The sequence below is a fragment of the Oncorhynchus kisutch genome, linkage group LG19, assembly GCF_002021735.2.
Source record: "Oncorhynchus kisutch isolate 150728-3 linkage group LG19, Okis_V2, whole genome shotgun sequence".
In the NCBI taxonomy this organism is placed as follows: Eukaryota; Metazoa; Chordata; class Actinopteri; order Salmoniformes; family Salmonidae; genus Oncorhynchus; species Oncorhynchus kisutch.
Window position 1 is genome coordinate 47,909,670 of NC_034192.2, and position 105,159 is coordinate 48,014,828.

At 42.9% G+C, this 105,159-nt stretch overlaps 1 protein-coding gene across 2 annotated transcripts; it reads right to left on the reverse strand.

Moving 5' to 3' along the window:
• Positions 1–1,143: 1,143 nt before the first annotated feature.
• On the reverse strand, positions 1,144–89,430 carry LOC109910073 (GDNF family receptor alpha-4). Of its 2 annotated transcripts, XM_020509231.2 has the most exons (8): positions 88,945–89,430; positions 18,644–18,919; positions 17,441–17,521; positions 9,562–9,907; positions 8,664–8,773; positions 7,290–7,424; positions 4,803–4,966; positions 2,214–4,483 (listed from the first exon to the last, which is right to left on the reverse strand). In XM_020509231.2, exons 1-8 carry the CDS (start codon positions 88,985–88,987, stop codon positions 4,343–4,345), a joined length of 1,296 nt encoding a protein of 431 aa, XP_020364820.1. In that variant the 5' UTR covers positions 88,988–89,430; the 3' UTR covers positions 2,214–4,342. The 2 variants fall into 2 exon arrangements, with proteins under 2 accessions (XP_020364821.1, XP_020364820.1); XM_020509232.2 differs by lacking the exons at positions 2,214–4,483; positions 4,803–4,966 and adding an exon at positions 1,144–1,391 and having other exon boundaries at positions 88,945–89,429.
• Between the last annotated feature and the right edge of the window lie 15,729 nt (positions 89,431–105,159).

Here is a 105,159-nt window from a genome sequence, read left to right on the forward strand (position 1 = left end):
CCTTGTGATAATGTGGTGCAATGAGAGAATGGCACTATCTACAACTAACGGTTGCGGCATAAGCTTGTAACTTTTAAAGAAAGAAGCCTTGTATGCACCGTTAACCTTGAATGCAGTCTCCGACAGAGTATGTGAGCGGAACTAGAGCAGAGTGAGGAACGGAGTGAGCACAATTTGACTGGAGCGTGTCGGCCTTCTCGCCAGCTCCAATTTCGCTCCAGTAGCGCTCACTTCACGAGCTCAGGGCATGCCCGACCCAGCATGCATTTGTAGTGTACTTGTGTGCCGCTATAGCCCCTTGCTTCAGCTACTGTCACCGATTTCGCGAAATAGCATGATGGTGTACTTACTACATGCACATGTTAACAGAAAGGAACGAGGTTGGTAGCTAACTAAGTTCATCATTGTATTTATAAATAAAAAAAATAGTTCTATTATCTATACAATAGGCCAAAATTGACTTTGGCCCAATAGGCTTGACATCCCTGAGCAAGGCACACTGTTCCCCGGGCACCGATGACGTGGGTGACGATTAAGGCAGCTGATTCAGAGGGGTTAGGTTAAATGTGGAAGACACATTTCAGTTGAATGCATTCAGTTGTTCAACTGACTAGGTATTGACGAGCCGATCTTTATTCCCACTTTCAAGGAGCTTTCCATTTTGATAGGGTTACACCTGTAGGTGTTTAGCATCCCCAGTGGCTCTGCAAGCATAGAGAGGATATTCTCAGCTGCTGGCCTGCTCTCTAGACACCATCGCATGAGCTTCAAGCCACAGACTCTGGCCAAACTCTTGTTTCTACAAATTAATTCAAAGGCACTGTAGACTGAGCCTAATAATTTGTATTTAATTCCAAGTCACAGCCTATTTGCACAATTTATTGACTATGATTATGATGATGATAATGATGACTAATGATTTAATACAATGAAATGTTGAACTCCCTATGGTTGAGTTGATATCCCCGTGGAAATATAATTAGTATAATAATAATTTAAAAACATGAAAATCTGTCAATTTAAACTAGAGATATCTGTTTTTTTTGTTGCATTGGCTGCGTCTCAATCCACCAAATCCACTTTTGTATCACATCTGTTAGGTGGAGCAGCACAGGGGAAACCAAGAGCAGACTCAGACCAGAAAACGGATGAATGAACCAAGATATTTATTGTAACAGGGAGAGATGAAGTGCAGATCCAGGGAAGTTCAGATGAGTTGTAGGAAACCAGATGTGGAGGCTGAGGTTGGAGTGAGCTGTGTTGGGACAGGGTAAACAGGTCTGGAGGGGAATCCAAGGGAGTGATGGTGAGCTGAATCCAGAACAGGGTAGCAGGTAGCAGGATGGTGAGATGTGGAACAGGAGACAGGAACCAGAGTCAGAGCAGCAAGACTGTAGTAAGAGGAGAAACAGTGTCAGGCAAGGAAACCGGGCACAGCAGGATACAGGATCTTAAATAATAACAAACACCTAGAAGCATGACTGACTGAACGGAGATTACGGTCTGGCAGAGTGGAAGTGGCAGGACTGAGTATTTGTAGAGGTCTTGATTATGGAACAGGTTGCAGCTGGTGGGGAACTGCACTGACTCCAGCACACCTGTCTCCAACCACACAATGACACAAAGAGAGGGAGAACTAGAGGAATGGCTGCAGACAACGGATGTCACTAGGGGGTGTGGCAGGAGCAGATGTGACAATTGCCGCATCTGCGGTGAAATGTGATTCAGACCATGAGACATCCCAAAAATCGGTCTTCACACAAAATCATCTATAGCGTCCGAACGGTTTGGCCTTCAAACTATTATAACCCGTCTACGGAAAGATGAGACTCTCACAAACACAATGGTGTTCTCCATTTTGCTCTACGACTCATTTGAAGTTAGTACAGGTGATCTGCCAACTTCCGTCTCTAGCATCCGAACAGTTTGGGCTACACACTAATATGTCCCCTCTGTGTAAATGTGAGACTCTCACAAACTAAATAGTTGGTATGTGTTGGTTGTTTTGCTCTACACACGTCTAACGCTCCCCCGGTACCAGTCGAAATTATGGAAGTATATATGGAGACTGTTTAGTGACAGAAATAAGGGGTTAAATACATGTAAATAAAATATACACAGTATTTGTTTCCTGATTTTTCTTATATCTCTCACATATAGAATAGACACTTCAGAACAAACTTCCTTTACATTACCAGCCTAGTGTCGCACTCGCAAATGCTTCACAATGTATTTCTTTGTAGGCTATAGCCTTGAAATAATCTAAATAATAGGCTCCCTATCTGGTTCCTGACCTATTTAGTGTGTTAATATGCTGTTTAATATGACATGAAATGATGAGTGCTTCTTACATTCACCTTTTCATGTTCATTCAAATCATAGGGTTTTGTTTCAGAACTTCATAACCAAATGGTAGTTCCAGGAAGTCACAAAAATAGATGGGTGTTGGTTGAATTGGGATTTTAATGAATGGAGCGAATTCGGAGCAGCAGTTTTTTTTCATGTGAGAGCGGAGTGGTTTAAAGGATGTGGAGTGCCGGAGTGTGCGCACTGCTCCATTAGCAATGAGAGGGATTGCCTTTAAATTTCAATCACACTGTAAAGATGAATTTCTGTATAAAGCCCTTTGCTTACAGTAGTAATACACACTGCCAACCCACTCCCTGGTTTGGCTGGCCACCAGACGGTTGTTTTTGAGAGTGAAACGGCTTGGATTCACCTGACTGATTCTACCTCACAGCTACTTCTCTGTTTATTTTCTAATCATGGCGCTCTCCAAGGCATCCTTCTCTTCCATTATTGAAATGTGCAGAATACTTAGAGTTGTCATTAGTGTTCTTTGCGTATACGGTGCCTGATAAGACCTCAACTTTTCAACTTTAATTAATCAAGCCGTTAATTGCGTCCAACCCATACCCCTCTGGTCCAATTAATATTCGAACAAACATAAACAAATAGACATATTACTGTACTCAGCAAAAGCTCTATGGGATAGAAATCTGCTTGAATTGTCATAATCTAATTGCTTTTTTGAAGAACTGATAAGGATGTTTATTGTCCAATCACTGAACAGGACATTTACTGTATATTCAGAAAGAGAGAAGCATTGGATTTTCTGACAGCTTTTATTGGCAGCAATTCAAATGATTCCTATGACACTGGAAAATTTCCATCCTCCCGATAACATCATTCATGACCATCTTTTATTATGAACAGGTAATATATACCGCATTTCACACTATTGTGCTGACCCAAACTGTACTCTGCTTTTGGCTCTGGCATTTTCTTTTCACATTGTGATTTCCAGCATGGTTTCAGCAACTATGGTGGCTGTGTTGAGGCCAGCACAGTACAGCTCGGCTTCTCTTGGCTAGGCTCAGTAGTGTGAAAAGGGTCAAATTTAGCCCGAAAAGTTGAGACACAAGTCTTTCTTCCTATATGGCACACCGATTCCGACACCCTTTAAACAATGTCCATTTACACAATGAGGAACAGAGGGCAGTGCTTCCACACAAACGCAGAACAATGGTACTGTACACAAAGAGAATCTGTTTGCTCATAACTTCATTTCAACAAAGGAGAAGAAAGTGTTTTATAATGAACACTTAGCTAATCATTAGTGAGAACAAATGAATTGGCAGTAGACAAAGAGCCCAATCTTCACTGCGGGCATGATAATCATTAGGTCCAGGTATTCTGAGGTGTCCACATCTCTTGTAGCCGACAGCACTCGGAATGATCTGAGTCAGGGTATTTGTCCAGAATGGCTGAACAAGCCGTAGCTCCATTGTCCATCTCTACCATTCCAGTATTGATTAGAAATAATGCTCCTCCTTCAGTCAAGTCAAAGCGAACGGTATTAAAGCACTTATATCCTCAAGGGTCTTTTCCAATCAGTTTGTGCAGTTGAGTACCAAATAAAGACAAAGTTTCGCAGTTCATTGACAACATTTTAGCTAAGAGCTTTCCATTTATATATAGATCTTAATGGATAACCGCGTAGTTTCCAATGGTGCTTTTTAAATTCACTCTTGAAAACAATTGATGTGCTTGGATAGCTGGATGGTAGGTTAGTCCACATAAAAAGTACTTTTATCTTGACTTGAAGCGATAACAATGTACAAGTGTACAGATTGGTTTCAATCTGTCTCAGTCCCTCTCTGTACACTTAAAGGGCTCGCAGATGCAGTTGAACCACTAAGACACAAAAATATAAAAACGACTATGCTGTACATGTTTCGGAGGAGGAGAAGCCTATTGGCCAAAGAGTCAAATTTCTCTAGAATTTGTCAACAAATCATCCCATCTGCTCTATGGGTGGTCCTTGGCAGTGCTTCCTCCTTTAATGTCCATATAAGAGCAGAGGTAGGAGCACAAGGCCGGTAAAGGCCGTTGGAGGCAGAAGGCCAAGTGCGTTGGCAGAGTTTGGGAGCCCATCCAATGGGAGGGTAGAATCTCCCCACAGTCGGTCATTTCCGCTGGCCTAAGGGTGAGAAAGAGAAATCAATGTTGACCAAAAAACATTGAAGCCCACATGGTTAGCCTGAAACAGAACAGAACAAAACTAGGGAGGTATTATTCACTGTCGAGGGCCAAATCTAAGATATGCTCCATCATTCTGATTCAAATTTCAAAGGTCAAAGGTGATCGGGTGGGAGTACTGTAAATATGCAACTGTAACCTCCCTGAACTTAACTGGCAAAGGTTTAAACTCTTGGCAAATCTTTATACTGTACAAACAACTGAACAAGTATCTATTTTATCCCATTCTAGCTCTGACCCTGATGAAACAATCACCACACCTGTGTTGGTATAATTGGGTCCGGAACATTCCGTGTGGTCTCCACGGTAGCAGGCAGAGGGGTGGTGGCATGGTTCTCTCTGTCTGCGGCAGGGCTGAGCAGTCCCGATAGACTGGGAGTGGGCGCCATATCTGTCCCGCTCCCAAATGCCAGGAGGGCATTCCCTGTTTAACAACCACAGTTTGAAAAGAGACAATTTGACTCAAGGCTCCCGAAATGGACCTGACACGTCTTCATCAATTTCCAATCACGCCCACATTCAGTTACTGCACAGTCAGGACCCATTCTGCATTCTGCCTGAGCGGCTTGGCTCTGGCAAGTTTGGATTTGCTCGGTGGAGAAGAAAAGGCGAATACTCAGTATTCTCTTCAGGTTTCCCCAACTGCACCTGCCTCTCCACATCCTCTCATTAACTCACAGACGAGTGGCATTGGCCAAACAAGACTGGAACCTCGCTCTGTGTCTTTTTTTGTCATGGAGAGAAGAGGCCACCGAGGAGAGGAGAGGCCACTGAGGAGAGGAGAGGTCACGAGGAGAAGAGAGGAGACGCAAAGCGAGGAGAGGAGAGGAGAGGAGAGGAGAGGAGAGGAGAGGAGAGGAGAGGAGAGGAGAGGAGAGGAGAGGAGAGGAGAGGAGAGGAGAGGAGAGGAGAGGAGAGGAGAGGAGAGGAGAGGAGAGGAGAGGAGAGGAGAGGAGAGGAGAGGAGAGGAGAGGAGAGGAGAGGAGAGGAGAGGAGAGGAGAGGAGAGGAGAGGAGAGGAGAGGCTATCTGATGGCTTTAGAGTTACTGGTCGTCACCATTTACCACAGCCACAAAGTCATAAAGCCTGCCTATTTCTACAATTTCATTTTAAACCTAACCTTAACCATAACCTTATCCATGCTTCAAACCTTATGTCTCTCTCTAACCTTAAATGAAGACCAAAAAGCTAATTTTGACTTTGTGCCCATACTATCAGGTGGAAACCAGATTTACCTTGCGCTCTCCGGGAGGAAGATAGCCCCTGTCTGTTTAAACAGGTCAGATGAAAAACACTGTAGCAAAGTCAATAATATGGACAATTAAGTATTCACTACATAGAAAGGGCATAAGAAAAATTGGAATAGAGATGGAAGACCATTAGGGTGAGAGAGAAAAAATCCCAGGGAAATGTGTGTACTGAGTCACGGTGCTGACGCATGATGCTCCTGAAACAAAGCTGAATGTGAAGGTCTGGTTCATGTGGTTGAAAGCACTCTTCATCTTCTACAAGGGATCATAAATATATCGCACAAGCACCATATTGTCTTTCATCCTTGTTTCCCTTTCTGTAAACCATGGTGGAACTAGCTTGTCTCCCATCATGTGAGGTGATATTACACTTATTACATGTAATAACGCAATTATTACTGTGCCATTATGGGTTAAATTTGTAGGTTGAGTCTTCTATGCCAATATTTACATCAACTATTAAAACAGGAATAAATGCACAAGTCGTTAAGACGGAGAGGGTGAATTCATAAATAAGTGATTACTTCAGAATCACAGGGATAACCCATTTCCTTTTCACTCAGGGAAGGCACTGTGAACACCCAGGTGGAATTACCAAGGATACAGCAGGCATTCATCAATGAAAATAGGCTAGGTTCAACAAGGAGTAACATCATCCCTTATTTCCATCATCAAGAAAAAAACAAGTTGAATAATTCCAAAGGCATTGTTGCGCAGACCAATTATTGTAATAGAAAACCATAGTGTTGGATGAATCATTCCTCAGAGAGAAAATAAATCTAAGCAAAAATCTAAATCAAGTATAGTAAATACATTTACCAGTACATAGTTAGAAAAAATAGGTGCTATCTAGAACCTAACACTTTTGGTTCCATGTTGAACCCTTTCCCCAGAGGGTTCTACATGGAACCCAAAATAGTTCTACCTGGGACCAAAAAAGGGTTCTCCTATGGGGACAGCCGAAGAACCATTTGGAACGCTTTTTTCTAAGAGTGTAGGCTACTGACAGGCAAAATCCCCAGAACTCATGGAGTTCTGCTTTATCCCCTAAAACCTGCTACAGATGTCACACATTCACGCTAACAATCACGATGGCTATTCAACTGTAAGTGATCACTACCTTCCACGAAACCGCCCCATATCATGTACCATTAGAACGTAAGGAACAATACTTTATAGAAATAGCGCTTTTTTGAGATACAAGATGATGTTGCTCTTGTTCTTCCCCAGTCTAAACCTTGCAAACATGTTCATTAGGGAACACCATAGCAAACTGTTTCAAAATATTTCCAAAAGTTCAGATAGTACCTTGGGCTGTTTTCCTTCATTTCATGCCTAGTGAACACAACCCTACACTAAGGCTGCATCCCATATTAAACCCTACTCCCTATATAGTGCACTGCTTTTGACCAGAGCCCTATGGAACCTCCAGCCTAAGTCACTGGAGACTCTTTCAGTGATGACTTGATGGATTAGGAGCCATTGGGAGTCACTCACTGAGACAGACGTTGTCGGTGAAGTATTCCAGGAAGTCGGAGCACTCTTCTCTCTGGTTCCCACTGGCAGAGCAGGAGCACCATGGGGCCACGCTAGACGTGGAGTTATCCAGATAGTTGGGAGTTATCGAGCTGCCTGTAGAAACAATGTGTGCTCAGTTCAGTATCAAATATTTATTCCCTCCAAAGACCGATTGTTACAAGACTGTTTTTACAATGTTATAGAAACTAAAACATTTATGAACATTATTTGCAATTCACAGTTCACTCGCACAATGTAAGGTGGAATACTGTTCAAGAAATTAGCAGAAATGCAAGTGTGTTGAGGGTATTTCTTGCCAGTTATCTGTTGCTTGTTTTTATGAAGTCAAAGACGCTTCAATTTGTGCTTCCTTTGAAAACGTTTAGAAGTGTTTGTTGTGCAATTTCTCTCCCAAGTTCTGAAATGGAGTGGAAAGTTTTCAAGTGCTTAATAAATACAGGCCAGGAATGAAAATGCCAAGTGTTTGTTTGTGCTGAAGGGCACCATAGGAAGCTCTTGAAATGCATTAGGTCGCTTTGTGCTCTTTTGAAGTGTATGAAAAAGAAGCGGACGTTCTTTGAGCGAGTGCATAAAACAAAGCTAATAGCCTAATCACTGATCAAGCAACGTTATGGACTAAACTTTGAAATCCTGTTGCTGCAGGATTGTTTTTCTACGACAATACGGTTCAAATTAAGATCCTATATCTGTACTGCTTTAAACCTCCACAAATAAGATCTACTCAAATCCTACTCAAACTCATTCATTATAGGCCTACAGTATTAAAGAAGGTACATCTAGCATTTCCACCTGCAAATAGAAAATAGTTTCCGTGTAGGTACATGCATCAGCATCTTCCTGTTTCATGATTGGTTCTCGTTCGTAAGGTTGCAAACATAAACAACATAACATTACCTTTCGCCCATGCAGCAGATGTAATTTGGGTTATGATAAGGTCAGAAAGCAGTGCATAAGCTATTTATGCTATTTCTAAGATATATTTTGAAAACCACAAGGGAATCTGAATTAATGCTAAATTGTTACATGTAGCTCCTTTAAATAGCAACTTTCACTTCCCCTCCAAAGTAATAATTTCCTTTCACTCTTTCTCCTGTTCTTTATTCATTAGTTTACCTTTTCTATCCTTCCCTCCCTCCTCATTTCCCCTGTATCTAACTGCTTTCTCCATTTCAGTACACTGTAGGCTAGTTACATTTTCTCCACTCACATTCTGTATGTTAAACACTTAATTTTCTCTTTCTCCTGTTCTTTATTCATCGATTTACCCTCTCCTCCACATGTTCGGCTTTCTCCCATCCGTTTCACATTCGCTCTCTCCATCTCTGTACCCACCTATCAGGCCTGTGTAGGCGAGTAGACAGGCTCCATAGTTCCCCTGCTTGCAACCGTTGGCAGACGACTCGGCTGGTTGGCAGTCGTACTGGAACTGAGCCAGGCGGGACCTATACAGAGCCAATACAACTAGCACTGTTTAGCAGTGAGCAAGGGCCGGACACCAATTACAATGATGGCATACCGTAAAGATAGCATGTTTTATTGAATGGTTTTCACTGGAGGAAGAGAGGGTTTCGCTATCTCCATGTGCTATAGATTTGGTACAACACTCGTATGTTTAAGGCTATGTGGCAAACTGCAGTGAGGGGCATTGGTTTATTTTATTTGTTTCATTCCACAAGCCAGAATCATTAGTTCAGCCCCAGAGCAGTAAAAGGGGGGGTGAAAATAATGTTCATGACCAACGATTGCAATGAGCGATAACTCTAATCCATCTTATGTTTTATCTGTGTTAAATATTTGATGTGTTATTGCAGCACACTCTCCAGGGGGGTTGGGGGTAGACTATTGAACCATTTTGTTGATTGAGTGGTTTGCTTGTTCTGTTTTGTGTGTTGATAGAGTGGTGGTTCCCAAATAATGGGTCATGGCCCCACTGGTTGGTCACAGCTGGTACTGTCTGGGTCAGGACTAAAGAATGTCTTTGTTTGGTTCAGTAGGTGGGTCACAGTTTTTCTTTAAAAGTGATAACAAGTTTGAGAGCCACTGTTAAACATCTTACACTCTGAGAGTATAAGACTGGAAGAGATGAGCTGGCAGAGATCTACCTCTCTGGGAGCGAGCTGAGGCACAACTTGACCAAGAACAGAAAGAAGTGGTACAGTAACAGCTCATTGTGCTCTATGTCCCAAAGGATATAAGTCAGTATGTTGTGTTATTGGAGCGTCTCACTCACCTGCACACATAGTCAGCCTTGCAAATACGCATCTGTGTCAGGCAGCTGGGTTTTCCCGAGCCCTCGAAGGAGCAGCCGGGAACTATGGTCTGCCTGCGTCGCTCTGCACACGCAGTGTCCGTGCAGGGGCAGAAGAGTAGCTCATGCGTGTAGTCTGGAGGGATGCGATCAAAGAACCGGCGTAAGGCCTTGCTGCACTTGGCCTTGTTGCAGAGGCCAGACTTGGCCGAGGGCTTGATGCAGGCAGATACGTACTCTGTGCGGAGCTTCTGGCACAGGTCGTCGACATTACATGCCTTGGCTGCATCCAGGCAGCGGTTCACCGTCACCATACCAGCCTCGGTGTCTGTGTGCGGAAGGGGAAGGAGGGATCAGAGAACCATACAATAACAAGAGAAAGACATAAAAATACTTTTTGGGTAAATGGTATATCACCTATCAGTGATACAGTGCCTTCAGAAATTTGACTTTTTCCACATTTTGTTGTGATACTGCAAGAACTTAAAATGGATTAAATTTAGATTTTTTGGGGTTACTGGCCTACACACAAAAACCCTATAATGTCAAAATGGAATCATGTTTCAATTTTTTTTTTTTACAAATTAATAAAAAATTAAAAGCTGAAATGTCTTGAGTCAATAAGTATTTGAAACCTTCGTTATTGTATAAGTTCAGGAGTAAAAATGTTCCTTAGCAAGTCACATAATAAGTTGCATGGACTCACTCTGTGTGAAATAATAGTGTTTAACTCTATTTTAGAATGACTACCTCATCTCTGCAGTGGTAGCTGCATTATGTTATGGCTATTGTTGTAATCGTTAAGGACTGGAGCTAAGCACAGGCAAAATCCTAGATTTTGAGTTGGACCGCAGAGTGCAGAGGAAAACCTGGTTCAGTCTGCTTTCCACAAAACACTGGGAGATGAGTTCACATTTAAGCAGGACAATAACTGAAAACACAAGGCCAAATCTACACTGGAGTTGCTTACCAAGAACACAGTGAATGTTTGAGTGGCCGAGTTACAGTTTTGATTTAAATCTACGGCAGGTCCTGAAAATCGTTGTCTAGCAATGATCAACAACCAAGTTGACAGAGCTTGAAGTATTTTGAAAAGAATACTGGGCAAATGTTACACAATCAAGATGTGAAAAGTTCTTAAAGACCTACCCAGAAAGCCTCAGAGCTGTAATCACTGCCAAAGGTGCATTTACTTACAGTACCAGTCAAGTTTGGACACACCTACTCATTCAAGAGTTTCTCTTTATTTTGACTGTTTTTTACATTGCAGAATTATAGTAAAGACATCAAAACTGAAATAACACATATGGAATCATGTAGTAACCAAAAAAGTGTTTAACAAATCAAAATCTATTTTATATTTGAGATTCTTTTAAGTAGCCACCCTTTGCCTTGATGACAGCTTTGCACACTCTTGGCATTCTGTCAACCAGCTTCACCTGGAATGCTTTTCCAACAGTCTTGAAGGAGTTCCCACATATACTGAGCACTTGTTGTGTCACGTATACTCCCTCTCTGGACTCTAGGTCAACAGGCTGCTTGTAATGGCGTACACCTGTCACCACCATTGCGCACACCAGCGCGTGCCTGATTACCTTCCCTATATATGTCACTCCCTTTGGTTCCTTCCCAGGTGTTATTGTTTCTCTTTCAGTTTCCTGTCTGTGTGTTGTTCGTGTTTCTTGTTTTGTATTATGTTTAATTTATTTATTAAATTATTCACTCCCTGATCTTGCTTCCCGACTCCCAGCGCACACGTTACATGTTGGCTGCTTTTCCTTCACTCTGCGGTCCAACTCATCTCAAACCATCTCAATTTGGTTGAGGTCAGGTGACTGGGGAGGTCAGGTCATCTGATGCGGCACTCCATCACTCTCCTTGGTCAAATAGCCCTTACACAGCCTGGAGATGTGTTAGGTCATTGTCCTGTTGAAAAACAAATGATAGTCCTACTAAGTGCAAACCAGGTAGGATGGAGTATCGCTGCAGAAGACTGTGGTATCCATGCTGGTTAAGTGTGCCTTGAATTCTAAATAAATCATAGACAGTGTCACACTTTCTCCTCCATGCTTCACAGTGGGAACCACACATGCAGAGATCATCCGTTCACCTACTCTGCACCTCACAAAGATATGGCAGTTGGAACCAAGAATCTCAAATTTGGACTCATCAAACCAAATGACAGATTTACAGGCCCAAGCAAGTCTCTTCTTCTTATTGGTGTGCTTTAGTAGTGGTTTCTTTGCAGCAACGCGACCATGAAGGCCTGATTCATGAAGTTGATGTTGAGATGTGTCTGTTACTTTGAACTCTGTGAAGCATTTATTTGGGCTGCAATCTGAGGCTGGTAACTCTAATGAATTTATCCTCTGCAGCAGAGGTAACTCTGGGTCTTCCTTTCCTGTGGCAACCCTCATGAGAGCCAGTTTCATCATAGCGCTTGATGGTGTTTGCATCTGCACTTGAAGAAACTTCAAAGTTATTGAAATTTTCCAGATTGACTGACCTTCATGTCTTAAAGTAATGATGGACTGTCATATGTCTTTGCTTATTTGAGCTGTTCTTGACATCAAATCAAATCAAATTGTATTTGTCACATGCGCCCAATACAACAGGTAACCTTACAGTGAAATGTTTACTTACAAGCCCTTAACCAACAATGCAGTTTTTAGAAAAAACCAAAACCAAAAAAAGTAAAAGATAAGAATAACAAATAATTAAAGAGCAGCAGTAAATAACAATAGCAGAGCTACATACAGGGGGTACCGGTACAGAGTCAATGTCAATGTGCGGGGGCTATTTAGGAGCTTCTTGGACCTGGACTTGGTGCTCTGGTACCGCTTGCCGTGCGGTAGCAGAGAGAACAGTCTATGACTAGGGTAGCTGGAGTCTTTGACAACTTTTAGGGCCTTCCTCTGACACCGCCTGGTATAGTCCTGGATTGCAGGAAGCTTGGCCCCAGTGATGTACTGGGCCGTACGCACAACCCTCTGTAGTGCTTTGTGGTTGGAGGCCGAGCAGTTGCCATACCAGGCAGTGATGCAAGCAGTCAATATGCTCTTGATGGTGTAGCTGTAAAACCTTTTGAGGATCTGAGGGGGGATAGGTTTTGTCATGCCTTCTTCACGACTGTCTTGGTGTGCTTGGACCATTTTAGTTTGTTGGTGATGTGGACACCAAGGAAATTTAAGCTCTCAACCTGCTCCACTACAGCCCCGTCGATGAGAATGGGGGCATGCTCGGTCCTCCTTTTCCTGTAGTCCACAATCATCTTATTTGTCTTGATTACGTTGAGGGAGAGGTTGTTCTCTTAGATCTCTGACCTCCTCCCTATAGGCTGTCTCATCGTTGTCGGTGATCAGGCCTACCACTGTTGTGTCATCAGCAAACTTAATGATGCTGTTGGAGTCATGCCTGGCCGTGCAGTCATGAGTGAACAGGGACTACAGGAGGGGGCTGAGCTCGCACACCTGAGAGGCCCCCGTGTTGAGGATCAGCATGGCGGATGTGTTACCTACCCTCACCACCTGGGGGCAGCCCATCAGGAAGTCCAGGATCCAGTTTCAGACGGAGGTGTTTTGTCCCAGGGTCCTTAGCTTAGTGATGAGCTTTGAGGGAACTATGGTGTTGAACTCTGATCTGTAGTCAATGAATAGCATTCTTACATAGGTGTTCCTTTCATCCAAGTCTGAAAGGGCAGTGTGGAGTGCAATAGAGATTGCATCATCTGTGAATCTGATCGTGCGGTATGCAAATTGGAGTGGGTCTAGGGTTTCTGGGATAATGGTGTTGATGTGAGCCATGACCAGCCTTTCAAAGCATTTCATGGCTACAGACGTGAGCGCTACAGGTCGGTAGTCATTTAGGCAGGTTACCTTAGTGTTCTTGGGCACAGGGACTATGGTAGTCTGCTTGAAACATGTTGGTATTACAGACTCAGATAGGGAGAGGTTGAAAATGTCAGTGAAGACACTTGCCAGTTGGTCATTCATGCTCGAAGTGCTCTCTTGCATGTTTCAGTATTACTTACCTCGAAGCGAGCATAGAAGTTATTTAGCTCGTCTGGTAGGTTTGTGTCACTGGGCAGCTCTCGGCTGTGCTCCCCTTTGTAGTCTGTAATAGTTTGCAAGCCCTGCCACATCCGATGAGCATCGGAGCCGGTGTAGTACGATTCGATCTTAGTCCTGTATTGACTCTTTGCCTGTTTGATGGTTTGTTGGAGGGCATAGCGGGATTTCTTATCAGCTTCCGGGTTAGAGTCCCGCTCCTTGAAAGAGGCAGCTCTACCCTTTAGCTCAGTGCGAATGTTGCCTGTAATCCATGGCTTCGGGTGGGGTATGTACATACACAGTGGGAACAACATCCTCGATGCACTTATTGATAAAGCCAGTGACTGATGTGGTGTACTCCTCAATGCCATCGGAACAATCCCGGAACATATTCCAGTCTGTGCTAGCAAAGCAGTTTAGCATCTGTTTCATCTGACCACTTTTTTATAGACCGAGTCACTGGTACTTCCTGCTTTAATTTTTGCTTGTAAGCAAAGAGCTTTGTACGCATCTCTGTGTGTGTAGTAAAGGTGGTCTAGAACTTTTTCCCGCTGGTTGCACATTTAACATACTGATAGAAATCAGTTAAAACTGATTTAAGTTTCCCTGCATTAAAGTCCCCGGCCACTAGGAGCTCCCCCTCTGGATAAGCGTTTTCCTGTTTGCTAATTGTCACGCCTTGACCTTAGAGAGCCTTTTTATTCTCTATTTTGGTTAGGTCAGGGTGCGACTAGGGTGGGCATTCTAGTTTTGTTATTTCTATGTTGGCCAGGTATGGTTCCCAATGGGGATCATATTTAGGCAGCCTTTTCCCACCTGTTTGTTGTGGGATCTTGTTTGTGTATAGTTGCCTTGAGCACTGCAATACTGCACGTTTGTTAAATTCTTTGTTGTTTTTGTTGTAAGTTTCACTATTAAATATAACGCACGCTGTGCCTTGGTCCACTCATTTCAACAAGCGCGACAGAAGATCCCACCACAACTGGACCAAGCAGCGTGCCCGGGAGGACGTGGCATCCTGGTCTTTGGAGGAGGTCGAGGAGAGAATATCCTGGACTTGGGAGGAAGTCTTGGCAAGACACGAAAGCCTGCCATGGCAGCAGTCGGAAGCAGCGAGGGAGGAACAACGACGATACTGGGGTTCGCGACCACGACGGAAGCCTGAGAGGATTTGGGTGGGCACACGGGGTGGTTGGCGGAGCCAATATGGGAACCAGAACCAACTCCCTGTACTCACCGTGTGGAGTTGGTCACCGTTCAGGTGCCATGTTTTCCAGTTCTACGCACCGTGTCTCCAGTCCGCCTCCACAGCCTGGTGCATTCTGTGCCAACCCCCCACATTTTCCGCGCAAAGGTGGTCCTTTGTCCAGGATGCGTTGTGCCAGCTCTACGCTCCAGACCTCCAGTGCGCCTCCACGGCCCTGTATATCCTATGCTGGTCTCACGTACTGTGTCTCCAGTGCGCCTTCACAGCCCAGTGCGTCCTGTGCTAGCTCCCCACACTTGCTGTGCGAGGGTGGTCATTTGTCCAGGACGCATTGTGCCAGCTCTACGATCCAGACCTCCAGTGCGCCTCCACGGTCCAGTATATCCTGTGCCAGCTCCATGCACCCAGCCTCCAGTGCTTGTCTCCAGAATGGTATGTCCTGTGCCAGCTCCATGCACGAAGCCTCCAGTGATGATCCATGGCACAAAGCCTCCAGTGATGATCCATGACCCGAAGCCTCCAGTGATGATACATGGCCCGAAGCCTCCAGTGATTATCCATAGCCCGGAGCCTCCAGTGATGATCCATGGTCCGGAGCCTCCAGGGATGATCCATGGCACGAAGCCTACTGTGATGATCCATGGCCCGAAGCCTCCAGTGATGATCCATGGCCCGGAGTCTCCAGTTATGATCCATGGCCCGGAGCCTCCAGCGACGGTCTGCAGTCCAGAGTCTACAGCAACGGTCTGCAGTCCAGAGCCTCCAGTGGCGGTCGGCAGTCCAAAGCCTCCAGCGACGTTTGGCAGTCTAGAGCCTCCAGCGACGGTCTGCGGTCCAGAGCCTCCAGCGACAGTCTGTAGTCCAGAGACTCCAGCAGGGGTTCCCAGTCCAGAGCATCCTGTAAAGGTTCCCAGTCCGGAGCCTCCGGCGACGAACCACGGTCCGGAGTCCCCAGCGACGGTCCACGGTCCGGAGTCCCCAGCAACGATCTACGGTCCGGAGTCCCCGGCGACGATCTACGGTCCGGAGTCCCTGGCGACGATCCACGGTCCGGTTCCTCCGGCGATGATCCACGGACTGGAGCCTCCGGCGACGATTCACGGTCCGGTTCCTCCAGCGCCGATTGACGGTCCGGTTCCACGGAAGCGGAGGGATCAGCGAGCGGAGCGGGGTCTATGTCCCGAACCGGAGCCACCACCGAGGCTAGATGCCCACCCGGACCCTCCCCCATAGAGTCAGGTTTTGGGGCTAGAGTCCGCACCTTTGGGGGGGGGGGGGGGGGTACTGTCACGCCCTGACCTTAGAGAGCCTTTTTGTTCTCTATTTTGGTTAGGTCAGGGTGTGACTAGGGTGGGCATTCTTTATTTAGTTATTTTCTATTTTGGCCTGGTATGGTTCCCAATCAGAGGCAGCTGTCTATCATTGTCTCTGATTGGGGATCATATTTAGACAGCCTTTTCCCACCTGTTTGTTGTGGGATCTTGTTTTTGTATAGTTGCCTTGAGCCCTGCAATACTGCACGTTTGTTATATTCTTTGTTGTTTTTGTTGTAAGTTTCACTATTAAATATAATGTGGAACTTTACGCACGCTGTGCCTTGGTCCACTCATTTCAACAAGGGTGACACTTATGGCCTTATACAGCTCATTGATCACGGTTTTAGTTCCAGCCACAGACCGATGTCTGTGGTGGTATGTAGACAGCTACAAAAACTACAGATGAAAACTCTCTAGGTAGATAGTGAGGTCTTATCGTTAGGTACTCTATCTCAGGCGAGCAAAACATAATATGAACTTGGTCTTTTACCAAATAGGGCTATCTTCTGTATACCACCAGTACTTTGTCACAACACAACTGATTGGCTCAAACCCATTAAGAAGGAAAGAAATTCCACAAATTAAGTTTTAACAAGGCACACCTGTTTAATTTAAATACATTCCAGGTGACTACCGCATGAAGCTGGTCGAGAGAATGCCAAGAGTGTGCAAAGCTGTCATCAAGGCAAAGGTTGGATACTTTTTTGGTTACTACATTATTCCATATGTGTTGTTCCATAGTTTTGATGTCTTCACTATTATTCTGCAGTGTAGAAAATAGTAAAAATATAGAAGACCCTGGAATGAATAGGTGTGTTCAAACTTTCGACTGTAAATGTAATATTTAAGTATTTCATTCTCAATAAATTTGCAATCATTTCTAAAAACATGTTTTCACTTTGTCATTATGTAATCTAATTTGAATTCAGACTGTAACACAACAAAATGTGGAAATGTGAAGGGGTATGAATAATTTCTAATCTAGTTCCTCTATTGGTCTGGTTCATTGTTCTTCTGTACTTGTCTTCCTCAAAATTAAATGATAAATCAGATGTAAATGAGGGTCTTTCAAACATATTATTTGTAATATTGCTAATTGTGTTCAGACTCTTGGAAAATGCTTTCATTTTTAACTATGCCTCCAGGACACAATGTGGACTATTCTATGCCTAAGGCTGCCTTCCAGGGGACCTAAACGATACAAGATGGGTTCTTTTCAACATTAATCCTTTGGTTCATGGTGAAAAGGTTGAGGTAAGATCAAAACGAACCGAGGTCACTGTACTTACCAGCCGTGATGGAGGCCAGACGAACGTAGTCGTAGTCTCTCTCCATGGCTTCATAAGGGTAACTCTCTACCAGGTTGAGTCCTGAGAGTATATGGAATGACACATTGCATGACACGGTAATGACACATTATCCCTTTGGAGCTAATGAACAGGATTCACGCTAGGATTGGATGGTATACCGTATATACAGTATACCGGGGTATTTGGAATAAGCCATGGGATGGTTTTTCAATACCAGTGAAACTATTTATTTAAAAAAAATTGGGGACATTTTAATATTTGTAGCTACTTTTTAAATAAATACCTCCAGTCAACTTGTGCAATAGGAGAGAAAGAACATTGTGTTCTTAATTTCACCAGTCATTATTATGAAACTTACGGTAGTCCCCAGTCACGTGGGTTGAGACTAGAGACCGGAGCCTTGTGAGTCACTCACTGTTGTGCAGCATGCACCAGGTGGTATAATTAAGGTATGGAATTCTCTACTAAATGTTTTCCAGCTGGATATCATAGAACTATTAAGTTAACTGTCTAAAATGTGCTAAATGCTCTTCAGTTGTGCATTTGGCATGCTAATTTAGTAGCTAGATAGCTATCTAGCTAAGTGGTTAGCTTATTCCAACAGCAGAGAATCCCCTCCTGGATCAAGAGCCTTGCTGGCTAATATTTATTTGGTGCGTGCAGCAAACTGTGGGTAGCATGTTTGAGTTACTTGTATAGTTTAGGTCAGAAACTGTACAAAATATTCGCAATGCGCTCATTAACATTTAGTTAGCATTCTCTATGGGATTTTACATGTAGTTGTTGGCAATGCTAACCTTCGGATTACAGAGTATCAATGGGGATTGAAAACAGGGCTGGTATTACTGAATATCCCGGTATAGCATAAGGTCAGTATGAAGGCATGACACTCTGGATAATGGCCAAGCCTAATTCACACACTATTAATTTGCTGTAGTAGTTTACTAGCTCTCGTGCAGGTTAATACAGAATACCCCTCTCCAAGGACCTTCAGTCAATTGTTCCACAGTGACACCAGGTGTATTGACTGATAGCTGACTGTTTGCCAGGCTTCATGACTAAGCTTATTCAGCCACATTATGTTCTGTGTAGAGAGTTAAATCTGTAACCTGTGTTACATAAATGGACTTGGCCGTTGTCCCATCCAATACAAATGACCGAGCACCTGGCTAAATTGCTCACCGTGTATGACAGACTGATGGAGACTCCAGTAGATGCTGAGGCAGTTCTTCTCCTTCTTCATGCCTCGCTTGCACTGGCAACCGTGCAGGGGGCTGGAGAGCAGTGCCGACACGGCATTGGCGCACTGGCTCCGGGCCCCGGGGCCCAGCTTCATGCTACCATTTCCCGCTACGCACTGACGCAGGGTCCGCAGACGTGGGCTGCAGGTCTCGTCGCTGGAGCACGAGTCCCCCGCCACCAGACAGTCTCTGCCTGCTGACAGAACTACCTGCAGGGCTACAGGTCAGAGAAGGGGAGGGGGAGGGTGGAGGGGAAGAAAGTTGAGGATAATTAAGATGTACTTTATAGATATGCTAAGAATAGGTATTGCAGAAAAAGAAACGCACACCTATTTAGGCGAGGTGCTGGCTAGCGGACTAGAAAACTTGAAAATAAAAGTGAGCCGCACACTCTAGGAGCTCAGATGCAAATATGTAATTACCAATGTTTCGACAGCCAAGCTGTCTTCATCAGGGTATAATCACTAATCACAGGATGACTCGTTTATGTAGTGTCAAAAGACACAGGTGTCTGTAATCATGGCCAAGAGTGGCCTAATATCATTGGTTAATTATCAAATATTAAAATGTCATACAAAGAACAGCATACAAACAACAAATGGATAGCATACGATCGTAAATTCATTTGACTACACAAGCTTACAAACAATGACAATGGCTAAGTCACAATAATCACAAGAATGGCTTCTTGGAGCAGGCCAATCGATTTCATCGAGTGGTCTACTGTATTACCACCGGAACCCTTTCTCTGTTGGCCTACTGTATTACCACGGAACCCTTTCTCTGGTGGTCTATTACCAGCAGAAACCTTTCCCTGTTGGTCTACTGCATTCCCAAAGGAACCCTTTCTCTATTGGTCTACTGTATTACCAGAGGAGCCATGTCTCTGTTGGTCTATTACAACCGGAACCCTTTCTCTGATTGATTACTGTAATACCACCGGAACCCTTTCTCTGTTGGTCTAATACCACCGGAACACTTTCTCTGTTTGTTTACTGTATTACCAGCAGAATCGTTTCTCTGTTGGTCTACTGTATTACCACCAGAACCCTTTATCTGTTGGTCTATTACCACTGGAACCCTTTTTCTGTTGGTCTATTACCACCGGAACCTTTCCTCTGTTGGTCTACTGCATTATCATCGGTACCCATACTCTGTTTGAATACTGTATTGCCATCGGAAGCATTTCTCTGTTGTGCAAGTGTATTACCAGCAGAACCCTTTCTCTGTTGGTCTACTGTATTACCACGGGAACCCTTTCTCTGTTGGTAAATTACCACTGAAATCCTTTCGCTGTTGGTCGATTACCACCGGAACCCTTTCTCTGTTGAGCTACTGTATTAACAGCAGAAGCCTTTCTCTATTGGTCTTCTGTATTACCATCAGAACCCCTTCATTTTTGGTCTATTACCACTGAAACCCTTTCTCTGTTGGTCTACTGTATTGCCACCGAAACCCTTTCGTTAATGGTCTATTACCACTGAAACCCTTTCCCTGTTTGTCTACTGTATTACCAGCGAACCCTTTATCTGTTGGTCTATTACCACCAGAACCCTTTATCTGTTGGACTACTGTATTACCATCAGACCCCTTTCTCTGTTGGTCTAGTGTATTACCACCGGAACCCTTTATCTGTTGGTCTATTAACATTGGAATCTATCCTCTGTTGGTCTCCTGTATAGTCAGTGGAAATCTTTCTCTGTTGGTCTACTGTATTACCACCGGAACCCTTTCTCTGTTGGTCTACTGTATTACCATCAGACCTCTTTCTCTGTTGGTCTAGTGTATTACCACCGGAACCCTTTATCTGTTAGATTACTGTAGTACCACCGGAACTCTTTCTCTGTTGGTCTAGTACCACTGGAACCCTTTCTCTGTTGGTCTAGTACGACCAGAACCCTTTCTCTTTTGGTCTAATACCACCGGAACCCTTTCTCTGTTTGATTACTGTATTACCAGCGGAACCCTTTCTCTGTTGGTTTATTACCACTGGAACTCTTTTTCTGTTTGTCTATTACCACCGGAACCGTTTCTCTGTTTGTCTACTGAAGTACAGCGGAACCATATCTCTGTGGGTCAACTGTATTATCACCGGAACCCATTCTCTGTGGGTCTACTGCATTGCCACTGGAACCCTTTCTCTGTTGTTCTATTACCACCTGAACCCTTTCTCTGTTGGGCTACTGTATTACCAGCATAACCCTTTCTCTGTTCATCTACTGTATTACCACGGCAACCCATTCTCTGCAGGTAAATTACCACTAAAACCCATTCCCTGTTGGTCTACTGTATTACCAGTGGAACCATTTCTCTATTGTTCTATTACCACTGGAACCTTTTTTCTGTTGGTCTGCTGTATTACCACTGGAACCCTTTCTCTCTTGGTCTACTGTATTACCTGTAGAACCCTTTCTCTGTTGGTCTATTACCACCAGAACCTTTCTCTGTTCATCTAATAACTCCGGAACCCTTTCTGTTTGTTTACAGTATAACCAGCGGAACCCTTTCTCTGTTGGTCTACTGTATTACCAAAATAACCCTTTCTCTACTGGTCTATTACCACTGAAAACCTTTCTCTGTTGGTCTACTGTATTAACACAGGAACACTTTCTCTGTTGGTCTCATGTAGTAACACCGGAAGCCTTATTCTGTTGGTCTATTACCACCAGAACCCCTTCTATGTTGCTTTACTGGATTAACACCGGGAGCCTTTCTCTGTTGGTCTATTACCACTGGAACCCTTTCTCTGTTGGCTTACAGTATTACCACCGGAACCCTTTCTCTGTTGGTCCACTGTACTATCAGAGGAACCCATTCTCTGTTTGTCTGCAGTAATACCACCGGAACCCTTTCTCTGTTGGTCTATTTCCAACGGAACGCCTTCTCTGTTGGTCTACTGTATTACCAGCGGAACCATTTCTCTGTTGGTCTACTGTATTCCCACCGGAACCCTTTCTATATTAGTCTACTGTATTATAACCGGAAACCTTTCTCTGTGTGTCTATTACCACAATAACACTTTCTCTGGTGGTTTACTGTATTACCACCAGAACCCTTTCTCTGTTGGTCAACTGGATTACCAGTGGAAACATTATTAGTTGGTCTACTGTAATGCCATATTAACCCTTTCTCTTTTGGTCTAGTAATACTGGAACCCTTTCTATGTTGGGCTACTGTATTACCAGCATAACCCTTTCTCACTTTGTCTACTGTATTACCAGCAGAAGCCTTTCTCTGTATGTCTACTGTATTACCACTGGAACCCTTTCTATGTTGGGCTACTGTATTACCAGCGGAACCATTTCTCTGTTGGTCTACTGTATTACCACCTGAAACCTTTCTCTGTTGGTCTATTACCACAAGAACCCTTTCTCTGTTGGTCTACTGTATTACCACTGGAACCCTTTTTCTGTTGGTCTATTACAACCGGAACCCTTTCTCTGTTGGATTACTGTAATACAACCGGAACCCTTTCTCTGTTGGTGTATTACCACCGGAACCCTTTCTCTGTTGGTCTAGTACACCAGAACCCTTTCCTGTTGGTCTAATACCACCGGAACCCTTTCTCTGTTGGTTTACAGTATTACCACCGGAACCCTTTCTCTGTTGGTCCACTGTACTATCAGCGGAACCCATTCTCTGCTTGTCCTCTGTAATACCACCGGAACCCTTTCTCTGTTGGTCTATTTCCACCGGAAAGCTTTCTCTGTTGGTCTACTGTATAACCAGGGGAACCCTTTCTCTGTATGTCTACTGCATTACCACCAGAACCATTTCTAAGTTGGGCTACTGTATCACCACCATAACCCTTTCTCTGTTGGTCTATTACCACTGGATCTCTTTCTCTATTGGTCTACTGTATTACAAGCGGAACCATTTATCTGTTGGTCTACTGTCTTGCCACCGGAACTGTTTCTGTGTTGGTCTAGTACCAGCAGAACCCTTTCTCTGTTCTTCTACTGTACTACCACCGGAACGCTTTCTCTGTTGGTCTATTACCAACGTAACCCTTTCTCTGTTGGTCTACTGGATTACCAGTGGAAACATTATTATTTGGTCTACTGTAATGCCATAAGAACCCTTTCTCTTTTGGTCTACTGTGTTCCCACCGGAAACCTTTCTATATTAGTCTACTGTATTATAACCGGAAACTTTTCTCTGTTGGTCTATTACCACAAGAACACTTTCTCTGGTGGTCTACTGTATTACCACCAGAACCCTTTCTCAGTTTGTTAACTGTATTACCAGTGGAACCCTTTCAACGTTGGTCTACTGTATTAACACCGGAACCATATCTCTGTTGGTCTAATGCAATACCAACATAACCCATTCTCTGCTGTTCTACTGTACTAACACGGAAATGCTTTCTCTGTTGGTCTATTACATCCGTAACCCTTTCTCTGTTGTCTACTGTTTTGCCAGCGGAACCCTTTCTCTGTATGTCTACTGTATTACCACCGGAACCCTTTCTCTGTTGGTCTACTGCAATACAAGCAGAACCCTTTCTCTGTTGTTCTACTGTACTACCACCGGAACGCTTTCTCTGTTAAGTCTATTACCACCAGAACCCTTTCTCTGTTTGTCTACTGTATTAATACCAGAAGCCTTTCTCCGTTTGTTAACTGTATTACCAGTGGAACCCTTTCAATGTTGGTCTACTGTATTACCAGCAGAACCCTTTCTCTGTTGGTCTACTGTATTACCACCGGAAACCTTTCTCTGTTGGTCTATCAACACAAGAACCATTTCTCTGTTGGTCTACTGTATTACAACCAGAACCCTTTCTCTGTTGGTCTACTGCAATACCAGCAGAACCCCTTCTCTGTTCTTCTACTGTACTACCACCGGAACGCTGTCTCTGTTGGTCTATTACCACCAGAACCCTTTCTCTGTTGGTCTACTGTATTACCACTGGAACCCTTTTTCTGTTGGTCTATTACAACCGGAACCCTTTCTCTGTTGGATTACTGTAATACAACCGGAACCCTTTCTCTGTTGGTGTATTACCACCGGAACCCTTTCTCTGTTCTTCTACTGTACTACCACCGGAACGCTTTCTCTGTTGGTCTATTACCAACGTAACCCTTTCTCTGTTGGTCTACTGGATTACCAGTGGAAACATTATTATTTGGTCTACTGTAATGCCATAAGAACCCTTTCTCTTTTGGTCTACTGTGTTCCCACCGGAAACCTTTCTATATTAGTCTACTGTATTATAACCGGAAACTTTTCTCTGTTGGTCTATTACCACAAGAACACTTTCTCTGGTGGTCTACTGTATTACCACCAGAACCCTTTCTCAGTTTGTTAACTGTATTACCAGTGGAACCCTTTCAACGTTGGTCTACTGTATTAACACCGGAACCATATCTCTGTTGGTCTAATGCAATACCAACATAACCCATTCTCTGCTGTTCTACTGTACTAACACGGAAATGCTTTCTCTGTTGGTCTATTACATCCGTAACCCTTTCTCTGTTGTCTACTGTTTTGCCAGCGGAACCCTTTCTCTGTATGTCTACTGTATTACCACCGGAACCCTTTCTCTGTTGGTCTACTGCAATACAAGCAGAACCCTTTCTCTGTTGTTCTACTGTACTACCACCGGAACGCTTTCTCTGTTAAGTCTATTACCACCAGAACCCTTTCTCTGTTTGTCTACTGTATTAATACCAGAAGCCTTTCTCCGTTTGTTAACTGTATTACCAGTGGAACCCTTTCAATGTTGGTCTACTGTATTACCAGCAGAACCCTTTCTCTGTTGGTCTACTGTATTACCACCGGAAACCTTTCTCTGTTGGTCTATCAACACAAGAACCATTTCTCTGTTGGTCTACTGTATTACAACCAGAACCCTTTCTCTGTTGGTCTACTGCAATACCAGCAGAACCCCTTCTCTGTTCTTCTACTGTACTACCACCGGAACGCTGTCTCTGTTGGTCTATTACCACCAGAACCCTTTCTCTGTTGGTCTACTGTATTACCACTGGAACCCTTTTTCTGTTGGTCTATTACAACCGGAACCCTTTCTCTGTTGGATTACTGTAATACAACCGGAACCCTTTCTCTGTTGGTGTATTACCACCGGAACCCTTTCTCTGTTGGTCTAGTACACCAGAACCCTTTCCTGTTGGTCTAATACCACCGGAACCCTTTCTCTGTTGGTTTACAGTATTACCACCGGAACCCTTTCTCTGTTGGTCCACTGTACTATCAGCGGAACCCATTCTCTGCTTGTCCTCTGTAATACCACCGGAACCCTTTCTCTGTTGGTCTATTTCCACCGGAAAGCCTTCTCTGTTGGTCTACTGTATTTCCAGTGGAACCCTTTATCTGTTGGTCTACTGTATTGCCACCGGAATCCTTTCAGTGTTGGGCTACTGTATTAGCTGCGGAACCCTTTCTCTGTTGGTCTACTGTATAACCAGGGGAACCCTTTCTCTGTATGTCTACTGCATTACCACCAGAACCATTTCTAAGTTGGGCTACTGTATCACCACCATAACCCTTTCTCTGTTGGTCTATTACCACTGGATCTCTTTCTCTATTGGTCTACTGTATTACAAGCGGAACCATTTATCTGTTGGTCTACTGTCTTGCCACCGGAACTGTTTCTGTGTTGGTCTAGTACCAGCAGAACCCTTTCTCTGTTCTTCTACTGTACTACCACCGGAACGCTTTCTCTGTTGGTCTATTACCAACGTAACCCTTTCTCTGTTGGTCTACTGGATTACCAGTGGAAACATTATTAGTTGGTCTACTGTAATGCCATAAGAACCCTTTCTCTTTTGGTCTACTGTGTTCCCACCGGAAACCTTTCTATATTAGTCTACTGTATTATAACCGGAAACTTTTCTCTGTTGGTCTATTACCACAAGAACACTTTCTCTGGTGGTCTACTGTATTACCACCAGAACCCTTTCTCAGTTTGTTAACTGTATTACCAGTGGAACCCTTTCAACGTTGGTCTACTGTATTAACACCGGAACCATATCTCTGTTGGTCTAATGCAATACCAACATAACCCATTCTCTGCTGTTCTACTGTACTAACACGGAAATGCTTTCTCTGTTGGTCTATTACATCCGTAACCCTTTCTCTGTTGTCTACTGTTTTGCCAGCGGAACCCTTTCTCTGTATGTCTACTGTATTACCACCGGAACCCTTTCTCTGTTGGTCTACTGCAATACAAGCAGAACCCTTTCTCTGTTGTTCTACTGTACTACCACCGGAACGCTTTCTCTGTTAAGTCTATTACCACCAGAACCCTTTCTCTGTTTGTCTACTGTATTACCACCGGAAACCTTTCTCTGTTGGTCTATCAACACAAGAACCATTTCTCTGTTGGTCTACTGTATTACAACCAGAACCCTTTCTCTGTTGGTCTACTGCAATACCAGCAGAACCCCTTCTCTGTTCTTCTACTGTACTACCACCGGAACGCTGTCTCTGTTGGTCTATTACCACCAGAACCCTTTCTCTGTTGGTCCACTGTACAATCAGCTGAACCCATTCTCTGTTTGTCTGCTGTAATACCACCGGAACCCTTTCTCTGTTGGTCTATTTCCACCGGAACGCCTTCTCTGTTGGTCTACTGTATTACCAGCGGAACCATTTCTCTGTTGGTCTACTGTATTCCCACCGGAACCCTTTCTATATTAGTCTACTGTATTATAACCGGAAACCTTTCTCTGTGTGTCTATTACCACAATAACACTTTCTCTGGTGGTTTACTGTATTACCACCAGAACCCTTTCTCTGTTGGTCAACTGGATTACCAGTGGAAACATTATTAGTTGGTCTACTGTAATGCCATATGAACCCTTTTTATATTATTCTACTGTATTATAACTGGAACCATATCTCTGTTGGTAAATTACCACTGAAACCCTCTCTCTGTTGGTCTACTCTATTACCAGTGGAACCCTTTTTCTGTTGGTCTACTATATTAACACCGGAACCATATCTCTGTTGGTCTATTACCACCGGAAGCTTTTCTCTGTTTGTTTACTGTGTTACCACCAGAACCCTTTCTCTGTTAGTCTGTTACCACCGGAACCCGTTCTCTGTTGGGCTACTGCATTACCGCAGGAACCCTTTCTCTGTTGGTCTACTGTACTACCACCGGAACCCTTTCTCTGTTGGTCTAGTGTGTAATCACCGAGACCCTTCCTCTGTTGGTCTACTGTATTACCACCGGGACCATTTCTCTGTATGTCTACTGCATTACCAACATACCCCCTTCTCTGTTGGTCTACTGTATTACAACCGGAACCCTTTCTCTGTTGGTCTATTACGACCAGAACCCTATCTCTGTTGGTCTGCTGTGTTATAACCGGAACCCTTTCTCTGTTGGTCTACTGTATTACCACGGGAACCCTTTCTCTGTTTGTGAACTGTATTACCAGCAGAACTCTTTCTCTGTTGGTCTACTGTATTATCACCGGAACCCGTTCTCTGTTGGTAAATTACCACTGAAACCCTATGTCTGTTGGTCTACTCTATTACAGTGGAAGCCTTTTTCTGTTGGTCTACTATATTAACACTGGAACCATTTCTCTGTTGGTCTATTACCACCGGAAGCTTTTCTCTGTTTGTTTACTGTGTTACCATCAGAACCCTTTCTCTGTTAGTCTGTTACCACCGGAACCCGTTCTCTGTTGGTCTACTGTATTACCAGCGGAACCCGTTCTCTGTTGGTATACTGTATTACCACCGGAAACCTTTCTCAGTTGGTCTATTACCACAAGAACCCTTTCTCTGTTGGTCTACTGTATTACAACCAGAACCCTTTCTCTGTTGGTCTACTGCAATACCAGCAGAACCCCTTCTCTGTTCTTCTACTGTACTACCACCGGAACGCTGTCTCTGTTGGTCTATTACCACCAGAACCCTTTCTCTGTTGGTCCACTGTACAATCAGCTGAACCCATTCTCTGTTTGTCTGCTGTAATACCACCGGAACCCTTTCTCTGTTGGTCTATTTCCACCGGAACGCCTTCTCTGTTGGTCTACTGTATTACCAGCAGAACCATTTCTCTGTTGGTCTACTGTATTCCCACCGGAACCCTTTCTATATTAGTCTACTGTATTATAACCGGAAACCTTTCTCTGTGTGTCTATTACCACAATAACACTTTCTCTGGTGGTTTACTGTATTACCACCAGAACCCTTTCTCTGTTGGTCAACTGGATTACCAGTGGAAACATTATTAGTTGGTCTACTGTAATGCCATATGAACCCTTTTTATATTATTCTACTGTATTATAACTGGAACCATATCTCTGTTGGTAAATTACCACTGAAACCCTCTCTCTGTTGGTCTACTCTATTACCAGTGGAACCCTTTTTCTATTGGTCTACTATATTAACACCGGAACCATATCTCTGTTGGTCTATTACCACCGGAAGCTTTTCTCTGTTTGTTTACTGTGTTACCACCAGAACCCTTTCTCTGTTAGTCTGTTACCACCGGAACCCATTCTCTGTTGGGCTACTGCATTACCGCAGGAACCCTTTCTCTGTTGGTCTACTGTACTACCCCCGGAACCCTTTCTCTGTTGGTCTAGTGTGTAATCACCGAGACCCTTCCTCTGTTGGTCTACTGTATTACCACCGGGACCATTTCTCTGTATGTCTACTGCATTACCAACATACCCCCTTCTCTGTTGGTCTACTGTATTACGACCGGAACCCTTTCTCTGTTGGTCTATTACGACCAGAACCCTATCTCTGTTGGTCTGCTGTGTTATAACCGGAACCCTTTCTCTGTTGGTCTACTGTATTACCACGGGAACCCTTTCTCTGTTTGTGAACTGTATTACCAGCAGAACTCTTTCTCTGTTGGTCTACTGTATTATCACCGGAACCCGTTCTCTGTTGGTAAATTACCACTGAAACCCTATGTCTGTTGGTCTACTCTATTACAGTGGAAGCCTTTTTCTGTTGGTCTACTATATTAACACTGGAACCATTTCTCTGTTGGTCTATTACCACCGGAAGCTTTTCTCTGTTTGTTTACTGTGTTACCATCAGAACCCTTTCTCTGTTAGTCTGTTACCACCGGAACCCGTTCTCTGTTGGTCTACTGTATTACCAGCGGAACCCGTTCTCTGTTGGTATACTGTATTACCACCGGAAACCTTTCTCAGTTGGTCTATTACCACAAGAACCCTTTCTCTGTTGGTCTACTGTATTACCACCAGAACCCTTTCTCTATTGGTCTAATACGACCAGAACCCTTTCTCTGATGGTCTACTGTATTACCAGAAGAACCCTTTCTCTGTTGGTCTATTACCACTGAAACATTTCTCTGTTGGTTTACTGTATTACCACCGGAACCCTTTCTCTGTTAGTCTAATGTGTAATCACCGAGACCCTTCCTCTGTTGGACTACTGTATTACCACCGGAACCATTTCTCTGTTGGTGTATAATCACCGGAACCCTTTCTCTGTTGGGCTACTGTATTACCAGCGGAACCCTTTCTCTGTATGTCTACTGAATTACCACTAGAACCCTTTCTATGTTGGGCTACTGTATTACCAGCGGAACCATTTCTCTGTTGGTCAACTGTATTACCACCGGAAACCTTTCTCAGTTGGTCTATTACCACAAGAACCCTTTCTCTGTTGGTCTACTGTATTACAACCAGAACCCTTTCTCTGTTGGTCTACTGCAATACCAGCAGAACCCCTTCTCTGTTTTGCTACTGTACTACCACCGGAACGCTGTCTCTGTTGGTCTATTACCACCGGAACCCTTTCTCTGTTGGTCTACTGTATTACCAGCGGAAACATTTCTCTGTTGGTCTACTGTATTCCCACCGGAACCCTTTCTATATTAGTCTACTGTATTATAACCGGAAACCTTTCTCTGTGTGTCTATTACCACAATAACACTTTCTCTGGTGGTTTACTGTATTACCACCAGAACCCTTTCTCTGTTGGTCAACTGGATTACCAGTGGAAACATTACTAGTTGGTCTACTGTAATGCCATATGAACCTTTTTTATATTATTCTACTGTATTATAACCGGAACCATATCTCTGTTGGTAAATTACCACTGAAACCCTCTCTCTGTTGGTCTACTCTATTTCCAGTGGAACCCTTTTTCTGTTGGTCTACTATATTAACACCGGAACCATATCTCTGTTGGTCTATTACCACCGGAAGCTTTTCTCTGTTTGTTCACTGTGTTACCACCAGAACCCTTTCTCTGTTAGTCTGTTACCACCGGAACCCGTTCTCTGTTGGGCTACTGCATTACCGCCGGAACCCTTTCTCTGTTTGTCTACTGTACTACCACCGGAACCCTTTCTCTGTTGGTCTAGTGTGTAATCACCGAGACCCTTCCTCTGTTGGTCTACTGTATTACCACCGGGACCATTTCTCTGTATGTCTACTGCATTACCAACATACCCCCTTCTCTGTTGGTCTACTGTATTACGACCGGAACGCTTTCTCTGTTGGTCTATTATGACCAGAACCCTATCTCTGTTGGTCTACTGTATTACCACCAGAACCCTTTCTCTGTTGGTCTACTGCAATACAAGCAGAACCCTTTCTCTGTTGTTCTACTGTACTACCACTGGAACGCTTTCTCTGTTAAGTCTATTACCACCAGAACCCTTTCTCTGTTTGTCTACTGTATTAATACCAGTAGCCTTTCTCCGTTTGTTAACCGTATTACCAGTGGAACCCTTTCAATGTTGGTCTACTGTATTACCAGCAGAACCCTTTCTCTGTTGGTCTACTGTATTACCAGCGGAACACTTTCTCTGTTGGTCTACTGTATTACCACCGGAAACTTTTCTCTGTTGGTCTATCAACACAAGAACCATTTCTCTGTTGGTCTACTGTATTACAACCAGAACCCTTTCTCTGTTGGTCTACTGCAATACCAGCAGAACCCCTACCACCGGAACCATTTCTCTGTTGGTCCACTGTACAATCAGCTGAACCCATTCTCTGTTTGTCTGCTGTAATACCACCGGAACCCTTTCTCTGTTGGTCTATTTCCACCGGAACGCCTTCTCTGTTGGTCTACTGTATTACCAGCGGAACCATTTCTCTGTTGGTCTACTGCAATACCAGCGGAACCTTTTCTTTGTTGTTCTACTGTACTACAAACGGAACCTTTTCTTTGTTGTTTTACTGTACTACAAACGGAACCCTTTCTCTGTTGGTCTACTGTATTACCTGTGGGACCTTTTCTCTGTTGGTCTAGTACCACCGGAACCCTTTCTCTGTTGGCCTACTGTATTGCCAGCAGAACCCTTTCTCTGTTGGTCTACTGTATTACCACCAGAACCCTTTTCTGTTGGTTTAATGTATAACCACAGGAACCCTTTCTCTGTTGGTCTACTGCAAAAACCAGCATAACCCATTCTCTTTTGTTCGACTGTAGTACCACTGGAATGTTTTCTCTGTTGGTCTATTACATCTGTAACCCTTTCTCTGTTGGTCTACTGTATTACCAGCAGAACCCTTTCTCTGTTGGTCTACTGTATTACCAGCGGAACCCTTTCTCTGTATGTCTACTGTATTACCACCGGAACCCTTTCTATGTTGGGCTACTGTATTAGCAGCGGAACCCGTTCTCTGTTGGTATACTGTATTAACACCGGAACCCTTTCTATGTTGGGCTACTGTATTACCAGCGGAACCCGTTCTCTGTTGGTGTACTGTTTTACCACCGGAACCATTTCTCTGTTGGTCAATTACCACCGGAAGCTTTTCTCTGTTTGTTTTCTGTGTTACCATCAGAACCCGTTCTCTGTTGGTATACTGTATTACCACCTGAAACCTTTCTCTGTTGTTCTATTACCACTGAAACATTTCTCTGTTGGGCTACTGTATTACCAGCGGAACCCTTTCTCTGTTGGTCTACTGAATTACCACCAGAAAACCTTTCTATGTTGGGCTACTGTATTACCAGCGGAACCATTTCTCTGTTTGTCTACTGTATTACCAGCAGAACCCTTTCTCTGTATGTCTACTGTATTACCACCGGAACCCTTTCTATGTTGGGCTACTGTATTACCACCGGAACCCTTTCTCTGTTGGTCTACTGTATTACCACAGGAACCCTTTCTCTGTTGGTCTATTACCACCAGAACCCTTTTCTGTTGGTTTACTGTAATACCACAGGAACACTTTTACTGTTGGTTTACCGTATTATCACCGGAACCCATTCTCTGTTGGTCTGCTGTAAAACCACCGGAACCCTTCCTCTGTTGGTCTACTGGATTACCAGTGGAACCCTTTATCTGTTGGTCAACTGTAATGCCACAAGAACCATTTATCTTTTGGTCTAGTACCACTGGAACCCTTTCTATGTTGGGCTACTGTATTATCAGCGGAACCCTTTCTCTGTTTGTCTACTGTTTTACCAGCAGAACCCTTTCTTTGTATGTCTACTGTATTACCACTGTAACCCTTTCTCTGTTGGTCTATTACCACCGGAACCCTTTCTCTGTTGGGGATACTGTTTTACCACTGGAACCCATTCTCTTTTGGTCAACTGTATTACTACAGAAACCCTTTCTCTGTTGGCCTACTGTATTACCAGCGGAACCATTTCTCTGTTGGTCACCGGTATTACCAGCAGAACCCTATCTCCGTTGGTCTATTACCACCAGAACCCTTTCTCTGTTGGTCTAATACAAACGGAAACCTTTCTCTGTTTGTTGACTGTATTACCAGCGGAACCCTTTCTCTATTGGTCTACTGTATTACCAGCAGAACCCTTTCGCTGTTGTTCTACTGTACTACCACCGGAACGCTTTCTCTGTTGGTCTATTACCACCGGAACACTTTCTCTGTTGATCTACTGTATTACCAGCAGAACCCTTTCTCTGGTTGTCTGCTGTATTACCAGTGGAACCATTTCTCTGTTGGTATAATAAAATCAAATCAAATCAAATCAAATGTATTTATATAGCCCTTCGTACATCAGCTGATATCTCAAAGTGCTGTACAGAAACCCAGCCTAAAACCCCAAACAGCAAGCAATGCAGGTGTAGAAGCAGGTGTAATACACCCAGAACAATTTTCTGTGGGTTTACTGTATTACCACAGGAACACTTTCTCTGTTGGTCTACTGGATTACCAGTGGACCCCTTTATCTGTATGTCTACTGTATTACCACCAGATCCCCTTCTCTGTTTGTCTACTGTATTACCACCGGAACCCTTTCTATGTTGTTCTATTACCACCGGAACCCTTTCTCTGTTGGTCTACTGTAATACCAGTGGAACCCTGTCTCTATTGGTCTACTGTATTACCACAGGAACCCTTTCTCTGTTGGTCTATTACCACCTGAACCCTTTCTCTGTTGGTCTACTGTATTACCAGCAGAACCCTATCACTGTTGGTCTACTGTATTACCACAGGAACACTTTCTCTGTTGGTCTACTGGATTACCAGTGGAACCCTTTATATGTATGTCTACTGTATTACCACCAGATCCCCTTCTCTGTTGGTCTACTGTATTACCACCGGAACCCTTGCTATGTTGGTCTATTACCACCTGAACGCTGTCTCTGTTGGTCTACTGTATTACCACAGGAACTGATTCTCTGTTGGTCTATTACCACCGGAACCCTTTCTGTTTGTTTACTGTATTGCCACCGGAACCATTTCTCTGTTGGTCCACTGTATTACCACCAGAACCATTTCTCTGTTCGTCTGTTACCACCGGAACCCTTTCTCTGTTGGTCTATTACGACCAGAACCCTTTCTCTTTTGCTCCACTGTATTACCAGCAGAACCCATTCTCTGTTGTTCCACTGTACTACCACCAGAACCCTTTCTCTGTTGGTCTATTACAACCAGAACTCTTTCTCTTTTGCTCCACTGTATTACCACCAGAACCATTTCTCTGTTGGTCTGTTACCACCGGAACCCTTTCTCTGTTGGTCTATTATGACCAGAACCCTTTCTCTTTTGCTCTAATGTATTACCAGCAGAACCCATTCTCTGTTGTTCTACTGTACTACCACCGGAATGCTTTCTCTGTTGGTCTATTACGACCAGAACCATTTCTCTGTCGGTCTACTGTATTACCACAGGAACCCTTTCTCTGTTGGTCTATTACCACCAGAGCCCTTTCCTGTTGGTTTACTGTAATACCCCAGGAACACTTTTACTGTTGGTTTACCATATTATCACCGGAACCCATTCTCTGTTGGTCTGCTGTAAAACCACCGGAACCCTTCCTCTGTTGGTCTATTACAGCCAGAACCCTTTCTCTGTTGGTCTACTGGATTACCAGTGGAACCCTTTATCTGTTGGTCAACTGTAATGCCACAAGAACCATTTATCTTTTGTTCTAGTACCACTGGAACCCTTTCTATGTTGGGCTACTGTATTATCAGCGGAACCCTTTCTCTGTTTGTCTACTGTATTACTAGCAGAACCCTTTCTCTGTATGTCTACTGTATTACCACTGGAACCCTTTCTATGTTGGGCTACTGTATTACCAGCGGAACCATTTCTCTGTTGGTCTACTGTATTACCACTGGAAACCTTTCTCTGTTGGTCTACTGTATTATAAACGGAATCCTGTCTCTGTTGGTCTACTGTATTACCACCGGAACCATTTCTCTGTTGGTCTATTACCACCAGAACCCTTTCTCTGTTGGTCTACTGTATTATAACCATAACCCTTTCTCTGTTGGTAAATTACCAGCGGAACCCTTTCTCTGTTGGTCTACTGTATTACCAGCGGAACCCTTTCTCTGTTGGTCTACTGGATTATCACCGAAGGCTTTATCTTTTGGTCTACTGTACTATCACCGGAACCCATTCTCTGTTGGTCTGCTCTAATACCACCGTAACCCTTTCTCTGTTGGTCTATTACCACCTTTCTCTGTTGGGGATACTGTATTACCACTGGAACCCATTCTCTTTTGGTCAACTGTATTACTACAGAAACCCTTTCTCTGTTGGCCTACTGTATTACCAGCGGAACCATTTCTCTGTTGGTCACCGGTATTACCAGCAGAACCCTATCTCCGTTGGTCTACTGTATTACCAGGGGAACCCTTTCTCTGTATGTATAGGGTATTACCACCGGAACCCTTTCTCTGTTGGTCTATTACGACCAGAACCCTTTCTCTGTTGGTCTACTGTATTACCACCGGCAGCCTTTCTCTATTGGTCTACTGTATTATAACCGGAATCCTGTCTCTGTTGGTCTACTGTATTAACACCGGAACCATTTCTCTGTTGGTCAATTAAAAGTGGAACCCTTTCTCTGTAGTCTACTGTATTACCACTGGCAGCCTTTCTCTATTGGTCTACTGTATTATAACCGGAATCATGTCTCTGTTGGTCTACTGTATTATAACCATAACCCTTTCTCTGTTGGTCAATTACCAGCAGAACACTTTCTCTGTTGGTCTAATGTATTACCAGCGGAACCCTTTCTCTGTTGGTCTACTGTATTACCAGCGGAACCCTTTCTCTATTGGTCTACTGTATTACCAGCGGAACCCTTTATCTGTTGGTCTACTGTTTTGCCACTGGAACCCTTTCTGTGTTGGTCTAGTACCACCGGAAACCTTTCTCTATTAGGCTACTTTATTAACAGCGGAACGCTTTCTCTGTTTGTCTACTGTATTACCAGGGGAACCATTTCTCTGTATGTATAGGGTATTACCACCGTAACCCTTTCTCTGTTGGTCAATTACCAGCAGAACAATTTCTCTGTTGGTCTACTGTATTACCAGCGGAACCCTTTCTCTGTTGGTCTACTGTATTACCAGCGGAACCCTTTCTCTGTTTGTCTACTGTATTACCAGGGGAATCCTTTCTCTGTATGTATAGGGTATTACCACCGTAACCCTTTCTCTGTTGGTCTATTACGACCAGAACCCTTTCTCTGTTGGTCTACTGTATTACCACCGGCAGCCTTTCTCTATTCGTCTACTGTATTATAACCGGAATCCTGTCTCTGTTGGTCTACTGTATTAACACGGGAACCATTTCTCTGTTGGTCAATTAAAAGCGGGACCCTTTCTCTGTTGGTTTACTGTATTACCAGCGGAACCCTTTCTCTGTTGGTCTACTGTATTATAACCATAACCCTTTCTCTGTTGGTCAATTACCAGCAGAACACTTTCTCTGTTGGTCTACTGTATTACCAGCGGAATCCTGTCTCTGTTGTTCTACTGTATTACCACCGGAACCATTTCTCTGTTGGCTATTACCACCAGAACCCTTTCTCTGTTGGTCTACTGTATTATAACCATAACCCTTTCTCTGTTGGTCAATTACCAGCGGAACGCTTTCTCTGTTTGTCTACTGTATTACCAGGGAACCCTTTCTCTGTATGTCTAGGTTATTACCACCGGAACCATTTCTCTGTTGGTCTATTCTGACCAGAACCCTTTCTCTGTTGGTCTACTGTATTACCAGCGGAACCCTTTCACCGTTTGTCTACTGTATTACCACCCGGAACCATATCTCTATTGGTCTATTACCACCAGAACCCTGTCTATGTTGATCTAATACCACCGGTACCCTTTCTCTGTTTGCTTACTGTATTAGCAGCGGAACCATTTCTCTGTTGGTTTACTGTATTACCACCAGACCCCTTTCTCTGTTGGTCTACTGTATTACCATCGGAACCCTTTATCTGTTAGTCTATTACCACCAGAACACTTTCTCTATTGGTCTATTACTACCGGAACCATTTCTCTGTTGGTCTACTGTAGGACGAGCGGAACCATTTCTCTGTTGGTCTACTGTATTATCACCCGACCCATTTCTCTATTGGTAAATTACCTCTGAAGCCCTTTCTCTGTTGGTCTATTACCACCAGAACACTTTCTCTATTGGTCTATTACTACCGGAACCATTTCTCTGTTGGTCTACTGTATTACCACCGGAAGCCTTTCTCTATTGGTCTACTGTATTATAACCATAACCCTTTCTCTGTTGGTCAATTACCAGTGGAACCTTTTCTCTGTTGGTCTACTGTATTACCAGCAGAAGCCTTTCTATGTTGGTCGGTTACTACCGGAACCCTTTCTCTGTTGGGCTGCTGTAATACCAGCGGAACCCTTTCTCTTTTAGTCCATTGTATTACCACCATAACCATTTCTCTGTTGGTCTACTGTATTACCAGCGGAACCCTATCTCTGTTGGTCTAATACCACCAGAACCCTTTCTATGTTGGTCTACTCTATTACCACCGGAACGCTTTCTCTGTTGGTCTATTACCACAGGAACCCATTCTCTGTTGGTCTACTGTATTACCAGCAGAACCCATTCTCTGTTGGTCTACTGTAATACCACCAGAACCATTTTCTGTTGGTTTACTGTATTACCACATGAAGCCTTTCTCTGTAGGTTTACCGTATTATCACCGGAACCCATTCTCTGTTGGTCTGCTGTAATACCACCGGAACCCTTCCTCTGTTGGTCTATTAACACCAGAACCCTTTCTCTGTTGGTCTAGTACCAATGGAACCCTTTCTCTGTTGGTCTACTGGATTACCAGTGGAACCCTTTATCTGTTTGTCTACTGTATTGACACCGGAACATTTCTCTGTTGGTCTAATACCAGTGGAACCCTTTCTATGTTGGGCTACTGTGTTATCACCGGAACCCATTCTCTGTTGGTCTGCTCTAATACCACCGTAACCCTTTCTCTGTTGGTCTATTACCAGCGGAACCCTTTCTCTGTTGGTCTACTGTATTACCAGGGGAACCCTTTATCTGTTTGTCTACTGTTTTGCCACTGGAACCCTTTCTGTGTTGGTCTAGTACCACCGGAAATCTTTCTCTCTTAGGCTACTGTATTACCAGCGGAACGCTTTCTCTGGCTGTCTACTGTATTACCAGTGGAGCCCTTTCTCTGTATGTCTACTGTATTACCACCAATCCCTTTCTATGTTGGTCTATTACCACCTGAACCCTTTCTCCTGAGGTCTACTGTATTATAACCAGAACCCTTTCTCTTTTGGTCCATGGTATTACCACCAGAACCATTTCTCTGTTGGGCTACTGTATTACCAGCGGAACCCTATCTCTGTTGGTCTATTACCACCAGAACCCTTTGTCTGTTGGTCTAACACCACCGGAACCCTTTCTCTGTTTGTTTACTGTATTACCAGGGGAACCCTTTCTCTGTATGTCTAGGGTATTACCACCGGAACCCTGTCTCTGTTGGTCTATTACGACCAGAACCCTTATTCTGTTGGTCTACTGTATATTACCAAAGGAACCCTTTCTGTATTGGTCTACTGTATTATAACCGGAACCCTGTCTCTGTTGGTCTACTGTATTTCCACCGGAACCCTTTCTCTGTTGGTCTATTATCACCACAACCCTTTCTCGGTTGGTCTACTGTATTATAACCGGAACCCGTTCTCTGTTGGTCTAATACCACCGGAACCCTTTCTCTGTTGGTCTACTGTATTATAACCGGAACACTTTCTCTGTTGCTCTGTTACCAGCGGAACCCTTTCTCTGTTGGTCTATTACCACCAGAACCCTTTCTCTGTTGGTCCACTGTATTATAACCGGAACCCTGTCTCTGTTGATCTACTGTATTACCACCGGAACCCTTTCTCTGTTGGTCTATTATCACCAGAACCCTTTTCTGTTGGGCTACTGTATTATAAGCGGAACCCTGTCTCTGTTGGTCTGTTACCAGCGGAACCCTTTCTCTTTTGGGCCACTGTATTATCACCAGAACCATTTCTCTGTTGGTCACCGGTATTACCAGCGGAACCCTTTCTCTATTGGTCTACTGTATTACCAGGGGAACACTTTCTCTGTATGTATAGGGTATTACCACTGGAACCCATTCTCTGTTGGTCTACTGTATTACCACCGGAAGCCTTTCTCTATTGGTCTAGTGTATTATAACTGGAATCCTGTCTCTGTTGTTCTACTGTATTACCACCGGAACCATTTCTCTGTTGGTCTATTACCACCAGAACCCTTTCTCTGTTGGTCTACTGTATTATTACCATAACCCTTTCTCTGTTGGTCAATTACCAGCGGAACGCTTTCTCTGTTTGTCTACTGTATTACCAGGGGAACCCTTTCTCTGTATGTATAGGGTATTACCACCGGAACCCTTTCTCTGTTGGTCTATTACGACCAGAACCCTTATTCTGTTGGTGTACTGTATATTACCAAAGGAACCCTTTCTGTATTGGTCTACTGTATTATAACCGGAACCCTGTCTCTGTTGGTCTACTGTATTTCCACCGGAACCCTTTCTCTGTTGGTCTATTATCACCAGAACCCTTTCTCGGTTGGTCTACTGTATTATAACCGGAACCCGTTCTCTGTTGGTCTAATACCACCGGAACCCTTTCTCTGTTTGTTTACTGTATTACCACCCGGAACATTTTATCTGTTGGTGTCACACCCTGGTCTTAGTATTTTGTGTTTTCTATATTTATCTGGTCAGGCCAGGGTGTGACATGGGTTTATTTTGTGTTGTGTTTATGTATGGTTTTTTTTCGTAGGTTTTGGGATTGTGGCTTAGTGGGGTGTTCTAGCAAAGTCTATGGTTGCCTGAGGCGGTTCTCAATCAGAGGCAGGTGATTCTCGTTGTCTCTGTTTGAGAATCTGCATGGAGAAGCCAGAGCTGCCAGTCTGCATGGAGCAGCCAGAGCTTCCAGTCTGCATGGAGCAGCCAGAGCTGTCAGTCTGCATGGAGCAGCCATAGCTGTCAGTCTGCATGGAGCAGCCAGAGCTGCCAGTCTGCATGGAGCAGCCAGAGCTGCCAGTCTTTATGGAGCAGCCAGAGCTGCCAGTCTGCATGGAGCAGCCAGAGCTGCCAGTCTGCATGGAGCAGCCGGAGCTGCCAGTCTGCATGGAGCAGCCGGAGCTGCCAGTCTGCATGGAGCAGCCGGAGCTGCCAGTCTGCATGGAGCAGCCAGTCTGCATGGAGCAGCCAGAGCTGCCCGTCTGCATGGAGCAGCCAGAGCTGCCAGTCTGCATGGATCCGCCAGTCAGCCAGGATCCACCAGTCAGCCAGAATCTTCCAGATCCGCCATTCAGCCAGGATCCGCCAGTCAGCCATGATCTTCCAGATCCGCCAGTCAGCCAGGATCCGCCAGTCAGCCATGATCTTCCAGATCCGCCAGTCAGCCAGGATCCACCAGTCAGCCAGGATCTTCCAGATCCGCCAGTCAGCCAGGATCCGCCAGTCAGCCAGGATCTTCCAGATCCGCCAGTCAGCCAGGATCCGCCAGTCAGCCAGGATCTGCCAGAACCACCAGCTAGCCAGGATCCGCCAGTCAGCCAGGATCTGCCAGAACCACCAGCTAGCCAGGATCTGCCAGAGCCTACTACCTGCCTGAGTTTCCTCTGAGTACTGGGCTTCCTCTCGGTACTAGGCATTCTCTCAGTACTGGGCTTCCTCTCAGTACTGAGCTACCCCTCAGTCCCGAGCTACCCCTCAGTCCCGAGCTACCCCTCAGTCCCGAGCCTCCCCTCAGTCCCGAGCCTCCCCTCAGTCCCGAGCTTCCCTCAGTCCCGAGCTTCCCCTCAGTCCCGAGCTTCTACCACAGTCCCGAGCGGTCCATCAGTCCAGTGGGGTCCTTGGTGAGGTTTACTAGGACAAGGTCGGCAGCGAGGGTCGTCAATCAAATGACGCATTAAGACTTGACTAAGACTTGGTTGGAGTGGGGTCCACGTCCCGAGCCGGAGCCGCCACCGTGGACAGACGCCCACCCGGACCCTCCCCTATGCGTTTTGGTGTGCGGCCGGGAGTCCGCACCTTGGGGGGGGGTTCTGTCACGCCCTGGTCTTAGTATTTTGTGTTTTCTATATTTATTTGGTCAGGCCAGGGTGTGACATGGGTTTATTTTGTGTTGTGTTTATGTATGGGGGTCTTTCGTAGGTTTTGGGATTGTGGCCTAGTGGGGTGTTCTAGCAAAGTCTATGGTTGCCTGAGGCGGTTCTCCATCAGAGGCAGGTGATTCTCGTTGTCTCTGATTGGGAACCATATTTAGGCAGCCATATTCTTTGAGTGTTTCGTGGGTGATTGTTCCTGTCTCTGTGTTAGTTGTCACCAGATAGGCTGTATAGGTTTTCACATTCCGTTTGTTGTTTTTGTATTGTTCGTGGTTTTTCATTATTAAACATGTATCAAAATTACCATGCTGCATTTTGGTCCGACTCTCTTTCGACGGAAGAAAACCGTAACAGTTGGTCTATTACCACCTGAATACTTTCTCTGTTGGTAAATTACGTCTGAAACTCTTTCTCTGTTGGTCTACTGTATTACCACCGGAACCATATCTCTGTTGGTCTATTACCACTAGAAACCTTTCTCTGCTGGGACTACTGTATTACCACTGGAACCCATTCTCTTTTGGTCGACTGTATTATTACTGGAACCCTTTCTCTGTTGGGCTACTGTATTACCAGCCGAACCATTTCTCTTTTGGTCCACTGTATTACCACCAGAACCATTTCTCTGTTGGTCACCTGTATTACCAGCGGAACCCTATCTCTGTTGGTCTATTACCACCAGAACCCTTTCTCGGTTGGTCTACTGTATTATAACCGGAACCCTTTCTCTGTTGGTCAATTACCACCGGAACCCTTTCTCTGTTTGTTTACTGTATTACCACCAGAACCATTTCTCTGTTGGTCACCTGTATTACCAGCGGAACCCTATCTCTGATGGTCTATCACCACCAGAACCCTTTCTCTGTTGGTCTAATAACACCGGAACCCTTTCTCTGTTGGTCTACTGTATTACCACCGGAAACATTTCTCTGTTGGTCTATTACCACAATAACCCTTTCTCTGTTGGTCTACTGTATTACCACCGGAACCCTCTCTCTATTAGGCTACTTTATTACCAGCGGAACGCTTTCTCTGTTTGTCGACTGTATTACCACCGGAACACTTTCTCTGTTGGTCTACTCCCACTAGAAACCTTTCTCTGTTGGGATTACTGTATTACCACTGGAACCCATTCTCTTTTGGTCGACTGTATTACCACCAGAACCATGTCTCTGTTGGTCTAATACCACCAGAACCCTTTCTCTGTTGGTCTAATAACACCGGAACCGTTTCTCTGTTGGTTAACTGTATTACCAGAGGAACCCTTTCTCTGTTGGTCTACTGTATTACCACCGGAACCCTTTATCTGTTGGTCTATTACCACCGGAACCCTTTCTCTGCTGGTCTATTACTACCGGAACACTTTATTTGTTGGTCTACTGTTTTGCCACTGGGAACCCTTTCTGTGTTGGTCTAGTACAACCGGAACCCTTTCTCTATTAGGCTACTTTATTACCAGCAGAACGCTTTCTCTGTTTGTCTACTGTATTACCAGGGGAACCCTTTCTCTGTATGTATAGGGTATTACCACCGGAACCCTTTCTCTATTTGTCTATTATGACAAGAATCCTTTCTCTGTTGGTCTACTGTTTTACCACTGGAACCCTTTCTGTATTGGTCTACTGTATTATAACCGGAACCCTGTCTCTGTTGGTCTACTGTATTACCAACGGAACCCTTTCTCTGTTGGTCTACTGTATTATAACCGGAACCGTTTCTCTGTTGGTCTAATACCACCGGAACCCTTTCTCTGTTTGTTTACTGTATTACCACCGGAACCCTTTATCTGTTGGTCTATTACCACCTGAACACTTTCTCTGTTGGTAAATTACCTCTGAAACTCTTTCTCTGTTGGTCTACTGTATTATCAGCGGAACCCTTTCACTGTTTGTCTACTGTATTACCACCGGAACCATATCTCTGTTGGTCTATTACCACTAGAAACCTTTCTCTGCTGGGACTACTGTATTACCACTGGAACCCATTCTCTTTTGGTCGACTGTATCATTACTGGAACCCTTTCTCTGTTGGGCTACTGTATTACAAGCTGAACCCTTTCTCTTTTGGTCCACTGTATTACCACCAGAACCATTTCTCTGTTGGTCACCTGTATTACCAGCGGAACCATATCTCTGATGGTCTATTACCACCAGAACCCTTTCTCTGTTGGTCTAATAACACTGGAACCCTTTCTCTGTTGGTCTACTGTATTACCACTGGAACCATTTCTCTATTGGTCTACTGTATTACCAGCGGAACCCTTTATCTGTTGGTCTACTGTTTTCCCACTGGAACCCTTTCTGTGTTGGTCTAGTACCACCGGAAACCTTTCTCTATTAGGCTACTTTATTACCAGCGGAACCCTTTCTCTGTTGGTCTGATACCACCAGAACCCTTTCTCTGTGTGTTTACTGTATTACCACTGGAACCCTTTCTGTGTTGGTCTACTGTATTACCAGCGGAACTCTTCATCTGTTGGTCTACTGTTTTGCCACTGGAACCCTTTCTGTGTTGGTCTAGTACCACCGGAACCCTCTCTCTATTAGGCTACTTTATTACCAGCGGAACGCTTTCTCTGTCTGTCGACTGTATTACCACCGGAAATATATCTCTGTTGGTCTATTACCACTAGAAACCTTTCTCTGTTGGGACTACTGTATTACCCCTGGAACCCATTCTCTTTTGGTCCACTGTATTACCACCAGAACCCTTTCTCTGTTGGTCTATTACCACCTGAACACATTCTCTGTTGGTAAATTACCTCTGAAACTCTTTCTCTGTTGGTCTACTGTATTATCAGCGGAACCCTTTCACTGTTTGTCTACTGTATTACCACCGGAACCATATCTCTGTTGGTCTATTACCACTAGAAACCTTTCTCTGCTGGGACTACTGTATTACCACTGGAACCCATTCTCTTTTGGTCGACTGTATCATTACTGGAACCCTTTCTCTGTTGGGCTACTGTATTACAAGCTGAACCCTTTCTCTTTTGGTCCACTGTATTACCACCAGAACCATTTCTCTGTTGGTCACCTGTATTACCAGCGGAACCATATCTCTGATGGTCTATTACCACCAGAACCCTTTCTCTGTTGGTCTAATAACACTGGAACCCTTTCTCTGTTGGTCTACTGTATTACCACTGGAACCATTTCTCTATTGGTCTACTGTATTACCAGCGGAACCCTTTATCTGTTGGTCTACTGTTTTCCCACTGGAACCCTTTCTGTGTTGGTCTAGTACCACCGGAAACCTTTCTCTATTAGGCTACTTTATTACCAGCGGAACCCTTTCTCTGTTGGTCTGATACCACCAGAACCCTTTCTCTGTGTGTTTACTGTATTACCACCGGAACCCTTTCTGTGTTGGTCTACTGTATTACCAGCGGAACTCTTCATCTGTTGGTCTACTGTTTTGCCACTGGAACCCTTTCTGTGTTGGTCTAGTACCACCGGAACCCTCTCTCTATTAGGCTACTTTATTACCAGCGGAACGCTTTCTCTGTCTGTCGACTGTATTACCACCGGAACCATATCTCTGTTGGTCTATTACCACTAGAAACCTTTCTCTGTTGGGACTACTGTATTACCCCTGGAACCCATTCTCTTTTGGTCCACTGTATTACCACCAGAACCCTTTCTCTGTTGGTCTATTACCACCTGAACACATTCTCTGTTGGTAAATTACCTCTGAAACTCTTTCTCTGTTGGTCTACTGTATTATCAGCGGAACCCTTTCACTGTTTGTCTACTGTATTACCACCGGAACCATATCTCTGTTGGTCTATTACCACTAGAAACCTTTCTCTGCTGGGACTACTGTATTACCACTGGAACCCATTCTCTTTTGGTCGACTGTATCATTACTGGAACCCTTTCTCTGTTGGGCTACTGTATTACAAGCTGAACCCTTTCTCTTTTGGTCCACTGTATTACCACCAGAACCATTTCTCTATTGGTCACCTTTATTACCAGCGGAACCCTATCTCTGATGGTCTATTACCACCAGAACCCTTTCTCTGTTGGTCTACTGTATTACCACTGGAACCATTTCTCTATTGGTCTACTGTATTACCAGCGGAACCCTTTATCTGCTGGTCTACTGTTTTCCCACTGGAACCCTTTCTGTGTTGGTCTAGTACCACCGGAAACCTTTCTCTATTAGGCTACTTTATTACCAGCGGAACCCTTTCTCTGTTGGTCTGATACCACCAGAACCCTTTCTCTGTGTGTTTACTGTATTACCACCGGAACCCTTTCTGTGTTGGTCTACTGTATTACCAGCGGAACTCTTCATCTGTTGGTCTACTGTTTTGCCACTGGAACCCTTTCTGTGTTGGTCTAGTACCACCGGAACCCTCTCTCTATTAGGCTACTTTATTACCAGCGGAACGCTTTCTCTGTCTGTCGACTGTATTACCACCGGAACCATATCTCTGTTGGTCTATTACCACTAGAAACCTTTCTCTGTTGGGACTACTGTATTACCACTGGAACCCATTCTCTTTTGGTCTACTGTATTACCAGCGGAATCTTTCTCTGTTGGTCCACTGTATTACCACCGGAACCCTTTCTCTGTTGGTCTATTACCACCTGAACACTTTCTCTGTTGGTAAATTACCTCTGAAAGCCTTTCTCTGTTGGTCTACTGTATTACCACCGGAACCCTTTATATGTTGGTCTATTACCACCGGAACCCTTTCTCTGCTGGTCTATTACTACCGGAACACTTTATTTGTTGGTCTACTTTTTTGCCACTGGAACCCTTTCTGTGTTGGTCTAGTCCCACCGGAACCCTTTCTCTATTAGGCTACTTTATCACCAGCAGAACGCTTTCTCTGTTTCTCTATTGTATTTCCAGGGGAACCCTTTCTCTGTATGTCTAGGGTATTACCTCCAGAACCCTTTCTCTGTTGGTCTATTACGACCAGAACCCTTTCTCTGTTGGTCTACTGTATTACCACCGGAACCCTTTCTCTGTTGGTCTGTTACGATCAGAACCCTTTCTCTGTTGGTCTCCTGTATTACCACCGGAACCCTTTCTCTGTTGGTCTACTTTATTACCACCGGAACCCTTTAACCGTTGGTCTATTACCACCGGAACCCTTTCTCTTTTTGTTTACTGTATTACCACCGGAACCATTTCTCTGTTGGTCTACTTTATTACCACCAGAACCCTTTCTCTTTTGGTCGACTGTATTATCACCGGAACCCATTTTCTGTTGGTCTCCTGTATTACCAGCGTAACCCTTTCTCTGTTGGTCTACTACCAGAACCCTTTCTCTGTTGATCAACTGTATTACCACCGGAACCCTTTCTCTGTTGGTATGTTACCACCGGAACCCTTCCTCTGTTGGTCGATTACCACCGGAACACTTTCTCTGTTGGTAAATTACCTCTGAAACCCTTTCTCTGTTTGGTCTACTGTATTACCAGCGGAACCCTTTCACTGTTTGTCTACTGTATTACCACCGGAACCATATCTGTGTTGGTCTGTTACCACTAGAAACCTTTCTCTGTTGGGACTACTGTATTACCACTGGAACCCTTTCTCTGTTGGGCTACTGTATTGCCGGCGGAACCCTTTCTCTTTTGGTCCACTGTATTACCACCAGAACCATTTCTCAGTTGGTCTACTGTATTACCACCGGAACCCTTTCTCTTTTGGTCCACTGTATTACCATAAGAACCCTTTCTCTGTTGGTCTAATAACACCGGAACCCTTTCTCTGTTTGTTTACTGTATTACCAGAGGAACACTTTCTCTGTTGGTCTACTGTATTACCACCGGAACCCTTTCGCTGTTGGTCTATTATGACCAAAACCCTTTCTCTGTTGGTCTACTGTATTACCACCGGAACCCTTTGTCTATTGGACTACTGTATCATAACCGGAACCCTGTCTGTGTTGGTCTACTTTATTACCACAGGAACCCTTTAACTGTTGGTCTATTACCACCAGAACCCTTTCTCTTTTTGTCAACTGTATTATCACCGGAACCCATTTTCTGTTGGTCTCCTGTATTACCAGCGGAACTCTTTCTCTGTTGGTCTATTTCCACCAGAACCCTTTCTCTGTTGTTCTACTGTATTACCACCGGATCACTTTCTCTGTTGGTATGTTACCACCGGAACACTTTCTCTGTTGGTATGTTACCACCGGAACTCTTCCTCTGTTGGTCGATTACCATCGGAACACTTTCTCTGTTGGTAAATTACCTCTGAAACCCTTTCTCTGTTGGTCTACTGTATTACCAGCGGAACCCATTCTCTTTTGGACGACTGTATTACTACTTTAACCCTTTCTCTGTTGGGCTACTGTTTTGCCAGCGGAACCCTTAATCTTTTGGTCCACTGTATTACCACCAGAACCATTTCTCTGTTGGTCACCAGCGGAACCCTATCTCTGATGGTCTATTACCACCAGACCGTTTCTCTGTTGGTCTAATAACACCGGAACCCTTTCTCTGTTTGTTTACAGTATTACCACCGGAACCCTTTCTCTGTTGGTCTGTTATGATCAGAACCCTTTCTCTGTTGGTCTCCTGTATTACCACCGGAACCCTTTCTCTGTTGGTCTACTTTATTACCACCGGAACCCTTTAACCGTTGGTCTATTACCACCGGAACCCTTTCTCTTTTTGTTTACTGTATTACCACCGGAACCATTTCTCTGTTGGTCTACTTTATTACCACCAGAACCCTTTCTCTTTTGGTCGACTGTATTATCACCGGAACCCATTTTCTGTTGGTCTCCTGTATTACCAGCGTAACCCTTTCTCTGTTGGTCTACTACCAGAACCCTTTCTCTGTTGATCAACTGTATTACCACCGGAACCCTTTCTCTGTTGGTATGTTACCACCGGAACCCTTCCTCTGTTGGTCGATTACCACCGGAACACTTTCTCTGTTGGTAAATTACCTCTGAAACCCTTTCTCTGTTTGGTCTACTGTATTACCAGCGGAACCCTTTCACTGTTTGTCTACTGTATTACCACCGGAACCATATCTGTGTTGGTCTGTTACCACTAGAAACCTTTCTCTGTTGGGACTACTGTATTACCACTGGAACCCTTTCTCTGTTGGGCTACTGTATTGCCGGCGGAACCCTTTCTCTTTTGGTCCACTGTATTACCACCAGAACCATTTCTCAGTTGGTCTACTGTATTACCACCGGAACCCTTTCTCTTTTGGTCCACTGTATTACCATAAGAACCCTTTCTCTGTTGGTCTAATAACACCGGAACCCTTTCTCTGTTTGTTTACTGTATTACCAGAGGAACACTTTCTCTGTTGGTCTACTGTATTACCACCGGAACCCTTTCGCTGTTGGTCTATTATGACCAAAACCCTTTCTCTGTTGGTCTACTGTATTACCACCGGAACCCTTTGTCTATTGGACTACTGTATCATAACCGGAACCCTGTCTGTGTTGGTCTACTTTATTACCACAGGAACCCTTTAACTGTTGGTCTATTACCACCAGAACCCTTTCTCTTTTTGTCAACTGTATTATCACCGGAACCCATTTTCTGTTGGTCTCCTGTATTACCAGCGGAACTCTTTCTCTGTTGGTCTATTTCCACCAGAACCCTTTCTCTGTTGTTCTACTGTATTACCACCGGATCACTTTCTCTGTTGGTATGTTACCACCGGAACACTTTCTCTGTTGGTATGTTACCACCGGAACTCTTCCTCTGTTGGTCGATTACCATCGGAACACTTTCTCTGTTGGTAAATTACCTCTGAAACCCTTTCTCTGTTGGTCTACTGTATTACCAGCGGAACCCATTCTCTTTTGGACGACTGTATTACTACTTTAACCCTTTCTCTGTTGGGCTACTGTTTTGCCAGCGGAACCCTTAATCTTTTGGTCCACTGTATTACCACCAGAACCATTTCTCTGTTGGTCACCAGCGGAACCCTATCTCTGATGGTCTATTACCACCAGACCGTTTCTCTGTTGGTCTAATAACACCGGAACCCTTTCTCTGTTTGTTTACAGTATTACCAGCGGAACCCTTTCTCTGTTGGTCTACTGTATTATCACCGGAACCCTTCTCTGTTGGTAAATTACCTCTGAAACCCTTTCTCTGCTCGTCTACTGTATTACCAGCGGAACCATATCTCTGTTGGTCTATTACCACTAGAAACCTTTCTCTGTTGGGACTACTGTATTACCAGCGGAACCCTTTCTCTATTGGTCCACTGTATTACCACCAGAACCCTTTCTCTGTTGTTCTATTACCACCAGAAATCTTTCTCTGTTGGTCTACTGTATTACCACCGGAACCCTTTCTCTGTATCTCCACCGTTCTCTCCTCCGTAGTAGCAAGACGGAGAAGGTTAGCCAAGAAATCAGGGTGTTCTTGCATGTGGGCATTCCTGCATCTGCAGGAACCCCTCTTTATACTTATAATTGGTCAATATTTACGCTAGGACCCGGTACACAGGAGGGAGGGCTCCAGTACAATCCATAACATTGGATGCTAACTGCCGATAAACACCACAGAAGAAGTGGAGGGGGCGACAACACCAGTAGCTAGCTAGGACAATGGTAGACAGTGTCCTTCCCTCTCGCCTTTCGGGCACGTTTTCGATGCCGAGGGCAAGTGTTCGGCAGACGTTAGCAAAAGACACTGGGTGCTAGTTAGCTACCTTGGAATCTGGTACAGGGCAGGCGGGATAGGTAGCTAGCTAACTAACGATAGGTAAGAATTCAGTAGACAGTTTTCTTCACCCCCGCCTGTTGGGCACTGCTTTCCCGCAGTTCTGTTAACAACGGCGAGGACAGGCGGGAGCCAGCTAGCCAGCTAGTTAGCTAGCTAAAAGGACTCCAGTACACAGCAGGTAGGAGGTTGGGGCAAAAACCGGTAGCTAGCTAGGACACTGGGAGACAGTGTCCTTCGCCCCCTTCCAAATCTCAGATAATACTTGTATTTCTCTTTTATTTTGACCTCCATTTTAATTGCATAGACAATCAGGGGAAATCCAGAATATCAAAAGTGTCACACAAGCATGAAAATGGCGTGCTCGGGGTGGGGGGGAATAAGCACACACCATGCGTGTGCGGGCCAGTGTGTGTGTGTCGGGACTGGGAGAGGGGTGTCAAAACAATGGTCAAAATATCTTCTCCAAGAGGCAAACCATGGACCTTCAGATTCCATGGTGGTGACGTTAACGCTTATGCTACGAACACTGTCACGAACGCAATATCTGAAGAAAGTCTGGTGATGACAGGAAGGTTTTCTTGTTGTTCAATTCCTCAGTACTGACTGAACATTTCTTTTTTTGCTTGCCATTTTTTGGGGGACTTAAACAGTTGATGTATTAAAAACAGTCATATAGCTAAGCAAGTTATTTTGATTGGGCAAAGGTCACGCAAGCAAGCAATGATGTTGGTGTTGTTTAACCTGGCTGCCCCTGCACCCCCCTGGCTACCTTTCACTTGGAGGGCAACTTCAGGTTTTCAGGAATACATTGCATAGTAACTTCACACTGTGTTAATCAGTCAGCGCATATGTGGATTATAAAGACAAGAAAAAAATGCATTGACAGGAGGGAGTGGTCTGAATCAATGCATAAGGTAAGAGCTGTAATGTTAGCTTGCTACATTGCTAAGCAAACCAGGTTGATTAGCGTATGGAGAAATGTTAGCTAACGTTAACGCTAGATGAGCAATGCCCATTGCATGTATTATACACTAGGAGCGTGGCAGTTTCCCAAAGTTTGGTGTTGACAATGAACTTTACTGAGCTAACTTGCTAGCAACTAGCTGTACTTTGTGGAAGAATGTGGGAGATGTTGTAAATATTGAGTTGTGCTAGTGCATCGCAATCTGTCCATACAGGTAATGTTACAGCCTTGTTGGCTTGTAGCTAGCTAACTGGCAATAGCAGCCAAGGACGTTCGTCATCTTATCTGTGCTTATTTGATTGTGCTCTGATTACACGGAGGTGTCAAGGCAAACAGTTGACACAGATGACTTCAGCAATGGGAAATAGCTTCCATAGCCAAATATAGCTAGCTTCCTATGCTTGTAGCTTGCCTCTTATTTGACTGGTTTTAGCTAGCTACTAGCTCTGTTGCTGCACAACCCAAGTTAATTTGTCTGGTTTTAGAAATCTGAGATTCCGCTGAATTTGTTTTAGCCTTGTCAGAAATGCTACAAAAAGGTAGCATATATTTGGTTCTTAACGAACAGAAATGAGCATGTGAGAGTGATAAACTATACATTTAATCAAAACTGTTGCCCCTACAAACTTATTCAGTCCGAAAGGAGGCAAGTCTAATGGTCACTTTATGGACGCTGCAGTCTCGTTCTTATCCGACGCCTAGATATTTCCTAATGATAACAAACCTGTTAAAAATCTGGTATGTGTCTCTCTGTAATGGCTGAGAGGCAGGGAGTGTGTTGTGTACCTCCAATCAAATTTTCATCGACCCTGATGTCATATTGGCTTAGATATGGTAGGGTGATTTGGATCTAATATTGAGCTTACACCAATGCATATACTATTGTGGGGCCAACTCCCCCATAACAATCTATCTCTGCTTTGGGGAGCCTGTCCCAAGTCATTTTACAGCTCTCTATCTGTCTCAATACAATGACATGACAGCTGGCAAAATTAGGCTTCTATCTTCTTCAAGTGTTCTTCTGAATCTGCTGTTTCTTTATACTCTTAGAAAAAAGGGTTCCAATGTGGTTATTTGGCTGTCCCCATAGGAGAACACATTTTGGTTCCAGGTAGAACCCTTTTGGGTTCCATGTAGAGCCCTCTGTGGAAATGGTTCTACATAAAACACAAAATGATTGTACCTGGAACCAAAAGGGTTCTACCTGGAACCAAAAAGAGTTATTCAAAGGGTTCTCCTATGAGGACAGCTAAAGTACCCTTTTAGGTTCTAGATAACACCTTTTTTTCTAAGAGTGTAGAGGATTAAGGAGGGATAACCGTATTTGATACAACCCTGGCCGGTGGTGCGCTCATCAAATGAAACATGATGAGACAATGCATTATTTATACCCGACTTCCTCATTCCCTCTCTATTCCACACTGCTTTGAATTATATTAATGAGGGATTTTCAGATACAATCATTAACCTACTCTTCATACTCTTTTAATTTGTATTTCTCTGTCTAATTTAAGAGTAGTCTTTGTCAGTGTTTTCAGAGTTTTTTTCAGGGAGCCTTGTGCTGATAGATGAGGAGAAGGACTGTCATGACTGAACATGGTTGATGTAGATGGGCACTCATTGCTGAGGCTTTTACAAACAGTAGTGAAGTGCAGGGGTCTTCATGCTGAGTATGCCAAGATAAGATAATGATCAAATGATGGCGCTGGATGGTAAGCATTTCACTGTAAGGTGTTGTATTCGGCGCATGTGACAAATACACTTTAATTTGATTTGGTGGAAGTAAGTGGGGAAACAACGGCGAGTGGCTAGAGCAGCGTTTCTCAAACTCGGTCCCAGTGGTGGAAAAAGTACCCAATTGTCATACTTGAGTGAAGGTAAAGATACCTTAATAGAAAATGACCCAGGTAAAAGTGAAAGTCACCCAGTAAATTACTACTTGAGTAAAAGTCTAAAAGTATTTGGTTTTAAATATACTTAAGTGTCAAACGGAAATGTAATTGCTAAAGTATACTTAAGTATCAAAAGTTAAAGTCTAAATAATTTCAAATTCCTTATACTAAGCAAACCAGACAGCACCATTTTCTTGTTTTTTAAATTTACGGATAGATAGGGGCACTCTCCAACACACAAACATAATTTACAAACGAAGCATGTGTGTTTACTGATTCCACCAAATCATCAGTAGGGATGACCAGGGATGTTCTCTTGATAAGTGTGTGAATTGGACCATGTTCATGTCCTGCTAAGCATGAAACATTTTACAAGTACTTTTGGGTGTCAGGGAAAATGTATAGAGTAAAAAGTACATTATTTCTTTAGGAATGTAGTGAAGTAAAATTACAAGTGATCAAAAATTTAAATAGTAAAGTCAATTACAGATCCCCCAAAAAACTACTTAAGTAGTACTTTAAAGTAACCAAAAAGGGTTCTTCAAATGGTTCTCCTATGGGGACAGTCGAATAACCTTTTGTGAAGTGGAGGTTAACGGGAGTGAAGGGTAACCCAGATGGTTCTCTGTGAAGTGGAGGTTAACGGGAGTGAAGGGTAACCCAGATGGTTCTCTGTGAAGTGGAAGTCAACGGGGGTGAAGGGTAACCCAGATGGTTCTCTGTGAAGTGGAAGTCAATGGGGGTGAAGGGTAACCCAGATGGTTCTCTGTGAAGTGGAGGTTAACGGGGTGAAGGGTAACCCAGATGGTTCTCTGTGAAGTGGAAGTCAACGGGGGGTTGAAGGGGAACCCAGGTGGTACTGTGTTGCTGGAGACCTGAAGAATTGGGTTAGCTCCCCGACCTAACGTCTAGTCATTCATTTAGTGGACTTACAAAGTCTTGTGGCATACAGATATCAAGTTGAACCCAGTCAGTCACGAAAGCTCCACATACTTCACAGAGGTTCTATGGATACCAAATCTATAGAGAAAAATGTAGTTTTAGATGATGAGTTTGTTACATTGTGAAATAAATAATTTGTTTTGTCTACAAGAAAAGTTTACCTCATGCCCTCAAGGCATGTGAGACAGCGTGTGTGGAACTACAGTCACTTCCTGAGGTGACAAGAGGTGCCACAACAATAACACCACCTACACTACGTGACCAAAAGTATGTTGACAACTGTTCGTCAAACATCTCATTCCAAAAGCATGGGCATTAATATGGAGTTGGTCCCATCTTTGCTGCTATAACAGCCTCCATTCTTCTGGGAAGGCTTTCCACTAGATGTTGGAACATTGCTGCAGGGACTTGCTTCCATTCAGCCACAAGAGCATTAGTGAGGTCAGGCACTGATGTTTGGCTATAGAAACCCATTTCACGAAGCTCGCGATGAACAGTTCTTGTGCTGACGTTGCTTCCAGAGGCAGTTTAGAACTCGGTAGTGAGTGTTGCAACAGAGGACTGAAAATGTTTACGCGCTACGTGCTTCAGTACTTGGCGATCCCATTCTGTGAGCTTGTGTGGCCTACCACTTCACAGCTGAGCCATTGTTGCTCCTAGACGTTTCCACAATAACAGCACTTACAGTTGACCGGGGCAACTCTAGCAGGGCAGAAATTTGACGAACTGACTTGGCTGTGTGCTCGATTTTATACACCTGTCAACAACAATGCTCCATTTGAACATGCTTCTGAACTTCCTCCCATTCTACACTGTGGGTAATTGTGGAGCAAAATTGCACCATGAGAGTTCTATCGATTTTCGAACAAGACACTGTTCGATGAAGGACACCTAAAACGGTCAGGTTTAAGTGTAACAACACTGTTCCCCTATAAGAGTATTGACCCTGAGTCATAGCATGGATACTCCTAACACTTGTCCTCTATTCCACCCAAGTCAACTAAGTTCATTGGACAGAGGGATGTTAGCCCTTGTTGCAAAAAAAAATATTATAATCTCAAGTGAGCCAACTTCTCAGTAGGACAGATGATCAGTTGCAAATTTGAGGCAGAACTCACAGCCTTTCTCTATGGTTTGTGTCAAGTTGTGCTTCCTGGGCAGAAGCTGGAATAGACACCATACATCAGGAATGCAAATGAGGCGCTTGATTTGACATTTCCAATAATCCCGTCTCAATGTACCAGTTGGTTTAGCCAATTAACCATGTCAGTAATCAATGCCTTCGGAGCCTTGGTTAAGTCCTCAGTTTGTCTGCCACATAAATCATTGGGAGATTAACCGATCAGTTACCCAGACGCATTTAATGGCCCACTTCAGAAGAGATAAAATGGAAAATGAAGCTTAATGAACTCTGGTGGAATGTTAAGCCTAGCCTATCCCTCTTTACAATATACCTGCAAGGCAGTACGGCTGTGAGGAAGAGGTAATGCATCAGTGTACTTAATGGCTATCAGAAACAGTTTCAACACTCTGAATATACTTACCGACTTTGAATCTAATTACCGACTTTGACATAAAGCACCAGTGAAATAAATATTTCATCACCATCCAAATGCAAATAAACAATGTTGGATCTGTGTGTCATTTTATTTAATTTAGTTTACCGTTATGTCATGTCACGTGTGAATATCTGACATGTCACGAAAAGACAACCTTTTTTTAACCTTTTTTTATCCAGGAAGTCCCATTGAGGTCAGAAGACAAATGAGACCTTAACAATAGCGATGGAATTTAGGCTTACGTTTGTTTTAACAATTCATCTTTCCTACAACAGCCGAAGTTGCTACATGTGTTTCCCAAAACAGCATGCAGAGAGAACGGTCGTTAAGTGCGTCGCTGGAGCATGTGTCGATACTGATAGGATCGAAAGAAAAGGGAGTGCTGCTCTTGGATCAGCTTTCTCTCTTCAAATCTTAGAATTATTTCACAATACTGATGACGGATCAACTCCTCGAGAGATTACCACGTACGGCTGCAAATATTGAGGTGGCTTATTCTAATGCTTATCCTATTATATTGCACTACATCAAGATTTGGCACATCATTGCTCACGTTAGACTACACATCATTAAATATATTGATACAAATACAGACAGTAGCCTACAAGTAGCAACATATAACTCAATTGATTGAACATGAAATGTATTTTAATATGATTGAAATAGGCCTATAGCCTACTGTTTGTTTTAATGCAGTCATCTAGGTTTTCATCTGAAGCATATTTTTATACTTAGCTTATTTGAATCATTTGCAAAAACATTGGCAACTTTGTATTGTAGTCATCGGCGGTCACAAAAACGGATAAACCATGTGATTCTATGTTTAGCCGAGATTTCTGTGTATAAATTGACACGGGACGGCAAGAAATAATCAATGGACACGCTTAGCTGTTCTATGAGTGGTCTCGTTAAAATACGAGAGTTTTCTAGTACAATGTCCCGTGTAGCTCAGTTGGTAGATCATGGTGCTTGCAACGCTAGGGTTGTGGGTTTGATTCCCACAGGGGACCTGTATGAAAATCCATGCACTCACTACTGTAAGTAGAGTGTATGCTAAATGACAACAAACAAAAAATAGGCAAACAGTAGGGTTTTGCAAAACAGCTGGGAGATTTGACGATGGTTGTAACAATGAACCTAGCCTTAAGATGCTTTTTGGAAACCGGGCAAAGACAAATTAGATTTTGATCAGAGGGAGCACAGCTAAGACCGGAAGTTACTTTTTCGTAGCAGGTTAGAGAATTTACTCAGCGGGTTAGGATAATTAACATGGCAGGTTAGGAGGCTTCCGTTAAGGTTAAGAAAAGGGTTAGGGATAGCTAAAATACTATCCTAACCTGCTACGAAAAGTCAGTTCCGGTTGCTGTCACAACCGGCAAATGCAGTATTATTATAATGGCAAGGGGTGGAAGTACTTAGTAGACTTTTCATCAATCCAACTTCAGATTGCCTGCTGGTCTTATTGAAGTCCTTAATAATAATAGTATTAAGCCACTGGAAAGACAAATTAAAATACTTGAGTGACTGATGATGAATCTTACAAAGGTTATTGAGCTTTCCCAGAATGCTTTGAGCTTAAAGGCATCTAATCATGGGTACCATAATCTACAATTATATCCACAAGCACCACTTCAGATTCCTGAAATATTTAGCTATGTGCCTTCTGACATGTCTAACTTAGAGAACTGGAAGCATCTGTGAGGGATCTACCTGATATCAGTTCCTGAATCCATTTGGTGATGCTAACTCGAAATGGTGCTGCATGTTTGATTGAATCATTAATTTGCTTTTTGTTTGAATTCCCCATGAATGTAATCTGCAGAGATTGTTAAAAATCAAACATTGCATTAAGGACACCTGCTCTTTCCATGGCATAAAGTGACAAGGGGAACCCAGGTGAAAGCTATGATCCTTTATTGAAGCCAATTGTTAAATCTACTTCAGTCAGTGTAGATGAAGGAGAGGAGAACGTGCAAAACAAAATATGAAGTGACTTTGAACGGGGTATGGTAGTATGTGCCAGGGGCACCGGTTTGAGTGTGTCAAGAATGGCAACACTGCTGGTTTTTCACGCTCAACAGTTTCCCGTGGACATCTAGCCAGCCAACATAACACAACTGTGGGAAGCATTGGAGTCAACATGGGCCAGCGTCCCGCCCCAACAAATTGAGGCTGTTCTGGGGGGCAAAAGGGGGTGCAACTCAATATTAGGAGCTATTCTTAATGTTTAGTACGCACAGTGTAAAAACCCTTTGTGGACAAAAAGCCTTCAGCCTTTATTGTGTTGTGTTAATGTCCTTGATCCTTTTTTATGTATGTTGTCTTCAGGCTGGAGTAACATACTACTTTTTAATTACTTAATGAATTCAATGAATCAATCAGGATACTTTACAGTAAAGAGGTGCTGCAAAAAAAAACAAATTACTTACTGCATAGAGTTTTCTGCACCTCCTCTCTACCGTAAAGTAATATGATACTGTCTGGCCACAAAGGGTTCACTTGGGGGGGTTGTTTCTTGTAAAGTAAGTCTTGTGAATTAGCGCACAGGATAAGACAACAATATTTGCATTTCTGGCACAAAAAAAACATAAATTACAGACATCAAAGGCAAATAGATTGATGTTGGAGAACTGAGACAGCAAAATACGGAAGTTCTCTTAAAAAGGAGGCAATGTCAGCTCTCCTCAATCTTCATATTCAACATCAAACATATTCTGGTATGAGAGAGGTAGGAAAGACAGATTAACCTGGCATTGTTTTTACAGAGAAGCAATTATTTTTCACGCTGACTTTCAGGGAGAAATGTGTTCTCATGCGACATTACACAGCAGATTTGCGAAAAAGCTCTTCGTCAACTGTAACATTGCTTAGTTTCTTGAAAAAAATGATGCACTCATAAAGTATAGCCATTCAATGGTGCTGTGACTTTCAGCATTGCTACTATGCTTTTGATCTCGTACAAAGGCAATCCAGAAATGAAGGATGACTGTGTGATGGGCATGGACAGCCATATTTATTTTTTATTTATTTTTATTTTACCTTTATTTAACCAGGTAGGCAAGTTGAGAACAAGTTCTCATTTACAATTGCGACCTGGCCAAGATAAAGCAAAGCAGTTCGACAGATAAAACAACACAGAGTTACACATGGAGTAAAAACAAACATACAGTCAATAATGCAGTATAAACAAGTCTATATATACAATGTGAGCAAATGAGGTGAGAAGGGAGGTAAAGGCAAAAAAGGCCATGATGGCAAAGTAAATACAATATAGCAAGTAAAATACTGGAATGGTAGTTTTGCAATGGAAGAATGTGCAAAGTAGAAATAAAAATAATGGGGTGCAAAGGAGCAAAATAAATAAATAAATTAAAATTAAATACAGTTGGGAAAGAGGTAGTTGTTTGGGCAAAATTATAGGTGGGCTATGTACAGGTGCAGTAATCTGTGAGCTGCTCTGACAGTTGGTGCTTAAAGCTAGTGAGGGAGATAAGTGATAACTGCATATGAATCAAAGCGATTAACCATCTGAAAATGAAATGGTACTGTAGGCCATGGAATCTAGAAGTTTGAGATCATCGGCCCATTTGAAAGATGGCAGCTTGAGACATCGTAACAACACACGCACATGCTCACACGAACGCGCCCAGACGCGCACTCTCACCAAACACCCACAGACATCCCCAACACATCCGGTGAAGAATGAGAGGCATTGAAAGATCTTGATTCCCCTAATTGACGTTTTACACTCCACCTTGATAAGATCATCATGTCAAGAATGGTGACTGTGTAGGTCTCTGCTAATCTCTGTTCTCTAGCTCCAGTCTTTGCTGAGAGGTGCTTTCATTTGAAAGGCAATGGTTTTGTCAACAGGAAGCGGACCTGAAACACACACAGCGTTCATATCTCCAAACGTTACCTTCGAGTCTGCAGAAAGGAGTACCATGGAAGAGCAGACAAGCACAATCCCTGGGTGTGTGCAGCTGTGTTACATTACCGTGGGGTATTCAAGTCCTTCCATAATAAGCAATATTGAAAATGCACAATACTGCACATCCATGTAATGATTAGGTAATAAAAACCAAGTAGCAGGGAATGAACCGCCGTCCTGCCCCCTTCCACTCCTTTAATTCTGTTCATGCTCTTATGTCTTTTCCCCACAGCTTTCTGGCATTGACAAACATGGTCCTAGTTATTAATCATGGTCCATCACTGGAGGCAGGAGCATGTCGTTGCCATAATCTCATGCTACCATTACAAGGACTCGATACATACAGAACTAGGCTCTTCTAGGACTAGGAAAAAAACCCTGTACCTCGCTATCTTTTCCTGTTGATTTTCTACATGGCACGCTTTCCCTGATAAGATTCAACAAATTCCAAATTTCAGACCCCAGTGCACATTCAAAAATGCCTATAAATTGCTTTGTAATGCCCTGGCTGCTTTGAAATTGTGTGAACGTAAACAAAATATTATATTGAGAGACACTCTTGAGATGTCGGTTATTATTCCACCTGAACTGCGTGCTTCAAACAAGCATCCATGTCAGCTTGATCCAAACGCTAGATTATGAATGATTGACGGTGTTGCCGTGTAACCGGCCTCATGCACGGCTAGTTGGAGTGTTTGTAGAGTCTGCCATATGTGCACACAAGTAACAACCTGTGTGCCCAAGCCTTAACCCCCAGTTCCCCTTCAGGTGTTTTCCAAAGGTCTCCGAACTGCCAGGGGCTTATATCACAGGCTGGCTGCTCCTGGTCAGGGTGCCCTGGGCTTGTTGCCAAACAGAGTCAAACACACAGCACAGGACAACTCACACAAGCACATCAGCAAACCTAGCCTTCATTCTGAGATGATAGGCTAATAACTCTCGGAACCACCTTCGCTTTTATTGTCCTGTAAGGAAGACTCCGGTCTCCATGGGATAGGCACACTGGACACTGTATATACAATTAACAACAGACAATTTGCTACCTAGAAGGGTGAGACAACGAGCTACATTCACAGCCATTTTGCTAAAGCTAATAGGTAGGAGGTTGGACTGTGACAGCAAACATTTATCTCCCCCGTCTAAAAGGCACACATGAGGTGATGAGAGGACAGAGCAGGTGCGCACAATGGCTCAATGGTTTATGTACTGTACTAGAGAATGGTACATGAGAGCATTACGCGGCATGGCAGAGCACGTCAATGCAAAGGAAGCGTCTGAATTAGTAATGCAATGCGGAGAACAGAGAAAGATGCATGAAACAGTTCATCAAGATACATGTATTTGAGGAAAAAAATGGAAGAGAAGAAAACATGAATAAAATGTCACATAATAATAAAGGTGAGGGTGTTTCTTCTCGTGAGATATTGGAGGAGTATTGTGTGATGCAAATCAACAGGGCTTGAATGAATATCTAATCAAGGGCCACAGATAGCATAGTATGCTATCTGTGGCCCTTGATTAGATATTCATTCAAGCCCTGTTGATTTGTTAACAGGAACATATTCAGAGAACATCTAGACCAACAGTACAGATGTAAGATATTAATCTGATCACCCTGTTGCAGGAGAAATTTCCTACAATGCAGGAAATGTAAAACGTGTAGTGTATTTGCGGATTAAAAAGGCTTCTGAAGTTTGTGATTTCCTCATAGAAATATCAGACTTGATTTTTCCCTTACGAAAAAAGTATCAACCCCTACAAAAATGTCCATTAATTATAATCCACATAATAATTTACATTTCCTGTTGCTGCAGGATTATTTTCCTGCTGTAGCAAACTGGCTTAAATTAAGATCCTATATCTGTAATTGCTACCTGGATCCTTTCACATTGTAACTCCCCTTTAAAGCAGAAACAGCTGCTGACATTTTATTAACGAGGAGACTTTTATTAACGAGGAGACACAACTAATCGTTAATGAGAATGTGAAAGCGTGGAAGCATACATTTTTCTATGCAAAATAGAGCATATTTTCTTCAGATTTGAATTTGATTCATTTTGTCCGATTTATTTAAAAAACGACAGTGATATAAAAAGTGTCTGATGGCAGAAAGTGAAGGCCAATTCTTATGCTGAGTGTGTGATGGCTTGTCAAGTTCAGTCTCAATGTCACGCCACAAAGGCACTTTATCTCAAGACAGGGAACAGTGACATTATAACAGCGTAGTCTATTGGTTCGTAATGGTCGCAATTAACTTATCAGCGTATCGTCCTTCGTTCGGGAGGGTGAGAGCGTGACTCACCGCATTTCTTCCTGTTAAAGTACTGAACGCCCACCAGCACAAAACAGAGGGACACATGCTATCCAGAGCACCAGTTATTTGGACTGCCAAGATGAAGGCTTTCGGAATCTGACGTTCACACTAACCCTGAATCATCAATAGAGCATTTACACATATTAACATACAGTAAGCGGAGGGCAATTAACACCCACATTTATAATGAGACCGCTATGTTTCCTCACTAAAATATGCCACAAGTGATCTTTGTCTATATCATTAATCATTCCATTAGGAGTAGCCTAATCACTATTCACTTCCGACCTCAATGGGTCTCTAATGGGTCTTCTGAATGACACTCATAAAATAACCTTTCACGATTTAAACAGTTATAGATTTAGTCTGACATCATTTTCCCTAAATTGGTCAATTGCTTTCACCCTGTGTGTGATGTGACAGGCACAGAGCAAGTCACATTTTTCCAATCACATCCAAGAAGAACCATGATTTAATGTCACAGGTTGTGACACACAAACACACACAAAAAAAGCTCAGTCCTGAGTTCTCCAATACGAGTGATGACCTTCTGGTCTGTGATGTGTCAAGACAGAGCCATCGTGGCCTTCAGCTGCGGCTGCAGTGGGAGGGAGGAGCCAGACACCATTACATCTTGATGAGACTCTTAACTTTGCGCCGTCATAGCCCTATGTGGTCCCCTGGCCACAGAGCATGCTGGGTAAAGGGCCCGCAAGCTATGGAACCGGCAGCAGGCATAATGTGATGGTGGGATCGGGGGAAACGATCGGGCCACTCACATGGATCTTGAGATAGGGCTTTACAGTTGATTTCCTGGATTTATATCCATTTAGATTTTAAAAAAAGTTGCAACCAGGGTAATACCTGTAAGTTTGTGTGTTTGGGGTAAAAAGAGAGAGACACAATTGCGATACTCTTCATTTATGAGGCTTGATGACACTCAGCTTTAATTGAGGTCAGGCAATGTAGAATCTGTCTTGATCTGGTTCGGTCTGAAAGCTCAAAGATATTCCAGGGCCTTAATATTCACTCGTAGCACCATTGCTTTATTCCTTTTCTCATGTCCCCCACTGTCTATCTAACAAGCCATTTTTACTGTACAACACCATGTCATCCCTATATAACAACCCTATTGTGCACAGGGAGCTTCAACTTGGGACTTTGTTTAGTATCATTTCCAACTGGGTCAACACCAGGACGCTGTAAAAAAAAAAGATAATTGACCAGTCAGACGGCATGAGAGTTGCCCAATCACTGGAGGAAACAATGTCTCCCTCCATGGGTGAGGTCATCCAGTGGAGGGCATATAGAGGAAGAGATTGTCCCTCTGGGGTCTCTCGTGATTCACTGCATTAGAGCTCCCCACGGAAAGGGTCAAGCACTGATCGCAGGGCCAATACAACTTTAGCCTCAAGATCAAAAAGGAAGTACTTCACTGAGTCAATACGAGCTGGAATCAGAGGTCAGAGAAGTTGAGTCAGAGTAGCTTTTGTACAAGACATTCTAAACTCTTCTTTAAAGTCTGGCCAAGAGGAGGTCAGTCAATCGGGCTGTTTGATCAAACAGATTATTTAATGTGGTGCGGTATCATAAGGTGCAGTTAAGGAATGAATGATAACCGATTCTATTATTTAAGGAGGAAAACATGAATCTCATTCAGGAGTGACAATTTTCTTTGTAATACAGAGAGTTAATCATAAAAGCATGCTGAGACACAGACTCATAAACTGGCTCAGGTAGAAAATGGAGTTTCCCCTCTCCTCATTAGCATAATATGAAAGTGATTCATGACATGGAGATGTGACAGAAGCCACCTGGTCACTGTGAGTTTTAGACAGGTGGTGAGTTACTGTTCCTCTGTGTATTTTCGGTGCATTTTGTTGGGATGAAAAGCTAACGACTAGTTTCAGGATAATTTCCTACGCATATCATTATTCCCCCTTTTTTTATATGAAAAAGATCATTGACATTTCTCAGAATTATATACATGATAAGTCAAAATGATCAAACTTGCCTCTGAAAGTGAACCATTCAGGTAAAAATGAAAGGAGAGGGTCGTTTTTTTAATCTTCTGGCTCTGGATTGATTTTCAATTTTAATCTCACAGTTACTTTATAGTCTGTTGTAAACACAAAGCATCGATCCAACTATGCAGCCATGCATTCACATGCCAAGGCCCAATTATATGTTTTGCGAAAAGTCTAGAATCACCAACAATACAGAAAATTAACAACTTTTGTTTGTTGTTGTTTTATAACTCACTGCAATATACTTCAACATGGAACTAGCTATATATTTGACCTCTTTGCTCTCTAACGGGCTTCCTTCGTCAAAAAAACTCAATAATGTTTTTACTAAATAATAACTAAATAATAACAGCAAAGAGCAGACAAGGAGTGTTGCCTTCTAATAATAAAGAGAATGAAAAATAAAGCATAGTACCAGAAGCTCAGCTATATAATGGTACCTGGAGCTCAGCTATATAATGGTACCTGGAGCTCAGCTATATAATGGTACCTGGAGCTCAGCTATATAATGGTACCTGGAGCTCAGCTATCTAATGGTACCTAGAGCTCAGCTATATAATGGTACCTGGAGCTCAGCTATATAATGGTACCTGGAGCTCAGCTATATAATGGTACCTGGAGCTCAGCTATATAATGGTACCTGGAGCTCAGCTATATAATGGTACCTGGAGCTCAGCTATATAATGGTACCTGGAGCTCAGCTATATAATGGTACCTGGAGCTCAGCTATATAATGGTACCTGGAGCTCAGCTATATAATGGTACCTGGAGCTCAGCTATATAATGGTACCTGGAGCTCAGCTATATAATGGTACCTGGAGCTCAGCTATATAATGGTACCTGGAGCTCAGCTATATAATGGTACCTGGAGCTCAGCTATATAATGGTACCTGGAGCTCAGCTATATAATGGTACCTGGAGCTCAGCTATATAATGGTACCTGGAGCTCAGCTATATAATGGTACCTGGAGCTCAGCTATATAATGGTACCTGGAGCTCAGCTATATAATGGTACCTGGAGCTCAGCTATATAATGGTACCTGGAGCTCAGCTATATAACGGTACCTGGAGCTCAGCTATATAATGGTACCTGGAGCTCAGCTATATAATGGTACCTGGAGCGCAGCTATATAATGGTACCAGGAACTCAGCTATATAATGGAACCAGAAGCTCAGCTATATAATGGTACCAGAAGCTCAGCTATATAATGGTACCAGGAGCTCAGCTATATAATGGTACCTGGAGCGCAGCTATATAATGGTACCAGGAACTCAGCTATATAATGGTACCAGAAGCTCAGCTATATAATGGTACCTGGAGCTCAGCTATATAATGGTACCAGGAACTCAGCTATATAATGGTACCAGAAGCTCAGCTATATAATGGTACCTGGAGCTCAGCTATATAATAGTACTTGGAGCTCAGCTATGTAATGGTAGGCGGTTCACATTATCTACATTGTAGCTTAAAATAACTTAAGTTTTACCATAAGCAGATACCGTAAGTGGTTGTTTTAACGCTATCAATGTGTTTTGGTAGAGGTCAAGATAAGACATTTAAAAATCATCCACTGGTAGACTAATTATAGTGTTTGCACCAGAATGGCAAAATGAAACCAGAAATCTTTGTGAATGCCCAGAAAAGGACAGTTAAATTAACAGAAAAGCATCAAACAGCTGTTTCATAACAAGCCTCAACTCCTCACCACCCCTTTGTGATCCGGGTGAATTGCTTAGTTAATGTTATAGTCAGTTTTTCTGTTTTAGTGTGTGTGTGTGTGTGTGTGTGTGTGTGTGTGTGTGTGTGTGTGTGTGTGTGTGTGTGTGTGTGTGTGTGTGTGTGTGTGTGTGTGTGTGTGTGTGTGTGTGTGTGTGTGTGTGTGTGTGTGTGTGTTTTAGAGAGAGAAAAGCACCATCGTTAACATCACTAAAGCCTAACCAGATGTATTTACCTGTCAGTCCCATTTTGATGTACTGTAGCTTTCACCTGGATCCAACTGGTCAGTGTTTGTCAAGTAAAAATCGAATAAAATAAAATAAAATGTTGCGCGAAATACAACAGGTGTACAGTGAAATTATTACTTACAAGCCTTTAACCAAAAATGCAGTTTAATAAAAAATAATAATAATTGAAATATAACTAATAACAATTAATAAAATAACAATAGCAAGGTTATATACAGGGGGTTCCGGTCAATGTGCAGGGGTAATTGAGGTAATATGTATAGTACATGTAGGTAGAGGTAAACAGTCTATGACTATGGTGGCTGGAGTCCTTGGCAATTTTTTGGGCCTTCCTCTGACACTGCCTGGTGTTGTGGTCCTGGATGGCAGGAAGCTTGGCCCCAGTGATGTACTGGGCCATTCGCCCTACCCTCCGTAGTGTCTTGCGGTCGGAGGCCGAGCAGTTGCCATACAAGGCGGTGATGCTCTTAATGGTGCAGCTGTAGAACATTTTGAGGATCTGAGGACCCATGCCAAATCTTTTCAGTCTCCTGAGGTGGAATAGGCATTGTAGTGCGCTCTTCACAACTGTCTTGGTGTGTTTGGACCATGACGGTTTGTTGATGATGTGGACACCAAGGAACTTGAAGCTCTCAACCTTCTCCACTACAGCCCCGTTGATGAGAATGGGGGCGTGCTCGGTCCTCCTTTTTCTGTAATCCACAATCATCTCTTTCGTCTTGATCACGTTGAGGGAGAGGTTGTTATTCTGGCACCACACTGCCAGATCTCTGACCTCCTCCCTATAGGCTGTCTCATCGTTGTCAGTGATCAGGCCTACCAGTGTTGTGTCGTCTGGAAACTTAATGATGGTGTTGTTGTGCTTGGCCATGCAGTCATGGGTGAACAGGGAGTACATGAGGGCACTGAGCACGCATCCCTGAGGGCCCCCTGTGATGAGGATCAGCGTGGCGGATGTGTTGTTACCTACCCTTGCCACCTGGGGGCGGCCCGTCAGGAAGTCCAGGATCCAGTTGCAGAGGGAGGTGTTTACTACCAGGGTCCTTAGCTTAGTGATGAGCTTGGAGGGCACTCTGGTGTTGAACGCTGAGCTGTACTCAATTAATAGCATTTCACATAGGTGTTCCTTTTGTCCAGGTGGGAAAGGGCAGTGTGGAGAGCAAAAGAGATTGCATCAGGTTACCTTGGTGTTCTTGGGCACAGGGACTATGGTGGTCTGCTTGAAACATGTTGGTATTACAGACTCGGTTAGGGACAGGTTGAAAATGTCAGTGAAGATACTTGCAAGTTGGTCAGCGCAGGCCTGGAGTACACGTCCTGGTAATCTGTCTCGCCCTGCGACCTTGTGAATGTTGACCTGTTTAAAGGTCTTACTCACATTGGCAACGGAGAGCGTGATCACAAAGTCGTCCGGAACAGCTGATGCTCTCATGCATTCTTCAGTGCTGCTTGCCTCGAAATGAGCATAGAAGTTATTTAGCTCATCTGGTAGGCTCGTGTTACTGGGCAGCTCACTGCTGTGCTTCCCTTTGTAGTCTGTAATAGTTTGCAAGCCCTGCCACATCCGAGGAGCGTCGGAGCCGGTGTAGTACAATTCAATCTTAGCCCTGTATTGACGCTTTTCCTGTTTGATGGTTCGTCGGAGGGCATAGCTGGATTTCTTATAAGCAGGTGTTCATATTGTTTTGTACAATCAGTGTAGATGTAGTGTAGATGCATACATTATGATGTCATAATCAACATCTGAAGTGACCAGATAAGAGTTGCTTGGAAAGTACAGTATCAGTCAAAAGTTTGGAGAGACCTACACATTTCAGGGTTTTTCTTTATTTTACTATTTTCTACACTGTAGACTAAGAGTGAAGACATTAAAACTATGAAATAAATCATGTAGTAACCAAAAAAGTGTTAAACAAATCAAAATATATTTTATATTTGAGATTATACAAAGTACACACCCTTTGCCTTGATGACAGCTTTGCACACGCTTGGCATTCTCTCAACCAGCTTCATAAGGTAGTCACCTGGAATGCATTTCAATTAACAGGTGTGCCTTGTTAAAAGTGTTTTTTGTGGAATTTCTTTCCTTCTTAATGCGTTTGAGCCAATCAGTTGTGTTGTGATAAGGTAGGGGTGGTATTCAGAAGATAGCCCTATTTGGTAAAATACCAAGTCCATATTATGGCAAGAACAGCGCAAATAAAGAAAGAGAAATGACAGTCCATCATTACTTTAAGACATGAAGGTCAGTCAATACGGAACATTTCAAGAACTTTAAAGTTTCTTCAAGTGCAGTCGCAAAAACCATCAAGCGCTCTCATGAGGACCGCCACAGGAAAGAAAGACCCAGTGTTACCCTTACTGCAGAGGATAAGTTCATTAGTTACTAGTCTCAGACTGCAGCCCAAATAAATGCTTCAAGTAACATACACATCTCAACATCAGCTGTTCAGAGGAGACTGGGTGAATCAAGCCTTCATGGTCGAATTACTGCAAAGAAACCACTACTAAAGGACACCAATAAGAAGTCTGATAAATCCAAATTTGAGAACGGATTATCTCTGCATGTGTGGTTCCAACTGTGAAGCATGGAGGAGGAGGTGTGATGGTGCTTTGTTAGTGACACTATCAGTGATTTATTTTCTATTCAAGGCACACTTAACCAGCATGGCTACCACAGCATTCTGCAGCGATACACCATCCCATCTGGTTTGCGCTTAGTGGGATTATAATTTGTTTTTCAACAGGACAATGACCCAAAACACCTCCAGGCTGTGTAAGAGCTATTTGACAAAGAAGGAGAGTGATGGAGTGCTGCATCAGATGATCTGGCCTCCACAATCACCCAACCTCAACCCAATTGAGATGGTTTGGGATGAGTTGGACTGCAGAGTGAAGGAAAAGCAGCCAACAAGTGCTCAGCATATGTGGGAACTCCTTCAAGACTGTTGGAAAAGCATTCCAGGTGAAGCTGGTTGAGAGAATGCCAAGAGTGTGCAAATCTGTCATCAAGGAAAAGAGTGGCTACTTTGAAGAATCTCAAATATAAAATATATTTTTTGGTTACTACATGATTACATACAGTTGAAGTCGGAAGTTTACATACACTTAGGTTGAAAGTCATTAAAACTAGTTTTTCACTCCACAAATTTCTTGTTAACAAACTATAGTTTTGGCAAGTTGGTTAGGACACCTACTTTGTGCATGACAAGTAATTATTTCACTGTATCACAATTCCAGTGGGTCAGAAGTTTACATACACTAAGTTGACTGTGCCTATAAACACCTTGGAAAATTCAAAAAAATGATGTAATGGCTTTAGAAGCTTCTGATAGGCTAATTGACATGATTTGAACCAATTGGAGGTGTACCTGTGGATGTATTTCAAGGCCTACCTTCAAACTCAGTGCCTCTCTGCTTGTCATCATGGGAAAATCTAAAGAAATCACCCAAGACCTCAGAAAAAAAATTGGAGACCTCAACAAGTCTGCTTCATCCTTGGGAGCAATTTCCAAATGCCTCAAGGTACCATGTTCATCTGTACAAACAATAGTACGCAAGTATAAACACCATGGGACCACGCAGCCGTCATACCGCTCAGCAAGGAGACATGTTCTGTCTCCTAGAGATGAACGTACTTTGGTGCAAAAAGTGCAAATCAATCCCAGAACAACAGCAAAGGACCTTGTGAATATGCTGGAGAAAACAGGTACAAAAGTATCTTTAACCACAGTAAAACGAGTCCTATATCGACATAACCTGAAAGGCCGCTCAGCAAGGAAGAAGACACTGCTCCAAAACTACGGTTAGCAACTGCACATGGGGAAAAGATTGCACTTTTTGGAGAAATGTCCTCTGGTCTGATGAAACAAAAATAGAACTGTTTGGCTATAACGACCATCGTTATATTTGGAGGAAAAAGGGTGAGGCTTGCAAGCCGAAGAACACATCGCAACCGTGAGGCACGGAGTGGCAGCATCATGTTGTGGGGGTGCTTTGCTGCACAAGGGACTGGTGCACTGCACAAAATAGATGGCATCATGAGGTAGGAAAATTATATATTGAAGCAACATCTCAGGACATCAGTCAGGAAGTTAAAGCTTGGTCGCAAATGGGTCTTCCAAATGGACAGTGACCCCAAGCATACTTCCAAAGTTGTGACAAAATGGCTTAAGGACAACAAAGTCGAGGTATTGGAGTGGCCATCACAATGCCCTGACCTCAATCCTATGGAAAATCTGTGGGCAGAACTGATAAAGCGTGTACGAGCAAGGAGGCCTACAAACCTGACTCAGTTACACCAGCTCTGTCAGGAGGAATTGGCCAAAATTCACCCAACTTATTGTGGGAAGCTTGTGGAAGGCTACCCAAAACGTTTGACCCAAGTTAAACAATTTAAAGGCAATAATGCTACCAAATATTAATTGGCTGTATGTAAACTTCTGACCCACTGTGAATGTGATGAAATAAATAAAAGCTGAAATAAATCATTCTCTCTGCTATTATTCTGACATTTCACATTCTTAAAATAAAGTGGTGATACTAACTGACCTAAGACAGGGAATTTTTACTAGGATTAAATGTCAGGAAGGGTGAAAAACTGAGTTTAAATGTATTTGCCTAAGGTGTATGTAAACTTCTGACTTCTGTATGTCCCCCTCTTTATGTGTTATTTCATAGTATTGATGTCTTAATTATTATTCTACAATGTAGAAAATACTAAAAATGAAGAAAAACCCTCAAATTAGTAGTTGTGTCCAAACTTATGACTGGTTCTATACTTTCCAACCAACTCTTATACAATGAAAATCAATGTAAATATGGTCTTCTATTCAAATGAAATCTATAAAATGGTATTTTGTACTTCAGCCGACAGGTTAGTTGGTTTAATTTAATTTGCCTCTATATTACAATTTTATGATAATCACATAGATTGCTTTCCCACATGGGTTCTTTGTCCATGAATACAGAGGCTGTCAAGGCTATAGCTCATATTTATTTGAGGCCTCTGCAGCCTTTCAAGGATTCTGGGTATTGAAACTTGAATGTATATGAGGGTTCTAAGTTATCTGTGGATATAATACTATTTTATATGGTCCTTCTTCATTTGATACTTTTTAATGATGTAAAGGATGTGTTGTCAGATAATCCTATTCTTATGTTAAACCTTTTGAAACCTTCAACTCTTCTTGATGTAAGTATCAGAATAAGTATTGTTGTCTGTTAGTATACTCCAATCAGGGTAGGGGTGGTGGGGGGGTCTAGATAAAAATAAAAAAAAGATATATATATATATATATATATATCTAAACAAAATAACTCCTCTTGATGTATTTTCAACTCTTCATCCTTGGGTATGTGGATAAAACATAAAAAATGCATGTCGTATTCATACTGTAGCCTCCAGTACATTCTGACCTGCAGTGCATTCCGGTTTTACCATAATTTAGAACCCTTTACTATAACTTGGAACCCTTTAATATAACTTAGAACCTTTTACCATAAGACAGCAAGCTGGGCAGTTCTATAAAATTATAAAATGGGTAGTTTGGGTCCTGGATGCTGAATTGGCTGAAAGCTGTGGAATATCAAACATTATAAACTGGACAGTTCGAGCCCTGAATGCTGATTGGCTGACATCCGTGGTATATCAGACCGTATACCACGGGAATGACAAAACATTGAATATACCATGGGTATGATGAAAAAATACTTGTTAAGTGTTATATTTATGATGGCAACCAGTTCATAATAGCAAAAAGGCACCTCTAGGGTTTTGTGGTTTATGGCCAATATACCACGGCTAAAGTCTGTATCCAGTCACTCCACTTCGCGCCGTGTGTAAGAACAGTCCTTAGCATTGATATAATGGCCATTATAAACTGGGTGGTTTGAGCCCTGAATTCTGATTGGCTGAAAGCAATGGTTTATCAGACCGTATACAACGTGTATGACAAAACATTAATTGTATTACTTTAATTAATTTGGTAACCAGTTTATAATAGCAATAATGCACCTCGGGGGTTTGTGCCTAAGAACAGCACTTGGCCGTGGTATATTGGCCATATTCCACACCCCCTCGTGCCTTATTACTTAAATATACCACACCCCCTCGGACCTTATTGCTTAACTATACCACAACGCGGGTGTAATATGGCTCCCCGAAATAATGCCGAATTGTAACCCAAAATGGTTGCCTTTATTTGTATTTAATTGCACAGCCCGGTGTTGATTATAACGCAGCTACTTGCAGCAGAAGACAATACTAACACACACACATTTTATTCACTGGAAAGAAAACTCATTGTTAGCTTGCTTTGTGCACCTCTGCAGCTAGCAAGCTAGGTAGGTCACTAGCTAACTCAAGGATCTCTCACCAATATAGTTGTTTTCCACCTAACCTTGGAAACAGCAGGTCAAACGAGGAACATATGGGACTATTTCGCTTGTTTTAGTTTTGCCACTTGCGTAATGACTGCATCATTGTAACAGACCATATAAATGAATGTCCATCTCTGCCGACAGCGAGTCACCAAATGAGGTAAAGCAAGAGCTTTGAGCAAGAATCTAAGCAAATGCAAGCTAGCCAGCAACCAACATTTACCTGACACATTTATCCCTGTTATTAGACATGTGTCATAAAATGATGGTAAACAGCAATCAACTCTTAAATAGCTATTCTTAACTTTTGGACTCGTTAGTTTGTTTTCTCACATCGACCAAGAATGCTTTCAGGAGCAGTAACATCAGTCTGGAAGGTTTGTTGCTTCACCAACGGCCTTACAGAAAAGGGAGAAAGCTTAAGCAAATTCAACATGACCTTTTGTTTCGCACAACACTGCCATATGTTGTCTCTAACCTCAAACAGGTGATTCTCAGGTTCAAAGGGCATGTACAAGACTACTGAGGCAGGTAATCTCAAGCAGCAGCCGATTTTCCACATCCATACTGCTGCCTCCGTCCAACATGGCTCATCCACACTGCTGCCTCCCTCCAACATGGCTCATCTACACTGCTGCCTTCCTCCAACATGGCTCATCTACACTGCTGCCTTCCTCCAACATGGCTCATCTACACTGCTGCCTCCCTCCAACATGGCTCATCTACACTGCTGCCTTCCTCCAACATGGCTCATCCACACTGCTGCCTCCCTCCAACATGGCTCATCTACACTGCTGCCTCCCTCCAACATGGCTCATCCACACTGCTGCCTTCCTCCAACATGGCTCATCCACACTGCTGCCTTCCTCCAACATGGCTCATCTACACTGCTGCCTTCCTCCAACATGGCTCGTCTACACTGCTGCCTCCCTCCAACATGGCTCATCTACACTGCTGTCTTCCTCCAACATGGCTCATCTACACTGCTGCCTTCCTCCAACATGGCTCATCCACACTGCTGCCTCCCTCCAACATGGCTCATCTACACTGCTGCCTTCCTCCAACATGGCTCATCCACACTGCTGCCTTCCTCCAACATGGCTCATCCACACTGCTGCCTTCCTCCAACATGGCTCATCCACACTGCTGCCTCCCTCCAACATGGCTCATCCACACTGCTGCCTTCCTCCAACATGGCTCATCTACACTGCTGCCTTCCTCCAACATGGCTCATCCACACTGCTGCCTCCCTCCAACATGGCTCATCTACACTGCTGCCTTCCTCCAACATGGCTCATCTACACTGCTGCCTTCCTCCAACATGGCTCATCCACACTGCTGCCTCCCTCCAACATGGCTCATCCACACTGCTGCCTTCCTCCAACATGGCTCGTCTACACTGCTGCCTCCCTCCAACATGGCTCATCTTTTGTTTCGCACAACACTGCCATATGTTGTCTCTAACCTCAAACAGGTGATTCTCAGGTTCAAAGGGCATGTACAAGACTACTGAGGCAGGTAATCTCAAGCAGCAGCCGATTTTCCACATCCATACTGCTGCCCCCGTCCAACATGGCTCATCCACACTGCTGCCTCCCTCCAACATGGCTCATCTACACTGCTGCCTTCCTCCAACATGGCTCATCCACACTGCTGCCTTCCTCCAACATGGCTCATCTACACTGCTGCCTTCCTCCAACATGGCTCATCCACACTGCTGCCTCCCTCCAACATGGCTCATCTACACTGCTGCCTTCCTCCAACATGGCTCATCTACACTGCTGCCTTCCTCCAACATGGCTCATCCACACTGCTGCCTCCCTCCAACATGGCTCATCCACACTGCTGCCTTCCTCCAACATGGCTCGTCTACACTGCTGCCTCCCTCCAACATGGCTCATCTACACTGCTGCCTTCCTCCAACATGGCTCATCTACACTGCTGCCTCCCCCCAACATGGCTTATCTACACTGCTGCCTCCCTCCAACATGGCTTATCTACACTGCTGCCTCCCTCCAACATGGCTCATCTACACTGCTGCCTCCCTCCAACATGGCTCATCTACACTGCTGCCTCCCTCCAACATGGCTCATCTACACTGCTGCATCCCTCCAACATGGCTCATCTACACTGCTGCCTCCCTCCAACATGGCTCATCTACACTGCTGCCTCCCTCCAACATGGCTCATCTACACTGCTGCCTCCCCCCAACATGGCTTATCTACACTGCTGCCTCCCTCCAACATGGCTTATCTACACTGCTGCCTCCCTCCAACATGGCTCATCTACAATGCTGCCTCCCTCCAACATGGCTCATCCACACTGCTGCCTTCCTCCAACATGGCTCATCTACACTGCTGCCTCCCTCCAACATGGCTTATCTACACTGCTGCCTCCCTCCAACATGGCTTATCTACACTGCTGCCTTCCTCCAACATGGCTCATCCACACTGCTGCCTTCCTCCAACATGGCTCATCCACACTGCTGCCTTCCTCCAACATGGCTCATCCACACTGCTGCCTTCCTCAACATGGCTCATCTACACTGCTGCCTCCCTCCAACATGGCTTATCCACACTGCTGCCTCCCTCCAACATGGCTCATCCACACTGCTGCCTTCCTCCAACATGGCTCATCCACACTGCTGCCTTCCTCCAACATGGCTCATCCACACTGCTGCCTCCCTCCAACATGGCTCATCCACACTGCTGCCTCCCTCCAACATGGCTCATCCACACTGCTGCCTCCCTCCAACATGGCTCAGGCACTGCACGCCCTTTTTTCCCTGAGTGTGATGCTGTGAGCTGGAATATGAGGCGCAGACTCATTACAATGCAGGGCAATGGATCAACCCCCGCAAAGAAATAACAAAGCTGGCAAAAAACTTGGACTGAGACTCAGGCTCTTGTAGTTTCCACTGCCCATTTTTGGGAGGCTGATGAAAGGATTGGTTTCCGAAGGCTTTTCCCCACGTGATGTCACAGCTCCTACCGGTAATGTTATCGAGTCTAACTCGGTGGCAGACCCAGGCTGGCACGAGGGCCTCCCAAACTTACTCAGCTACTGCCTTATATGGATGGATGCCATGCACTGTATATGGACCATAGGATTGGTCACGCATGGCTTACCTCCAATCTGTGAAATGTCATTCCTCCTCACGTCTTTCGAGAAGATCAGAAGCACTGACTGTACGGTGCAATTAAAGTATACATTTGTGCAAAATCACACAATCTGTCGAACTTTATCAACAAACTTTGTTCTTGCATGAAAAAAGTATACAGTATCTGCCCTCTAATATTACCATCATTATGACCAGTCATCCAGACCATAATTGTTGATACCTATATCGCAAGCCAGTCATGAAAGTCATTAGCAAACAAAGTGTGGTTGGTGCTGCTTCATTTGACTGGTTAACACGAAATCTGCGTTATATCCCCTGCCTCTGAGAAGGAGAGAGAGAGTCAATGGGCCTAATATGGAGTGATCTTCTCCAGGGGCAGAACCCTGGTAGTGGGCCTGTGTTCTTAGCTGCCACTCACACAGACCTGTCAAATGCATACTGACATTCTCTCAATCCAATTCATTAGTGCCTAACAAGCTATGGGAATGGGTGGGATTGGGTACGGAGTGATGGCAGAGGCACAACCCTTTTACAGATCCAACCGTCAGCATTTCAGAGGATGCCCAGTAATGAGGTGGCTGAAGGAACTTGGTGGCTCGTGTCATGTGCCTTGGCACACCTAGAGGATACATTTGCTGGTGACGTCTGTGGGAAATCTGGGCTTTCTCCCCCTGTAATACTTTGGTAGAGTGCTTAAATTTCAAATCACAGTTATAGTAATGCTGTGAACGCACTGCATGGCTTTGTGAAACAGTCACCAAACTGAAACAAAGAGCATAGCTGCGACATAATATTTTTGAAAGTAAGACCAAATGTTTATTTGTATTTATTATGGATCCCCATTAGCTGCTGTCTTGGCAGCTGGGGTCTAGCCAAATTAAGGCAGTTTATACAATAATAAAATACATTACAATACATTCACAGACTGTGTGCCCTTAGGCCCCACCACTACCACATATACACAGTACAAAATCCATGTGTACGTGTGTGTATAGTGCGTATGTTATCGTATGTGTCTGTGCCTATGTTTGTGTTGCTTCAGTCCCAGCTGTTCCATAAGGTGTTTTTTTATCTGTTTTTGAAATCTAATTCTACTGCTGGCATGAGTTTCTTGATGTGGAATAGAGTTCCATCTAGTCATGGTTCTATTTGGTACTGTATGCTTTCCATAGTCTGTTCTGGACTTGGGGATTGTGAAGAGACCTCTTGTGGTATGACTTGAGGGGTATGCATGGGTGTCCGAGCTGTGCACCAGTAGTTCAAACAGACAGCTCAGTGCATTCAACATGTCAATACCTCTCATAACTACAAGCCGTGATGAAGTCAATCTCTCCTCCACTTTGAGCCAGGAGAGATTGGCATGCATATTATTAATGTTAGCTCTCTGTGTACATCCAAGGGCCTGCCGTGCTGCCCTGTTCTGAACCAATGGCAATTTTCCTTTTTTGTGGCACCTGACCACACGACTGAACAGTAGTCCAGGTGTGACAAAACTAGGGCCTGTAGGACCTGCCTTGTTGACAGTGCTTTTAAGAAGGTAGAGCAGCACCTTATTATGGACAGACTTCTCCACATCTTAGCTACCGTTGTATCAATATGTTTTGGCCATGACAGTTCACAATCCAGGGTAGCTCCAAGCTGTTTAGTCACCTCAACTTGCTCCATTTCCACATGATTTATTACAAGATTTAGTTGAGGTTTAGGGTTTAGTGAATGATTTGTCCCAAATACAATGCTTTAGTTTTAGAAATATTTAGGACACATCCCAATGTTGAACAAGGGGAAGACTTGTTCTGTGCATAGAGGATTTGCAATTACAGTTTGCCTCCTCTTCCCTGAGTCTGAAACAATGAATCAAGTAGCGGTGAGCGGAGGTGGCAGCCTCTCCTGCATGGACCAGATGTTGTAAATCCACGGAATCTTCCAGAGACAGGTGCCCTCCAGCCGGTTCCTGTCTGCTGCCTTGGTAATGGTTTGTTTCCTTTCCTGGAACACTGGAGAAATCAGGCAGCACCACTCCAACCTCTATCATCTCCACATTACAAGGTTATACAGCATTTCCAATGCTGGCAGTGGTGTCCTATGACTCCGCTTTATAACGGCTACAATTACTGAGTGGCCAGAGTAAAGACAGTTCGGCCTGTGGGGTCAAAGGATTACCGGTATGTCTGTCTCTTGTTGCCATTATACCATTTCCTGTATTTGGGCTGCTGTCAAGCAAAGATCTTTGATTTCTTGGTACAGGCCAGACAGTACTGATACGATTTATTATTTGGAGACAAACATTTCAGATCAGACTTTATATCTACAACCACAATGAGGCCACTAGACTGGTTTAATGGATTTGATTAACTGAAGAGCCCCTCATGAAAATAAACGTCACTGGATTAATTTCGGCAAAAAAACTATTTGGTGCCACGGCCTGACTGGTATTCTGGCTGTGCCTACTGACTAGACTGGATTTTATTGGGTTGCTGAACTGCAGTGTAATTCACTGTGCATGTAGGCAAACATTTGAATGGCCCCATAGTAATTACATGCCATGGAGATTGAGGCCACATTTATGTTTAATAAAATAATAACAAACCAAATAATACATGCATAGTGATGGATATAAAACCTGTTCAGTTAGTGGATCCCATTCATCCTGCCTGTCATAAAAGCTGTGTTGCGACCACAATGAAATTAGACAGCTGCATCCATCACGACTTTCCAGCGATGTCTTCTTAGAGCTCACTCCCGGGCTCTATCTCCCGTTTTTCAATTATGTATTTTGTGTACTCTTCCCCCTGTTTCCTCAATTTCTTTGGCTTACATCTCCAAAACTTCAGGGATTAAAAAGGGATGAAGAAAGGATGAATACTGTCATAAATCGATTTAGATTTTCTGGTAGTAAAGATGAGAGGGATACCTGGTGAAAACAAAAATGTAATCCTAAAGATACCAACTGTACACAGTACCTCTCATGTTTACTGATGCAAGAGAAGTTAAAAGGAACGTGAAACAAAAATAACTCCATTGAAACAAGACTATGATGAAAGTTATCAAAAGAGTCCAAATTTATCCCAGCAGGAACAGAAAGAGGTCCATGGATTCACCTCCAATCTCACCTTTTTTAAACCAGTAACAGTCTGCAATTTCAAGTCTGACATTTAATTAAATAAATTATTTCTCTGAGGATCTTACAAAACTATAGTGGACCATAGGTCCGCAGCTCTGTTTCCGATTGACGCAGGTAAACCGGCTGCTGATGTCGCATCTGAAGGGGAGTCAGTCTTCCTTGAAACACTTCCTCACATTTCCTCTCCATCACAGATGGAATATTAGGTAAACATACTCATTCTCACTCAAAGACCATGTTGTCTACATTAGGTGCAATCTGTGCAATCTAAATCTAAATTTCACAGCTTACTACAGGAACTTTGAAATGTAAGTCCTTGGACAATTGACGGCCATTCTCTTTCCAACAAACCTATCTACCTAAATAAAACTTCAGTCAGTCATCCCAAGACAGCTATGTCCCAGAAACACAGTGGCAGACTGGGTAGCTATTTGGTAGCCGAGCTTAAGCCCTCCATTTGAAGTTGTGTCACAAAGGAGCTGTGTCTACCTGTCTGGAACAGGCTTTCTCTCTGGATAACCGCCGACAGACTCCGAACTAATGAGGCTCTGTTTGGCCCTTGGAGGCCACTGTATGTCTATAACCCCAGAGCCATCTCCTGAATTTCTTAACAGGCCTGGTGAGCGGAGAGCCACAGCTTTTAGCCCTACCAAGAGCCCTACTTTTAACAAGTACCATTTCAGTCCAACTTCGCATTTTTAGCTCCGGTATCAACAGTAATTTCCAAATGACCACAAAGATGAATCCTGAGCCAAGGACCTCAGGAGTTCTTCAACTGTGACTCGCTCCTAACTCCTTACATGATGTGCTGTCTGGAGCTAGTAGGGTTTAATATTGTAGGCAGATGATTACGTGTAGTATTGAATAATGTCAGGAGGAAAGGTCAAAGCCATCAAGCTGATTGACACTAGATGAATGGCAAAGTTCCGGGCAGCAAGGTTTAAAGCGTCTATAAGGCCCAGACAATAGGTTTTAAAGCATCTATAACGCCCAGACAATAGGTTTTAAAGCATCTCTAAGGCCCAGACAATAGGTTGTAAAGCATATATAAGGCCCAGACAATAGGTTTTAAAGCATCTATAAGGCCCAGACAATAGGTTTTAAAGCATCTATAAGGCTCAGACAATAGGTTTTAAAGCATCTATAAGGCTCAGACAATAGGTTTTAAAGCATCTATAAGGCCCAGACAATAGGTTTTAAAGCATCTCTAAGGCCCAGACAATAGGTTGTAAAGCATATATAAGGCCCAGACAATAGGTTTTAAAGCATCTATAAGGCCCAGACAATAGGTTTTAAAGCATCTATAAGGCCCAGACAATAGGTTTTAAAGCATCTATAAGGCCCAGACAATAGCAAGGGAACAGAGGCAGCGACACAGCTTTTAACGTCAGGTTCTACCAGGAAGAACATCATGATGATCACATCTCAAACACTAATGACTGGGTCTGGATGGGTGGATAACTAGGTGGATGCTACAGTATGTATCCTTTTGATGGTTTTATTTTTATTCAGGGGATGAAACGGCTACGGTACTTAACTGAAATGATACAAATCTGAGGAGGAAATTGTTTCCACTACTGTATAAAAACAAGATCTGAATGAAATCTGTTCATGTGACCTACTCAAAGACATCAAAATCACATCATTTTATGATGTGACGCTTGTGACAATAGTATAATATTGTTATATTGGTTATTATAGGCATTACAATCCAATATTGAAATTGATTGCTTCCTAATATTTCTTTATAATGTGAAGATCAGTTGCAGTTTTTAGTGATGCATTTTCTATTGTTCTACCTCACAAGGACAAAGGGTCACACCTACTCCTGAGGACAAGTCTTATTATGAAGACAACAATAGTTTTTTTTATTTTTTATCATCAACAATGATACATATGAGCATCTGATGTGATTGTAATGACTTGGCCATTTCTCCCACATGAGAAAGCCGTGCACATCTGCTATATGCTCATCATGGGTAATACCTGCCTCAAATGAGATTTGTGACAAATCCCTTACAAGAGCACAGCCAATATGCTTGGTGATAGCATGCTTGGGGATGGCTTATCTGTCTCCATTAAAGACACGAGTCATGCGCCACAATGTCAAAACCCTTAAACCTCACATGACCTATATGATAGAATAGTGATGCACCCATTGACTCCATAAAATAGTGAGAAACCTATTGAAATCGTTAAAATAGTGGGGAACCCATTGACTCCATTAGAATAGTAAGGAACCCATTGACTCCATTAGAATAGTAAGGAACGCATTGACTCCATTAGAATAGTAAGGAACCCATTGACTCCATTAGAATAGTAAGGAACGCATTGACTCCATTAGAATAGTAAGGAACGCATTGACTCCATTAGAATAGTAAGGAACCCATTGACTCCATTAGAATAGTAAGGAACCCATTGACTCCATTAGAATAGTAAGGAACGCATTGACTCCATTAGAATAGTAAGGAACGCATTGACTCCATTAGAATAGTCAGGAACCCATTGACTCCATTAGAATAGTAAGGAATGCATTGACTCCATTAGAATAGTAAGGAACGCATTGACTCCATTAGAATAGTAAGGAACCCATTGACTCCATTAGAATAGTCAGGAACCCATTGACTCCATTAGAATAGTAAGGAACCCATTGACTCCATTAGAATAGTAAGGAACGCATTGCCTCCATTAGAATAGTAAGGAACCCATTGACTCCATTAGAATAGTAAGGAACCCATTGACTCCATTAGAATAGTAAGGAACGCATTGACTCCATTAGAATAGTAAGGAACGCATTGACTCCATTAGAATAGTAAGGAACCCATTGACTCCATTAGAATAGTCAGGAACCCATTGACTCCATTAGAATAGTAAGGAACCCATTGACTCCATTAGAATAGTAAGGAACGCATTGCCTCCATTAGAATAGTAAGGAACCCATTGACTCCATTAGAATAGTAAGGAACCCATTGACTCCATTAGAATAGTAAGGAACGCATTGACTCCATTAGAATAGTAAGGAACGCATTGACTCCATTAGAATAGTAAGGAACCCATTGACTCCATTAGAATAGTAAGGAACCCATTGACTCCATTAGAATAGTAAGGAACGCATTGACTCCATTAGAATAGTAAGGAACGCATTGACTCCATTAGAATAGTAAGGAACCCATTGACTCCATTAGAATAGTAAGGAACGCATTGACTCCATTAGAATAGTAAGGAACGCATTGACTCCATTAGAATAGTAAGGAACCCATTGACTCCATTAGAATAGTAAGGAACGCATTGACTCCATTAGAATAGTAAGGAACGCATTGACTCCATTAGAATAGTAAGGAACCCATTGACTCCATTAGAATAGTAAGGAACGCATTGACTCCATTAGAATAGTCAGGAAACCATTGACTCCATTAGAATAGTAAGGAACCCATTGACTCCATTAGAAGAGTAAGGAACGCATTGACTCCATTAGAATAGTAAGGAACCCATTGACTCCATTAGAATAGTAAGGAACGCATTAACTCCATTAGAATAGTAAGGAACGCATTGACTCCATTAGAATAGTAAGGAACCCATTGACTCCATTAGAATAGTGAGGAACCCATTGAATCCATTAGAAGCGATTCTGTCTGCATTTCGGTTCGTCTGACTCATATTGAAAAGCAGACAGAATCAGGTGTGAACATAACACACTGTAAAAGTGCTCATTTATCCGTGATTAGTGCCTGTTGTATTTTTCTAAAGCAGAAATGTCATAAGTTTGATAGTTTAAAGCTAATTTTCAGCCATTAGATTAATCCCTACCAATTCAAAACTCTCACTCCTGCTATGGAGTAGTTGTCAATCATTTTCAAATTGAAATGGTTCCTAGTCTCGATGCCACCCGAGATCATTTCTTACCCATTCAATATGAACCAATAATATTCAACGCAATCACCTTGCGCTACAGTTGGACTTGGCTCCTTGATATCAAATGGTAGTGATCTGACTGATGTACCATAGATGGTATCTCTAAGTTAACATGGTGGGCGAATAAATAGAAAAACCAAAAAGGGAACATTGCATTGCACAAACGTATTCAATCCTGTATCGTTTTGGCCCCCATATGGATCTGTCAAAGGCAAACCGTGTGCACATTCATCATGCAGATACTATCAATGCTTGGACAGTCTCTTCTGGCTTTTTAAATTCTTCTCCTTTCTCATTGGGGTGGACAAGGTGGTTATTCACACTGAGCTCCAACTCATCTGAATGCAGTATCTGGCCTTCCTGTTAGATGAATGTCTTCTTTGAGACCCTAGGCCCTGGAAGGAAGATCATCATCCCTCTTGGTCTACATCTCTCTCGAACCCAAAGAGGTAGAGATTACTGTAGTTTCACAAAACCAGCTAGTCTTAATGAGTCATCAGGTTTACAGCAACCTAAGATACGTTATTTCGATATTATATATATATATATATATATATATATATATATCGAAATACTGTAGAATAGTCAGGAATATATATATATATATACATAGCTCAAAAAAATAAAGGGAACACTAAAATAACACATCCTAGATCTGAATGAATGAAATATTCTTATTAAATACTTTTTTCTTTACATAGTTGAATGTGCTGACAACAAAATCACACAAAAATTATCAATGGAAATCAAATTTATCAACCCACGGAGGTCTGGATTTGGAGTCACACTCAAAATTAAAGTGGAAAACCACACTACAGGCTGATCCAACTTTGATGTAATGTCCTTAAAACAAGTCAAAATGAGGCTCAGTAGTGTGTGTGGCCTCCACGTGCCTACAACGCCTGGGCATGCTCCTGATGAGGTGGCGGATGGTCTCCTGAGGGATCTCCTCCCAGACCTGGACTAAAGCATCCGCCAACTCTTGGACAGTCTGTGGTGCAACGTGGTGTTGGTGGATGGAGCGAGACATGATGTCCCAGATGTGCTCAATTGGATTCAGGTCTGGGGAACGGGCAGGCCAGTCCATAGCATCAATGCCTTCCTCTTGAAGGAACTGCTGACACACTCCAGCCACATGAGGTCTAGTATTGTCTTGCATTAGGAGGAACCCAGGGCCAACCGCACCAGCATATAGTCTCATAAGGGGTCTGAGGATCTCATATCGGTACCTAATGGCAGTCAGGCTACCTCTGGCGAGCACATGGCCCCCCAAAGAAATGCCACCCCACACCATGACTGACCCACCGCCAAGCCGGTCATGCTGGAGGATGTTGCAGGCAGCAGAACGTTCTCCACAGCGTCTCCAGACTCTGTCACGTCTGTCACATGTGCTCAGTGTGAACCTGCTTTCATCTGTGAAGAGCACAGGGCGCCAGTGGCGAATTTGCCAATCTTGGTGTTCTCTGGCAAATGCCAAACGTCCTGCACGGTGTTGGGCTGTAAGCACAACCCCCACCTGTGGACGTCGGGCCCTCATACCACCCTCATGGAGTCTGTTTCTGACCGTTTGAGCTGACACATGCACATTTGTGGCCTGCTGGAGGTCATTTTGCAGGGCTCTGGCAGTGTTCCTCCTGCTCCTCCTTGCACAAAGGCGGAGGTAGCGGTCCTGCTGCTGGGTTGTTGCCCTCCTACGGCCTCCTCCACGTCTCCTGATGTACTGGCCTGTCTCCTGGTAGCACCTCCATGCTCTGGACACTACGCTGACAGACACAGCAAACCTTTTTGCCACAGCTCGCATTGATGTGTCATCCTGGATGAGCTGCACTACCTGAGCCACTTGTGTGGGTTGTAGACTCCGTCTCATGCTACCACTAGAGTGAAAGCACCGCCAGCATTCAAAAGTGACCAAAACATCAACCAGGAAGCATAGGAACTGAGAAGTGGTCTGTGGTCACCACCTGCAGAACCCCTCCTTTATTGGGAGTGTCTTGCTAATTGCCTATAATTTCCACCTGTTGTCTATTCCATTTGCACAACAGCATGTGAAATTTATTGTCAATCAGTGTTGCTTCCTAAGTGGACAGTTTGATTTCACAGAAGTGTGATTGACTTGGAGTTACATTGTGATGTTTAAGTGTTCCCTTTATTTTTTGAGCAGTGTATATACATGCAGACACACACACATAGTGCCTTCAGAAAGTATTCACACACCGCAACATAATGAGTTGCATGGACTTAACTTTTGTGCAATAATAGTGTTTAACATGATTTTTAAATGACTATCCCATCTCTGTAACCCACACATACAGATAATTGTAACGTCCCTAAATCGAGCAGTGAATTTCAAGCACACAACCACAAAGACCAGGGAGGTTTTCGTATGTTTCGCAAAGATGGAAACCTGACATTGAATATCCCTTTGAGCATGGTGCAGTTATTCATTTTACATTTTGGAAGGTGTATCAATACACCAGGTCACAACAAAGATACATGCGTCCTTCCTAACACTTTTTCTGGAGAGAAAGGAAACCGCTCAGGGATTTATACATGAGGACAATGGTGACTTTAAAACTGTTACAGAGTTTAATGGCTGTGATAAGAGAAAAATGATGATGCATCAACAACATTGTAGTTACTACACAATACTAACATAAATGACAGAGTGAAAAGAAGGAAGCCAGTACAGAATAAAAATATTATAAAACATATAATACAAGTAATACTGCGAAAAATGTGTCAAAGCAATTAACTCTTTGTCTTAAATATACAACGCTATGTTTGGGGCAAATCCAACAGAACACATCACTGAGTACCACTCTTCATATTTTCAAGAATGGTGGTGGCTGCATCATGATATGGGTATGATTGTCATCGGTAAGGACTAGGGAGTCTAAGAAACAGAACAGAGCTAAGCACAGGCAAAATCCTGGAGGAAAACCTGGTTCAGAGACAAATTCACCTTTCAGCAGAACAATAACCTAAAACAAAAGGCAAATAAATATACATTGGAGTTGCATAGCAAGACTACATTGAATGTTCCCGAGTGGCCTAGTTACAGTTTTGACTTAAATCAACTTGGCAAGACTTGAAAATGGCTGTCTAGCAATGATCAACAACCAACTTGACAGAGCTTGATACATTTTTTATAGAATAATGGGCAATTATTGTACAATCCAGGTGTGCAAAACTCTTAGAGACATATCCAGAAAGACTCACAGCTGTAATCGCTGCTAAATGTGATTCTAACATGTATTGACTCAGGGGGTTGAAAACTTCTCTAATGAAGTGTTTCGTTTTCCATTAATAAAAATTATAATACATCAAAAATCTTCCATGTTGACAAAAAAAAAGACAATTAAATCTATTTGATTGCCACTTTGTAACGTAACAAAATGGGGGCAAACTACCTGCCCTCCAGGACACCTACACCACCCGATGTCACAGGAAGGCCATAAAGATCATCAAGGACAACAACCACCCGAGCCACTGCCTGTTCACCCCGCTATTATCCAGAAGGCGAGGTTAGTACAGGTGCATCAAAGCAGGGACCGAGAGACTGAAAAACAGCTTCTATCTCAAGGCCATCAGACTGTTAAACAGCCACCACTAACATTGAGTGTCTGCTGCCAACACACGGACTCAACTCCAGCCACTTTAATAACGGAAATTGATGAAAATTGATGTAAAAATATATCACTAGCCACATTAAACAATGCTACTTAATATAATGTTTACATACCCTACATTACTCATCTCATATGTATATACTGTACTCTATATCATCTACTGCATCTTTATGTAATACATGTATCACTAGCCACTTTAAACTATGCCACTTTGTTTACATACCCTACATTACTCATCTCATATGTATATACTGTACTCGATACCATCTACTGCATCTTCCCTATGCCGTTCTGTACCATCACTCATTCATATATCTTTATGTAAATATTCTTTATCCCTTTACACTTGTGTGTATAAGGTAGTAGTTTTGGAATTGTCGGAACTAGAAGCACAAGCATTTCGCTACACTCGCATTAACATCTGCTAACCATGTGTATGTGACAAATAAAATTTGATTTGATTTGAAATGTGGATAAAGTTAAGGGGTGTGAATACTTTATGAAGGCACTGTATATACTGTACACTGAGTGTACAGAACATTAGGAACATCTTCCTAATATTGACTTGCACCCCCTTTTGCCCTCATAACAGCCTCAATTCGTCGGGGCATGGACTCGAGAAGGTGTTGAAAGCGTTCCACAGGGATTCTGGCCCATGTTGACTCCAATGCTTCCGACAGTTATATCAAGTTGGCTGGTTGTCCTTTGGGTGGTGGACCATTTCTAATACACACGGGGAAACTGTTGCGAGTGAAAATCACAGCAGCGTTTCAGTTCTTGACACACTCAAGCAGGTGCGCCTGGCACCTACTACCATACCCTGTTCAAAGGCACTTCAATATTTTATATTTATATTATTTTATATTATAAATATTATAAATGGCACACATACACAATCCATGTCTCAATTGTCTCAAGGCTTAAAAATCCTTCTTTAACCTCTCTCCTCCCCTTCATCTACACTGATTGAAGTGGATTTAACAAGTGACATCAATAAGGGATCATAGCTTTCACCTGGTCAGTCTGTCATGGAAAGAGCAGGTATTCTTAATGTCTTGTACACTCAGTGTAAATTCAGCTGGAGAATATTCTTCTATATTTAACCATATATTCTCATAATGCTCTCCGTGGAAATGTAAAGATGGTAATATGTGTAGGCCTAGTTCTTACAGATGGTCACTGATTCCATCCCAGACCGAGTGTTTCCTTTAGTACAGTATGTGCTCTTTTATTGCATTCCTGGAAATTGACATCATTATGAATCCCCAGTGTTAGCGATGTGCAATGGGAGCAGTTTGATCAAACAGCCTGTTCTATCTATATGCTGTTGTTTGACATGGTTATGTGAGTTAAACCCCAGTCCTGTCAACCACACTGCTGCCTCGTCAGTAGGCCACATAAATGCATAATGTCATCTACAGAAATTGTGATCTATGTACACTGCGCCTGTGCTGTGAATTGTTGCCTGTGCTCGTTAGTTTGGACAAGTGGCTCAACAACAATGCAATTACCTCAGAAATGTGCCAATGTAAATACAAAACACCTAAAATACAGCAAATTTGTGTGAGAACAAAAGACAATGATTGAATACTTAAGCTGGAAAATTGCACCATTATGCTTCTGTTGAGGTAAAGCTACAGTTGTGGATGCATACCGGCAAGATCCATCCGTTATCAATGACAACTGCAAACACCTCATTTCTTCATCAGTTCTAGCTACCTTACCTTGAATTCAAAATCAAATTCAAAGGCTGGTATACACTAACCCAAAGGAACTAACTATCGCTTGTGCATAATTACATGATGTGGTTAGTTTCAAGGATGTTAAGACCATTGACCTTGCGTTTTCAGAGAAGAAAATGGCAGACCATCCAATTGGCTTAAACAGACCTCTTCTCCACCTTATGTCTATTGAATAGACATTGAATCATATCATGTTATGATTCTCAATGCATAACTGTATTCATTTCCTTTCAGAATTCCCCACCTCCAACCCCTTCATTTCTCTAATGAAGACAGTCCTGGAGTTGCTGAAGAGAATATCAATACTGAGGCAGGATTTAGTGTAAATGTCTGTTCTCCTGTTAGCCAGCTGTTGATAAGTTGGGAATGCCAGTTCCCAATTGAAATAGGAATGATCAACTCTGGTGTCATGGCCGTGTCAATAACCATAATGGTATTACCCCCTCCTTGCAACAAGGTCAGGATTAACATGTCAGTGTTGTCTTGACTAATAGACATTGATAGTTTACAACTTGTGGCTCTCCTTTCTCACTTGCACGCATCGGAGGCAAAAAATCGATAGCGACTTCATCCAATCACACTGAGAGAGTCTGCCATTCAACAATGATGACGAAGCCACCCAGGTACCTCTGTGAAATTGGTTGAAATTATTAATATGGGAGAATGTGTCACCTTTTCTATACTGTTACTCTGAAATCAGTCAAACGTTCAGTAGAACAGTTCAGTGCAGAGCAGTCAAACGATCAGTAGAACAGTTCAATGCCGTGGCAGTAAATGTGGGTACCAGTAAATTGTGAAGGTTTCCCCAGCGCCACTCATAAAGTGAAGGAAAAATGTGATGTATCTTGTTGAATTGAGTAAATATATGCCCAAGTAGGATTAGATAGAATGATATTCATAGGATTCATAGAGTCCTATAAATGCTACAGCTAGATTGGACAAGACTCATATCCCCGTGGACCAATTCGTACATTAACCATTCGGGCTACAAAGGCTTCGATTGCCCCCTTAACTCGATTGAATGGTGCGAATGCAGAAAAAAAACTGGACAAATATGCATACTTTCTTTATGAAACACAATTTTCAACCATAATGATAGAGTGGTTAATGCCTAGGAATGATAGCACAGGATGTTGCGTATTGCGTTCAGCCAATCAGGTCGCAGTGGTCTGTTGTTTACCCCTAGCTGAAAGCGGGCACAAAATCTGGAAGTAGCATTAGCCACACTTGCATGGTGGTGGAAAATGGTGTTTCATGAAAAAAAGTGTGCGAATTTTCCCCGTTTTTTCCCCCAGCCATTAAATCAAGTTGTGGTATTAAAAAACATTCAGTTAATGTGTTCTGTAATGTACATGAGGTAGAATTGAATGACATGCGTTTTTAAAAAGGCTGATTTTTATTATGGCTCTATTATAAAGTGGCCTTTTCTTCAACAGTAAATATACTACCCATCGAATTGCATTTTGATGCATGGATTTGTTTACAGGGGTTGTGGTCAGGCAATTTCTTAATCTGGCACTGTTTGAATGCTAAAATGAAACAACTCATTATCATCATCTGCAGGTCTTTGGGCTAGGTTGTAGCCTAATGTTGTCAGAGAGTAGTTGATGTACACACACGCACGTACACACACAATTTCAATGAGTTCCTACAATAGACTACATGTTGACAATATCCCGTCATAATGGTGTATGCGGATTATTGGGCTATATAAATGATTTCTATAGGTATCAGGACACCATAGAACACTTATGAAGTGCTAGTCAGTCACTACATTTTGACCTCATATTGAGATTCAATGTGGCATACATTGCAAGGAAGTAATCACAGATTCTCCAAACGGCGTAAACATATAATATCCGACAACTAAAATGTAGGCTAAATTATTGCAGGGAAACAACTAAATCACTCCTCATAATTTCTACCATAAAATCAACTTCCACCGAAATATATAATTGTGCTAGTGGGACCATTTTTTAAATTGAAATATACATAGGTCAGTGATAGAAAATAAAAGCATACTTGATTTTCCTAAATATACTTTAGTAGCCTATTTGCTCAACAGAAAGAGTTATCCAAATATGCGGGTTTGATGCATATTGCGAACAGGTTGCAAAACTGAAAATCTCCTTGGTTTCTGTATTCCATTAAATCTTTACCAGAGGAACGTGTCTACCAATACTCATGAATTGCAATATCTCGTAGGGCAGTACAGGTAGAAAGTACGCATGTTTACTTACCGAAGAAGACGAGATGAAATAGGTAAACTCCCCAAAGATCCATTTTGATTTCCGATGTCAAATTCTGTTTAAATGATTCCGGTAACGCACCACTACACCTACACCTTTGAAATTACACTCAAATACATCCTCCTGTACAAGTGGACTGAATTGTTACAAAGGGATTGATAACCAAAATAACTCCTTGTTCACTAAATGTTTCAGAATTCCATAAGTTTCCCGAAAAGTGGATGAATTAATCAAATGTCATGGACATAAATAAATTAGAATACGGGCGTAATCGTTATGTAAACGATCATGTAAAACGTGTTATAGACCCTGAAAAGTTATCTAGGCTACATCTAGGATCAGGTATGTGAGAGTTTGTGTTTGCCCGCCGCTGTTCTTTCTCCGCCGAAAGCAAGTCCTCTTCGAACGTATTTTCTGTTGGTAAGTGGGAAAGAGAGTGGCTCGGATGGACTAACTGCTGAGAGCGACGTAGGTGAGCATGAGGGAATGGGAGAGGGTGGGGGAGCAAAAGGGGTTACGTAGAGTGGTAGGGACAGTGACACATGACATGCAATGCTCGTGTAAAAAAATCACGCAGCATAATATCGCCTCTACAATGCTACAGGCATGTAGGTCAAGATATATTGTACTATTTGTTTCCCAATTTTTCTCAGTCCCGATTGGAAAAGAAGATATACCTACCAATTAAGTGAAACTGACTAACAATGATGGATGAACAACACCATAATAGATAGTCTGACTGAATTCAACAAGATGCATACAAATGTCCCTGTACTTTAGGAGTGGTGTTGAATTTAAATATTTTTTAAATGTTTTATTATCCCAACTTTGCGTGGCAACTGGCAAGGCCAGCATTGTTTATTCAGATTGAAGACAATTGTAAATAGGTCTACACACAATAAAGCTTTAAATTACACTGTGACAGAATGATAAGAAAACATGCAAGAGTGAAAATAAATGTGTAATTAAAAGGGGTGCTAAAACAAAACCAAGTTTTGGATGGATACAATTCATATACAATCTATAATAGGAGACAGATAAGCTCCTGGGGGGGAAATAATATTTGGCTTTCGGCACTAAAATAATAATTTGCTGCTGTCTGCTTCAGTATCTGTTTATTATTTCTATCTTGTTTGTAAAGCACTTTTCTCAGTCATCGTTTTTTTCCATTCTTGGCTCTTGTATGGTGCTATCTTGGAGGAGACTACCAGATTCCATGACAGCTGGTCCATTTGTGGGTTGTTTTGTGAGAAACACGCAAGCCCGGGATTATGACTTTGTTGTTAAGAGTAACAATGACTGGGGAGGGATGAGGGAGGGTAAAGGCTCTGGGAGGTGGTTGGTTGGATAGATGGATGGGTGTTCTGCATTGCAGAATGTCTAGAATATCATGTGACTTGTTGCGCACATAAAAATCTCTATAAAACATATCAAAGAGAAGAGTTGAAATGAAGCTGTGGACTGATTCTTGAACGGTTTAAAATATGACTATTGTGTCAAGTCCATCTTTAATATGTCAGAGACTCAGAGCATCTTCTATCTAGAGAGCAGGGCTGGGAAACTCTGGTGCTGGAGAGCTGCGTTGGTTCCACACTTGATTAAAATGTTCAAATAATCATGGTCTTCAATTTGAACAATGATTATTTCATGACGAGTGAAGTTCAATGACAGCAGTCGTCCAGGAAGTGCATTTGGGCTGTATTGATCCACCTTTTGGCTCAGCTCCAAAATGGTGACAGCAGCCAATTGAGTTTCCACATGATCCATCCAAACAGAGCTGGCAGGAGATAACCACCGGTCAGTCAACCATGTTGGATCACAGTATAAGGCTGCCTACAGGTCCAGCAGGATTGCTGCCATTGGACACAATGCAACATGGGCAGTATAGCAGCTTTCTTTGATTTCAAAGGAAGCATTCCCTCAGTGGCTGATGGCTCGTGGCAATGCCAGACGTCTGATGACTGTAGTGCCCACAGGTCCAAGAGGATCATCCAGCTGTTTGTTAAAGACTGAATGGAGACCACTGGAGAACAGTTGTAGCTGCTTGGTGTCTTGTTGATTGTCATTCATGGTTTTCCTCAACTATATTTGAGTGTACAGCAATAACAATCCATTTCGGTTTCATTTTTACCATACAGGCATGGGTGATAATGGGGGCAATTATAATGATGGCCTATTTCATTTTGAGTGCTGAAATTGGAGTCACAAATTTGTACATGCAGGTCAATAAATTAATTACTGAAGATTATATGTTGGAGTGCTGTCCATTTCATTTTTTTTTTTTTTGACATGCAGGCAGCCATCTAGAGGAATCACTAATTGTACTGTACAACAACCTAGTACGCTTTATGTTTGTCCTGTACTAGTTCACTTCCTAATACGCTTTTGAAAACAAAACAACATTACCATCTCAGTTGGAAAGTGAGTACTGCTTATTTAGGGGGGAAATTAGCTCTGACCATGTTTGATATATAAATAAAAAAATTACAGACACAAAGTGCCTTGGGGATTCTTTGGTAAATCACATATTTGCACTGTGCATTTTGAATTTGTTATTCAAATCGACACTAAATGTTGCAAGAAAAGCAGAAAGCTCTCTCTGAGGGAAAGGGAGCTTAAAAAAGGAGTACAGCTTGTTTATATTTTTGTCTTAAGCCGTGAGGTCTCCCTGACATTCTCTGAGGGACGTTCTGAGTGCTATGTCAGTCTTCTCCTTACATTAGAGAAAGGGTGACCTAACCTTATCTGACCTGAACCACCTCCACTGAGGATACTCCTAAGGAAACCACTGAGGAGATGAATGCTTTGTCAAGGCAAGCCTTCCTCATAATACATACCCTCTCCATCTGAAGGGCTTTACTTTCCCGGGTTCTCAATTAATCCAAGCTCTTCTCAGTCCTCTGGACTGCTTAGCTTTCAGAAGGGATGGTGGGTCAGCTTTGAAGGCAAAGGAGATGGACAGGCATCACTTTCTAGCCGCCGGCGAAGGGTACACTGATTTCCTATCGTTCGGAGCCGAAGCGGTGTGAACATTTTATAATGAGGGATTACTACTGTATCTGTGATCATTTCTATGTCAATGTGGTATAGAGGTAGATGGATGATGAAGTGGGCGCTGCCGCTCTGTAAAATGTTTGTTGGACACATTTAATGGCTACTTTTACTGCCGAATTTAGCTCTACATTGTGTTTTGATGTTTGTATGATAAATCAAAGTGCTGGCGGGTTTTCCCGACATTTCTCCCAGTCAAGATTTCCCACTAGGATACTCTGTTTTCAGGCTTTTAAACTCAACGTTTTATCCAATAGTTTTGCTCTTATTCTCAAGTAGACCAATAATGTTGAGAGTTTTATGTTGAGAGGTATAGCCAGAGGTAGTCGTAGTGATTATTTTAGAGATTGAGAGTCTGACTACATATGTTTCAGCACTTCACACTACACCCCAAACATTCATTTGGCTCGTTTCAAAAGTCTACCATAAGTCCCAGGACAGTGATGTCATGGCTAGGTTCCATTGCACACACAGTGGTGCTTGGGTTGCATGAACTGTGGGATAGATTTTCCTCTTTTTTGTGTGTGCCTAACAACTCAGCAAGGATACGGCTGATTGGCTGATACTTGAAACAACAACATACATAAGAAATGGCAGTGTCTATTTCTCGAATATGTGAAATTCATTTCTACTAGGATTACCAGTCTGCAAGTTAGTTAAATAGTTTCCCCCCTGTGTGACCACTATTGTTAAACAGGAACACCTTTTAAAGGTTAGAAAGATGCTCCCTTCTAACTGGTAAATGAAGGATTTGGATATTTGCTTACTATCAGGAGAGGTTTGGGGCTGATGAAGCCACAAAATGGAGAGGGGGTATTTCACAGCTGCTCTCAAACAGAACATTGTTCAAATGCAGTGAGATTTCATGGTGGGCATTCACACACAGTGACTCGGTATCCTCTCACAACAACAGATGGTGGGTCTCATGCCTACTGTGTGGGAGGGTTAGGTTACAGCGCTGTGGATGCCTAGTTCTGTCTTTAAACCTATTTTGGGCCAGACACAATCACACAGACACACACAGACACACACACACACACACACACAGACACACACAGACACACACACACACACAGACACACACACACACACAGACACACACAGACACACACACACACACAGACACACACACACAGACACACACACACAGACACACACAGAGAAAGAACAGGGGGAAAGACACCACTGGATTAATCAAGCAGTAGGTGTTGATAAAAACATTCAATTTGTACTGCAACAGGAAGCACATTAAGTTTGGCTCCGTCGTGCAGCCACAGCACAACCTGTGAGGTGCTAGACTCTCCTTTGCCTCCTTGCTACTTTAAAGCGTCAAAGTCTTCCCTTCCTGTCCTCTCTTATGATGAGCAGAATATAAAACATAAGAGCTCCGTATAATACAGCATCTCAGCATTTCATCTTTTCCGTATGGGGCTTCTTTAATGCTTCTTCCTTTGTTCTGATGACACCTCGGGTTTCAGCCATTATCGCCAGTTTAATGAGAGATTAGTAGAAACTCAGGAAAATAGCAAAAAGATCAGGTTCCCCTGGCAGTATCAGACGTTAGATTCATAAAGTCCTTGTGCAGCAGGGGCCCGTACTGTCTTCTTTAGTGGGGTGAAGAGGTGAGCCTGGAACATCTATCACCGATTTTCCAGACACTCCTGGTGGCCAAAAATAATCAGATGGCACCTGAATCAACAGCTCTGCGTTTTCAGATCCATAACTCATCATTTGCTGGATGTGTGTGTGTGTGTGCGTGTGTGTGTGTGTGTCGGTGTGTGTGTGTGTGTGTGTGTGTGTGTGTGTGTGTGTGTGTGTGTGTGTGTGTGTGTGTGTGTGTGTGTGTGTGTGTGTGTGTGTGTGTGTGTGTGTGTGTGTGTGTGTGTGTGACTTCGATATCCTTATGTGAATGTATTCATGAAATTTCTGTTTCATAATTAAAACAGAGACATTGGGTTGTTTTAAGAAATCTAAATTGCAGCCAAATCTTGGTCCATGTGGGATGATTTTACCTGACCTGGGGCAGAGTTCATTGACTGTGTCCATACTGGTGGTGTTCCACCCCTTCAAATACACAATTAACTAAATTAGAATGCAAAACCTTGTGAGGGCAAAGCTCGCAAAGTTACCTGCTGTATTGGACATCTTTGGTTAAAAAGCAAACAGCCGAGCCCTGGTGATAGTAAAGCAAACAGCCCAGCCCTGGTGTTAGTAAAGCAAACAGCCCAACCCTGGTGTTAGTAAAGCAAACAGCCCAGCCCTGGTGTTAGTAAAGCAAACAGCCCAGCCCTGGTGTTAGTAAAGCAAACAGCCCAGCCCTGGTGTTAGTAAAGCGAACAGCCCGACCCTGGTGTTAGTAAAGCAAACAGCCCAGCCCTGGTGTTAGTAAAGCAAACAGCCCAGCCCTGGTGTTAGTAAAGCAAACAGCCAAGCCCTGGTGTTAGTAAAGCAAACAGCCTGGCCCTGGTGTTAGTACAGCAAACAGCCCGGCCCTGGTGTTAGTAAAGCAAACAGCCCAGCCCTGGTGTTAGTAAAGCGAACAGCCCGACCCTGGTGTTAGTAAAGCAAACAGCCCAGCCATGGTGTTAGTAAAGCAAACAACCCAGCCCTGGTGTTAGTAAAGCAAACAGCCCAGCCCTGGTGTTAGTAAAGCAAACAGCCTGGCCCTGGTGTTAGTAAAGCAAACAGCCCAGCCCTGGTGTTAGTGAAGCAAACAGCCTGGCCCTGGTGTTAGTAAAGCAAACAGCCCAGCCCTGGTGTTAGTAAAGCAAACAGCCAAGCCCTGGTGTTATTTTAAGGAGTCTAAAGTGAAATTGAAACCAATTACCCTATACAAGCTATCTGTTTTTCTAATCATCTGGTGGAGTTTTTCTTTCTCTCTCTCTCTCTCTCTCTCTCTCTCTCGCTCGCTCGCTCGCTCGCACGCACGCACGCACGCACGCACGCACACACGCACACACACACACACACACACACACACACACACACCACACCACACACTTCCCCTCACCCATCTCACGTTCAGAAGCATATTTTCAGAGGATCTTTGTGTGTGTGTGCTATCTCAAACTCTTTGAAGTTGTCATCCTCACAGACATTAGTACTCCCAAGAACATCTCAAGTAATTTGCCCTTTTGTTTTCAGATCACTGTGTCATTAATAGTCTCTTGATTTGTTTGACATGTTTGAAATGACTGTCTTCTTCATCTTAAGTAGAAAAATACATTTGCATTCCATAATGAGCCCTGTCATTGTAATGGTGTCATGAAAATGTTATTCAGTTCTGTGTGTTCGCCAGGGGTACCTTTCAAAGCTTACCAGTGGCACAAATACTTAAAACTGCCGGAGGCTTCACAATATACAGTATATATTATATTGCTTCATGCATTGTATAACATACAGAACATACAATTAAGGAGAGGTCAAATCAACATATGGAGTGGATCCAGATGGCTAGAAGCACACTATAGAGACCATTTTTGGAACATGGGCTATAAATAAGGGTTGAGAGTAAGAAATATAGTTAGATCACTCACTGTGGTGTGTTATCGTTATACAATAGAAGTGTCTCAAACACTTTTCTCAATGCAAAGCTATAATGCATTATAATAGCCATACTGTATTATAATAGTCATAATGAATTATAATAGGCATAATGCATTATAATAGTCATAATGAATTATAATAGGCATAATGCATTATAATAGTCATAATGCATTATAATAGGCATAATGCATTGTAATAGCCATACTGCATTTTAATAGCCATACTGCATTATAATAGTCATAATGCATTATAATAGCCATAATGCATTATAATGTTCATAATAGTCATAATGCATTATAATAGTCATAATAGTCATAATGAATTAGAATAGCCATAATGCATTAGAATTGCCATACTGCATTAGAATTGCCATACTGCATTATAATAGTCATAATGCATTATAACTTGCTGTTAGCACCTTATAATGACATTCTATCCTGACTAACAGCCATGTCTGGTGAAGTGTTGCATAGATGTATAACATATTAAGAGCTATATGATCTCACATAATAGGCTGTCATACATAAGTAGTAATAAGGTATTATAACTGTTTGTTAAGTAAAGTGTTAACGGTGTCGCTCAACTGCCGAAGGATAAAGAGACTCTGTAGAGAAAAAGTAGCCCACTTGACCAAAATAACTCTCTTTCAAGAGGAAGCAAAGAGGGCTAAGACCTATAACCGAAGTGTTCGGGTGGTATAGGGTCTCAACTTAATCCTCCCTGCAGCAGCAGTGCTCCAAAGAGCTGTCATTGTAAAACTTCTCACACAACAAGCGAGGAAGCATTATAAATAATAAGGCAATTTGCTGGAGGTGTCATCTCCCTCCTGCTTTAATAAATAACCTGCTACAACTACTAGTCTCCAGATCTCACAGAGCATACACCTAGGATGCTACTTAAACTACTAGTCCCCAGATCTCACAGAGCATACACCTAGGATGCTACTTAAACTACTAGTCCCCAGATCTCACAGAGCATACACCTAGGATGCTACTTAAACTACTAGTCCCCAGATCTCACAGAGCATACACCTAGGATGCTACTTAAACTACTAGTCCCCAGATCTCACAGAGCATACACCTAGGAGGCTACTTAAACTACTAGTCCCCAGATCTCACAGAGCATATACCTAGGATGCTACTTAAACTACTAGATCCCAGATCTCACAGAGCATACACCTACCGAGTCCGTACGGGAGTTGCATTTTCTCCCCAATTTCGTGGTATCAAATTGGTAGGTACAGTCTTGTCCCATCGCTGCAACTCCCGTACGGATTCGGGAGAGGCGAAGGTCGAGAGCCGTGCATCCTCCGAAACACAACCCAGCCAAGCCACACTGCTTCTTGACACAATGCTCACTTAACCCGGAAGCCAGCCCGCAATGTGTCAGAGGAAACATTGTACACCTGGCAACGGTGTCAGCGTGCATTGCACCCGGCCCACCACAGGAGTCGCTAGTGCGCAATGGGACAAGAACCTCCCTGCTGGCCAAACCCTACCCTAATCCGGACGACGCTGGGCGAATTGTGTGCTGCCCCATGGGTGTCCTGGTCACGGACGGCTGCGACAGAGCCTGGACTCGAACAGGATCTCTAGTGGTACAGCTAGTAACTGCGATGCAGTGCCTTAGACCACTGCGCCACTCGAGACGCCACACTCAGTCTTAAGCACAATAAATATTTGTAATATAATAATATATTGTACTAATTGGATTTGTAACATATTATAAAAATTGCTAAACTCGTATGATATCAAACTAATTATGAAATTCATAACAAGTCACACAAAATGGATGACCTAGTGCCCAAAGTACGGGGAGACGTTTTGGATCTGGAGCACAACTTTCAAAACTATTGGATGAAATTATGCAAAAGTTCAAGTGTGCATCTTTAAGCTGGGCTACACACTCATATAACATGGCTTGATTTTCACTGGGAGAGGAGATTTGCTATTATTTGTACAACGTCTATACAGTATCAATTGGATTTTCTGTTTGTATACACATTTTTTCAGGAGCACCTTTGCCAATACTGTTTGGTTGGTTCATTTTGAGAGTTGTTACTGCTCCAATCTGTATTTCCTATAAACATATTCTCCCCTTCACATGGGCCTATAATTGATAGATGTGAATAAGGTGTAAGAAACACAGAGCAACAGTATAGTGTATAGTGAGTTTAGTACCTAGTCAAATCTCATGAACTTCAAATAAAATGTTACTTTATGTTTGAACTGTTTACTCTAACTTAATTGAGTGATATGGCATACATCTGTAAGGTGGTCATCTCCCGTTCGACAGTGGGTCCAAGTGGGCATTAAAGCATATCGGCACGACTTGTACATCAATCACTGAGATAGTCTCTCATCACCTTGGAAACAAGACCGGGTTTTTCCCTCCTTACATAACACACTCGAAAGGTGCCCAAGTAGGCTACTGTCAAGTGCTCAAAGATGTCAAAACTTTTCAAAGCAATGTCAAATGTTAGAGGCTTCCCATAAGTGAAGAGTAACCAAATTAACAATTTAATTCCTCCAATTAACTTTTCAGGGGTTTCCTGCACCTTAACCCTAATCAAACTAGCCGCTCAAAGGAAGGACTGTATAATAATTCTACAATCAAAGCTGGTTGGAGATAATTATGGAATATCCATTAGTTTAGGTGACAATTCTCATTACATTGTTGAGAAGAATGGGGAGGCTTGGCAATATAATGTAGTTGAACCATTTGGACGGCACCTACTGAGCGATTTCCCATTAACGCCTGTGGCAAGGAGGTTAACATTCCCATTTTAATAGGCGTTTTAGCCTTGTTCCACATGCATTTTTGAAGCAAACTAAACCATACCCGTCAAGCGAACGTGTTGATCAGTCCCATAGAAAATGTATCATCATCCTGTAGCCCCTGTGTGTTCTGTCTAGTGAACGTGCTCATTAGTTTGCATGGTGAACTATTGAAATCAAGGAAATGCTGTCCTCTGTGATAATTTAATCACTTCACTGTGTTGATTTATACTGACAACAACCCATTCGTACATTGCTAGACAGTGTTCTGAGTTCATGTGAAATTCCCATGGACTGACTCGTTATTTACTCTACATGTTAGTGAGTGAAATATGAGCCAGGGACACCAGTAAATAATGTGCAGTGTGTAGACACTCCCTTGTAAACGAAGGCAACCACAACACTTAGTTTGATCTATTATGTACTTGGATGCGTGTCCCTAGCATGAGTGACACACCTAGCCCAGTTTGAAAAGGAGCAAGTGAAGTCACTTTCCACATACAATTTATATGTCAACGGTCACAATATCAAGAATGAGCATTATGTTTCAGGAAGGAATTCCAGAATGCAACAGGAAGGAATTCCAGAATACAACAGGAAGGAATACCGGAATGAGATATGGTCATTCAAACATATTTGTTCCTATAGGGGCAATAGGAGTGGTCTCGCACTAAATCCCATGTTTAATGGTATTTGTACCTCATTGAATTTCATGGGAAATATGTTTAGCTGATCCTCTTGGGAGAGAGTGAACAGGAAGATTCCCGATCCGCTGGCGGCTGGGAGGAACAGGGATTACATCCCAGCCTCCTGGGGAGATTCACAGATGCAGCATTGATGGGGCTGGTACACACTTAATGGCTGGATACAAGGACCGGTGTCAGGTTTCTACAAATGGAAACACCATGACGGCTCGGGATGGGGCTTTAGACACCATATGGAGGGTTTGGAGATCCATGTAAGATTAGCCAAAATCCTAGACTATTTCTCAAACAATCTGTCTACAGTTACATTGGCTACTTCCACATAGTTGTACAATGGGCCGAATTTGTACAGATGGAAATTAGATCTCATGCTCTTGCTCTTTGATTTGCGCAACATGCAATGACTGTTTCCAAGGGTACAAACAGTACCCAGTGGCCACCCACTAGGTAGGAACTCTATAGAACTGTAGAGTGTGCTGGGTTTCGAGAGGCCCTCATAAATTAGAGATACATTCAGTGAGTTGCAGGGGAGGCCAGCAAATTGCCTTTAGCTCTGCTAATTGATTAGGTACAAGGTCAGAGCTTGAGTGACAGAGGGTAAGGGGGAGGAATTTCCTGTTTCTGTATCTATAATTCAGTGGCTTCCTGTAGGCCTGTGTCCCTATGTGTGTGTGTGTCTGTGTGTGTGTGTGTATGCCTGTACATGTTTGTGTGTTATATGTTCATAACGTGTGTGTGTACGTAGTGCATGTTTAATAGGTTGCAAGCTGTCCAAACCACCAGTCTGTCAACACTTCCCCAAAGAGCTGTCCCTTTGAAGGTCTGGTGGAGTTCCCTCTCCCGTACCAAGACTCTGAACCAGTCACACAAACGTTCCAGTGAGTTCTGTGAGAGCAAGCTTTCTGCCCGTTTTCTCTGCAAGAGTTAAGCTGTCACATTGCCATTAAACAAATGGAGTTGTGTTGCAACTCCCAACACAACCTCAATTACAATTGTGGGCTACCGAATCAGGATGAACCGTATTGCTGTAGAGATATGTAGAAAATAGTTTTCTATGGAAAATTATATTTTAAGCAATTTCTCATTAACTTCACATTTCACAAAGGGTCAATTGTCAGCTCACAAATCTAGACTTCCTCTTGTAATTAAATGTGCATTCCTTTATGAATCTTTAAAAACCTCCTACAGCCTATGTTGTAATGTATAAGGCCCATTTGAAGTCACCTTTGGGAGAGAGCACTCATATGGCTAGGCGTTTAATTCTAGGGAAGTGCCCTGCTTGAGGGCAAAGCAGCCAGTCTCCTCTCATGGGATTTGAAACAGCCGCCCTCTGATCACCATTTCCTCAACCACTGGACCAGGCCACCGCTGATGAACCACTGCTTACTAAATGAAAGGGAAGGTGTGTGCGTGTGCGTGTGCGTGTGCGTGTGCGTGTGTGTGTGAATTTGTGTATCCTCTCTCAGGAAAGCGAGAAGGTGTATTTCCCCAGTAGCACCCAGGAGTTTCAGTGAGTATGTTGGAGAGCCTGGCTCAGCTCTGGATTTCAAACAGCCCAAAGCAACCACAGACTCTCTTGCCTATACCTAAACCACAAAGTGTCCAAGAACTACTACCGCATTAAACAGAAGCATCTATCACTTGAGGGGCTTCATCATGTGTCACAGTAAACAGGTTTATGTCAAATAAATGCTAAGTGTTTCCTGAGGAACCATAGTAGAATTATAGTGTTGGGTTGAAGGCTCTGTGGATCATTCTCTTCCAAAGCAGGTTCAAGCCCTAATCACATTTCCAGCTCATGTCCCAGGCCAACTTTGTATCCTGATTAGGGTTGCAAATTTACTGGTAATTTACGAAAGTTACTGGAATCTTCAGTAATTGGTAATTAACAGAGAATCTATGGCAATATATCATAACTTTGGTAATTTATTCTATATATTTTTTTATTGATAAATAGTATTAATTTTGTGTATTTCTGTCCATATTGTCCATGAGTTTCTAGTAGATAGACCACATGGTTACAGAGAAAATAGCTTAATATTTTTTTTAAAGCATCTAATCACAATGGAATTATATTCAATTAACTCTGCAAACTATTGACTGTTTTCATATTCCATGCTGAAACCCTCATATTAAACACCACTGGTGTTCACTAAGTTGGTTTCAATTGAGGATAATGTTTAACAGCTTTGTCATTCTATTTTAAAATCACCTTATTTCGTTATTTTAGATATATTTTACACGTAATAAAGCCACACAGATGGCCAGATACTGTAATTACAGACACCTGTGATAATGTGAAGTACACAAAAAGGCCACTAGATTTCTTGTGATAGATTACACAAAATACTTGAAAAGATACCAAAATTCTGGTTGTTTACTGGTAAACTTCGAAAGTTACCAATAATATTGCCTCCCTTTGCAACCCCAGTCCTGATGGATTTGCACCTTGAATCTTACTCTGGAAACTTTTTGGAACACTTCAAGTTAGATAGTGCAGACATGTGGCGCCATAGGAATTTGGAGTGCAACACTTTTAAAGGAGACAGTGATAACCCACTGGGGCATACTGTAAGATGGACTGTCGATTGGCTAAAGGCTTATTACCCTTTTAGCTACAGACAGAATTGGCCTTCAGACTACCTTACTACCCAACACTGTCAATTATAGAATACAGAGTATTCTATGTAGAGCCTTTAGATTTATCAAAGTGCATATACAGTGCAGTCAGAAAGTATTCAGACCCCTTGACTTTTCCACATTTTGTTTCATTGCAGCCTTATTCTAAAATTGATTAAATACATGTTTTTCCTCATCAATCTACACGCAATACACCATAATGAAAAAGCAAAAACAAGATGTGAGATTTTTTTGGCAAATTTATAAAACCTTAAAAACAGAAATACATTATTTACATAAGAATTCAGACCCTTTGCTAAGAGACTTGAAATTGAGCGCAGGTGCATCCTGTTTCCATTGATCATCCTTGAGATGTTTCTACAACTTGATTGTCCACCTGTGGTAAATGTAATTGATTGGACATGATTTGGAAAGGCACACACCTGTCTATATAAAGTCCTACAGTTGACAGTGCATGTCAGAGCAAAAACCAAGCCATGAGGTTGAAGGAATTGTCCGTAGAGCTCCGGGACAGGATTGTGTCGAGGCACAGATCTGGGGAAAGGAACCAAAACATTTCTGCAGCATTGAAGGTCCTCAAGAACACGGTGGCCTCCATTATTTTTTAAATGGATGAAGTTTGGAACCACCGAGACTCTTCCCAGAGCTGACCGCCCAGCCAAACTGAGCAATCAGGTGAGAAAGGTCTTGGTCAGGGAGGTGACCAAGAACCCGATGGTCACTCTGACAGAGCTCCAGAGTTCCTTTGTGGAGATGGGAGTACCTTCCACAAGGACAACCATCTCTGCAGCACTCCACCAATCAGGAGTTTATGGTAGAGTGGCCAGACGGAAGCCACTCCTCAGTAAAAGGCACATGACAGCCCGCTTGGAGTTTGCCAAAAGGCACCTAAAGGACTCTCAGATCATGAGAAACAAGATTCTCTGGTCTGATGAAACCAAGATTGAACTCTTTGGCCTGAATGCCAAGTGTCACATCTGGACCCTGGCACCATCTCTACAGTGAAGCATGCTGGTGGCAGCATCATGCTGTGGGGATGTTTTTCAGCGGCAGGGATTGGGAGACTAGTCAGGATCGAGGGAAAGATGAGCGGAGCAAAGTACAGAAAGATGCTTGATGAAAACCTGCTCCAGAGCGCTCAGGACCTCAGACTAGGGCGAAGGTTCACTTTCCAACAGGACAACGACCCTAAGCACACAGCCAAGACAACGCACGAGTGGCTTCGTGACAAGTCTCTGAATGTCCTGAGTGGCCCAGACAGAGCCCGGACTTGAACCCGATCAAACATCTCTGGAGAGACCTGAAAATAGCTGTGCAGCGACGCTCCCCATCCAACCTGACAGAGCTGGAGAGGATCTGCTGAGAAGAATTGGAGAATCTCCTCAAATACAGGTGTGCCAAGCATGTAGTTTTATACCCAAGAAGACTCGAGGATGTAATCACTGCCAAAGGTGCTTCAACAAAGTACTGAGTACTTATGTAAATGTGATATTTCAGATTTGATCCAATTTCAAAAAACCTTTTTTGCTTTGTCATTATGGGGTATTGTGACTAGATTGATGAAGTAAAACAACTATTTAATCAATTTTAGAATAAGGCTGTAAAGTAACAAAAAAAATGTTTAAATCAAGGGGTCTTAATACTTTTCGAATGCACTGTAAAAATTTAAATATTACTACTAATACCAAATACTATTACTACTACTAATACTACTAGTATTACTACTAATACTTCTATTACTTCTGTTACTACTACTACAACTGCTACTATTATTATTAGGGAGAGATCTGGTCACATATCATACCATATATATTGGTATAATGTTGATAAAACCTCCCATTGCATCTTGTAGTACATTTGTCATTCTGTCTATGACACAATAGGAGTGGATGTAAGAGATCCTGTAGGGATTCAGCTTTGATCTGTCCCATTAGGGCCACCGTAGTCCCCACAACTTATCAGAGAAATCACGTGTGTCAAACATGAGATGAAACCACAGGCAGTTCCCACTACATCCTAGGACATACTCATACTGAAACCCAGGTCTCATGCTACCCTGAACCATTTACTGTGGATTCACTCTCCTCTTTTTTCTGCATAGTAATTCAATGATAGAAAATCAACTGAACCCACGACCGCTCCTAATGACTTCTGTTTATATGAACTGCTTGTTTGTTTGTTGAAACCATCATGTTGCTTAGTACAGTCATTTCCTGAGTAAATTGTGACAATTCTAATGACTAAACTTCAGTTACTAAAGGATATGTCATTCAGCTGCACATAACAGTATCAACACAGATTATGCTTTGTCTTGTCTCACTCAAACTATAAATGTTTGAAGACCCACATTTTACAAAAGCCCATAAACAGAACATCCATACTCTCCCTCCAACCTGTTAATTACAATAAAAGTTTTTAATAAACCTTGATAATTACAATAAGAGTTTTTAATAAACCATACTGTTGCTGCATGAACGACAGACAAATAAAGCCCTTTGTTTTACTTTTGCGGGCCAAAGCAAAGAAGAGGGATCATGTGAAACCAGTCGCCCCATGTGGTCTCTGATCAATGGAAATTGTGGGACCCACGAATAACTGCTCAAAGCGCTGGTATTTTTAATGGTATGAACTTCCTCTCTCCTCCCCCGTGGTGGTCAAAGCATGACTGGAGGGTATGCTGATGGGGGTGTGGGTGCTGCTCACTTTCACTCACAGGCTTTCATTTGAGACCAGGGACTGCATATTTACAGAAGAAGGGATCTGTTTCTTTTGGATCCAAAAAACGGACGCCATACATCTTGAAAGGGTCTGTTCCCAGCGGCACTCAAGCCTCTTAAGGGCAGTTCCATTAAAGATTGACAGGAACAAGAAGTTCCCATGGGACCCACAAAATGGCGGCTGAGCAGGACTGGGTGATTGGAAAAATTGAATGGGGGTAGGCTTACACACAAATAGCAGAAGTAGAATTTACACGCCTAGTATTAGACTCAATTATTGTGGGTTATTGTCAAATCAACAGGTACTCCTTTCTATATAATCATATTAATTCTGATCCAAAACTGATCCTATATCAGCACTCCTACTCTCATATGCTTCCTGAATACGGGCCCAGATTTCTGAATATTCACATACAAAAAATAATAATAAACCATATTGAATACAAGCAACATCTACATGGTGTTTTCAGTATAATACACCAATTGCATAATGTAGAAATTAATAGAGACCCTTTCTCCATGATGAGCTCTCCTGACATCAGTAAGACTCGCAAACAGATGGTATTAGTCCATGTTGACTAGATCTACTGTCTAATGGAAAATCTCATGGTAAACGACCAAGTCTTCTGAAGTCACCGGCCTGCCTCCATTGTGTAGCTACTGGTTAATATTCGTAACCAGGAAGGAGCACGCTCACATCATAGCACCAAATCAGCGAGACGTCTGAGGGCTTTTCTCACTCAGTTTCATGACATAAAGGCTTTGGCTTTC

Excerpts from the sequence above, each read along its gene's own strand:
- LOC109910073 (XM_020509231.2), bottom strand. The coding sequence starts at position 88,987 with ATGGATCTTTGGGGAGTTTACCTATTTCATCTCGTCTTCTTCG. Across the intron at positions 7,425-8,663 it reads CGCCTACACAGGCCTGATAG|GCAGCTCGATAACTCCCAAC; the intron begins GTGGGTACAGAG and ends TTGTTTCTACAG. Across the intron at positions 4,967-7,289 it reads CACCGACAACGTCTGTCTCA|GGAATGCCCTCCTGGCATTT; the intron begins GTGAGTGACTCC and ends GTTGTTAAACAG.